The sequence below is a fragment of the Choloepus didactylus genome, chromosome 15 (genome assembly GCF_015220235.1).
Source record: "Choloepus didactylus isolate mChoDid1 chromosome 15, mChoDid1.pri, whole genome shotgun sequence".
Taxonomy (NCBI): Eukaryota; Metazoa; Chordata; class Mammalia; order Pilosa; family Megalonychidae; genus Choloepus; species Choloepus didactylus.
Window position 1 is genome coordinate 502089 of NC_051321.1, and position 121896 is coordinate 623984.

At 55.6% G+C, this 121896-nt stretch overlaps 1 protein-coding gene across 1 annotated transcript; it reads left to right on the forward strand.

The window, feature by feature from the left end:
• Positions 1 to 457: 457 nt before the first annotated feature.
• On the forward strand, positions 458 to 116743 carry CFAP46 (cilia and flagella associated protein 46). The gene is made up of 59 exons (XM_037805118.1): positions 458 to 615; positions 917 to 1041; positions 1147 to 1278; positions 2252 to 2316; positions 3598 to 3762; positions 6223 to 6346; positions 6895 to 6989; positions 7510 to 7620; positions 10467 to 10566; positions 20585 to 20683; positions 26571 to 26761; positions 38640 to 38868; positions 39376 to 39496; positions 40434 to 40557; positions 41067 to 41197; positions 41527 to 41654; positions 42627 to 42760; positions 43546 to 43758; positions 44995 to 45157; positions 45548 to 45697; positions 47858 to 47965; positions 48332 to 48498; positions 55531 to 55662; positions 55939 to 56101; positions 56836 to 56920; positions 59627 to 59765; positions 61319 to 61502; positions 61789 to 61948; positions 62680 to 62882; positions 63750 to 64007; positions 64751 to 64900; positions 68944 to 69092; positions 69821 to 69919; positions 71899 to 72031; positions 72701 to 72847; positions 78097 to 78297; positions 78394 to 78500; positions 79845 to 80021; positions 80855 to 80990; positions 87784 to 87972; positions 88702 to 88890; positions 89170 to 89304; positions 89374 to 89553; positions 89968 to 90138; positions 95247 to 95341; positions 95744 to 95820; positions 96177 to 96403; positions 97110 to 97402; positions 98366 to 98445; positions 99887 to 100063; positions 108489 to 108559; positions 108683 to 108743; positions 108828 to 108863; positions 111030 to 111132; positions 112361 to 112473; positions 114007 to 114088; positions 114509 to 114645; positions 114727 to 114807; positions 116226 to 116743. The coding sequence occupies exons 1-59, from the start codon at positions 567 to 569 to the stop codon at positions 116360 to 116362; spliced, it is 8181 nt and encodes a 2726-aa protein (XP_037661046.1). The 5' UTR covers positions 458 to 566; the 3' UTR covers positions 116363 to 116743.
• The last annotated feature ends 5153 nt before the right edge of the window (positions 116744 to 121896 follow it).

Sequence of the window (121896 nt, forward strand, 5' to 3'; positions counted from 1 at the left end):
CCAGGCCTGGCCCGCGGCGGGGGGTAGCGTGAGGGCGTGAACCACGGCGGGAAGGACCGCGGGAGCCTGTCAGGAAGGGCGCGGGGCCTGGGCGGGGACCAGACCCCACAGCGCGTCCTTGACCCCTGACCCGCAAGGCCGCAGAAGCCCGGGGCAGCGGCCCTCCCAGGAGCGCGGCCGGGGACCCCGCGGCCACCACGTCCACGACCCGCCACGGGCGGGCGGGAGCGGAGCCAGGACGGACGGGCCGGTGCACCCACCTCCTGTCTGTCCCCTTCCCCTGCCTGCCTCGCCCCCTCCCCTCCCCCAGCCCCGCCCCCGGACTCGGCCCCTCCCCTCGCCCCGCCCCCCCCCCGCCCCCGGCTCTGGCGCGCGCCTCAGCGCACTGGGCTCCTGCCCAGCCTGGCCCCGCCGCGCCCCCATCGGCCGCGCTCCGCGTCCCTCGTGGTCGCCGGGCAACGGCCGTTGGGCCGCGCCGGACTCTCAGAGCAGGATCGGCCGCGGGCGGCGGAGCTCGGTGGGAGCCCCGGAGAGGTCGCCCGGCCCCGGTCGCCGCCCTCGGCGCCATGGACCTGGCCATCACCGAGCACCTGGCCCGCGCCAAGAGCCAGCGAGGTGGGCCCGGGCCCCGCCGCGACCCCTGCCCTGGCGGATCCCCGAACCCCGCCGGGTCTGCGGTCCGACTCCCGCCCTTGGCGGCTCTGCCGGCCCAGAGCACGTTAGGGCCGCGCGCTTCGGCCGGGGGCGTCCTGGGGGTCCCCTCGCCCGGGGGCGGCGCGCGTTCCCACGGTCCTCGGGGCGGGGAGCATCTGGCAGCTCGGGGGGGGGGGCGCCGGGGGGGCGGACGGCGGATGGGGCGCAGCCCTGCCCCCCCAGCTCCCCGACAGCACGCGCGCCCCTCGCCGCTTCCCCGCAGACGCTGCCGCGCTGCAGAAGGCCTACGCGCTCATCAAATCCGCCAACCTGGGGAAGTCGGAGTTCGACCCCTCGGAGAGCTTCAGCCCCGACCTCTTCGTGCTGTGCGCCGAGGAGGCGCTCGAGGTAAGCGAGTGCTGAGGCGGCTGCGGCGCCCCGGGGGTGGGGATCCGGGCAGAGCGGGGCGTCCCGGGGAGCGCCCCCAGGCCCTCGCGCGGTGTTCTCCTTCAGATGGGCCATCCGGACGTGAGCGAGGACTGCATCCAGATGTACTTCAAGGTGAAGGGGCCTGTCACGCAGTTTCTGGGCCGCGCGCACTTGTGCAGGGCCCGGCTGTGCGCCCCAAGGACGGCCGAGAACTTGGTGAGGGGCCCCCTGCTCCCCACCACGCAGGAGTGTGAGCGCGGGGCCCCCCTCTCGATTTCACTTTCTTGTTACTTTGGATGGTGATGTCTTTATGTGTATGATTTAAATCTTTCTACTGAAATAATGTGCAAGCCCTTGCTAGTTCCCCATCCCAAAATGAATACATAATTATCCTACTACATTTTTACCCCTAAAATGGCCTCTATTCTCCTCAGCATTCCATGGCTCCCAAGAGCACAAATTTCCACCACACCTTCAAAACTGTCAAGCAATTTAGCAAAATGAAGTTAAATACCTAAATTCATTTTCACAGTTGTTTTCATTTGCTCAAGCTGCTGAAATCAATATAGCAGGACTGGCTTGCCTTTTACAGTGGGGATTTATTAATTTACAAGCTAACAGTGCTGAGGCTGCGAAAATGTCCAAATGAAGGCATCATCAGGTAATGCTTTCTCCCCAAAGACTGGCTTCCTGCTGCGTGGCCAGGCCCCTGGCGGCGGCTCTCCCTCGCTGTCAGCCCCTGGCTGCTCCTCGGTGGCTTTCTCTCTGTTTCTCTGTGTTTTTCTTTGCTTCTGAATTTCAGCCTCTTATAAAGGACTCTGGTGACAGGATTAAGACCCACCTGGGCAGCCTCAACTGAAATAGCCTCATCAAGGTTCCCACCCACAGGCAGGGGTCGGCTTTAAGAATATAAAACCCCCAGACCACCACAGCTGTCGTGTCCCGGGGATGCTGTTTTCTCGAGTCGTGCCACTGGACAGGCCTCTGGCATAACCCTTTGACCTCCCCAGCACCCTGTGGTGCCCACTGCCCAGTGAGCTGCCAGGCGGGGGACCTCATGGGGAGAGGCCCCTGTGCCCGGGAGCTCGGCCGCGGCGGCTGCGAACCTTCGCCCCAGTCTTCCGGGAGGTTTAACGTTCACCGAAGTGACGAATCAGTGGCAAACTCAACCAAATCCTTTTTGTTATAGGAGGAATTTGAAAACTGTGTGACTCAGTATATGAAGGCGATAAACTTTGCCAAAGGGGAACCGAGGTAGGTGTCGAGGAATGGCTGCTCCTAACTACAGGAAGCAATTTAGGGTCAGAATTCACCAGCCATTCTCTTTATTTGGGCTGGGTGGGGCGGGGGGCGGTTCCCCTCGCTCTCTCGGGGTGTTGCCCAGTGGAATCCGGGCCAGGTCAGCCAAAAGCCCCTCAGCAGCCCCCTGGGCTCAGCAGGGTTGTGTCCCGGGTCTGTGTTTGTGGGAAGCTTTAGGGTCTGTTTTCCTCATCAGCCTCCTTTTTGGCGGGCCCAAGGCTGTCGCACGTTCCCGGCCTCCTAACACCCTCATTTGGCTGGGTCAGCACCAGGGTCCGAGGGGCTAGAGAAAGGAGAGGCGGTGCCCCATTTGAGGGGCTTGGGAGCCAGCGTCCCAGGGCCCCCGAGCAGGAGGGGAGTCAGGATGAGGGGCTGGAGAGAAGAGGCCTTGGCTACTTCCTGGGGAGCCCCAGGAGCTGCCCCTCTGACGTGGGCGTCCCTCCAGGCAGGGATGGGGGGGTCATCAGCACCGAGGGCCGGGGTGGCGGGGGCTGCGTGGCTCCTGGCACCCCCCTCTTCCCTCCATCCATGGAAATGCTTGAGGGAAGAGCGCCCAGGACCGTGGCTCTGAGTAAAGCCGCCCTGGGCCCGGCCACCCCGTGTCCACCCTCCTGCCTGTGGCCTGTGACACTCAACCTCCCGAGGACCGCGGTGGGCAGACCAGCCCCGCGCCACCGAGGGGCCCTGCAGTAGGGAGGGCCAACCTGCCCCTGTCCCCCCTTCCCTGAGAGCCCCCCGTGCTTGCTGTGCCCCTGGAGAAAGCCCGGCCTTGGTGACCCACTTCTCCGGCCCCTCCACCCCGCACTCAGGCTCAGGGAACAGCTTTGTTCCTGAATGCTCCCCCCACCTCTTTTCCCCCACTCCTCTCCTGCCTTGGTCCTCTTGGGCCACCTCCTCCCGGAAGCCCTTCTTGATTCCCCCTCTGCTTGCCTGTCCTTGTCTGTCCACCACCCGACCGCGGGCTCTTGGCAGCCTCAGGCACCCCGGTGAGCGGGGAGGCAGCTGAAGTCGCTGGGAGCCTGTGGCCAGGTCACCGCAGCCGAAGTGCAGGGAGAGGGCTCTGCAGCCGCCGTGCTCCGGCCGTTGGGTCAGAGGACCTCAGACGTGGCCGCTGCCATCTGCCGGGGACACAGGGGGACCTGAGACTCCCTCCCGGAAGGAGGGCCCTTGGATTTTGCAGCCCCAGCAGTCTGGGGTTCTGATGTGTTTCCATCCTTCTGTCTGCTTGCGTCTTAGGTATCACTTTTTGGTTTACAACGCATCGGTCCTCTACTGGCAGATGGTGAGGCCCTTCCTCAAGCCTGGGTACCGCCATCACCTGATCCCCAGCCTCTCCCAGATCGTGGCCGTCCTAAACCAGACCGACGAGGAAGACAAGGAGTGGCGGGCTGAGCTGGCGCTGTGAGTCCGAGCTGCCCCTCCCCGCCTCATGCGGGCGTGCACGTGCCCCCATGTCAGGTTTTACGTTCTCAAAAATATCTGTGCTCTGGCTGGGTGGACGGCCAATTCCTGATACCCTGAAGTGCTGGGGGGAGAAGGAGGTCATGGACATTCCTTATCACGAAAGAAAAAGTCAAAACATGGCACAAAACAGAGGTCTTGCCCTGCCAGACCGTTTCACTGAGGGATAATTATGGTATTGAGTAAAACGCACACCTCTTAGGGGCTCAACTCCGTGAGTGTAGACATGTTTCAAACACGTTTGTCTCTCCGGAGAATTCCCTTGTGCCCTTGGAGGCTTTCTCTGCCCTGCCCACGTGGCCACTTCCTGATTGTCCCTGCGGATCGGTTGTCCTCGGCTGTCACCGTCCGGAACACTGCCGCGTGGCCCCTTCCGTGCCGGGCGTCTCTTGCTCTGCTCGAGCAGAGTTCCGCGCGGGGTGCACTGCACCTGTCCGTCCACTCGCAGGCGAGGGGTGTGTGAGTTGGCGTCACCTTGGGGCGACTGTGAGTGAGGGTGCTGAGAGCATCCGTGTTCAGATTTTTGTGTGAACAAATGTTTTTTGTTTATTTCTCTTGGGTGTAAACTTAAGAGTGGAATTGCCGGGTCACAGAGTGAATGGATGTTTAAATATTTATGAGACAGCCGGTGGCTCCCCAAAGAGCCCGCAGCCTTCTGCCCCCCACCAGCCATCCGGGAGGCCCGGCCGCCCCGTCCTCGCCGACACTGGGTGGTGTGAGTCGTTCCAGCGGGTGTGAAGCTGTTTCCTTCTGTGGGTTTCATTTGCGTCTCCTCGACCGAAGATGGGGGGCACCTTTTCGTGTTTCTTGGCTGTCGTGTGTCCTGTGGTGGGAACCATCTATCTGAGTCTTTGTTTTACTCGGTTGGTTGATCAGTATTGAATCGTAGATGTTCTTTATGTATTCTCCACACAAGCCCTTCGGCTGATACGTGGATTGCATTTTCTCCTACTCTTGGGATCACCTTTTCATTTTTATAATGTCTATTTTAAAGAACAGCAATTTTTAATTTTGATAAAGGCCGATTTATTGATTTTTTCCCTTTATGGTTGTCATTTTTTCATGCCCTATCTTGGAAACCTTTGTCTGCTCTAAGATTGTGGAGATGTTTTCCTGTGTTTTCTTTGAGATCCTGTATAGTTTCAGCTCTTACAGTAGGACCACGCCCCATGTTGAGTTGACGTCTTTATGTAACGGGAGGGCGAGGGTCGAGGCTCATTTTGTTGGAATTATTTCTTTAATCAGTGAAGCTGCTTTTGGGCGACTTTATGACAAGGCTCCGCTTGTACGGAAAGTTGAAGCGCCACATGGATTTTCACCTCCTGCCCCACCCCTCTTCTCTCCCATGTTGGTGATTATTTTATGTTGCCGGGTGCGTGTCACCCACTTTGGGTCATGTCTGAAAGATGTTTCTGAAATTCAAACCTGTCAGCAGCACTTAGTGTCATGATTCTGAGGCTGCCATAGCGAAACCGAGGGCTGGGGGTGGACACAAAGCCGAGGGTGTGTGGTCCTGCCCAGGGTTCTAAAAGATCAGCTCAGTCAATTTTGTTTGTAGTAGACTTCTGGCAAAATAAAAATAAATGGAGATAAGCAGGCAGTTTAGGGAAGAGGTGGTGGGCACTGCCCGGGCAGCAGAGGGCAGGGATGGAACAGCTGATGCTTGGCATCGGCCGCTCCCCCTGTGGAGCCACGAGGAGACAGGTGCCCGTGGCCAGGCTGCTGCCGGCCTGGGGAGGGGCCTCGGCTGGGTCCTGGACCTGGGGTCGGACCACGTGCAGGACAGTGCAAGAGAGGAAGAGAGGACACACACAGGAAAGGCCACAGACCCCAGTGGACACACACAGGGAAGGCCAGAGACCCCATTGGACACACACAGGGAAGGCCACAGACCCCATTGGACACACACAGGAAAGGACCAGAGACCCCACTGGACACACACAGGGAAGGCCACAGACCCCAGTGGACACACACAGGGAATGCCACAGACCCCAGTGGACACATAGAAAAGGGCCAGTGACCCAGTGGACACTGCAAATGAAAGAGCCAGAGACCCTAGATTCAAGGTGGCCTCTGGGTCCTGCACACTCTCGTCACCTTCTTCATGTCAATTTTGGGAGCTCTTAAAAGAAAACAAATATGAATTGGAACTGTCTTTAAAATGCCATTTTCCAATGTCCTGGGTAATAAAATGCATGTAATTTCCTTCTCCCTCTTGTGAGCTGTGGCCTGACTGTCCGGCTCCCCGCTGGCCCTGCCGGGGGCGCCTCGGGCACAGTGGCTGCTCAGTCCCGTGCATCTTTGCGGAGGCCGTGAAACGTGAAGATAATAAAAGTGTAACCGACTGCAGCAGACAGCCATCTCGACAGGTCTAACTTACCCCATTTCCACACCGTGCAGGGAACTTGTCGAGTGCTATCTGGATGCTGGGAAAAACGAGGAGGCTGCCAAATTTTGTTCCACGGTTGCACCGTTCATAAAAGCTGACGTACCACAGAAATATCAGCAGATATTTTCTGTCATGGTAAATTGACATAGGAAAAAATGTAGATGTAAGAAGCAGTTTTCTTGGAAGCCAGTGCTCAGAAACCTGTGTATAGGAGAACAAACGGGTCCTTCAGTTGGGAGATATGAGGGCTCATGGACAGACAGACAGACAGACAGGAACGAAACAAATATAAGCAAAAAGAAATAGAATTCACCCCCTGTGAGCACACATACATCAACTTGCCGTTTTGAAAAGAAACAAAATTATTTTCCTTCATTGTTACTCTTTGAGTATTCACTTTGTAACAGCATTGTATAAAGAAAAAGAAGTTATTAGAAAATTCATGATGCAAGAAATACTACAAGAATGCATCTGAAAAGCATTCATCAACATTAATCTTTATGTATAAGGGAGTGTAGTTGTAGCTGAGAAACTAAATATAAAATATAATTCATAGACACTTGTTAGTTATAGATATTAATCATATAGGAAGAATATTTGCAAAATAATAGCTAGATACAAATCTGGATCTCTATCTAATTATTTAATTTAAATTCAGATTAAAATGTTCTGTTCTATGACAGGTGCGTTACGAGTTAATGGAGGAGTCGCAGCTAAAGGAAGAAGCGAAAACGTCTATCAGCCTGTCCGTCTCCTTCTACATTAATATGCTCAAGGCGTAGGTGGCTGGACGGGGGGGAGGCCCCCTCGCAGGTGCCCTTGGGAACCGCGGGGCAGGGCAGGGGGCTTGGCCTCACAGGTGAGGGCTGGCGGTGGTCCAGCTGTTGCAGGAGGGACAGGCCAGGGAGGCCCGGACCCCCGGGGAGCTGGTGAAGGGACGGGGACGTGACCAGCCAGGGCTGCTGGTGGCTCAGAGCAGGGGGCAGGTGGGCAGAGAGGAGGGCAGAGCTGTGCCCGGGGGGCGGTGGCCTCTGTGAGGAGCCCTGCAGTGAGCGGGGAGTGAGGGGCGAGGAGGGCACGATCCGCGAGAGGGACAGCGCCCCGGGCCCGGGCCAGGCTGGTGGGGGGCGGTCCGTTTCCAGCGGGGCAGGAGGCGGGCGAGGAGCTGTGTCCCCGGGGAGCCCCCGGCCCTCCGCCAGCGGGAAGGACAGGCTCACACCTTTCAGAGTTTCTTTTAGTGTAAAGTGAATGAAGCTCACAAGGTTTTGTTGATTATTTAATGTATGAATGAATTCTAGAAAGCTGGATAAAAGGGAGTTGCCCGAAGACACCGATGCGATTCTGAAGAAAGCCTACAAAAGTTTAAGTCACCACAATCAGCAGCACTTCGCTTCCGTCGGAGAAGAGAGGTGCGTGTGACACGACTTTCCAGTCTTCACATCTACACAGTCACTGCACAAAATTTGGTTAAGCACAGGAAATGTAAATACATTTTTTAGAAAGCAACTACAGCCTTCCTCCCATGAGCCAGCCATTCTGGAGTTTTCGGTGTATTTCCTGCAAGTCCTTCTAGTCCAGCATTTTGTACATTTCATACTGACCATTAGGGATATGTAACTTCATATCCTACTTTTAAAACTCAAATTCAGTATATAAGTAAAGCATTTTTCCAGTTCTCACACATCTGCATGGTTGGAGAATGTTTCATTATGTAGAAGAGCCAACACGTTCCTCGTGGCTTCCCCTGGGCAGTCTGAGGGGGGCTCTCGGCCGGGGCCAGCCCCGAGATCGTCTCCCAGAGCCGGAGATGGGCCTCGGTGTGGAATGTTCTCCTGTGTTCCCACAGACGGGCAGCGTTTGCTCCCCACACCAGCTGCTGTCTGTCATGTCCTCGTGAGCGCTGTGCACTTATGAAAGAGGAGAACAGAAACACTTGTGAATGGGGCGGGAGCAGCATCGTATCATCTTGTTTGTATGTCTCTGATTACCACTGAGGTTTGGGTGCCCTTTGAACTACCCCTTTGAGAAATTATCATTTGAGGTCTCGGCGATTTTCATCAATGCACTCCTACAATAGGAAACATTTTGACCCTTTGCCTGTACAGTTTTGGATTTTTTTCCAGTTTATAATTTGATGGTTGTTGGGGTATGTATTAGTTATCGGCTGCTGCATAGCAAACTACCTCAGCCCAGGCGCTTCTTATCCCACCGCGTCTGTGGGTGTGAATCCTGCCGCAGTCGAGGGCCAACCCGGGCTGGGGGCTCAGCTGGAGTCAGCTCCTTCTATCTAAGTTGACAATCCCTGCCTCTTAATTAGAGGTGTTAATTGGGGTGTGTTAACCATTTATGTTTAATGTGATTATTGCTACATTTAGTTTAAAGCTACCATTGTGCTATTTTGTCTTCTACTTGTCCCATATGTTCTTTATTATTACCTTTTTCATCCTTTTCTTTCTACTTTTTGGAATAATTGGATATTTCTTATGATTCCATTTACTGTCTATTAAGTGTGCCTGATTTTTAAATTTTAGTGATTGCTTTAGCATATGATTTACGTTGTTATCTTATCACAGTCTCCTTTGGAGGTGTACTAAATCACTTCACATGTAGTCAAAGAACATTCCTTCTATTTCATTGTGGACTGTGGTTTCCTGGGTCTTTTCATGGCTGATAATTTTTGAATGGATGCTAGACATTGTGAATTTTATTTGTTGGATCCTGGATAGCTTTGTGATACTTATGTATTCTTGAGCTTTGTTCTGAGATGCAAGTAAAGCTTCACTTTAAGCATTGTTAGGTGTGACCCAAGCAGCCTTAACTGAGGGCTAGTTTTGTCCCCCTGCAGGGGCGATCCCTTCTGTGTCTTTCATCTACATATCACGTGTTAGGGCTGGTGGGGACGGGGACTGCCCCCAGCCTGTGTGACCAGGGGTGTCCTGCCTTCTGCTTCCTGGTGCTGCTTTCTCGGCCTGGTGCTCGCCCCACTCACGTGCACTGACCAATCACATCGAGGACTTGGGGAGCCGTCGGGGGCTCTCGGTGCAGCTCCCTTCTCTCTGTTGGTCTGTCCTCCCTGGTTCTCAACTCTGCCTCCTCTCTGAAGGCCGACTGCGTGGCCCTGCTAGGACCCCCCCCATCACTGTCTGGAAATGTGCTCGTGCAGTGAGCAGGGGCAGCTGCAGGGCTCGCCTCACTTGCCCCCCACCCCCACCCCCCACGAGTAGCTGTCCCCACCGCCTACTACGTCTGTTGTCCAGAAGCAGGTGTTCGTATGTTTTGTCTGTTTGCTTTTAGTGGTTTAAGGCTGAAGGTTAAACCTGTTTCCTTTTGCTCCATCATGTTTGAAAGCAGAAGTCCTATTTTGTGTTTTTAAGATAAAATTGTGTTTAATCATTCCTCTTAACTGTTTGTTTTAGTCTGCCTCTGCTGTGTCTGGTTTAAGTTCTCAGTATCTCCCAGTTCACCAACATCTCTCCTTTTGTGTGCAGTTCAGATTTTATCAACTCTGAGAGCCTTTGTGTTTCAGTGGCTGTACCCAATGTCCTGTTGACATCACTGGTATGTTGAGTGATTTGAGCAGATGAGTTCTGTTGGTGAGAAGGTTCTGCTTGCCGTGCAGAGCGGAGGCCCTTTCTGATGGGATGAGCGGCTGTGCATGTTGTGGATAATAGCCCTTAAACGTCACCATGTTGGGAGGGCCGAACGCAGAGTTTGGAGACAGGAAAGCTCACCTCCTGCTTTGCCCCTTACGTTGAGCAGACCAGCTTTCCTCCCTGGGGCTGCACTGCCTCGCCTGTGAAGCACAGGTGCTCGCACCTGCTGCGTGGAACACTGTGGTGTGGTGGGAGCAGACCCCAGGGCCTCAGCCTCGCCCCCTGGAGCCGTGCGCTTGCATTTGACCCGAAGACTCGAAGACTCGCCGGGAGATCGCTCAGCTCGGGGGCTGCATGGGGGACAGTCCCAGGAGGTCCTGGCTGGCTCCCCGAGTGTGTCCCCGCCTGATCTGGGAGCAGGCCCTTCACGACGCCGTTCGCAGATTAGGAAACCATCACTCTGTCAACTCTCCATTTTCCTATTATTTGAAATTTCTGTACTTTCTTCATCATCACTCTTTCTTGGCTGTGTAATTATCTCCTCCTCAAACTATTATATTTCCTGGGTCTGATTGACCAATGACTGGATGTTTTCCAACCTCATGGGTGTCTTTCCTGTCACACCCCCCTGATCTGTCACTGGTTTGTTCATTTGTTTCCAGAATTCTTTTGCTCTTTGAATTGGGTCGTCTTTCATTGATCTTGAAATGCACGGAGATCTGTTCTGGGTGCATCTCAGACCTGAAGAAAATTGACAATGCGGTGAGTAGCCTAATGAGACGGCAGGTGCTTATTGTGGGTCAGCACGAAGAAGGCAAAGCTGCCCCCAGAGGGCTTAAACGTGCACACTGGGTGAGTGTCCTTTGGGCTTCTTAATGTACATTTTACATGGTGGAGATCATTTGATTTTTGCAGTTTTGCTTCATATCCTTTTCTTTGTACCTGATGGTGCAGGCGCTAGTCTGTCCACGTCATTCCCAGTTGTGTGTAAAACTCTCTCCACTGAATGTGCAGCATTTCCTGAAACAAATGAGCCATGATGTAATCCCCAAACCGGGGGCATTTAGATCATACAGAAGCTTTTCCTTATTACACAAAATGCTGCAATGAATATTTTGTGCCTAAAACTTTTTTCTGCATTCAGAATCTTTCCCTTTTAAAATTTTTTCAGTATATGTTAAAACATTGCCCTCCAGAAAAAATTTATGCTCCCACTAAAAGTCTGTGAGAGTGCGTGTTTCAGGTTTTTTTTTTTTCAGTTTAAAAAACTTCCATGGAGCAGAGGTTTGTTCTGTAGTTTTTGACAGTTTCGAATGAACTGCAGAATCTTTACCACGCTGAGCGCTGGCTGCGCCCGAGGATGGACACGTGAGGGAGGGATTTTTGGAGAGGCGGCTCTCACCGAGCTGCGTGTCACCCCACGTTACCCATGAGGGTGTCGCATCCACCGAGCCCCAGGAGTCTCACACCAGATAAAGCGAGGCGATCGCTGCCCGTTGCATGGCACGGACACTAAGAAGTAGAGGAGTCCAGTGGGGGTGTCAGCTGGTCCGTTCCTATCACAGTTATCTGGAAACGGGTCCATGACAGAAACAGCTTGGTCGGGACCGTGAGGTCAGGCAGTGACTGGTGGGTCACAGCCGGGAAGGGGGGTGGGCTGGGGTCAGCACGGCGGGATGGGGAGGTGTGTCTGGGGGGAAGCGCCCTGCAGGGCTCCTCTGCCACCCCACTCTGCGCCTGCGGTTTCCACGACGCGGGCCCAAGGTCAGCGTGGCCGGCGGCCTCCAGAGACCGCACACTTCCCAGCCTCCGTTTCGTCTTCGTAAAAGCAGCCACAAGAGTAAAACCACCCCGGGGCTGCTGTCGGATCTAAAAGACTGCGGAGTGCACGGCAAGGTGGTGTGAGATCACAGTCCTGTAAGTGAGGCTCCTGGGGTCTCCCCACGAGGGCCCCTCACCCGGGGTCCCCCCGCCCGGACCCCGCTGGCCCTGCACCCCTCAGGCTGGTCGGAGACTGCCTCTCGGGGCCCCCGTTAGACGTGGCCTCCTTGGGCGGCCTCTCCGCCGGGAGACTCCTCATCCTGGCTCAGGGTCTGGGTGGGCTCCGTGAGACACGTCTTTCCTGGCTTTGGAATTTGTTGAAATGTCTAGGGTCAAGGCACTCATTCTTAGTTTTGTAAACATCCCACGCATACTTGAAAAAGATGTGCTCTCTGTTTTTTAAGACAATATTTGTCCATTCAATGGTACTCAGTATTAATTGGTTGTTCAAATGTCTACATCCTTGCTAACTTTTCTGTGTTTGTTCTGTTGATATGTGTGAGAAGTATCTTAAATCTCCACCTGGGAGTGTGGCTCTGTCAGTTTTACATTGTACGTCTGCCATTTTTATGTTTTCTTATTTTCTTACACATATTTTCCTTTGTGTATATGGGTACAGAATTATTACATCTTCCTGGGGAAATAGTGTATCTTCCTGGGAAATTATTGGTCATATTGTCACATGTTGACCCTCTTTGTGCCTAATAATGATGTTTATGGGTCAACTTGCTGATCGTCATTTTCCCTCCTGGAGTGAAATCTCCTGAGGACAGGGACCTTTCTATTGGGTCACTCTTACCCCCACCTCCCACCTCGCAGGAAGCACCTGCTAACGCTCGGTAAATACTTGTTGAGCCAAGGGATGGACCATCAGACGGTCGCAGCCTCTCCGAGTGGGCTTTCCCTGTGGGGTCTCCCTGCAGGGTCAGCCACGCAGTGGAGAGGTCCAGGCTCGGGCCCCGCCCAGGGATCAGTTCAGGAGACATTGCCCCAGAAGAGAGAGAATCAAGAAAGAAGTGAAGAAATGAATGTGAAGCAGGGATTTGGTTTCTAATACTGAACTGTAATATGTGACATCTTAGTATCCTCTTAGGAGGAACAAAAAACAAAAATAAAACAAAAATAGACATGTAATTCTGTGTGACTGTTCAAAAATAGGTAAACCTTTTCCTAAAAGTGGGAAATAATATAAGACTTCCATTTAAGACAAGTAAAACACCCTAAGTTTGAAACAACTGAAAAACAAACAAAATATGTGAAACAATGGCTTTCAAGACATGGGACAAGAGACAATGACGGAGAGTAAGACTAGAGAGGTGAGAAACAAGCGGGGTGGGTCCTACGATACCCCATCTAACTGCTGGAAGAGGAAGCACGGGGGACCCCTGGGGGCCTGTGGAGCTGAGGGGACAGCGCTGGCCACCAGGAGAACAGGCAGCTGCAGTCCACAGGTGGATCTCTGGGCAGGAGTGAGCTGCAGAGGATGAGAGCTCTGGAGATCTGCAGGGACCCCCCCTGTAGTCTCCTGCTGAGAACGGATCAGCACATGCAGGTGAGGAAACTACCCAAGCCAGGCAGAGAGCCACCTTACCGGAGAAAAGAGAACAGCCTACAGAGCTCACAAAGGTCTGGAAGTAGTTCCTGTTCCCGCCAACAAGTGTGGAAAACCTTAAAATTCATGGGGCATCTGTTAGGGTTCTCAGAAGGGATTTATTGCAGCCTTGGAGAAAGTTATCCTAGTCTAAACACTGCTCTAATTCTGCATAACAAAGCTTAAAAGCAAAACTGAAAGAGCAAACTTTTTCTAAGTAACATGATTGGGTACCAGAAAAAGTCACAAGAGTGTAAGAATACAAAAATATAAAGCATCCAACTGTGTAAGATTCAGTGTCCGGCATCCAATAACACATCACCAGACATACAAAGAGGCAGGAATACGTGACCCATCAGGAAGAGAAAAATCAATCAAGACCAACAAAGAATGACTCAAATTATAAACTTAGTTGACATGGACATTAAAGTGGTTATTATAACTGACTCCATGCGTTCAAGAAGGTAGAGGTCACATTGAACGTTTACGTTAAATAAAAATAGGGAAGGTAAATAAAACACTCAAACTGAACTTCCAGTGATGAAAACTACAGTGTTGCAGATGAAAAATACACTGGATGGAATTTAAAGCACATTTGATGTTTCAGAAGAAATGATTAGCAAACTCAAAGATATAACAACAGAAATTATCCAAAATGAAACACAGAGAGGAGAAACACTAAAAAGAAAATACAGAGCATTAGTGAAGGCTAAATAAAGATTTATCAAAACATGCAGGAACTGAATACGTTTGACCTACACTATAAGAAAAATGTAAGGGACGTCCTTCAACGGGAGGCATTGATACCAGATGGAAATCTGGTTCTATAAAAGGCTTTTAAACAAACTTAAATCTCTTCAAGAAGATAATTGACTGTTCAAAGCAAAGATAATATATTGTGGGGTTTATAATATATGTAGAAGTAGAATGTGTGATAATAGCACAAAGGGTAGGGGGAAGAAATGAAAATATGCTGTTGTAAGGTTGTATTTTATTTATGCTGTAAGTGGTGTTCTGTAAGTGGTATACTATCACTTGAAGGTAGACTCTGATAAATAAATGATAAATGCTATATGCCCTAAAGCAACCACTAAAATAATACTAAAAAGGGATATAGATAATATGCCAACCAAAAAAATAGAATGGAATCACAAAAAGTGCTCACTTGAATCAAGAAAAGACAGAAAAAGAGGAAAATAGAATAAAGAAAAGGTGAGACAAATAGAAAATATATACAACAATGGTAGTTTTGAACCCAGTCACATCAGTAATCACATTAAATGTAAAGGGTCCAAACATCCCAATGAAAAGGCAGAGATTGTCAGATCAGAAAAAAAGCAGGTCCCAACCATATGCTGCCTAGAAGAAACCTACTTTAAATATAAAATACAAGTAGATTAAAAATAAAGAGATAGACAAAGGCATATCATTCTAACAATAATAAAAACAAAACTGTAGTGGCTACATTACCATTATGCCAAATAGGTTTCAGAGCAAGCAATATTACCAGTGATAAAGAGGGTCATTTCATAATGTAAAACTGGTCAATTAATCAAGAGAACATAAAATCCTTAAGGTTTATGCACTTAATAATAGAACTTAAAAATAAATGAAGCAAAAAAAAATGATAGAAATTCAAGGACAAATAGACAAATCCAATATTAAAGCTTGAGATTCCAGTACTCTTCTTGATAACTGATAGAGCAGGTGGACATAGAATCAAGGATATAAAAGACTTAGACAACCAACTTGACTTAAATAACTATATTCTTGTCTAGAAAAAAATATGTAAATAAATGTAAAAATATTAAAATCATGCAAAGTATTATCTGACGATGATGGAATTAAATTTGAAATCAATAATAAAAAATAATTTAAAATCCCAGATATTTATAAACTAAACTACATACTCCTGAACAACCCATGAATCAAAGAAAACTTTAAAATGGAAATTAGGAAGTAGTTTAAACTGAATGAAATTGAAAACATATCGAAATTTGTGGGCCACCCCTAAACTTTAGTTTTCAGTGTGCGGGTCCGCCACTCCTTTTGTCAGATTTATCCTGAAGTAGTCCATATTTTTCATACTATTGTAAAGGATGTTGTTTTTATCTATTTCAATTTCTGATTTCAATGCTAATGTACAGGAATACAATTGATATTTGCATATTGATTTAATAACGCCTAACCTTGTTAAATTGACAAATTAGAGGCAAATTTATAGCAGTAAAACACTTATATGTCAAGAAAAGGATCAGTGGGGTCAACCTGACCTTAAGAAACAAAAAGAGCAGGTAAAACCCAAAGTAAGCAGAATATTAGAAATAATGAATGTCAAATCAGAAATCCATGAAGTAGAAAACAGAAAGACAATAGAAAAAATCAATAACAGGTTCTTTGAGAATATCAACAAAATTGATAAGCCACTTGCTAAACTGATCAGGGGAAAAAAAAAGTCACAGATTATTAGTACTGAAAAAGTAACAGCTCATATTCTAGAGCTATTTAAATAAGATATTATGAACAACTCTATGCCAATAAATTCAACAGCTTAGATGAAATGGATATTTCTCTTGAAAGACATAAACTACCAAAGATCACTCAAAAAGAAACAGATAATTTGAATAGCCCTGTATCTATTAAAGAAATTGAATGGATGGCTAAAAGCCTTCCTGCTAAGAAAACTCCATGACCATATGACTGCACTTTTGAATCCTGCCAAACTTTTCATTTACACAAACTCTCCCAGAAAATGATGGAAGAAGGAATGTGTCCTGAATCAGTCTATGATTCAGCATTTCCCAGATACCAAAAACTAGACAAAGACGTAGCAAGAAAATGCAAAAATTGTTGACAAAATTTCAACAAATCAAATCCAACAATAAACAAAAAGGATAAAACCTCATGATCAGGTAGGATTTATCTCAGAAATGCAAGGTCATTTTAATATTAAAAAATCAACCTATGCAATTCACCATTTGCTAGCAGACTAAAAAAGTAAAGCTATCTGATGTCCTCAATAGATGCAGGAAAGTCATTTGACAAATTCCAACATCCTTTTCTAATAAAATTCTCAGCAAACTTTTAATAGGAGGGCTCTTCCTCAACCTGATAAAAGGAATCCATGAAAACTCTGAGACATTGGGACAGGGAAGGATGTTTGCTCTCACCTCTTATAGTGGAGGTTCAATCCAGTGTAGTCAGTCAAGAAAAAGAAATAAAAGGTTGGCCAGATTGGAAAGGAAGAAGTAAAACTGTGTTTATTCATAGATGACATAATAGTCCATTAGGCAATCCAATGGAATCTACAAAAAAAAAAAAAATGTTACTCGAGCCAACAAGTGAATTTAACAAGGTTGGGCATTATTAAATCAATATGCAAATATAAATTGCATTCCTGTACATTAGCATTGAAATCAGAAATTGAAATTGATGAAAGCAATATGCCTTACCATAGTATAAAAAAATGTGAACTACTTCAGGATAAATCTGACAGAAGGTGTGGAGGACTGAACACTGAGAACTAAACATTGTTGCTGAAAGAAATCATAGAAGACTTAAATAAGTGGGGAACAGCACTGTGTTCATAGATGCCAAGACTCAATATTGTTAAGATGTCAGTTTTCTCCATATTGAACAATAGATTCAGTGTGATCCCAATCAGAACCTTAGCAGGAGTTTTTGAGGTATTGTCAAGCTGATTATTTGGTACATGTGGAAATTCAGAGGACCTAGAGGAAGTAAAAACAACCTGGGAAAGAGCAGAACAAGTTGGGAGACTTCTGCTCCTAACTGCAAAGCCCTGTTCTAAAGGCCCGTGGTTAAGTGGTGATGTGTTGGCGTGAAGATGGGCATCGAGACCAGTGGGACAGAACGGAGAGAAACACACCCACGGACATGTAGTCAAAGAATTTTTTTAAAGATGCAGAGGCACTCAGTGGATAAAAGATGGTCTTTTCAACAAACGGTGCTGAGAGCACTGAATCACCATATGTAAGGAAAATGAACTTGAGCCGTATGTCACACCATAAACAGAAGTGGACGCAAAATGCATCACAGACTACGTGTAAGAGTTAAAACTATAAAACTTTAAGAAAAAAAACATAAGATAAACCTTTATAACCTCGAGGTAGACAAGGAATTCTTGGATAGGATACCAAAATCACAATCCATGTAAGAAGAAATTGACAAATTGAACTTTAGCAAAACTAAGAACCTCTGCTCTTTGAAAGACACTGCTGTGAGAATGCAAATACAAGCCAGAGACAGAGAAAATGTTGGCAAATCACGTATCTGATAAAGGACTTGTATTCAGAATATATGAGGAACTCTCAAAACTCAGAAATGAAATAACCTAATAAAAATGCACAAAGCACCTTAACAGATGCTTCAGCAGTGAAGACACACAAAAAGCTGCTTCATGTCATCCACGATTAACGTGTTAATCAAAGCCTCGAGATGCCCTCCACCCTGCTACGGTGACTGACACTGAGAGACGGCCGTGCCGAGTGTGGGCGAGGGTCTGGGGGAACTGGGGCTCTTATGCTTAGGTGGAAATCTAAACTACTTTAGAAAAGTTTGGCATTTGTGCAAAAAAAGTTAAAAACATGCCTGTCATAAGACCCACCACCCCACTCCCAGGCATTTAATGGAGACAAACGCAAGCACTTGCACACGAACGGCCACGGCAGTGTTTCTTGTGATTGTGGAAAGTGGTGGCAACTTAATGGCCACCAGCAGGAGGTGGACACACAAATGGTCCTCCTCTCAGTGGAATCCTGCTGACCAGCGAAAAGGAACGAACCAGCCACGACGAGACAACATGGAACAACCCTCAGGTAATTTGCTGACCAGAAGGAAGGAAGCTGATCCAAAGGAGTTCATTCATATAAAATTCTAGAATAAGCAAACTAACGTATGGTTCGGTGTGCTGCTTTGCAGTTGTCACACACCCCAGAAAAGGCCTGTGGTGGGCAGGGCCTTGTGATTGGGTTGTTTCAACTGAGATGTGACCCAGCTCATTCAAGTGGGTCTTACTCTTTTACTGGAGCCCTTTAGGAGAGGATAAAAGAAAGAAAAAGCCCAGAGAGCTTAGAGAAAAAGCCCCTGGAGGAGTTCAGAGAGGAGGCCCCTGAAGCCAGAAGCTGAAAGCAGCGAAACCCGGGAGCGAAGGCCCAGCAGACGTGCCAGGCGCCTTCCCGTGTGACGGAGCCCCGCGTGCTGGCAGCTGTCTGCAGGGCCCAGGTGTCGTCCTGCTGATGCCCGAGTTGGACATTTTCACGGACTTGTAAGTTAATAAATCCCCGTTGTAAAATCAACCCATTTCTTGTATATTGCTTTCCGGCAGCTTTAGCAACCGGAGCATTCGGAAAGCAGAGGAGTGGCTGCCGGGGGGCGGGGTGGGGCCTGGAGGCAGCTGTGGGAGGTGACGGAGATGGTCACATCTCAGTAGAGTGACGGTTTCATGGTTTACACACGTCAAAACTTACCAGACTGAGCACTTAAATATTTGAAGTTATATGTTAATTATACTCAATAAAGCTGTAAAAAAGAAAGAGAATCACACCCACAAAAAAATCAGTGAATACAAACTGTCAGAATACAGAAATGGTTTTCATCAACCTCACAGCTTCGTCTCCTCTCTCGTGTAGCCTCATGACTGTTGTGCCACCTATTTAAACTATGAAAAATTAGGAAAACTGTTAAGGACGAAAGGAAATCTCTGGTGACGCTGTGGTTACATCTTGGCGTGGTAACGTGCAGCCTTTCCCCGTGTCCGGACCACGCTGCGTGGCTCTCGCGCAGGTCCTGCTTTCACACCTCTTGGGGCAGTGCGTGGCCCCCAGGCCACAGCCTCGGGTGAGCCGCGGAGCCTGGGCAGCGTCTCCCCTCGCCGTGAGCTGGCCTCTGGCTGTGGACACTGGTTTAAAATCTCCGCGATGCTGGGTAGAGACGGGTTTTGATTTTCCAGCCTTGGTGCGTTTTAAGGAGCAGCCGCTGAGCCGTCTTGTCTCAGTGTTGCCTGAAGAAGGGTGAAAATGAACGAGCCTGGGTGTTTGTCCCGACCTGGGGGTGCAGTTTAGAGGCTTGGGGAGGCCTGAAACCAGGGGTGCACAGACGGGTCTCGGGTCTCCGGCCGTGAGGCCAGGCCGGCTCCCTCAGCGGCTTGGAAGAGCACGGAGGAGGCCTCCCCGCAGGTTTGCATCAGAGGCAGGTGGGCAGGTGACGGGCAGGCGAGGATGAACGAGTGAATGGCCTCGGAGCCAGGTGGACATCGGAGCGCAGCCTTCCAAGATTTGCATGTCCCAGCATTCGGGGTCTGCAAACCTGAAGCCGGGGTCGTCTAGCCTGGTAACCCCATTAGCCACACTGGCATGGGGATTGCCATAGAGCCGCAGGGAGGGGTGCAGCTCAGCTGTGTCCCTGTGCCATCCACACTCGACCTGCGGCCACCCTTTCCCCAGGATTCAGGCCCTTAGGGCGCAGCTCAGGGCTGTGGGCACCTTCCAGCGTCACTGTGCTGTCTGCACGGCTGTAGGCCGGGGAGGACCTCGGTCGCACCAGGTAAAGACGTGACCCAGCGGCAGCCTCGGTGCTGCGGTCCTTGCATCCACCTCACGCCCTTGTAGGCCGCTGGGGCTGGGGACACCTTCCTGCGACCCCGTGCCGCTGGGGCTCGCACGGATGAAGGGAGGGCAGTGGGCTGCTCCCGCCCAAGGGGCTTGAACGTCGCCCCTTGCCGAGGCCTGGTTGTGGGATTGTGCATCCCGGATGTCAGGGCCAAGGAGCCAAACTTGGGAGCCTGCAGGTCGGTCTGGGGTGGTCACGATGGTGGGACGGGGGTCGGCAGGTGAGGACTCGGAGAAGGCTGGAGGTACGGGACTGCAGGGGGGCTCGTCCCTGGGCGAGGCTGGGATTAGCAACGCCAGGCCCCCAGGGGGCAGGCCCCACATGGGTGACGCACCCCAAGCCCCTGCTCACAACCTCTGCAGTGGGGGTCAAGTGGGGTGGGGGCTCTCCCACCCTAACAACAGGCAGTGACCAGATAAAATGCGTTTGCCCAATTTCACGAGAGACAGAGTTTATCTAGAGTTTGTTGAACTGTTAAAAATTCAGTGTTACTGAAACTTACTAGTTTTTCCTGTGTTAAAAGGCTTAAAAAATTAACTTTCTTACTTAAATCTGTGTATCTTTTGGAAAAGTTTTAAGTTTTTCGTATCTATTGCTGTATGATCTTATGATTTTTATTTGTTGAATTTCTACCTAGTACATGGATTATATTTCAAACATAGTCATTGAAGTCAGTGAATGTACATGATGGTTTTCATTGTAAGTCTCTGTGCATATAAAACTATCTGTGCCCCGCAGGATCCTGGGATGCTGATTGAAATTGAAGGTCTGGAGTGTGAATTTGAAGCTTTAGGACTTAAAAATAATATTAAAATCTACACCCGAGATGCTGTTGAGGTAAATCTTTAAACATGTCTTGGTACACAGAATTATTTTGCAGATGCCCCACCATTGGAGAGAGCTGGGTTTGCACCTGTCGAGGGGGCAAGGTGAAGGGGGTGGGCCCAGAGCCGCTGACAGGGACCTCAGTTTCCTCACCTGAGAGTGGGGGGCCGACATGGCTTCCTAGGTGGGAGCGCTGGCCCCCGAGCCGCCAGGCCGTCCATCCTGCACAGCACCGAGGCCTGGCCCCCTGCCCCACCCGCGCGGCCCCTACAGCTGCCGGGGCCTCCTTGGCACCACAGTGTGCCAGTGCCACGTGCTGGAGGCCAGGCCAGGCCACGGACTGGGCCCTGACCCGCTTTTCAGGCTGTAGCCGTGTGCGTGTGGAAGCCGCCCCCTCTGCATCACACGTGCCTGTGGACATCCTGCAGGTAGAGGTCCCTGTGTCCCAGGAAGCGGCGTCACCAGCCCTCAGAGAGTGCAGAAGTCACACCCACCTGGGCGTGCAGGGGCGATCAGCCTCCCTCACTGTGTGGACAACACGGCCTGGAACCGGGAGGCGTGTGTGCTGGGGGCTCACCCAGGGAGGTGGTGCCCTCACAGGGCCCACAGGGCCTGGGGGACCCACCAGGCCTGGGGGGCCCTTGCAGGGCTTTCCCAAAGCTTCTGCCTCATGAGCAACAAACCATGTGTAGGACCAGAGTTGGAAAGGAGCCTCAGATTTGGTGGGGAGAGGCTGGAAGCAGGCAGAGTGGCATGGAGGTGGGCACGCTGAGGGGGGACACAGCAGAGAAATGGGGGTCTGCATGGAGGCAGGGTCAGCAAGGAGGGGGTGCAGCTCAGAGAGGGCAGCACAGAGTCAGGGCAGTGCAGGGGACCAGCATTGAGGTGAGAAATAAAACTTTAAAATAACATTACAGACCAACATCCCTTGTGCGTGTAAATGCAAAAAGCCCCAACAAAACCCCAGTGCTTGGATCATGCACCATGACCACCGGGATTTATTCCAGGAATGCAAGGATGGTTCAACATAAGGAAATCAGTCAATGTAATATACTACAGTGAGAGAATGAAGGAGAAAGCCACATGATCATCTCCATTGATGCAGAAAGGGCATTTGAGAAAATCCAGCATCCCGTCATGATAAAACACTCAAAAAACTAGGCATAGAAGGGAACTTTCTCAACATGACAGAGAATTTATGAAAAACCCACAGCAAACACCATACTCAACAGCAAAAGACTGGAAGGTTTCCCCCTAAGATCAGGAACGAGACAAGGGTGCCTGCGGTCACCACTGTTAGTCAGCGTTGTACTGGGGGTTCTGCCCAGAGCAGCCGGGCTAGAGAAAGAAATAAAAGGCATCCAAACGGACAGGAAGAAGTCATAGATGACATGGTCTGATGCACAGAAAACCCCAGAGAAGCCACAAGAAAGCCACTAGAACTAATAAATGAATTCAGCAAAGTTGCAGGATACAAGATTGTGCTGGTTTGAAGCTGTTATGCACCCCAGAAAATGCCATGTTATTTTAATCCATCCCTGTGGGTGCAGAGCTGTTGTGGGTGGGACACTTTAATTAGGCTGTTTCAGTTGAGATGTGACCCAGCCCTTTCAAGGTGGGTCTTAATCCTTTCCTGGAGTCCTTTATGAGAGAGGATGAAAGACAGAAAACCCAAGAGAGCTCACAGAGAGAGAGAAACACCCACAGAGGCTGAATGAGCCACTGAAGGCAGACGCTGAAAGCACTGAAACCGGGAGAGAAGGACCAGCAGACGCCAGCCATGTGCTTTCCTGTGACAGAGGTGTCCTGGATGCCAATGGCCTCTCTTCAGAGGTGTCCTCTTGTTGATGCCTTAATTGGGACATTTTCATGACCTTAGAATTGTAAAATTGTGAACTAATAAACCCTCTTTGTAAAAGCCGCCCCATTTCTGATATATTGCATTTTGGCAGCTTCAGCAAACCAAAACAGATTTTGGGAACGAGAGTGGGGTGGCAGCCAGGCTCTCCCCAGTCCCCGGGGAATGTGCCCCACTCTCTGTGAGGCCTGTGGCGGCAGCACTCGTCCTGAGCAATGGGGCAGCCGAGCTCCCCCAAATTCCCCAGGCACCTCAGCCTTGTGATGCTGTGATGGTAGGTTCATGTGTCAACCTGGCCAGGTGATGGTGTGCGGTCGCGTCTACTGCTTCGGGGGGGGGGGGCGGCCGGTTGCTGAACCCTCGGCTCTCGGCGTTGCTCGGAGGGTACTGGCGGCGGGGGCTCTTTCCCGGAGGCGAGGGCGAGGCGGGGGACTTGGCCAGGTCCCCGGCGGTGGCGTGCAAGGTGTGGAGGGCGGCGAGAAGGGAAGACAAGACACTCTTCCTCCAGTAGGGGTAGAACAAAAGGGCCTTTATTAGGGGTGAGCACAGGTTATATAGGCTGGCATAGAGGGCGGGGGTTGTCACAAGCCAATGCTGAGGGGAGAAAGGCTAGGATTGGTTCTGAGAGGGTGCGGAGGTTAGGATTGGTTCTGAGAGGGCGCGGAGGTTGTTAGAAAAGGGGCGGGAGTTGCTCTGGCAACGGTGTCTGGCAACAGTGTATGCGCACTGGTGGTGGCGGGAGTTGCTCTGGCAACGGGGGGTGTGCGGGCAAGATAAGGGGGTGGGGAAAAGGCGGTTCCCTCCGGCAAGCCTCCCCTAACGGTGGTATTTTGGGTGAGGAAATGGGGCCTGCCTCCGGCCTCACTTTCTCAGGCCTGGGGGGCTGTGGAGGGCGCTGTCACCCGTGCCCACCACCCTCCCCAGGGGCGGATCCGGTCCCCTGGCCCAGGCCCGCCAAGTCGAAGCACGTAATCAGTGTCCCGCACATGGTGCCCAGGTGTCTGGTCAAGCAAGCACTGGCCTACCTGCTGCTACTGCAAGGACATTTTGTGATCTTAAAGCATCAGGACTGATTGCATTTATAACTGATGACATCTACAATCAACTAAGGGGAGTGTCTGCCACAGTGAGAGGCGTCTCATCCAATCGGTTGAAGGGTTTAAAAGGAGAGGTGATGATTTCAGTAGTCAGAAGAGAGAATTTCCATCTCTACTTCAGCCAGCCAACCTCTCCTGGGGAATTCATCAGAAACCTCTGTCGGAGTTGCCAGCTTGCAGCCTGCCCTGAGGAATTTGAACTCGTGCATCCCCACAGTTGCAAGACACTTTCATAAAATCTCATATTTACAGATATCTCCTGTTGATTCTGTTTCCTTAGAGAACACTGACTAATACAAAGATAAACACACAGAAGTCATTTGGGTTCCTATTCACCAGCAATTAACAATGTGAAAGGGGAATCAAGAAAAAATTCCATTTACAATAGCATCCAAAAGAATAAAATACCTAGGAATAAATTTAACCAGCTTTTGTCACTTGTACACTGAAAACAATAAAACATTGGTGAAAGAAATTAAAGACCTAAATAGATGGGAAGATATCCCGTGTTCATGGACTGGGAGAATTAATGTGTTAAGATGTCAATGCTATCTAAAGCAGTCTTCAGAGTCAATGCCTATCAAATTCCAGCAGCCTTTTGCAGGAAAGGAATAGCTAATCCTCAAATTTATATGGCATTGCAAGGGTCCCGAATAGTTGAAACCAAATTGCGAAAGAACAAATTTGGAAGACTCACACCTCCTGATTTCAAAATTTACTACAATGCTACAGTAGTTAATCAGTGTGGTACTGGCACAAGTATGGGTATACAGACGCGTGGGATAGAACTGAGAGGCCAGAGGTAAATCCACACATCTGTGGCCAGTTGATTTTTGACAAGGGAGCCAAGTCCAATGGGGAAAGAAGCATCTCTTTGACAAATGGTGCTGGGAGAACCAGAGATCCACATGCAAAGATTGAGTGTGGACATCACTTCTCATCATATAGAAAAATTAATACTAAATGGATCAACGGCCTAAATATAAGAGCTAATACTGTAAAATTCTTACAAAAAAACATAGGGAAATCTCTTCAGGACTTTGTAATAGGTGATGGATTTTTAGATTTTTCTCCAAAAGCATAAGCAATAGAGAAAAAGTAGATAAAACGGACTTCATCAAAATTAAAAACTTCTGTGCATCAAGAGATCTTATTAAGCAAGTGCAAATGACAACCTACAAAGTGAAACTATTTGGAAACCATACATCTGATAAGGGTTTAATACCCAGAATATATAAGGAACTCCTACAACAACAAAAAGTCAACCCAATTTTTAAAGGGTCCAAGAATTTGAATAGACATTTCTCCAAAGATATTCAAATGCCTAATAAGTTTATGAAGAGATGCTCAACATCATCAGTCATTTAGAGAAATGTAAATCGGAACCATGAGATACAACTTGACACCCCCTGGGATGGCTGTTATATGAAAAATTGAAAACAATGTTGGTGAAGATGCGGAGAAAGTAGAGCCCCCCACCTGATTGGTGGTTCTGTAAAACGGTGTAGCCCCGTGGAAAACAGTTGGCTGGTTCCTCAGACAGTTAAACAGCATTTTAACCAGAATTAGCATATGACCCAGCAGCTCCATTCCTAGCACAGACGCTAGCACACGGTGCTCATTGCAGATTATTCACAATTGCCATTCACAATGGCCAAAAAGTGTCCATCAACAGGTGATAGATGGACATGGTGTATCCCTGCAAAGGAATATTATTCAGCTGTAAGAAGAAATGAAGTGCTGGTACATGTTACAACGTGGATGAACCTTCCAGACATTATGTTGAGTGAAATAAGCCAGACACAAAGGACAAATATTGTTTGGTTTCTCTTATGTGAAATACTCACAGTAAGCAAATTTGTAGACAGAACACACAGGAGTGGCTCCCGGAGGTGGCAGGAGGGGAGAGGGGCTACTGCTCCATGAGTCTGAGTTTTGGTTTGGGAAGATGAAAATAGTCTGGAAATAAATAGTGGTGAAAGTTACACAATGTTGTCAATGTACTTAATGTCAGAGAGTTGTACACTTAAAATGGTTAAAATGATTTCTGTGCTGGGTATATTTTAGCAGAATTAAAAAGAAACTAATTATTTTTTAAAAAATCTATGGAAACAAAGTAATGGAGACCAGCCTGGGTTTGGGGCTGTGGCAGGCAGTGCCCGGGACTGGCTGGGGGACCCCACACCGGCTGTACCCTCAGGTCCTGTCCATGCCCCTGCTTCCCTGGGAGGGTGGCACTGCCCCCACCCCTGGCCCCGGGGGGCCAGCCGAGCCCTCTCGGTGCTGCTGTGTGTTCCGGGTCGTGCGCCTTCTCCCCACAGCCGCCGGCCGCTCGCACCCCACCCTCCTGTAGCCCCCGCCGGTGCCATGTGCACCCTGCCCACCGCGCATGACCTCCGCAAGGAGACACCCTCGCAGGTTTTGTGGACTGCTGTGCACTTAGTAGGTGTTTGCTTAAAGGAATGTTAGAACTTGGGCTGCTGCATTTCATCATGAAACCACAACAAACAGATGGCCGAGGCCAGTCATGAGTGCCACGCGTGGTGGCAGTTGCCCTGTCCTGCCCTCTGGCCGGCCATGTGTGCTCACTGGCCAGCAGGCTCCACTGGGGCACACGAGACTCTGCCCCACCCGTCCTGGGGGCCTGCAGCCCGGGTGCAGCTTGGCCAACCCCCCCCCTGGGGGAGCAGGACAGCTGGCCCTTGGGGGTCAGGAAGCCATAGGCAGGGGCTCTGAATCACGGGCCCAACCCCGTGGGACGGATTTTGGCCTCGGGGTCCATGAGCAACCTCTGTGCCTCCTGCTGCATCCGGCCCCGCGGCCTCCTGGGCTTAGCGGTCAGGCCGGCTGGGGCAGCATGCTGGGGGCTGGCTCTGGCCATGCGGGGGAGCTGGCCGCCGAGTCCCTTCGCATTCTTCTCAGACGGGTTGTGTCCTTTGTGCAGAGGCAGCTGAGCATAATAAGCCGCCTGGACGTGGCGCTGCAGCGTGCCACCCGCCTGGGCGACCCCCGGCTCATCCACGTGGTGTGTGCCACACAGTGGAACGTCTGCCTGCCCCTGCTCCAGCACAACCTGCGCCGCCACCTCCGGAAGCCACTGACCAACATCGCTGAGGTCCTGGAGAAGGTGGACAGGTGGGTGGCGTGTCCTTGTCCTGTGCCGTCACCGCGGATAGGCCGAGGCAGCTCTCTGGAATGTGGGCAGGAGAGGGTTAAGGCAGAAGTCTTCAATATGATGGACAAGTACAGAATCAAACCTGTTTTCTGAAAAAAAACATTGCAAGCAAAAAAATTCCCACGTATTTCACAAGGGCTTGCAGGGATGTCCCGAGGATAAAACCATCAGTGTGCCCTCAGCACGTTAGGCTGCTCTGAAGCACCCACTAAAGGTGGAGCCGAGGTGTGGCCTCAGCTCAGCACCCAGTGGCCACAGGGCCAGGCAGGGCTGGTCTCACAGGAGGGCACTGCTCTTCCCAGGAAGCCCTGAGAGAATCAGGACCCTGCACCCTGTCGGCACAGGTGGGTCTAAGCAAGCTTCACACATGTCACTTACTGAGCATCAGCCACAGGCCCAGCACTGTGCCAGGCCTCAAGACAGGTGGGGAAAGGGTTTGGCACAGACAGATGCACCTGTGTCTACACTTAGACCTGCAACTGCAGTTACACCTGCACCTACACATACACTGCACCTGTGTCCACACCTGTACCTGCACCTGCATCTGCATCCACACCTACACCTGCATCTACACATACACTGCACCTGCGTCCATGCCTGCACCTGCATCCACACCTGCACCTGCATCTACACATACACTGCACCTGCGTCCACACCTGCACCTGCGTCCACACCTACACCTGCATCTACACATACACTTGCACCTGCACCTGCGTCCACAGCTACACCTGCATCTGCACATACACTGCACCTGCGTCCACACCTACACTTACACCTGCATCTGCACCTGCACCTGCATCCACACCTACCCCTGCATCTGCAGGTGCACCTACGCGCTGCTGTGGTAAGGGGCAAGAGGGCCAGTGAAGGGGGGGCTGCCTTAAGACAGGGTCTGAGCCCCGACAGCAGTGAGGGCGTCCGGGGCCGGGGAGGAGGAGCCCCGGGAGGGAGGTGCGGGGCCGCGGGAAGGCAGGGCGGGGACGCTGAGGCCCGGGGCGAGGCCTGCAGACTCCTCATCCTGAGCGAGGGGACGCGGCGCTGGGAGCGGGGGAGCCTGGGCCGAGGTGGTTCGGCTGCTGCGGGATGGCCGGCCAAGGGCGCGGGCGGGGCCGGGGGCGGCCGTGGGCGCCGCATGGTGTCGCCGGGAAGGGGGCTCCGTCTGCCGGGCGAGGGGCAGCAGGGGGGCGCAGGCTCAGGCCGGTGTGTCTGCGAGAGGCTCCCGGGGCCTCCTGGTGGGGTGGGGAAGAGGCCGTGGGCCGGGGGCAGGGCACGGGTGGTTGCTCCAACACGGGGGGCACCTGGGGGCAGGGCCTAGGAGGGAGAGGTCGGGGCTGGGGCCCAGGCGCCCCCGTTGAAGTCCGGGGAAGAGCGGGAGGGAGGAAGGGGTGTGAGGAGGAGGAGCCAGCGGGGGGGAGGTCGGAGGTCCCGGGCCCGGGAGGGGCGGGTGCGGGGGTCTGTGAGGAGGAAGACGCGGAGGGGGTGTGGAGGGCGGGGGTCCTCCTGGGTGGGGTCCCCGGGCCCCCTCACCGTGGGTGGGCACAGGCAGGGAAGCCTGGGGAGAGGGCGGCGTTGTTGGGGCCGCTGGTTTGAGTTTGGGTTTGGGTTTGGTTTCCTGGTGGGGGGCGGTGAGGAGGCCATGCCGGGGTTCCCGGGAGCCCTGTGCAGGAGGGGGCCGCATGCCAGCGTCTCCCACCCGGACCCTTCAGTCGCTCTTGACACCTGGAGGATTTCACCCATTTAAAACTCCTTCCTCCCTGTCCTCGCCCTTCACTTTCTGGAATTCTCCTTGGACACTAGAGGAGCTTCTCGCTCTCCGCCCCCGAGCCCTGTTGGTCCTTCTCTCTCCTGCCTTCTTCTCTCCCCTTCTCTCCTCCTCTTTCTGTCATTGTCTCCCTCTCTTTAACTCTGCCCCTTCCATTTCTCCCTCTGTCTCTGTCTCCCTCCTCCCTTGAATTTCTCATTTCCAAAAGGGTTCTGTTAGTTTATTTTCATATATGCTTGATATTTAAAAATAACTTCTCATTGCCCTCTCTTCTCTGATAATTCTTTCCCTAATCAATTTTATTGAGGTATCGGTGCATACAAGAAAATGCACATGTTAAACATCCAGTTTGGTGAGTTTGGGCAAATATGCACAGCCTGTGCGTCCCCAGTGGAGACAGAACGTTTCCATCCCCTCCCCTGGGGAAAGCCCCCCACCTCCCGCCCGGGCGCACGCGGCCTGCTCACGGGGGAGAGCGGCACCTCTTCCAGAAGACCGGGCTTGCGGAGTTCCACAGTAGTTGGTCTTCCGCTTGCTCGCTGCCTGTGTTTCCTGAGTGATGCTGCGCCTGGGCATTGCCGAGGGGCGTCCGGTGGTGTGGCTGTCCCCGAGAGTGTCCACGCACCTGTGCCGGGCGTTCAGTTGCTTTTCACGTGCAGCACGCGTGTGCCTCACGCCCCCAGCACTGGGCACGGCCCCTTCGGTGCCGGGTGCGGTGTTTCTGGCAGGTTTATCTTCCTTGCCCTGAAAACCATACAGTTACCAGCTCTTCTCCTGTCCACTTTGGGGAAGTGTCTCTGGAAAATGTTTAAACTTGGGTACTAGTTTGAAGTGTATGCACCCCAGAAAAACGCGTCCTTAAAGCTAACCCATTCAAGAGGGTGTGTATCCTTGTCAGGAGGGCCTTTTGAGGAGGCTGCTTCATTAACATGTGACCCACCTCATTCAGGCTGGGTCTTAATCCTCTTCCTGGAGTCTTTTATAAATGGAAAAAATATAGAGAAAAATAGAGGGAGAGGGACAGGGAGAAAGAGGGAGGGAGGACGCATGCCAGCCACAGAAGCAAGAAGTTTAAATCAAAGGAACCCAGAAGAGAAGGAAGACACCAGCAGATGCTGCCATGTGCTTTGCCGTGTGGCAGAGGAGCCCAGGATCTCTGACAGCTGGTCTTTGGGAAGAAAGCATCGCCTTGATGATGCCTTGATTTGGACTTTCTTTTAGCCCCAAACCATAAGCTAATAAGTTCCCTTTGTTTGAGCCACCCCATTTCATGATATTTACTTGAGCATCCAGGAGACTAAAATAGATTCTGGTACCAGGAGAGTGGGGTGCTGCTATTGCAAATACCAAAAATGTGTAAATGCCTTTGGAATTGGATAATGGAAAAGGCCTAGATGGCTTTGAAGAGACCATTGGTAGAAATATGGATGCTAGAGGTACTTCCCACGAGGCCTTAGACAGAAATTATAGATATGATATTGGAAACAGGAGGTATGGTGACCCTCTTTTAAAGTGGCAGAGGATATGGCAAAACTGAGTCCTGGTGCTGGACAGAAGGCAGAATTTGAAAGCAATGAACTGGGATACTTAATTGAGGAGATTTTGAAACTAAATGTGGAAAACACAGCCTGGCTTCTCCTTGCAGCTTATAGTAAAATGTGAGAGGAAAGAGATAAGCTGAGAACCGAACTCTTGGGTACAAAGAAACCAGAAATTGATGGTCTGGAAAACCCTGGGCTCCTGGAAGGCGAGTCCCGAGAGAATAGTGCCCCATATGAGGGTTTAGCTAAACAAGGAACCAGTCAGCAATTGCAGTGCGAGTCAGCATTGGAGATGGAGTTATCCAGGAAGGATCTGTAGAAAGTCCTATTGTCTGATGATTTGGACTCCTGTGAACTACATGCAAAACCGGCAAGCGTTTTGTGCAATTTGTATGAACAGAACTACCGTCAGTCTGGACTAGAAGGGACGGAAAAGGGACAGATTGAAGGAAAAATCACTTCAAGGGCAGAACCATGGCACTGAGGTCTGGACCAAAGACATCTTCTTGGGCCAGGAGAGTGGACCCACCCATGTGTGTGGAGAGGATGGGTCTGCCCTGGAGCTTGGAGAGGGGGTTCCTTCCACCCCGTTGCTCAGGAAGATGCTGCCAGCCCAGGGCTCTCGGTTGCCTGGGAGTTGTGGAGAGTCTGGCCATCCCCTGAGGAGGGTGGAGCCAGCAGCATGTCCACCCCAGTGCCCTGAGAGGGTGGGGTCTTCCCCCCAGGGCTTTGGGAGAGCTTGGCTGCTACCCAAGCACAAGGAAGGGGTGGGGGGCTACTGCTCCATCAGGCCCAAAGGACCAAACCATTGATCCACAGAGGACTCTAGGACTTGAAATCCAACGGAGTCTGCCCTGCTGGGTTTCAGAATTGTTTGGGACCCTCATCTCTGTTTTCCTTCCAGTTTCTCCCTGTGGGAAAGGGAATGCTTATCCCACACCTGTCCCTCCTTTGTACATGGGAAGGAGATAAGTAGTTCTCTAGGTTTCACAGGTAAGGACAGAGGGGATCTGTGCCCCGGGACAGAGACCCTATGACTGATTTTGGTGAGACTCTGTAGTAAGCCTGTTTCTGAAATGACTTAAGGCTTTTGGGAGATTGTGATGGAAGGAATGTATTTTGCATATAGAAAGAACATGCCTTTTTGAGGTCCAGAAGGTGGAGTATGGAGGTTTGAAGCTGTGTGTACCCCAGGAAACATCTTACATCTAATCCGTTCCTCTGGGTGTGACCCCACTGCAAGTAGGACATTTTGAGGAGGTGACTTCAGTTAAGGGGTGGCCCAGCACAATCAAGATGGGTCTTAATCGTATTACTGGAGCCCTTTATAAATGGAATGAAATTCAGACACAGAGAGAGAGAGAGAGGGAGGGAGGGAGAGCCACAGGTAAGCAGTGAAATCATCGAAACCTGGGAGAGGTTGGAGAGGCCAGGAGAGTTCGCCATGTGCATTGCCCTGGGGCAAGCCAAGGACTGAGGGTCGCCAGGAGCCTGATGTTCAGGGAGAAAGCATCGTCCTGACGGCACCTCAATGTGGACATTCTTGGCCTCAAAACCGTGAGCAGATGAACCCCCGTCTAACCCGGCCCGTTTCATGGCGCTTGCTGGAGCAGCCCTGGAAACCAAACAGCTGGATGCAAATCCTTTGTCGAATACTTTGTTGATGACTATTTTCTCTGCATCTGTAGTTTGTATTTTCATTTTCTTGAGAGTGTCTTTCAAAGAGCAAAAGTCTGTATTCTGTGACCTTGCTAAACTCACATATCAATTCACATGTAAATTCACTTATTAATTCCACTAGTCTGGCATTTGCAGGTAAGGCCATGGAGGTCTCTGGCTTGCAGTTTCCCTCTTTTGAAATATGTTTGTCGGGTTTTGACATCAAGGTTATGCTGACTTCATAAAATGAGTTGGGAAGGGTCCCACCTCCTTAGTTTTCTGAAGGCGTTTGTGTGAGGTTGGTTGAACTTTGTCAGCGGTGAGACCCTCTGGGCCCGGGGGACCTCTCTGTTCTGCTGTTTTTGTGGGAAGGATTTAATGCTGTGACACTCCCTGAGGGGGGCTGAAAGCTGAGGAAGGTCTGCGGGCTGCGCGCTCGGCCGCCGCGGAGATCGGTCCTTCGTCCTCGGGGGTGCTGCCCGGCCCCCCTCAGCCTCACGGGTTGGGCGGTCAGGTGTTGTGTGACCCACTTTGTCTGCTTGTTCTAAGAATTACCCTAAGATGGGTGTTGAAATGTCCAAATAACAGTGTAGGTTTACCTGTTTCCCCCGATTGCTGTCAGTTTTTCTCATGTATTTGGAAACACTGACACACATTGGGATGGTTTGACTTCTTGTTTAACTGGCACTTTCATATTAGAAATGTTCCCATTGTTGTTGGCTTCTCTTGCTCTCCCTGGTCCCCCTTCTGGCTGCAGCCTGGATTTTTACCTCCCTGGGTGGACACGTGGACGCTGCCCTTGGTTTGAGCAGGGTCCCTGCCCCTCCCAGGCCCCAGCTTCAGGGCTCCCTCCAGGCCCACACACAGCGGGCAGCGCTCCCTGTTCTCACCGAGCTTGCGTACGTGTTCATGGGAGCTTAACGCCTTCTTGACTGAAAGTTGAGCCATGGGTTCCATGGACGTTTTTTAACTTCATTTTGAAGTGCTTCCAAATTTACAGGATGTTTACGCAAATAATGCAAACTCCCTACAGAAAACTCCAACACACGCTGTTTCAGTTTGCTAAAGCTGTCAGAATGCAATATACCAGACACGGGTTTGCTTTTCAATCGGAATTTGTTACTTACAAACTTACAGTTATATAGCCATGAAAATGTCCAAATTAAGGCATCAAGAGGTAGATGCCTTCTCACAGGAAAGGCCGATGGCATCCAGGGTTCCTCTGTCACATGGGAAGGGGCAAGGCCAAAGTCCGCTGGTCCTTCCCCTGCCTTCTGGTTTCAATGGCTGTCTTCAAATGTCTCTGGGTGTTTTTTCTCTAAGCATCTCTGAGCTCTCTCCAAAATGTTTCTGCCTTTCATCATCTCATACAGGACTCTGAGAACAAGGGGATCAAGACCCACCTTGAATGGGCTGGGTCACATCTCCATGGAAACAACCTAATCAGCAGGTCCCACCCACAACAAGTCTGTGCCCACAGGAGTAGATTAAAAGAACATAGTCTTCTGGGGACATAACAGCTTCAACCAGCACACACCCCTTCACCCCAGATACCCAGAACCACCAGTGTTTTGTTTGTTTTTTTTTTAGTTTTGGTTTTAATTTAGTTTTATTGAGGTTGTTCACATACTAAACAATTATTCAAAGATCTGGAGTACACAATCAATTGCCCATCGTACCATCATACAGCTGTGCATCACCACAATTAAATTTTTTCCAATTTTTGGAACGTTTTCATTACTCCAGAAAAGAAATAAAGACAAAAAAGAAAACTCAATTCCTCCCCTACCCCTAACCACCCCCCCTTCATTATTGGCTGATAGTACTGGTGTAGTACATTTGTTACTGTTGATGGAAGAATGCTAAAATTCCTGTGCCGGTGTGAATGTATTATGTCCCCCTAGACGCCATTATCTTTGATGTAATCTTTTGTGGGCAGAAGTATCAGTGTTGATTAGATTGTAATTCTTTGAGTGTTTCCCTGGAGATGCACCCCACCCAAATGTGGGTGATGACTCTGATTGGATAATTTCCATGGAGGTGTTACCCCACCCATTCAGGGTGGGTCTGAATTAAATCACTGGAACCATATAAATGAGCTGACAAACAGAAGGAACTCAGTGCAGCTGAGAGTGACATTTTGAAGAGGAGCTACAGCCAAGAGGGACAGTTTGAAGAATGCAGAGGAGCTAAGAAGAGAGAGTAGGTGCAGATGAGAGACAGTTTGAAGACGGCTGTTGAAAGTAGACTTTTGCTCCGGAGAAGCTAAGAGAGGACAGACGCCCCAAGAGCAACTGAGAGTGACATTTTTGAGGAACTGCAGCCTAGAGAGGAACGTCCTGGGAGAAAGCTGTTTTGAAACCAGAACTTGGAGAAGATGCCAGCCATGTGCCTTCCCAGCTAACAGAGGTTTTCCAGACGCCATTGGCCATCCTCCAGTGAAGGTACCCAATTGTTGATGACTTACCTTGGACACTTTATGGCCTTCAGACTGTAACTGTGTAGCCAAATAAACCCCCTTTTATAAAAGCCAATCCATCTCTGGTGTTTTGCATTCCGGCAGCTTTAGCAAACTAGAACAATACTGTTAACTGTAGCACATAGTATATATATTTTTCCTATATACCCCTCTATTATTAGCTTCTAGTTACAGTGTCATACATTTGTTCTAGTTCATGAGAGAGATTTCTAATATTTGTACAGTTAATCACGGACATTGTCCACCACAGGATTCACTGTTTTATACATTCCCATCTTTTAACCTCCAACTTTGCTTCTGGTGACATACGTGACTCTGAGCTTCCCCTTTCCACCACTTTCACACACCTTTCAGCTCTGTTAGTTATTCTCACAATAACGTGCGGCTGTCACATCTGTCCACTTCCAAACAAACACTTACATTCAACCTAGTTAAATATTCTGCTCATAATAAGTGACTGCTCCCCATTCTTTAGCCTCATTCTATATCCTGTTACCTTATAATTCATGTCTATGTGTTTACGTATTATAATTAGTTCATAATGAGACCACGCCATATTTGTCCTTGTGTGTCTGACTTATTTCACTCAATGTGGTGCCCTCAAGGTTTCTTCATCAACCCATTTTTAAAAACAGTTTTGTTCACCCACCATACATTTTGTCCTAAGTAAACAATCGATGGTTCCCTGTGTGGTCACAGTCACATATTTATGTGTTCACCACCATCACCACTATCTACATAAGGACATCTCCATGTCTTCCCAAAGGAGGAGGAAGAGTCAAAGAAGGTGGACAAATGAAAAAGAAAAAGAAAAAAAAAAACATGATAGGTAAAAAGCAACAAAAGGAAAGATAGAATTAAACTAAAGTAGAATAAAAGAGTCAGAAAACATAACCAGTGCCAAGAGTCCCATACTGCTCCCTTATGTCCCCCTCTTACAGGCATTTAGCTTTGGTATATTGCCTTTGTTACACTAAAGAAATTGTAATGCAATGTTTCTGTTAACTATAGTCTCTAGTTTGCATTGATTGTATTTTTGCCCAATACCACCCTATTTTTAACACCTTGCAAGGTTAACATTCATTTGTTCTCCCTCATGTAAAAACGTATTTGTACATTTTATTAATTGTTGAGCACTCTGGGTTTCCCTGAGTTATACAGTCCCAGTCTTTGTCTTTTGTCTTTCTTTCTGGTGTCCCACATGCTCCTAACCTTCCTCTTTCAACCCTACTCACAGTCATCTTTGCTCAGTATACTTACATTATGCTACCATCACCCAAAATTTTGTCCCAAACCTCTCACTCCTGTCTTTTCCTATCTGTCTGTAGTGCTCTCTTTAGTATTCCCTGTAGAGCAGGTATCTTGTTCACAAACTATCTCATTGTTTGTCAGAGAATATTTTAACTCTCCCTATATTTGAAGGATGGTTTTGCTGGATATCGGATTCTTTTTTGGCAGTTTTTCTCTTTCAGTATCTTAAATATATCACACCACTTCCTTCTTGCCTCCATGGTTTCTACTGAGAAATCTGCACATAGTCTTATTAAGCTTCCTTTCTATGTGGTGGATTGCTTTTCTCTTGCTGCTTTCAGGAATCTCTCTTTGTCTTTGATGTTTGATAATCTGATTATTAAGTGTCTTGGCTGAGGCCTATTCAGATCTATTCTGTTTGGGGTATGTGGCACTTCTTGGATCCGTAATTTTATGTCTTTCATAAGAGATGGGAAGTTTTCATTGATTATTTCCTCTATTATTGCTTCTGCCCCTTTTCCCTTTTCTTCTCCTTCTGGGACACCCATGACACATACATTCATGCATTTCATGTTATCATTCAATTCCCTGAGACGTTGCTCATATTTTTCCATTCTTTTCCCTTTTTGTTCTTTTGTGTGTAGGCTTTCAGGTATCTTGTTCTCCAGTTCCTGAGTGTTTTCTTCTGCCTCTTGAGATCTGCTGTTGTATGTCTCTGTTGTGTTTTTCATCTCTTGTGTTATACCTTTCATTTCCATAGATTCTGCCAGTTGTTTTTTCAAACTTTCGATTTCTACCTTGTATTCACCCAGTGTTTTCTTTATAGCTTTTGTCTCTTTTGTTATATCTTCCCTGAATTCATTGATTTGTTTTTTTGATTTGATTTAGCATATTTCTTTGAAAATCTTTAATTGATTGTTTCATTAAGGTAGAACAATATCTCACCTATATCTTGATTGAAGTGTAAGTTTGTTCCTTTGGGCTGTGTCTTCGTTTTTCCTAGTATAGATTGTAGTTTTCTGTTGTCTAGGCATCTGGTTTCCTTGGTTACCCCAGTCAGATTTTCCCAGACCAGAACAGGTTCAGGTCTCAGAATGGGGTTATATTCAGGGTGTATCTTAGAGGAATGACAGACTTTCCTGTGAGGTCACCAGTCACTGTGCTCTTCCTAACCTGCCCAGCAGGTGGCGCCTGTCAGCCTGTCACTCCCGACTGGTGTAAGGAGGTGTGGCCCCTTCAGTTTCTGTTTTGGTTGTTTTCCCCCAGCTCTGGGATCTGGTTCTGAAGGGGAAGCTGGGTCCCACCTCCTTCCTCTTGGGTAAGATACATCCCCTAGGGAGTTATCTTCTGCATTTGACTAGCTCCTTTTTCTCTCTAACTCTGTTATCTCCACCCCTGTCTGGGTCAGAGTGCTGCAAACTGAAAATGGCTGTGGCTCTCTCTTCTGAGCCCCTCAGGTTGAGAGAGAGAAAAAGGGACAGAAAATCCCCTTTTAGAGCCAGTACACGGCCCCTCAGTTTCACTCATCGGCCAGAGAGAGCACCTGGTCTTCCGGGGTCCCTTCCCAGGACACACGAGTTTTCTGGCTCGTTAAGGTCAGTTGTCACTAAAAGCCTCTGTTTACTTGTTGGGGGTTTGTAGCTTGAATTCATGTGAGAAACAGAACTGTACCTGGAAGAAAACAAAGGCTCCCCCTTTTGTGGAGGAGAAAAGAAATTTATTTTCATTCTTGCAAGAGCGGGCACATGACCAAAAGAAAATGAAATGGTCAGCGCCCTGAACAAAGGAAAGGAGCACAATTTATTTTCTAAGCCTAACACACATGTCCCTCCCCGTTTCCCCACTGCCTGGATACTCCAGAGGTTACAGTTTATCTAAGAGAGCTGACTAACCTGCCTTTGATTGCACCTCATATTCCTTCACATTTCAGTGACCTTGGTTGTTACTGGCATTAACTCTAGGCTTCGTCAGAGGCCCTTTCTTTCCCTCTAGTCGCAGAGTCAGTTTGTGCTAGTTGTGTTTAGCTTCTGTTTCCCCTATTCCATGTCACCTTTATGTGAAAGCTAAACTTAATCCTTTTCTTACATTCGGCAGTCCACATTTGTTAATTAAAACCCCAGTTGGAGCTGGGCTGAGCTATATTCACTCCCTCCAGGAATGCTGCTAAAACCACAGCGAGGGGCTCCCTCCGCGGTTCTGCAGTTTTTTACTTACAGATTTTATGCTGCAGTCTCGGGCATTGCTCCCAGTCCACGTTGGTGTGTGATGTGTGGACAGTCACGGTCATCCCTCAGCAGTTGTTTCAAATTATTTACTAGTTCCTGGTTGTTTATTAGTTGTTATAGGGACTAACTAAATTACGCTCCTCTCTATGCCGCCATCTTGCCCTCTCCTCTCCTCTGGCTTTAACATTTTGCCTGGCCTCATAGACGTCAGTCATCAGGACTTGTTGGATTTGCTAATGCTTGTGTCCAAGGACAGCAGCCAGGGATTGGGGGTCTCTTGTGCTGTTGGTGGGAAACGCTTTGGGGTTTCCTTACATGCTCACACCCAGGAGAAGACATGGGGGCTTCCCCAGGCCCCTGCCTGGTGCCCCTTGATTCCAGTAGAGCCAAGGCCAAAGCGAGCGAGGTGGGCTTGGGGTGGGGTGGGGTGGGGTGGCAGGTGGCTCTGAGCAGGTGGCCTCGAGGTGAGACCAGAGTGAAAAGTAAGGGCAGAGCAGAGGAGCCTGGGCTTTGCGTGGCCAGTGGGTGCGACCGAGTTATGTGAGGCCCACCTCCTTAGAGATGCTAGAGGCGTCAGGGCCAATGGTGAAGGGCGCAGATGCCGCAGGCCAAGCAGCCATGCCCTGCCTGCCCGGCCTGCCCAACCCTCTCCCTGTCTCCGTGGCCATCATTGCACCTCAGGTTTCCCCAACTTATCTCCAGGTGCACCCCACTTCTGCTCAGCCTGGGAGCCCCAGATGCCACCAGCTCTCACCAGCTCTCTCCAGGGAGCCCTCAGGGCAGGAGCCTCAGGCTGACCACTGCCCCCCTCCAGCTCGGGAGCTGAGCCTGTGCCCACCCAGCTGGAGGTCCAGGCACTGCCCCCACCCACATGAGGAGCTGGGGCAGGGGCCCTTCCTCATGCTGCACTGCCCTGTGCAGTCTGATGGTCCTGCTCCGCTGCCAAGTGCACATGGAGATGGCCCAAATTGAGGAGGATGACGACCGGCTGGAGCCCGCCCTGGAGCACCTGCAGAAGGCCACGCACCTCGACAGCCTGGGACTCTACGAGGACAGGCTCAAGATGGCCTCCAACCGGCTACACTTGTGCACCATGCTCTACCAGTCCCCTGAGCGGGCGGAGGACAAGGCCATCATGGCCATCGAGCAGGTGCCAACGCTGCCCCGCAGGCCAGAGCTCAGCCCCCAGGGTTTGCGGGAGGGACCCAGAAGAGCTCTAGCAGCAGACAGGCGGGGGTGGTGGGGGGGCTGGTGGCTAGGAGAGGTGGGGGGTGTCATGGCTGTCACAGTGGGGCAGGGCTAGGAGAGGCTGGGGAGGGGCTGTTGTGGTGGGGAGGGGCTAGGAGTGGCCCAAGGGTGGGGCTAGGAGAGGCCTGAGGGCGGAGCTGTCATGGGTGGGCAGGGCTAGGAGAGGCTGGGGAGGGGCTGTCTGGTAGGGTGGAGCTAGGAGAGGCCTGGGGGCGGGGCTGTCATGAATAGGCGGGGCTAGGAGAGGCCCGAGGGCGGGGCGGGTCTTCCCCAGGGCCCCAAGCCTGAGGGGCCGTGGGGGGCAGGGGCACTTCCCACAGTGCTGCCTCCTGGGACGGCGGGAGGAGCCCGCGGAGGCACTCGCCCCTGAGGCTGGGTTCCCAGGAAGGGTCCCTTCTGTCCTCCACAGGCAAAAAAAGCCACCCCCAAAGACAGCGTCAGGAAGAAGCGGGCGCTGCTGGTGAACGCGGGCCTCGCCTTGGCCCCAGACGCCTTCCAGATCGTGCTGGACAGTGAGAACGAGGCCAAAGGTCAGTGTGCCGCCCGCTCTCGTCCCCCACCCCGGGAGCCCGGGTTGCCTCAGCCTCGGAGGGGCTTGTGCGCCGTCCTGGGCCATCCGCGGGCTCCTGGGATGGCTCTGTACCTGCACCCCAGGTGCTGAACCTGCACCCCAGGTGCTGAACCTGCGCCTGACAGCTGCTGCCTGTGTGGTGAAGCACTGCTTCCTCTACCCACCGCCTCAACCGCTGCCTTCTTTTATTCGGAAACCTACCCCAGTAAAGAGTCTAAAAGAGTTTTTGGTAAACAAGTAAGAGACTGTATCCCCCTCAGTGTGCTCACCAGGCCCTGGTTGCAGAGGGAGAATCGTGTGGACACAGGCTGGGGACACGCCAGTGCCCTGGTCAGGACTCCAGGGAGCAGGAGACCCCCGAGGTGGCTCCTGGACATGAGTAGGCAGGAGTCCTGTGCAGAAGGGGCCCAGCCCAGGGAAGCCCAGCGTACAGCATCCCCGTCCTGGTGTCTCTGGACACAGGAAGGCGGGGGCCCCTCTCAGGCCAGTGCCCTCGCGTCCCCCCGTGCAGCCATCCTGGTCAGCCTGGGCCTCAACACGGAGACGGGTTCCCGGCGTTCATGCCTTGCTCACTGGGAGAAGGAGAGCTGCACCCAGGCCGCAGGGGCTCTGGGGGCCCAGGACAGCCGGCGTTGGAGCCTGCTACTAATGTGGCCGGGAGTGGGCGCTGAGCGGGGTTGGGGAGCACGGTGTCCGCAGGCCCTGGACGACATCAGACTCTGAGGTAGCCAGCTCGGGCTCGGTGCTGTCAAAAGGCAAATAAACCTCAGCGGGGTGCTGCTCGCAGCCTGGGAGCCTCACCCCTGACACCCTGGTCACCCGGGCAGAGCTGCCAGCCCAGCCACGAGTCCTGCAACGTGCCACGTCACCATCTGCCTTCCGTTCTGTATTCTCAGTTTCCACTGGGAAAAATAAGGGCCGGTTCGCCTACCTCTTTGCCAAAGCTCGCCATTACATCATAAGTGTGGACAAAGCTGGCGGACATTTAAGGCATTTGGGAAATGAAAATGACAAGGAAAGGTAAGTGAGGATGTGTATTTTTCTGGGGAAAGAGAAAAACTCAAACAAAGCAAAACCCTGAGAGATGGGCCTGTCGGTTGTGAGCTCAGGCACGGTCAGCCCAAGAGGACCCCCACCCCGTGCACCCTCCAGCACCTCCCCACCCTCGCCCAGAGGGGCCCCATACTGCTAAGGACACCCCCCGGGGTTCCAGCACGTGTCCATTAGGACGCAGCAACAGGAGCTGGTTCTCCCCGCTGCCCCCAGCCCCAGGTGCAGGGTGATGTGGGGCAGGTCTCGGCCGACACGGCAATGGAGAGGTGGGTGGGAGCCAGAGAGGTAGCACCCCACACCCCGGGGCCCAGGAGCCCCCGCCCTCCCTGCACCCCCACACTGAGCATCAGTTCTTCCCAAGGCTGCAATTCTCAACCTGGAATCTGGGGAGCCCCCAGTGGCTTTCTGTCCGAAGCAACGGTTTTCTGGCTACATCTGTGTTTGCTTTTCCCCTGTTTGGATCTTCTGCTGAGCAGGATACAGATTTGGGCAGAGTTGGCCAAGGTTGCCCGGAAGCAGGAGGTGTGGGATGTGTGTCGGACGGCGAGCCGGTTCTGTCTGCTCTACGACAGTGCCAAGACCAAGCAGCTGTCGAAAATGAAGAAAGGTGCGTGCGCATCTCGGGAGCAGCGTCTGGGAGATGGCAGGGCCCATGGCTGGAGGGACAGTCCCCACTGGAGCCACCATGACCAGCGCGGGCCGAGGCCGAGGCTGCCTTGTGCTCCCCAGACGTGCGTTGACACGGCCTTCCGAGGCGTTCACGGGTGCAGAAAGGTGGCGAGGTGGCACCCCGTGTCCCCACCACGGGACAAGCCGGGGCCAGGGAGGGTCTCGCAGCCGCGCCACTGCCTGACGGGAGGGGAGCAGCCGGGCAGGGGCTCGGGCCCCTGGGGCAGGCAGGTCCTGTTTCCCCTTACCCGCTGTCCTGGCCTGCAGGAAAGAGGAAGAAAGGCGGGGACGGTGCGGCGCAGGACGGCTGGGGCCGCTCGGAGCTGCCCCTGCAGAGGAAGCTGAGCCCCGAGCTGCTGCGCAAGTTCGCGGAGGTGGGCTTCATCAGCGCCGAGGTGCGTCCTGCCCGTGGGCACCTGACTGCACCTGCTGGGACGCCCCTGAGATCCCCGGGTAAAACTGTGTGTGAGGAAAATGCGCAGGATCTTGGGGAATCTTCCAGGAGACAAACCTGGAGCAAGCCTGGCTCGCGGCCCTGGGCCTGAGCGTTCACTCCGCACAGGCCCTTAGGGGACTCTTCGTGGCGTGGGATTCTCCCTGCCAGGCCCTCACGTGCACAGCACACGTGGTTCGGTTGTTGCCCTTGGGGTTATCCGGGAGACCTAACCTCTGACCTGCCACGGCCCACCGTGCTCCCTGCTCAGCCAGTGACCGTGTGATGGTCAGCGTGGAGGCAGGAGTGTGGGGGGACATGGGAGGACGCAGCAGAGCCCTGTGCTCGGGTGCTCACGGCCAGGTGGCAGAGCCGAGGAGAGCTCAGGGGCAGCCTGGCCACAAGGTCACCGCATCCCCCTCAGCTTGTGCCTGAAGGTCTTGGCAGCCACTCGTGTTTCCAAAGTCGTTTATGCAGCAATCGGCATTCGAAGGCTGACGGGATAGATAATATTTGGGAATTACCGTTCATCTCATAGGTGTAATAATGCTATTGGGTGGTGCTTTGGAAAGAGCCCTGACCCTTCAGAAATGTGGGTCTTTCTGGGTGAAAAGACAGATGTGTGGGGTTCACCTCCAGAGCCTCTGCCGGGGGAGGGGAGCAGGTGCTGCAGAGGGAAGGCCCCGTGTCGGTGACTGTAGGGGCGGACGACAGCTTCACGGGCAGCTCGTACACATCTCCCTGCCTGTGATGGGTTTGGCATTTTCAAAATCAAGCCTCAAAAGAAAGGCAGGCCAGAGCTGGGGGTGGCCGCAGCCCGGCCTGGCTCCGGGTTCCGTGCTCTGTCTTGGGTGATGGGGGTGGCCATGGCCCCAGCCTGGTGTAGGTCCCCGGCCCTGCCCACGTGGCGTGTCCACCGTGCACTTCCTTGCAGGCCACGGTCCAGTTCCTGCGGAAGCAAGGCCTCGAGCTGAACGAGCGCCCCGTCCCTCCAGAGGACTTGAGCCAGCACCCGGCTGGCTACGTGGCTGCGCCCCCCCAGGAGACCGCCGAGTGGGTCGCGTACAGGTGGGTGCCTGCTGAGCCCGCCTGCCCCCGCGGTCCACCTGGTCCGTGTCCTTCCGTGGCTTCTGGATGTGCACGTGGGGTGCGTCCTGGGGCTCCAGCAAGCTCGAGACTCTCCACGTGTGTCCACGCTCACCTGGATGGTTAGGACACGGAAGCGAGGAAAGCGGGTTAGAAGCCACTTCCACTTGTCAGCAGCACTGCCTCCCGCATCTGTTCTCTGTGATGATCAAAAGAAGCAGGGCTCTGTTTCCTCAAGTGCTTTTTAGTTCAGATTTTGGTCCGTTCTTATTAGTCTTTCCCGTTATTAGCAAGAGTGAGATATTAGGGACATAACGCTAGTGTGGAAATAGAAAACGAGCCACTCTGCATTTGCTCTTTCCACGGGGAGAACTCACAAGAAGCGCACTTCAGTAATTCCCTCGTTTGTGCAGCACATCCCAAAAGGTGCCCCCATTTGAGGTTCCAAGTTCAAAACACGCACGGCCCTGGGGTGCCGAATTAAGAATGACCATTTTTAATGTTTTCTAACAAAGTTTTTTGGAGGTGAGTGTGGTGGTGCGCGGAGCCTGGAGTGTGGCGGGGGGAGAGCTGCCACCCCGTGCTCGGCTTCAGGCAGGGGAGGGGCCCAGCCGCCCCGGGGGTGGGGGCCGGGGGTGGGGGTCCAGGCCCGGAGGGGCCGTGGGTGCGTCTGGCTGGACCCCGGCCCCCAGGGGACCCCGCGCCGGCTCCAGGGCAGCTGGTCCCGCCGAGGGGCCCTCCGCAAGCGACTGCCCTCCTGCTCGCAGCTCCTGGATCGAGGGGCTGTCGCAACACGCCATGAGCAACTGGCTGCGCGCGGCGGAGATCGGGCGGGAGCTGGGGGAGCCCTGGGTCGTGCATAACGCCCTGGTCTACGTCCTCAACCACAACCACCACCTCCTGGTGGCCGGGCGGCAGAAGGAGCTGGTGGACGCCCTCGACTGCCTCCTGGGCATCGTCAGGACCACCGGGCACAACGGGTGGGTGTGACCGTGCGCCGGCTGACCCGGGGGGGCATGGCCCCAGGCCCCAGTGTGACCGCGTCCCCCCAGGCGTGGACAAGTGGCCACGGCTGCCTGGGGCCTGGTGACGAGAGCCCCAGAGAAACCCGCAGGGCCACCTGGGGTGGGGGCCGGGGGTCCCTTAGACCACCCGAGGCTGCTGGCTGCCCGCTGTGCGCCCTTGGGCCAACGCTTGCCCTCTCTGAGCCGCGTGCAGCCCTCGCTGCTCTCTCGCTCCCACGGGCCTTGACGTCACTGAGACAGGGTCCAGTCTGTGTCCTTCTGTCACACACCGACCGTCGTAAGAAACCCGGATCTTCAGGGAAACGGTAGAAAACAGCAATTCATAAAGAAGTCTTATTCTTTTGGGGGCAGAGACATTGCAAATTTATATCTGTGTGTTTTCAGTTTCTTTTCTCTAAATGGATATGATCTGGGAGAGATGAATGCTTTCACTTGGCTGCAGTTAGCAGACATCAAGTTAGGTCCTGGTTTCACTGAACTTGGAGGAAATTTTTAAAGTTTTGTTTGTTGTTTGGACAATACAATTTGAATTTTTTGAATTAGATACCAAAGTCACAATACTGGAATGTGCTGGAAGGCAGGAGCATGTCCACAAAGCAGTGTTTAAATTATGAATAATAAAGAAAATGGGCCATAAAATCTGTAAAATACTCACTTGCCCATGGTCCTGAGGGTGTTGCCCCTGAGGGGGGTTGGGGCCCAGTGTCCCCGTCGGCGGCAGGAGGTGCCCAGGGTGGCGGTTTCGGGAATCAGCACCCCGGATGGCCGGGGGAAGCCAGACTTTGAAGCCCCAGTGCCCGGCGCCCCGAGACAGCTGGTGAGTTTTACGCGCTGCAGGATCGCAGTATTTCAGTGAGAAACGCGGGTTCTGGTTTAACCCGTTTGACTCGGCGCTGCGTGCAGGGGCTTCACCCCCTGACGGCAGCTTCTGGGCACCCCCACCCTCTGGCGGGGACAGTGGGGAGGTGGCCTCCCTGCCCTTGTCCGATCCACGTGGACCTTCCCTGGAGGACCCCAGCCCACACTTAACAGATGTCACCCTCTGGAATAAAGGAGCCTCTGGGAAGGCCCGGGCAGCATCTGGAACGCTGTTTGGCCAGCGGCGGTCAGCACCCATTGAACTTGAGCCCTCTGCCGTCTGCAGACCCTCGCAGCACACTCGAGGGGGCCTGGGCCTCGTTTGTCTTCCAGGGACCCCGTGGCTCTGGCGATGCTCTGCAACGCCCTGGCGCGAGGATTGCTGCTCGGCTGGGTCCCGGCCCAGGCCGCCGAGAGGGTGAAGAGGCCGGCGCGGCCCAACCCACTGCACGCGCTGGACCCGGGAGCCAGCTCCGAGCTGCAGACGGCGGCGGAGGTGGGGCGCCCGGACTGGCTCCAGGGGCCACGGCTGGTGGGGGTGGCAGAGGGGACGCAGCTGGTGGGGTCTAGGAGGGGGAGGGGCGGCTGGTGGGCAGGGAGGGAGGATGTTGGGGCTCGGGCAGGGGCCCTGGGCCGCGCGCCCCCCACCCCCGCCGCTGCCTGGTCGCACCGCTGCGCCCCAAGGGCTTCTAAACCCCTGGCCCAGGGCTCTCCGGGGCGAGTGATTGGTTTGCTTCTTAAGAGGCCCGAGGATTGTAGTGTTTTTAAAACCCGCTTTAACCTGGTTTAAAGGAAAAGCCAGGCTTATTTATCTCATGGGTTTGGGTTCCGGTTGAGTTTACGTTGTTTAAAGCTCGTGCTCACACGCCAGGACTTGTCGCTTCAGGTCTGCGAGTACGCCTTGAGCCTGACGGGCGGGCGCACGCCCGAGGAGACAGTGCCCACCAACATGCGGCAGCAGCTCGTCGCCACCTGGGTGAAGGCCAAGCAGCTGATGCAGCAGCAGATCGGGGCCCGGCTGGGCCCGGACGAGCAGGTGTGCCACCCACTCCCACCTTACCCTGCACCCCCTGTGCCCTGAGGGTCCACCTTCCCCCTAAGGGTACCACCTGGCCCAAGGGCTCCACTTGCCCCCTCCCAGGGCCCACATGCATCCTGAGGGCCCCACCTGTACCCCGCGGGCCCTGTTTGCACCCCAAGGGCTCCGCCTGTGCCCTAAGGATCACACCTGCTCTCCAAGGGCTCTACTTGCTTCCCGAGGGTCCACCTGTGCCCCAAGGGCCCTGTCCATCGTGGCCTCCCTGTACACTCCATGAATAGTTGCTGAAGGCCAATGTTCAAGAAAGCCCAGGTGCAGTGCCAGTGCCCAGGTCTCTAGGGCTGTGCCGTTAGCTGGAAGTTCTGCCATTATCCCCACCTAAACGGGGAGCAGGAAGCACCTGAACCTGAGGCTTCCTGTACCCTGCTAGGACCAGGGGGCACCCCTACTTCCTCTACCCATGGGAGCCGCTGGACAAGCACACCTGTGGGAGTCGCTGGGCTCTGGATGCTATCTCACCTGACCCCTCTGTCTCTCCTGGCCCTGCTTTCTTACATGGCCCCTCTGTCTCGCCTGGTCCCCTGTCTCACCTGGTCTCCCTGTCTCACCTGGTCCCCCTGTCTCACCTGGCCCCTCTGTCTCACCTGGTCCCCTGTCTCACCTGACCCCTCTCTCTCACCTGGTCCCCCTGTCTCACCTGGTCCCCCTGTCTCATCTAGTCTCTCTGTCTCACCTGGCTCCTCTGTCTCATCTGGCTCCTCTGTCTCACCTGGTCTCCCTGTCTCACGTGGCTCCTCTGTCTCACCTGGTCCCCCGTCTCACCTGGTCTCCCTGTCTCACCTGGCTCCTCTGTCTCACCTGGTCTCCCTGTCTCACGTGGCTCCTCTGTCTCACCTGGTCCCCCATCTCACCTGGTCTCCCTGTCTCACCTGGCTCCTCTGTCTCATCTGGCTCCTCTGTCTCACCTGGTCTCCCTGTCTCACCTGGTCCCCCTGTCTCACCTGGTCCCCCATCTCACCTAGTCTCCCTGTCTCACCTGGCTCCTCTGTCTCATCTGGCTCCTCTGTCTCACCTGGTCTCCCTGTCTCATGTGGCTCCTCTGTCTCACCTGGTCCCCCGTCTCACCTGGTCTCCCTGTCTCACCTGGCTCCTCTGTCTCACCTGGCTCCTCTGTCTCACCTGGTCCCCCTGTCTCACCTGGTCCGCCTGTCTTACCTGGCCCCTCTGTCTCACCTGGCTTCTCTGACTCACCTGGCCCCTCTGTCTCACCTGGTACCCCTGTCTCACCTGGTCCCCCGTCTCACCTGGCTCCTCTGTCTCACCTGGCCTCTCTGTCTGTCCTGGCCTCGCTGTCTCTCCTGATGCCACTGTCTCACCTGGCTCTGCTTTGTTACCTGGGCCCTCTGTCTCACCTGGCCCAACTCCCCCTGAGCCTCTCTGCTCCTGCAAACCCCAGGTTTCTCTCAGGCACAGAAAGGGTGAGTGTTCTGGTGCAGGTGGGAAAGGCGGAGCTGCCTGAGGGGGTGGTGAGGTGGCCAGTGTAGGAGCAGTGGCCGTGGCTGCCAGTCCTGGGGTCTGGATGGCCAGCGGAGGAGGGGGAGACTGGGATGGGAGGCGGGGCAGGGGCAGGTGGGAGCAGACCACCTGGAGGGGACAGGTGCAGAAATCGGGCCAGTGCCGGGGGTGGCGGGAAGGGAAGGGCAGTCAGTGCAGTCCTGGGCGGGCAGAAGGGGCACCACGTGGGGTGGGCAGGGGGATGGCAGTTCTCCAGGGAGCTGATGGGCTGGCCCCCAAAGCCACCCAGTGGCACTCTCGAGAGAGAAGGACGGAGCACAGGCTGAGGGAGGGCCAGAGCTTCTGGAAAGAGGCCAAGGAGACACCGTCCAAGGGCACAGGTCCAGCCCATGGGCACGTTGGGCAGTTGGGTGGGGAGGCGCAGAGGGTGTGGGGCTGGGGCACCCACCCTGAAGCCAGGCTGCCCCATCACCGCCCCATTGCATGGTCGGGGAACTCGCAGATGAAGCTCCACGGAAAGAGCACGCCCGCGGACACGCCACCTGCTGTGGCCCGAGAACGGCCATCGAATGGGCACTTCATAGGGTTCCTCCCCTGCCCGTTGCCCTGAGCTGATCCACGCTCCTGGCTTCCTTCCTCCAGAGTGCGAATGAGGACGTCAATGCAGTGACCAAAGTGCTCGTAGCCCTGGAGATGTACTCGTGCAACGGGCTGGGCCTCATGGAGTTTTCTGTGCCCCCCTTGGCTCAGGTAGGCACCTCCACCAGCCCCGTGCCCACTGCCCCTCGCCCGGCCCAAGGTACTGATGGGCCCTGGGGTAGGGATGAGCTGCCGGGCAGGTAGGCGCGGGCAGAGCGGATTCGGGTGCCTCGTCCCTGACCCGCCCCCTCGCACTGGCCACCCGGCCTGCCTGGCAATTTGCGGCGTGGGCGACCCTTTACGAATCTGTGGGTCCATTTGGGAAAACGTGACACAGTTATTTCTAGATGAAAGTTAAAACACAGGTGACGTTTCACAAAATGAAACGAGCGCAGTGGTTTCACAGCCCAGGCACTCGCCAGCCGTGCGCTCTTAGATCACCGCGTTTCGCGCGGTGCTGACCCCCCTCCCCGGCAGCTGGTGAAGATGGCCTCGGAGTGCACCTGGTCAGACCGCCTGGCGGAGCTGCAGACCCTCACGCGGCTGAGCCACTTCGCCCACGCGGCCCACCACCACGAGCTCGTCATGGCGTGTTCCCAGGATGCCATCCAAACGGGCGTCCAGTGTCTGAGGACGCTCGCACCGTAAGTGAACCCCATCATGCCTAACTTCTGAGGTCCCAACGTTGCAGACCCATCTCCCAAAAGCCCCTTCGTGCTGCGCGTACCCCTAGATCTGTGTGCAGGGAAGCAGATGCCGCAGTGGGGAAAGGCTGGGGGAAGCGACGGGAAACCAATGCAGATGGCCTCGGCCTGCCAGGCCGTTGTGTCCAGTTTCCATTCACATGTCTGCTCAGTGGCCACGGACAACACACCCAACTGTATTGCTGCGTGGACAGTTGTGTTAAGAAGGATTCTGAGGCTTCACATGAGCTCCACAGGGAAGAGTGGGATCAAGCAGCCGTGTCTGTGACAGATTGTGTAGAGTTCAGAAGGGAGCATTAAAAAAAAAAAGGCTATGACAATGTTATATATTTGACAAGACCCAATTTATAAAGTAAAAACAAAAATTCCCTGGGAAAGAAACACTCAGGGACTAAGGATCTCTTGAAAATTAGACAAATTCTGGAGTTGAAAATAAATTCATTGGAAGTTTAGAAGAGAAAGTTAAGGAGATCTCTTAGATGAAAAAGGACAGAAAGATGGAAAATGTGAAAGAAAAGCCAGGATATATACAGGATCAATTCAGGAGGACCAACATCCAACTATGGGAATTCCAGAAAGAACTAGGAAAACAAAGGAAGGAAATTAACAAAGGAGTGTGGACGTTTCTCAGGGCCGAGGGTACCAGCCGAAGCTCAGCCCCACCCCAGACGGCAGCAGGAGGAACGGGGCGGCCACGCCCAGGGGCTTTGTCCCACACCTGGGGCTTTGCGCCCAGGGGCATTTTGGGGTACATCAGATGACCGTGGATAAAGAAAGGACAGAAAAGCTTTTGAAAGAAAGTCACCTGCAAAGAAACAGGCAATGGAAATGCAGCCATCTCCTCAGTAACCATTGCTGCAAGTGCAAAGAAAATGGTGAGTTCTACGTGGAAATTATTTTCAACCTAGAATTCTCACTCACCCAGACAATCCATAAAGTATAAGAGTGAAATAAAACCATTTTTAGATAGGTAGGGATCCAGAATATATACCCCACACCCCCCTTTTTAGAGACTTACTTCAAAGTATACTTCAGAGACACAAGGGAGTAAACCAAAAAGGAAAAAGACACGAGATGTTGGAAACAATAGATTCTTTCCGGAGATGCAGTGAGGGGAGGCCCCAGAGAAGAGAGCCGGGCTGCCTGCTGAGGGGCTGCGGTCTGAGGGGGTGGCCAGGGGAGGGAACAGGGGAGGGGATAGGGGAGGGGATAGGGGAGGGGATGGGGTAGGGGGTTGGGGCAGGGGTAGGGGGCAGGGGAGGGGATGGGGGGGGACAGGGCAGGGGCCCAGGGGAGGGGCCAGGGGATGGGATAGGGGAGGGGGTGGGGTGGGGGGTTGGGGCAGGGGTAGGGGACAGGGGAGGGGATGGGGTAGAGGGATGGGGCAGGGGGCCGGGGGAGGGGCTGGGGGAGGGGATAGGGGAGGGGATGGGGTGGGGAGTTGGGGCAGGGGTAGGGGACAGGGGAGGGGACAGGGATGGGGCCGGGGGTGGGGCCGGGGGAGGGGATAGGGGAGGGGATGGGTGGTGGGGGGATGGGGCAGGGGGCCGGGGGAGGGGATGGGGGAGAGGATGGGGTGGGGTTGGGGCAGGGGTAGGGGACAGGGGAGGGGATGGGGTAGGGGGCCGGGGGAGGGGCCGGGGGAGGGGCCGGGGGAGGGGATGGGGGAGAGGATAGGGGAGGGGTTGGGGCAGGGGTAGGGGACAGGGGAGGGGACAGGGATGGGGCCGGGGGTGGGGCCGGGGGAGGGCAGGGGAAAAGCCGGGCCTAGTGCTGTGAGGAGTTTAAAGAACCGGGATAAGGGGAAATGAAACAGTGGGGAAGAGTAGACTGGAAACTCCAGGCAAAATGAAAGTGTTCTCCAGCTTGACGCCTCAGTGAAGCATTTTTACATAGTCATGGTGTTTCCTGATATTCCACTTTTAGGGTTAACATTTCGACAAAGCAAAGGTGACTTCTTTGCGGTTACTTAATGAAATACCGATGTTACCAGTCTTCACATATGAAAGTCAAGTGAAAGGGGGGAGAAGGGGACGGGTGCGAACGGGAGGAGTGGGGGTCTGTGACGGCCACACAGAGAGATCCGCCAGCTGACGTTGGTTCAGGGGCCAGAAGATGGGGAGTTGGTGTAATATTTTAAGGTATGAAGATAATAAGTAGGGGATTAAAATAACACTATTTCCACCTTTATTAGTAAATTGGGTAAAAGGCAAAGGAAGTTTTCAGTGAGCTACGTTCCCATTTGCTATAGTGAGAATCCCATAGAAAATGATTAGACTGATCAGTCGGGGAAGAAGGGCAAAGGCCAGTTGTTTTGAGGTCAGCAGACGTCGGCTGGAAGCCGTTTTCTCCGGGGAACAGGGCGGGACGGGCAGGGCACGGCTGTTCATAACCATGTGGGGTGCTTCTTTGTCAACAGTTCCAAACCTACTTTTTTGTTGTTTTCTTAAAATTCAGTTTTATTGAGATACATTCACATACCATACAGTCATCCATGGTGCACGATCAGCTGTCACAGCACCATCACGCAGTTGTGCAATTATTGCCCCAATCTATTTTTTTTTGAACATTTTCCTTATACCAGAAAAAGTAAAAATAAGAATAAAAAGTAAAAGTAAAAAAGAACACCAAATCATCTCCCCCCTCCCACCCTAGTTTTCATTTAGTTTTTGTCCCCATTTTCCTAGTCACCCATCTATACACTGGATAAAGGGAGTGTGATCCACAGGGTTTTCACAATCACACTCCACCCCTTGTAAGCTACATTTTTATACAATCGTCTTCAAGAGTCAAGGCTACTGGGTTGCAGTTTGATAGTTTCAGGTATTTACTTCTAGCTTTTCCAGTACATTAAAACCTAAGAGGTGTTATCTATATAGTGCATAAGAATGTTCACCAGTGTGATCTCTCGACTCCATTTGGAATCTCTCAGCCACTGAAGCTTTCTTTTGTTTCGTTTCACATCCCCCTTCTGACCTCCAAGGCGGTAGGTAGGCCTTGCGAGAAGGGAGCATCCGCTCTGTCTGCCTGAAAGAGCTTCCCAAACTGCAGCCCCGGGAAGTACAGCCCAGATGGAAAAATGTATGAGATGAAATACGGGTGGACGCTTGGGGCTGCTGGGGCCGCTGGGATTCATCAGATGGGGTGCAGGGGAGGAGGCGATGCACAGGGAGGGGCTGACTCTTTGTGGGTGGAGGCGCTATTGAGTCTGTGTAGCTGACTGCTCCAAGGCAAGAGGCCCGAGGCCCGGCAGAAAACAGCCCCGGGGGCCCACAAGCAGGAGAGTTTGGAGGCCACACTGGGCTATGAAATCCTGGAATTTGACCCTCTGGAGAGATCTTCCAGAACTTCCCATCCATTCAGAAAGACCATCCTTGGGAATAGGGCTGCTCTTCACTTGTCCTGACAAAGCCTAAACCTGACTAAGCTTGCCCCTAACTAGCTTGCCCCAAACTAACCCTAACTTAATGCAGCCCCCTTGAAGGAAGGCAGTACAATCCACACTCTCAACTCTATAGCTGTCACAGTGTCCACATAAAATTTAAAAATCACTAATCAGGTAGAAAAGGAAGAAAATGTGACTCATAATCAGAATAAAAAATAGCCCATTGTTCTGGTTTGCCAATGCTGCCCCTAGGCAAAATACCAGAAATGGATGGGCTTCTATAAAGGGGGTTTATTTGGTTACAAATTTACAATCCTAAGGCCATACAACAAGAGGATGTTTTCACTGAAGAAAGACTGATGGTGTCTGGAACGCCTCTGGCAGCTGGGAAGGCACGTGGCCAGCGCCTGCTGGTCCCAGGTTGTGCTTTAGCTCCTCTCTCAGTTCCTGTGAGTCCTTAGCTTAGCAGTTCCAGACGTCCTTCTGCAACTCCAAGCATCTCTGAACGTCTCTGTCACCTCCCAAGCTCTCTCCAAAAGGCTCTCTCAGCTGCTCTGAGCTGCGTCTGTCTGTGAGCTCTCTTACAGGACTCCAGTGATCTAATTTAGACCCACCCTGAATGGGCAGGACCACACCTCCATGGAAATAATTTAATCAAAGATATCATCCCCAGTTGGGTGTGTCATATCTCCATGGAAATAGTGAATAAAAATGTTCCACCCAACAAGTTGGATTAAAAGATCATGGCTTTGTGGGAGACGTAATATATCCAAACCAGCACACCAATAGAATAGAAAAAGCATCGATAGATCTATACATGATGCAGATATTGAAATTAGCAGAAAAGGAATTTAAAGCAGCTATTATAGACACAGTCAAAGATTTTTAATGGACATGATAAGTGTTCAGATGGGAAATATCAACAAACAAATGGAAACGATAATAAAGAACCAGGTAGAAATTCTAGAACTGAAAAATACAATAGCTGACATGAGCTTGACATCAGATTGAACACTGAAGAAGAAATGAAAAGGAATTTTGAATATAGAGCAACAAACTATCCAAACTGAACACAGAGAGAAAGATTGAAAAAAATGAAGAGAGCTTCAGTGACTGGTGGGAAAACATCAAGTGGTCTAACATAAGTGTAATTGGATTCCCAGATACTGGTCAGAGAAGGGGGCAGAAATGCATATATTTGAAAAAAATAATAGCTGAAAATTTTCCAAATTGAATTAAAACAACCCAGATAATTTAAGATTTTTAATTAACCCCAAGTAGGTTAGACAGAAAGAAAATCACGTGTAGTTTCATCCTAGTCAAATTGCTGAAGACCAAAGAAAATGAGAAAATCTTGAGAAGGGGAAGGAAGACACATTATATACAGGAAAACAAGAATAAAAATGACTGCTGACTTATTGTTGGAAACATTGCAAGCCGGAATACAATAGAAAGACATTTTCAAATGCTAAAAGAAAAAGCCTGACAACCTAGAAGTCTTTATCCACCTAAAATATCTGAGAAAATTCATCCCCAGCAGACCTGCAGAACAAAAATGTCAAAGGAAGTGCTTCAGGCCTAAGGGAAATGAAACCAGATGAACACTACACTCATGAGGTAATGGAGAGCAGCCAAGGTAGTAAATTTGTGGGTTAACATAAAAGGCTTCCCCTTCCCAACCCAGTTCTTAAATTCTCTGTTTGTTTAAAACAAAACTAGCATTGTATTGTGGGATTTATAATGTAGAAGTAAAAGGTAAGACAACAATAACAAAGGATGGAAAGCTGATAATTAGAAGCATAGTGTTCAGGGTTTTTATCTGTAAAATGATATAATATGAATTCAAGACAGACTGTGACCAGTTAATGATACATGTTGTAATCTCTAAAGCAAGCACTAAAAAATTAAAATAAAACAGAGGTATAACTAAAATCCAATAGAGGAGATAAAATGGAATGCTTTAAAACATTCAGTTAATCCAAAAGAGGGCAGGAAAGGAGCAAAGAATTTATGGGACAAATAGGAAGCAAATAGCAAGATGATTGTCTTAACCTCATCTATAGCAATAATTCCATAAAATGTAAATGAACAAACTCTCCAATTAAAATGCAGAGCTTATTCTACTGAATGAAAATGCAAGACCCAACTATAAGCTATTTACAAGAGACACCTCAAATATAAAGACACAGATCAAAAGTAAAAGGATAGAAAAGATACACTGTGCAAACCACTTATCAAAGGAAAACAAGATGTGTTATCAGAGATAGTGAGACATTTCATAATGACAAAAGGGTTAAATCATCCAAAAAAAAAAAAAAAAAAACCACGCAACGATCCTAAACGTGTTCACTTCATAGCAGAGCTTCAAAATACAAGAAGCAAAAAACAGAGACAGTCACAATTATCATTGGCGATTTCAACATTCCTCTCCCAGTAACTGATAGAAAACAGTAGGCAAAAACGTAATCAGTAAGTGTATAGAAGGTGTGGGTAACGCCGTTAGACATCTGTACGACAGCCTACCAGCAGCTGCGGAGTAGTCAGTTTCTAGGGTGCTGGTTCCTAGGCCAGGGCCCGCCCACCTCGGGGGTGCCACCAGCATCCTCATCGGGACCCCACAGCCAGCGTCAGCTCTGCGGCCACGAAGGGAAGCCTTGCTTCGTCCGCCCTCCCAGGCCAAGGCACCCTCCTCCTGCAGCTCCCAGGCGGAAGTGGCCGTCTGCCCCTGCAGAACGCGGCTCTACCCACAAGGCAGCCTGTTTCTCTTTGAGTCCGTTTGGAGCCCCTCTGAGCTGAGCTGCAGGAAGGGCTCTGCTGCGGCCATGGGTGCGGGGAACATCGCCTGGTCCAGGCCACGAGCCGCCCTGGCCGGTGGACGTTTAGGGAGAAGGACCCTGTGCCCTCCTGGGCGTTTTCTGAGGTGAAAGGCAGGAGTGTGTGAACGCTAGAGACAGGGCTTACACTGGGCACAGGAACAGAGCCCGACTGCCCCCAGTGGGGTGGAGGGGGCTCGAGAGGGGACTGTCCTCACCGTCCATTGCTGCATCGCCAGCCACCCTGAAATGTAGTCATTTAAAACACTTGTGACATTCTCTCGTGGTTCTGTGGCCTCTGGCTCGAGTCTCTCAAGAGGGGCTGAGTCAGCTAGAGCTGGAGTCATGAGGGGGAACCGGCTGGGATCCTGGACGGTCACACATGGGGCTGGACATCATAGACGGTCACTTTCACAACTGGACGTCCTGACGGTTCCCCTCATGGCTGGGCGTCCTGATGGTCACTCTCACGGCTGGACATCCTGACGGCCCCTCCCTTGCACAGCTGGCCCTTGCTCTGCCAGCCAGAGCCCTGCCCAGGGCCTCTCCTCCCGGAGACCCAGATAGCATCGAGGTCCTGAGCGAGTGTCCCCCAGGCCGCAGGTGGGCCCCCGGGTCGAGGTGGCCCCTCGGGTCGAGGTGGCCCCAGACGGCCGAGCCCCCTTGGCTGCGTCGCGAAGGCCGGCGGCAGGAAGGGGAGGGGAGGGCAGGCCCCGTGTAGGGCGGTGTGCGTGGGGCTGGCACCTGCCCTTCCCAGTGCCCGTCGTCCCCCAGGACCGAGGCCCGGCTGGTGGCGGAAATGCTGAGCGCCGCGGCCTGCACCCAGGGCAGGAGCATCATGGAGAACCTGAAGGGGCGGAAGCAGCTGCGCCTGACGGCGGCGAAGGCCTTCGCGGACAGCGCCAGGTGCGCCTTCCCTGCGGGCAGCTGCAGCAGCTGAGAGTGCGGCTGCCCCCGGGGGCCGTCACTGCAGCGAAGGGCAGGGCTGGGGGGTCTTGTGGCTCCCGAGGCCAGTGCAGAGGAGACGCTTGTCCCTGCAGGCCTCTGTCCCTCCCTTCCCAGCCGCGCTGCCCTGGACAGGGGTTCCCCTTGGCACCCCAGCTGTGTCCCGCCCTGAGTCCAGGGGCTGCCGTGGGTGAGACAGCCGCCCACAGCCCCCGGCCCCCGATGCGCTCTCTGCAGGTTTGGGGGCATTGCTGGCAGCAGCTCCCTGGTGATGCTGGCCGCCCGGCACTTCTGGAACGCCTGCCTCCCGCTGCTGGGGTCCGCGGCCAACAGGAGGAGGGTGAGGGGTACCACCCAGGAGATCATCAGCATCATCAACAAGACGGAGGCCAAGAAGGAGGTGGGGCCCCTGCGCGGAGGCTCCCTGGACTTTACCGCTCCCAGCCTTTCCTTCCAGGGTGGGGGGCTCCATGGAAAGACAGAACCCCAGAGGTGCGAAGAGGGTCAGCGTCACCCGCCAGACAGGAGGAGCAGGGTAGTGGCCCTTCCCTCCCCCCGCCTCCTCTCCAGTTCCTCCCCGCCCCCTTCTTCCCCCCTCCCTCCCTCCAGCCCCTTTACCCTCTCCCTCTTGTGTGCCTGAGGGTGCCAGCCTGTGCCCACGACGCAGCAACAGGGGAATGAGCTGCGGGAGGCAGTGGGGGGTGGGCACGAGATCCACAAACACAGCCCAGCAACATGCCCGGCTTTTAAACAGTGTGTGCGGCGTTGGGGGCATCTGGGGCCGTCTGGTGGGCCCAGGGGTGCCTGGGAGCCTTTGGTAGGTGTCTGGTAGCCTTTGATGGGCATCCAGTGGCCTCTGGGGGCATCTGGGGGTGTCCTGGGGCATCCGGCCATCCCGCCGTCCTGGCCACTCCTCCTCATCCTCGGGCCTCCCCTGGTCCTGCCGAGGGAAATTCCAGGGCAGCCTCACCCTGGAAGCCACCCTGGGGCCCGTCTCCCTCAGTGTGTGCGAGGAGCTCTCTCCCTCCCGGGAGACACAGCCTCACTGAGTTGGGCAGACGCTGAGCCTCCAGGAAGGAACGGTGAAGACCGAGCTGCAGCTTGCGAATGTGTCACCTGCCTGTTTTATTTTAGGAAGAAGGGAAAATACTGCCTTTGCACCAGTGGCCTACAACGGATCTTCAAAGCAGTGGGCTGACAGAGGGCTATTTTCTCCCAGGTTTGTAGATTCAAAACCAAACCAAACCGAAGGACTTACTGGCGCAAATAAGGGGAGGGGCCGTGGCCGTGGCTGTAGCTCCTGGTGCTTCTCCGCGCCCTCGGAGAAAGCCACCCTGGTAAGGACAGCGGCGGCAGGCAGCGTCTGCTCGGCATTCCCGCGAGCCGGGCTTGGAGGGGGCTTCTCCCGGTGGCCTCGTCTCCCCCGTGGACCCCTCACGTGCCAGGCGTTGAGGCCCAGGGCGGTTGGGACCCTCTCTGGGGCCGTGCAGAGCCCACCAGGCCCCCGGGTGAAGCCAGCTCGGGGAACCCCTGGAGGGGCCACCTGGAAGTCGGCTCAGCCACGCTTTTCTGCTCCTATGAAAAGTGCAGATGTGCTGCAGAAAACAAAACAGCAACTGACTGACCTGAGAGCACTAAAACCACGATTTAGAATCTCTCTCCACATTTACAGAAAAAATGTTTTTCTGGTAAACAAGAATCGCTCCTGTTAACACCGTAGCAGCCCAGATTCCTCCTGTGTGTTTGGGGGGCTGGGGTGGTTAAAGGCTGCGGATAGAAAAGTGGGCCCTATCTTTCAGTGCTTTGCAGGCCCTTTAGGAGGGAAAGTTGATTTAAAATAATGAACCAAAACATGACCACGTGTAAGTAAATCTGTCGAGCCCCACAGCGGTGGAACACGCCACAGGCCCCCCACTGCCACCCGGGCGGGCGAGTGAGCAGCTGAACGCCCGAGAATCCAGGGGTGGCAAACAGGAAAGCTGTCCGTGAAATAGCACAACCGGGGAGGACGCCTAAGTCAAGTCGACGCCTTACTGCAGTCACCAAAACAGCACCAGCCACGTTGAATAAACAGACTTAAAAATTCAAATTCTAGAAAAAAAGTATCAGAAAGTGGAATTGAGTACAGCAGATGTTTTGTGGAAAGATGGCTTTCTAAACTTTAAAGTGATCAAAAAGCCGTACCTTCAAAAATACAGAATCATAAAGCTTCTGAAAATGAAAATGCAGGAAGTAAACAGACTGCTAAACTATTTGCATCAAATTCGGCAGAGACGAGGTTAATTTCTGCAACATTTGAGTTCTTGGGCACCCGGTCAGGCAGCAGATGCCCCCAGAGCTGTTGGGGGGCCCTGGTTTAGCAGAAAACCATCTCGACTCAGAGCCTCGGCTCTGCTACACGCCCTCCCCTCGCACCCAGGCCCCGCCACCCCCCAGGCCCCCAGCTGAGGACCCCCAACCACTGCTGGGACACACAGTGAGCTCTGTCCCTGCCGGGAGGCCTGAACAAATTGCTTGGAAAAGCATCGAGGTGCAAATGGATGTGGGGTCAAAGGGCACGGCCTGGACCAGGGAAGCCCCTGGGGTCGAGGAGCTGCAGGGGAAGCAGTGAGCCCCTCCCCATCTGGTTAGTCGGGTGACAGGGGGCCCCTGGCTGTGGGGTCCGAAGCGCGGCCAGCCTGTGCTTGGAGGGCTGTGTGGCCAAGTCCCCCCAAAACCACCCTCTGCTGGTTCACAGGAAGCTGCTTCCCCACGGGATGTGTCCCGGGTCCCTCTCCTCTAGCACCTGCTGAAGCCGGTTCTGACCGGTTCTGCACAGGGGCCAGGCAGACAGGAGCCCTGAACGGAAGTCGTCGGCTTCTCATTAGAGCAGTGAAAGTCACCCCCACTCGCAACGCTAGGCCATCACTTTTGAACACGCGAGGCTGTCACCCTGGACCCACGTCCCTCCCCGAGGCCAACACTCCCCACCCCTATAAAACCCCAGAGCTCGTCAGCTCGGGGCCCTCTCCCTGCGGGGTGCCTCGACATCCTGGGGTCACAGCACTGGCATCTGCACCTGGGGCGGCGAGCCCACCCGGGTGGCGACCCCAGGGTAGTGGGGAGCGGAGACGGGGTGCCCTGTACCAGCAGGGTGGCCTTTTAGGCACTGGGGGGACCCCGGCGGGGGGCGGATGCCGTCTTGTGTAGTCGACACTTCTGTGAAGTGCAGCCGTGGAAGTCGGTGGGGAGGTGTGACGGGCCACCTCGCGCTGGGCAGGGCCCAACGGGGTGCAGACGAGGGTGCTCCCCTTTTCCTTTCCTCGTGCTCATGTTGTTTGTTCAAAAACCCACAGAAAGTAACAGGATTTGCAGGAAGATGAGGGGCTTGTAGGGCCAGGGAGTCCAAGAAAGCTGGTGTGGGCTGGGGGTGACTGCTATGGCCCCGAGGCTGGTGGCTGGTGAGGGCAGCCAGAGGTGGGTTGGGGGACACGAGGACACCGGGCAGTACCCCTCCACGGGGTGTGGTTAAACAGTGCTGCCCGCAGGGGTGGGCTTTAGGGCCTCCTGAGCATCCCAGGGTGATGCTGCATTGTCCTTTGGCACATGGGGTGCTCTGAGAGTGTCCCGAGCCCCAGGACCCACAGGGCACTGAGCGGGGGCCACACGCCAACCCTGAGTCCTGCGAACGCGCCATCGCCTCTGTCTCAAAACAGCCTTGTGAGCGGCGCCGGCACAGGGGCGCGGGAGGGCTGGGTTCCTGCTGGCAGGTAGGAGTGCGGGGGCCAGTGGCAAGGCTGCAGGGTCCCATGGGGGGTTCTCCTCGGGACTCCCCGTCGGCTGCGGGTCATAGGGGAGGGCAGGCAGAGCTAGTCCCTGGCAGGGTCGGAGGACGCCAGGTGGCCAGGGGCTGTCAGCACCCACCCCCCTCTCTCCCACGCCCCAGGGGCCGAGGAGGACCTGTCTCTGCGTGTGGCCCTCTACGGCCTCCTGTTCCACGGCCACGCTGACCAGGACGACTGGGAGGGCGGCCTCAGGGTGCTGGACCAGGCCGTGCAGGTGCTGCCGCGGACCACCCACCGCCTGTGAGTGTCGCCATGCAGCCCCCACCAGGCCCCCCAGCTGTCCACTCCAGCCTGCACCCCATCCACGCGCCCCACCCGGTCCCCAGCGCTGCCCACTGCTCCTGACCCCGCAGTGCTTGGTTCCGGGTGTGTGCGTGCACCGTCCACTCCGGTCCAGACAGCCCTCCGAGGCCCCTCTGGGGATTGCATGGGGTCAGGGGTCACGCCGGGCACCTCCGTGACCTGCCTGGTCACCCCACGACCCCACACGGCCACACATGCACACACGCACTCACACATACTCACATACATGCACTTAGACACCCACTCAACTGCACATGCTCAGACTCCCACATACACTCACACGAGCACACTCACTACATGCTCACACACAGGTTTACACATGCACTCACACATTCACACACTCACACACATGTGCTCACACACTCAACTGCACATGCTCAGACTCCCACATACACACAATCTCACACACACGTGTACTCACACGAGCACACTCAGCCTCATACACACAACCACATGCTCACACACATGGTTACACATGCACACTCAATCACACATTCACATGCTCACAACTCACTCAACTGCACATGATCACAGACCCCCACATACACACAATCACACACACACATGCACACCCACAATCACACATGGTCACACATGCTCACATGTACACCCCATCACATGTGCTCACCCACACTCCCACATGCACTCTCACAATCAGACACACCCCCACATGCACACTCACAATCACACTATTCACACATGCTTACACATACACACTCACAGTTGCAAATCATTCCCACCCCTACACTCACAATCACATATGCTCACACACATATGCACCCTCACCCACAGTCATACATGCTCTGACACACACCCTCACTCACACTCTTGCACAAGTGTGCTCACCCACACTCATACCCTCAGTTGTGCTTGGGCAGAGACCCCCACTGGGGAGATTCCAGTTCAGGAGGTGTGGGCAGGACCCTGGAATCTTCCATTTTCACAAACTGCCCCCACGACTCAGATGCAGGTGGTGAGAAACCTCTTCCAGATGTAAACCGAGGAGAGAAAGCCTTTCCCCAAGTGCAGCCTTGTCAGCAGATCCCTGCCGGGCCCTGGGTCCAGTGTCGCCCCATCCCCTCCACCCCCACCCCCCACGGTGCCAGCAGGAGGGGGCCCTGGACCAGGCCAGGACTCACACCACAAGTATAAACATATTTTTACTTCTCTGAGAAGTAAAATTGCTCAGGTTCACAAGTGCTCTATTATCATTCATCATCATAAATATGTGTGATATTTTAAAATAAATTCACTCACATTCCCTTTTCTACTGAATGACTTTATTTCCCAAGTAAGAATCCAGTAAAGGAGTGGGGGAATTTGAAACCCTACCAAACGCAGAAACCCTAACTCGCTCAGGTGCCCTTTGGTTTTACCTTTGGAAGTAGCAAGAGGGGACAAATAACTGAATAACATTTTGGAGGCGTCATTCTTCTGTTTCTAAGAATTTGAGCGCTCGGTTTGAGCCCTGCCTCCTCCCCCTTCTGTAGCCTGATTTTCAAGCACATGGTGATCGTGAAGGCCAAGCTGGGCCAGAACTTCACCATGGAGATGCAGAAGTTCCGGGACGAGAGTGAGGGCTACCTGGCACACATGTGGCATCGGCTGGCGCAGAACTCGAAGGATGTGCATGGGGAGCTGACCTGCTACTGCAACGCCATCCAGGCACTGCAGGTGGGGCCCGGGCGGCTGGGGACGGGCTGCGGGCTCAGGGGCAGAAGTGCCGGAGAGACAGCACGTGACAAAAACACCCTTTCTCTGCAACCAGCATGGCTTTAAATGCCTGGACGGCAAAGTTAGTCGTCATTCGTGGTGCTCTCTTCGTGGTAAACGTTGGGTGAATAGGGAATCTTTGCTTCTGGAAAACCAGCTAATCCTTTCATATTCCGGGCCCTGCCTTTGAATGTTGAATTGGGAAGTACAGCGGGGCTCTGAGTCATCTGTTTTTTTAATCTTCCAGAAGCCAGAGAACGAGTGGCAGAAAGTGGACTACATCACAGAGTTCAGCGAGTGGCTCTACCACAGGCAGTTTCCTCTCGAGGAGGTGACCTTCCACCTCAGGTGGGCCATCGACATCCTGCTGGGGCTGGGGGCCCCGGGCAGCGCGGCCGAGCCAGCAGGTGAGGGGACGTGGGGCGCCGTGCACGGGGAGGGGCGTTCCCCTGTGAGCCCAGAGCGCGTTCCCAGCGGAACATCCACCTGCAAAAGTCCAGTGAGGACCTCGCCCGGCCCGGAGCTGCCCCGTTCTGCCTCATCATTACGAATCAAGTGTATGGGGAGGGCCGAGTCAAGCCAGTAGCCAAGGTGGAAGGTGCCGGGCTCTGGGCCCCAGGTACAGGTAGGGGCCCCGTGCTGAGCGGGCCCCCAGCGTTCCCAGCAAACAGCCTCAAGCCGTGCATGTGAGCTCAGGGCCTGGGCACGGCCGGCAGCAGGGATTGGAGAGCTCTGGGGCACCCCTGCCCTCGAGGAGAAAGTGGCACTCTTCCTGCGGGATGGTGGCCACGGGGTCCGGGCCAGGGTCCCACAGGGCTGCCAGCCCCTTGGGCTGCTCCTCCAGGTCTCTGCAGGGGGTGCAGATCCACGAGGAGGGGCTCAGGAGCAGAACAGGGCAAGCCGAGGGCCCAGACCATGTGAGCAGGTGTCCCTGCTAGGACAGGGGCTCAGCACCCAGGCGGGCAGCGGGTGGGACGACAGGCTGGCCTCTGGGGCCATGTGAGGGCACCAGGATGTGCTGCCCGTATCACCCCGGGGGTGCACACCGTCCTGCTCGGACGAGCCCCTGGGCGAAGGGGCAGGGTCTGCGGATGCCTCCCATGCGGACACATGTCCAGCAGCGGCACCCTGTTTGCAGAGGAGCACGTGCCGGGCCGAGCAGCCACCGAGAGCCCAGTGTGTGCACCAACGGCGTTCTCCTTGGATAGTCTGAGAAGTGTGAGGCAGCTGGACGCGCTGGCCCGCGTGCACACCCAGCTGGCCGTGGTGGGGTCGCCGGGTGCGCCCTGGTACCGGGATTGCTGCCTGATGGCCGTGGCGCTGATCCAGCGCATCTGGCAGGTAGGAGGCCGGGGGCCCAGCTGCCCATGGCCTGCACCAGCGGCTCCCTGCTCCGCTCCAAGGGGAGGCTCAGAACAGACGGGATCTGCCGCCTGCTCCTCCCGACACCCTCCATGGAGTGGTTTGGGGTTTCTGTTAGGAAACGCAGTCACCTGCTTAGAGACCAGAGCCTTTCCAAGCACTTCTGAGAGGTGTTTGAGATACGAGCAGATGGCTGCCACGGCACCAGGGCTTTCCTCCTCCTGGATGATGGAAACCACCCCCTCGGAGGCCCATCCCTGAGCCTTGGCTCAGCCGGGCCATGACGGTCAGCACACAGCTCCGTCCCTGCCCGTCACAGCCGGGGCCTGCAGTCACCCTCCCGGCTCCAGGCCCTTCTTCCTGCCCTCTGCAGCCCCTGGCTGTGCCCCCTCCTTGAGCCCACCCTTCTTGCCACCCCCTCGGCAGTGCTGCCCTCTGACCGCCCACGTGTCCTGGCCTCGGGTGCCCCCACCGTGCCTGTCCCCAGGTCTCCATGGGCGGCCCCTCCCAGCAGGCCAGCGTTATCCAGCTGGGCCTCTGCTCGTGGCCAGTGGCCGGCAGCCCCCGTTGCAGGGGGGACAACAAGCCTTGGCAGCCTATGGGCCAGGAAGGGAGGGTGCCCAGAAGAGCCTGTGTCCCTGCAGTGGCCTTTCAGTGATGTCTGTCCAGCTGCACCGGGAGATGCTCAGCCTGGGAGGGTGTCGGGCAGGGGCCACGCCAGACCCCTCCCAGTGGGTGCTGGGCTGGGATGTGGAACCCACCTCTTGGTTCCCAGCCTGGGGGAGGGAGGGCAGATGTGGAGCTGGTTTTGATGCTGCAAGTTAGGATTTCTTTTTTTTTTTCCAGGTCTCTTTGTTAACAGCAGGAAAGTTACTTTCAGAAAATAAAATTCTAGCAGCAACTAGTTCACATTTATTATTACTTAAAAAAGAGAAGGAGAAAGGTAAAGAAAAGGAGAAAGAAAAGGAGAAAAGCAAAGAGAAGGAGAAAAAGGAGAAAAGTAAAGAGAAGGAGAAAGAGAAGGAGAAAAACAGAGAAAAGGAGAAAGAGAAGGAGAAAAGCAGAGAGGAGAAGGACCGAGAGAAGAGCAGGGACCCTAAACAGGTGACCCCTGGGCAGGGGAGGGGGTGGCCCAGGGGCCTAGGGCTGGAGCGGGCCCCTGTGGGGGCGGCGGGACCATGAATGCACACCCCCACTTCCCGTGCCCTTGCCCCCGTCGGCTGTCACGAGGGTCCACAAAAGCACGGGTCAGGCTGGGCTGTGCGGCTTTGTCACACGCGCTCCGTTGGCTCGTGGCTGTGGGGTTCTGCACACAGAGGGGTGGGTCTGGGCATGTGGCTGAGGCCCCGGCCAGCTCGGGGGCCTTGGGTGACAGGTGCAGCCTCGCCCTGAGTGGACGTGGGGGCGGGCGGGAGCCTCCCTGGAGCAACGAGAAACGCCGTTTCCCTCCCCTGCGGAGCCTCGTCAGCCTGGAGACACCTGCTTCTCCAGATCCGAGCTTGTGGCCACAGCGGGGAGCTCGGAGCCATGGACACAGAGACGGACACGCCTTGGACAAGGGGCAGAAGGTGCCCACCTGCCCCCTTGGAAGTTGCTCGAGAAGCCGGATTTGGACGTGAGACTGGGGTCTCCGGAAAGGCACAGTCTTCAGTCAAGCGCAGGGCAGGCCGTGGGTGCTATGAGCTCCAGGGAGAGGGTGATCTGCTCCATGGCCCGGGATGGCCGGGGCAGCGTCGGGAGGAGTGGCCGCTCGAGGCCCGCGTCGGCTCCCTGGCCGGCCGCCCTCACAGCTGCGCACGTAATTTCCCTCCACTCCCCAAGTAAATCCTCAGTTCTTGCCTTTGCAGTGTCAAACCCCCGTTCCCAGCAAACCTCCTGAAGACCTGCCGGTGAGCATAGAGCAGTGGGCATCCTACTCGTGCCCGGAAGAGATCGTGTCTGTGTTTAAACAGGACCGCAGGGACTTCACCGTGAACCCCTCAAGCATCCAGAAGCCGGTAGGTGGACTTGGAGAAACTGTCCCCAGACTGTGGCCGCGGCCCCAGGATCACAGCTCCTTGGTTTGTAGCTGCGTTCAAGTCCACTGTTTTCTATTCGTGACGTATAACCAGAAAGAAAAGGACATAAAAGAAGCGTTTGGCGTAATGGGCCATTGGAAAGGGGACACCTGCAAGCACTGCACCCTCGCCCTCCCCCACACTCGCTCCTCTCTCCCCCCGGGCGGTGCTCGCTCTGCCAGCGTCTGAGGGAGACGCTTTTCCTGATGCAGCAAACACCCAGGCGCACGGCCCTAAGCACGGCAGCTTGGTCCTGCAGGTTGGTTTCCTGTGGCCGTCACCACCAGCTGGCGCCTCAAAACAACCTGAATTTATTCTCTCAGTTCTGGGGACCAGAAGCCCAGACTCAGTGTCACAAGCCAAAACCGAGGTGTTGGCAGCCCCTGTTCCCTCGGGAGGCTTGGGGGAGAATCCACTCCAGCCCCCCCCGCTGCCCTCGGCTGTGGCCGCGTCCCTCCCCTCTGCCTTGCGTGTCCCGTCTCCCCGCACCTCCTCCAAAGAGGCCACGTGTGTCGGCATTTAGAGTTGCCCAGACAATCCAGGCTCACGTCCCCTCAGCATCCCTACCGTAAGGACACCTGGGACTGTAAGGACACCTGGGACGTAAGCACACCTGGGACATAAACACACCTGGGACATGAGCACACCTGGGACATGAGCACACCTGGGATGTGAGCATACCTGGGACCGTAAGCACAGCTGGGATGTAAGCACACCTGGGACGTAAGCACACCTGGGACCATAAGGACACCTGGGATCATAAGGACACCTGGGATGTAAGCACACCTGGGACCATAAGGACACCTGGGACCATAAGCTCACCTGGGACGTAAGCATACCTGGGATGTAAGCACACCTGGGACTGTAACCACACCTGGGATGTGATCACACATGGGACTGTAAGCATACCTGGGACGTTAGCACACCTGTGACCATAAGGACAACTGTGACTGTAAGCACCTGGGACTGTAAGGACACCTGGGACAGTAAGCACACCTGGGACGTGAGCACACCTGGGACCATAAGCACACCTGGGATGTGAGCATACCGGGGACCATAAGTGCACCTGGGACCGTAAGCACACCTGGGAGTGAGCATACCTGGGGCGTGAGCACACCTGGGACCTTAAGCACACCTGGGACCATAAGCACACCTGGGGAGTGAGCACACCTGGGGCCATAAGCACACCTGGGCAGTCCTTCTCAGCCGTGCAAAGTAGGGTTCACAGGTGGCAGGGGCGGGGGCCTCTGGGCCCAGCACCCAGCCCGCTGCATTCTGCCTTTTCGAGCACGCGGCAAATGGAGTTGGCTGACACGTCATCTTTTGTGCTTGGCTCTGACAGCAGAGTTAGCTTTGGTGGGGGGTCCTCCACTTTGCGTCGCTGTCTTCACCGTGCCGTATTCCACCGCATGGGCGGACCACGAGGCCTTTGTCCACGTGCTTGCGGGTGGGCGTAGGGTTGCGTCACTTTGTGGCTCTTACACACAAAGCTGCCGTGACCCCCGTGTACCTGCCTCGGCTCCTCGGCCCCAGGGCCCCGCGTTGCGGGATGCCGCCCAGCGGTGGACTCCTGGTCACGGGGTAGGTGTGTTTCCAACCACAGTGGACACGGCTAAACCACCTCCAAATGCTGGTGGTTTACCTTGCTCCCGAGGGTGAGAGTCCCCACTGCTCCACATCCGCGCCGGCCACACGGGGCAAACTTTGACCTTTGCCCCCGGCAGGGCGGGCAGCTGTACCTCACTGTGGGTTAAGTGGACAGTTCCCAGCTGAGATTCCGACCTTCTTGGAGAGGGCACAGCCACGGCTGGCTGAATGGAGAGAGAACTTGTAAGAAGTGTTCCCTCTGGAATTTTCCGGAAATCCACCCTCCAGAACTTTCTGAAACTCTGCCCGTTTAGGATGCTGGGGAAGGCCGCTCACTGAGAAAAGTCTCCCAGGCTGTGCTGTGCTAGAAAACTGCCCGAGGGGAGGCGCCAGAAGGGGCCGGCTCCTGGCTCTGTGGTCTCCTTGTGCTGGGGGAGCTGCAGCCAGGGGAGCCCCTCACACCGGGGGAGCCCCTCACACCGGGGGACCCCCTGTGCTGCCAGCCCTCCCCAGCAAGCCTGGAACCAAGAAGAGAAGCCTTTCCTTCCACAACGACTCCCCACTCCCTCTTCTGACAGAGCCTCACGCCCTGCTCCTGGCGAGGGGAAGCAACGCTTCAGGACCGGGGTCCCTGTTTGTGGCGCAGACCCTGAGGGGGGAACCTGGAACTGGGAGGCATATGCTGCTAGCTGGTGCAGTGGCTTTCCTGGTTCTTAGAAAATTCCCAGTATCCGTTCAAGCACCCCTCCTGCCCCACCCCTTTCTCCTCTCCTTCAGAGACTCAGTTTTCATACGTTAGACCCCTGCTCTTAGTCTCTTATCTCGTTTTCAGGATTTTCCACCCTTTATCTCTCCGTGCTTTCGCCTAGACATCTTCTGAAGATCTCCTAACTTGCTAGTGATCTTTTCAGCCGAGTCTAACCTGCTGAAGCTGTCCACTGAAGTGACTCAGTTATGGTATCTTTCCGCATTGGGATTTCTGATTGGTTTCCATCTTGGACTGAAAAGCCAATGCTGGGATGGGATTCCACATGCAGCGGTTTTATTGGGGGGGCTGCCCGTAGGAGAGGGGATGGGAGGGACCGTCCGGCTGAGCGAGCCGTCATGGGAACAAATGGGACCCAGGGTGGCGGGACGAGGGGAGGGAGGTGGGGGTGCAGTCCCCCAGGCCGCTCACCGTCGAGGGGAAGTTGAGCCGGGGAGCTGAGGCGCCACCCAGCCTACGCGGCCGCAGGGATCAGCCCCACGTGTCCCCAGCAGACGTGCCCTGGACTCCCACCTTGCTCGGCTCGGTGGGTGGGTTTCAGAGCGCAGTGGCCGGGCCGGCGTCAGCTTCGTTCCTGCAGCAGCCCACGGGGAGCTTTCTCGCGGCCACCACAGGCCCTCTACAATTTCTACACCATTTGTTATGGTTTCCAGTTCTCCGGTGAAATGTTCAGTGCTTTGTCCTGTGGAACACAGAACACAGAGTCTGTCTCTAAATCGCCAGCATCTGGAGCCAGTGGTCTGCTCCTCTGGCCTGTTGCCTTCACTGTCCTCCCCCGTACCCAGTTATCCTCGGTCGTGTGCCGGTCACGCTAATCCCGAGACTTTGTAAAAGTAGTCTGAGGCCAAGAACAGAGTCTCTTCCTGTGGAGAGGACTGTCACTTGTCTCCCGGCCGCCCCCGTGCCAGTGGGAACCTCGAGCCGCGAGAGGGCACTTCACCCTTAGACGGTCCTTAATCCCGGGGTGCAGCCTGGAGACGGCCCGACCCGGGGGTTTAGCTTTGGGTGGGCCTGACCTCCGGCTCTGTCCACAGCCTGCGGCTCTCCCCGGACCACTCGGCCCCCAGCCGCCTCCCCTGCAGCTGGCAGACACCCAGACACGCGGGCCGCCCCGGGGACCCTCCCTCTCGGGACCTCAACCCAGGGCCTTCTCTCTACGCTGTTTGCTCTCCAGGGTTTATAAGCAAAGTTTTAAAATAATTTCTCCAACTTTTCTAATTTTCTGCTGAAGGTCATTTTTTCAAAAAACCTAATCCAACATTATAGGAAGCAGAAGTTCTTTATGTTAAATTTGAAGACAGTTTATATGTACACAAAAAAATTCTGTTTTTAATGAATCAGTCTGGTGGTAGTCATTTAGGAAACACTTGAAGAAAAACATGACTTTGAACAAATATAGGGATGATTGTGTTCCTTGTAAGGCTCTTTAACTGCATGTCTATGGTTATAGTTCACTGTATATTGACAACAGTGAAAGCTGCTAACGCAGGAGAGGAGGAAGACAGCACGTCACTTGTTCATTCAACAAACGTTTGGCCCTGCTGTGTGCCAGGCTGTGCACGCCCTGTGGGCAGCCCCCGGAGGGAGGCCCTGCTCCCCCCGACCGGCTGTGTCCGTTGTGTTTGTACAGACCTACACGTTGTACTTTCTGGACCACCTGGTCACGGCCCTGCGGACCATGTCCCTCTGTGAGCTCACGGTGCCGGTCCTGCAGCTTGGCGTCCTCATCGCGGAGGCCGTGGTGGACAGCAAGAGCCTGGCCGACCTCTACCACCTGCGGTTGGTGCCCGCTCACCCCCGGGAGGCGGGGAAACGGACAGTCGCCGACGCAATATAAATGCAACACTTCAAGTTAGGAGTCCCGTGGCTGGCAATATGCATGCATAACAAAATCCCTGAAATTTGTAAACTAAAATCAAAATGATTGAATACAAAGATCGTAATTTAATTTTAACATTTCTACCCAATCCTGATTTTAGTAACTGTGCTATTAAGAGAATTCCTCAATTTAAGGACATACACACAGAAGTGCTTAGGTATAAAGGGGCCTCAGATCTGCTCTATACTCTCATATAGATCATTAAAAACCTCACACGTGTATCATCCATGGGGTGAGGGAGAGCGAGAGGGCAAGGGTTTTGAGTCGGCTTTTAGGCATCCGGGTGAAGGATCTGTGGGAATTATTTGTAGTGTTTTTGCAGCTTTTCTGTGAGTCCAAAACTGTTTTAATATGAAGCCAAGCAGAGCTCCTGGGCTGCAGGGGTGATGGGGGTGGATTTGGGGGGCAGCCTGTCTAGGGGTGACCCTGAGCCTGTAAATATGTGTTACATAATGTATGAAAGAATGACAAAATGTTCCACCTGAAATTAGGTAGTCACCTGCTGTTTTCCCGGTAGTTCTGCCTAACTCTAAGAACAGTGGGAAATGAAGCCGCGGTGCGTGTGTGCTGGCAGTCGGCCAACTCTTCAAAGCGCGTCTGTGTTTCCTGCCCCGCACCCCTCCCGCAGGCTGGCCCAGGTGAGCTCCGACCTGAAGCTGCGGGCCGCGGCCGCCCACCACGAGGAGGTCGTCGGGCAGAAGCACCTCAGCGAGCTGGAGCAGGCGAGGTACGGGGTTTGCTTTGCACACCGAGCCAGGAGCCGGGAAACGGGCCACCTCGGCATCTTCACCCACAGTCCACAGCCACCCGGCCCCAGGGACAGGAGGGTGGGAGGGCAGCTGGGGCCCAGAGGTGACCCTGGCAGCCGGGCCTCCTCCCCAGCCCCCCACCAGCTGCGCGGGGCGCGCTCGGCTTCTCAACTGGGACTCAGGGTCCTCGATGGCCTGAGGGCGCAGGGATGTGTGCTGGGTACATGGGGCTGGCGGGCGTGAGCACACGAGGCTGTTGAGGTCAAGGCCCACAGGCTGGGCCGTGGTCCAGGCGGGCGTTCCAGGGAGCCAGGAGCCCCCCGATGGGAGCAGGTGGCCTGGGGGGTGGCTGCCATGCACTGGTGACCCCACCAAGCACAAGCTGTCACCTCAACACAGCCCGGGCACCTCTGCCTGAGGACGAGCCAGACCCTCCTGCTGGGCCCTCCCCCCAGCTCCCCCAACCACCTGCATCACCCCACTCCCACCAGCCCCCCAGGACCCCCCAACCACCCGCGTCACCCCACTCCCACCAGCCCTCCTGGCTCCCCCGACCACCTGCATCACCCCACTCCCACCAGGCCCCCTGGCTCCCCCCGACCACCCGCGTCACCCCACTCCCACCAGGCCCCCCGGGACCCCCCGACCACCTGCATCACCTCACTCCCACCAGGCCCCCTGGCTCCCCCAACCACCCGCGTCACCCCACTCCCACCAGGCCCCCTGGCTCCCCCAACCACCTGCATCACCCCACTCCCACCAGGCCCCCTGGCTCCCCCCGACCACCCGCGTCACCCCACTCCCACCAGGCCCCCTGGGACCCCCCGACCACCTGCATCACCTCACTCCCACCAGGCCCCCTGGCTCCCCCAACCACCCGCGTCACCCCACTCCCACCAGGCCCCCTGGCTCCCCCAACCACCCACGTCACCCCACTCCCACCAGGCCTCCTGGCTCCCCCAACCACCCACGTCACCCCACTCCCACCAGGCCCCCTGGCTCCCCCAACCACCCATGTTACCCCATTCCCACCAGCCCCCTGGGAGCCCCCAACCACCCGCATCACCCCATTCCCACCAGCCCCCCTGGGACCCCCAACCACCCGCGTCACCCCACTCCCACCAGGCCCCCCTGGCTCCCCGACCACCCACCCCGGATCCTCAGGAAGGTCAAGACTGCAGTGACCCCTCTGGGGACAGCTGGACCCGCCTACCCCCAGCTCCCCCACTCCTCCCGGCACCACTGGGAGGTGCAGGGCCCTTGGGTCTTGGGGCCAGGTCTCAGCTGTGTCCCCTCTAAGCCATTAGCTCCCCACCTGTCACCGAGCCTGGACAATGGGGTGTCGGGGACCCTCGGCCCTGGATCAGGAGCCCAAGGTCTGGGGTAGTGGGCACTCTGGGAAAGCAGCCCCTGTTCCTCTGCCTTCCTGCTTTTTGTTTTATCTTCTTATGTGAACTTTTGAGCAAGGTAGGGTAGAGCAGGTGTTAAAATATCAGACGAGATGTAGATATTGGGAGTTTGCACAGTTCCCGATTCTGGAAAGGGGCCTCCTGCCTCCACGGAAAGACGCACAGCCGGGAGCGGGAGGGGCGGCGGGCAGGTGCCGGTGCCCGGGCGGGGCTGGGGGGCTGCAGCCCGTGGTCCGCGCCCCTGCAGCTGGGGCGTCCCTGGGGCGGGAGCACCTGCAGAGGCCCAGCCGGGGTTCACAGCCACATCGAGGCGAGGACGCCAAGCAGCCGGGCGTGTGAGGCTGGAGTTGGGGAGAGAAAACGGGCTGGAAAGGGAGACGTGGGAGCCATGCACAGACCTGGGGACTTCTTTTTCCTTAATCTTTTAAACACTTTGGTGAACAACGGCTTCTCGCACCTGTTTCATGTGTATTTCTTTGATTTCTAATGATGTATCTAGTGGCTGTGGTATTTTTACTCTTCTGTATTACCTATTTTACTTTTACTAGCTGCAGGAGAGAAATTGCACTGAGAAAAGAGAGAAACAAGGAACCGGTGTTAGAAGAAAGCCTGCACACCCTGAACGAGCCGACAGCGCCGGCCTCACGCGCGGAGATACGGCCCCCGGGGGCCAAGGACAAGGTGGCGCGGGGTGGCTGGGGCCGGGCGTGCTGCGGGGGCTCAGGGGTTGACTGCTGGGCGCGCCCAGGCTCTCGTGCCGGATTTCCCGGGAAACCCGGAGATGGCTCTGCGGCCCGGGAACCTGCCAGGGAGGGCGAGACCCCGGCCCACCCCCACAGGGCAGCAGGGCTGGGGGCCGCGCGGAGGAGCCCCGGGCTGCCTTACCCCCGGGTTTCTCGCACACCCCAAGCCCACTCCCTTGAACAAGAGCCACGTTCCTGTGCCAGGCATCGCCCTACTCAGAGGGCACCTGGAGATCCCCTTACTGCCTGACCCAGCTCAGTGGAAGCAGGCGGGTCCCCGCATCCGGGTGCCGGCCGTCAGCCGCGTCTTGGGTCTGCAGGAGCTGCTCGGCCAGCTCGGGTCACCCCGTGGACCCGCAGGAAGGGGAAGCCAGGGCAGGCGGCTCGGGCGTCAGGAGGACAGAGCCTGGCGGGGGGGTCACCCCAATGCAGCGATGCCGAGAGATCGGGGGTCAGCCCAGCAGCCGTTTGTCAGGAGGAAACCCCGGCCCTGGGCCTCGAGGTGGGACCAGGCCTGAGGCTGCCCACCAGAAAGCCGCCGCGGGGGGCCCTCCGCACCCCAGGAGATGCAGCCCCAACGTGGCGGCCGCACTGTGGTGCTTCACAGATCCTGAGGCTCAGCGCGGAGGCCGGGAACGGCCTGGACGGGGCATCCTTCCCCCACCTGTGGACCCTCAAAGCGGAAGTTCTCCTCGAGATGGACCTGCTCCAGCCCGCGCGGCTGCTGCTCTCCGAGGCGCACCTGGCCTTCCAGGTGAGGAGCCGGCGCCACCCCTCACACGTGCCCCCCCCGCCGCCCCCCACCTGCCAAGTCGGCGTCTGTCCAGGAAACGCGGGTCTGTCTGTCCCGACGCGAGGTTGGTGCCTGTCGGTGCTGGAAGGTCCCTTTGCTTCCTGTTCCTAGACCCAGTTTCGCGCCCTGGGCTGGCCCCGGCTCTTTTTATAAACTTACCGTCACAGTTTGCTGTTCACGTCTGTGGGGCTGTTTCCAGCACCTGTTTCTCTCTGGTGGTTTGGTCCTGTTTCCCGGCAGGCTCGTGGTGGTCTGTGGCTTCCTCGCATTGTGCACGGCGGGTGAGAACCCGGGGAGGCCGCGGCTGGTGTCCCTAACAGCCCAGTGGGGCTGCTCTGTTTTGCTTTTATCCTTAGCCCACGGCGCGGCCCTCACACTCGGAGGTGGCCCCACAGGGGTCGGGAAAGCTCCGGTGCTCACCAGGGTTCCTGGGAAAGGCCTGGACTCCATCCCCTGCGCCGAGGGCCGCTCGGGGCTGAGTTCCGCAGAGCCTCCCGGCTGCCCGCCTCGGCTGGGTCTCTTGAAGTCGTGCTGTGCGGTCGCAGTTTATTCGTCTGGGGGGTGGATGGCGGCCGGTTGCTAAATCCTAGGCTCTCAGGATCGCTCGGAGGGTACCGGCGGCGGGGGCTCTTTCCCGGAGGCGAGGGTGAGGCGGGGGACTTGGCCAGGTCCCCGGCGGGAGGCGTGCAAAGTATGGAGGGCGGCGAAAAAGGAACAGGCGGGACACGGTTCTTTTAGGGTGAGGAAACCAAGAGAGAGAGACTTATTAGGGGAGAGTACAAGCTTATATCGGGCGGTTTAGAGGGCGGGGTAGCTGTAGAGGTTAAAGGCTTGGATTGGTTCTGAGAGGGCGCGGAGGTTGTTTGAAAAGGGGCGGGAGTTGCTCCGGTAACGGTGTCTGGCAACAATGTATGCGCACCGGTGGTGATGGGAGTTGCACTGGCAATGGGGAGTGTCCGGGCAAGATAAGGGGGTGGGGAAAAGGCGGTTCCCTCCGGCAAGCCTCCCCTAACATTGGTATTTTGGGTGAGGAAATGGGGCCTGCCTCCGGCCTCACTTTCCCAGGCCCGGGGGGCTGTGAAGGGCGCTGTCACCCGTGCCCACCACCCTCCCCAGGGGCTGATCAGGTCCCCCAGCCCAGGCCCGCCAAGTTGAAGCACGTAATCAGTGTCCCGCAGTGCTGGGCCCTTGAGCAGTTGAAGAGCAAACTGAAACCCTCAGGGGAATCTGTGCCACAGTTTGGGGCCCTCGACTGCTCCCTTCTCCGTCGACTTCCCCCTCCAGTCCCACCACCCAGAGGCCCCAAGCTCCAGCTTCTGTCTCCTCGGCCCAGTTGGGCCGTCGCTTCCCACCCGGGCTCGGCTCCCCAGGGAAATCCTGCAGGATGCGCTGCTGCCCGGGGGCTCCCCGGCTCCCGCCCCCATCGGCTGCCCCCCAGCGAGGCGAGCACAGCTACAGGAGCAGACCTCCGGCCGCCTCTTTAGGAGAGTAATTCCAGGAAAGTCCCTGCAAAGGTGTAAAGATGCCGCTCAGGGGAGCCCCAGCTCTGCTGCAGGTGACGGCTTTCCTCGAGAAGCCGGATGACTGGTCGCATTGACAGGCTCCGAGGGCAGCCACTGGGGGCCAAGGACGCGGCTGTGGTGACACAGGCCAGCAGAGCGGCCAGTTCCTGGGCCAGCCGCGTCTTCAGGAAGCTGATATCAGCCAGGTGGACAGGGAGGAGTGAGACACTGAGAGAAGCTTCCAGAAGCTTCGACCTGCCAGACCCAGAGTGACCACATGCAGGGAGCAGAGAGCAGTTCACGGAGCCACAGCGGCTGGGATGCGGGAAATGGGGCGGGAGGGGAGCAGGGCCTGCGGGCAGCACCCCAGCGAGTGGCAAGCCCCCGAGTGTGGGCGCAGTGAGAGCCGGCTGTGGAAGCTGCCGGGAGCCGGGGAAGGGGAGGGCGGCTGGTCTCGGCCACAGCAGTGGGGGCTGGGCCCGGAGGAGGGGCGGCTGCCCGAAGCCAAAGCCGGGAGACGGGAGAGGCAAGGGCTGTGGGCTCCTGCAGCAGGCATCGCCGCCCGGGGCTGTGGGAGGGTCCCACCTGCTGTGGGGGCTCTGGAGCAGGCATGAGGGCCAGGGAAAGCAAGCCTGTGCACGGGACCCCCGATGTGCTGCCGGGGGGAGCAAAGGGGGCAGCGAGTGCGGGCACACACCTTTGCACAGTGGGCCAGCAGGTGCCAGTGAGGGGAGAGCCAGGAAGGACTCCAAGAAGAGAGGGTCAGGCTGGAGGTGGCCAGGGAGAAGGAACCTGCTGGAGCCAGGGGTTTTCAGCACAGGACAGGTGAGTGCAGGTTCCAGGCCCATGGACAGGTGTGTGCAGGTTCCAGGCAGTGGAGACAGGTGTGCAGGTTCCAGGCACAGGGACAGGTGTGTGCAGAGTCCTGGCACAGAGCAGGTGTGTACAGGTTCCAGGCATGGGGACAGGTGTGCACAGGTTCCAGGCAGTGGAGACAGATGTGTACAGTTTCCAGGCACAGAGACAGGTGTGTGCAGGTTCCTGGTACGGGGACAGGTGTGTGCAGATTCCAGGCACAGGGACAGGTGTGTGCAGGTTCCTGGCATGGGGACAGGTGTGCATAGTTTCCTGGTACAGGGCAGGTGTGCACAGGTTCCAGGCATGGGGACAGGTGTGCGCAGACTCCTGGTACAGGGCAGATGTATGTGGATTCTACTCATGGAGACAGGTGTGCACAGGTTCCAGGCACAGGGACAGGTGTGTGCAGGTTCCAGGCACAGGGACAGGTATGTGCAGGCCCCTGGCACAGGGACAGGTGTGCGCAGGTTCCAGGCAGTGGAGACAGGTGTGCAGGTTCCAGGCACAGGGACGCGGGGAGGGCGCGGTGTCCTCTGCAGCCAGGGGCAGGAGCACGGCCAGGGCCTCCTCTGAGACCAGGAGACAGAGGGGCAGAGCTCTTCTGGGGACGCAGGTGCAGCCACAAACCTCCGTGAGGCTGAGGGAGCCTCTGGGGACGCCGGGAAGAAAACCAGTGTGGGATGGGGGCGAAGCACGGCCGGGGGCGTGGGATCTGCCAGCACCCCCGTGCGGCCCCTGGAGCCCCTCCCTGACGACACCGGACCCTGCGGGGCCCCTCCTGGAGGGGTCACTCGTGGCATCTACAGTCGTGTTTAACGGGGTCTGTCACAGGAAGTTTTGTTTCTGCCTCACTTAACCCATCATCTTACCAAAGCCATAGCCCCAGCCTGCTCCCGGGACCCCGCCTGCCTGCGCCTCACCAAGCCCCCGGGCCCGCCCTGCACTCCCGACAGCTGGCACCCACCTGCTGGCCTCCCCCCTACGCCCACCTCTGCCCGACCCCTGATGCCCGAGGCTCTCGGGGTCCTGCCTGCCCCATCCTCTTCCAGAGATCTCGGAGAGCACCATCTGCCCAGACTCGCAGCCTGGGGACATCAGAGCACCCCAGGGGCTTCCCTCCTGGGTCCCAGGAGACCCTCCACCCCCTCCCACACCGAGGTCAGCACCAGAAGCCTGAGGCTATGGCTCCCCCGGTCCTCTCTCCCCACTGCCCCTCCGCTGGCCCATGGCTCTTGGGATGAGGACCCCATCCCCAGTCACCCCATCCCCAGTGACCAGCCCAGCCTCATTTGGGCCCCATTCTGGCCTTGCTCTTCCAGCCCAGCCTCCCCGCTTTCCAACCGCAGGAGCCTCTGAGCATCCCGCCCCCCAGCCCGTGGTCCCCGGCCCATGGCCCCCAGCCCTGCACACGCCCCAGCGGTCACTGTGATGGCCCCGGCTGTCCCTGGCAGGGATCCAGGCAGCGCCTCTGTTGGTGACCAAGTCAGGACAGAGCCTGCTGGTTGCCTTCCCCTCCCGGACGTCTCAGAGCCACCACCACCCCCGCGCTCAGTTAGACGCTTGCTGGCGGGTGGTCAGAGGAGCGCAGCCCTCGCCGGCTGGAGCTCCAGTCTGGAGGGAGACGGGCTCAGCACGTCCAGCCACACGCTGCAGTCCTTTCTCCAGCGACGTCACAGGAGCCCGCTGGTGGGCTCACCCAGCCCTCATCCTCTCTCCTGGTGGCCAGGGCACCCTCGGAGCCAAGTCTGTCCTGCCGAAGCCGAAGTGTCCGTGCCCCAGAGGGACCCTGCTCGCTTCCTCTTGGAACAGAACATGTTGACCTTTTTGCCTTTGCTGCCAGGGAGCTCTCAGGAGCTGGTGTTGGTAGCCCATCTTCCTCAAATGCTGCCACTCCTTCAGACATGATGGCATTCTGTTTTCCACACAAATTACCCTGTATTGCGTGGCGTTTAACGTGCAGGCTGCCGCGGCCTTCTGGGTGGTGGCAGGTGTGAGCGAGGCCTGCAGCAGACATCAGGGCTGGACGTGCCCTGCACTCTGGGCATTTTCAGTCCCGGCGTCCCTGGGCTCTGGGGAGCACTCACTGCTGACCCAAGTCTTTTCGAGTGGTCAAAACTAAAGGAAAACTTGTGCATTCATACCAGGCAGAGCCAGCACTGTCAATGGCCTCCAGGGAAGCTGCCGGCACATGATGGGATGCGGCTTCGGATCCAAGGGGCAGAGGGCAGCCCAGGGGGCTCAAGGGCCACCCACCCGGGTGGACACAGGGCGGCTCACGGCGGCTGTCACTGCCCATCACCCCACGGCCAGCCGCTGCCCCTCGCGGGGAGTTTGAGTCGAGTTTGAGGGGAAGGGGCTTGACAGTTCTTGGTTCTCCAGGGCTGGGCGGCCCCATCCCAAAGCCTTTGGGGGAGGTTTAACCCCGCAGCCCCTGAGGGGTCCTCGTCCTTCAACCTCAGAGTAAACCCCCGATTCCATCAGGACCCACCTGAGAGGAGTTAGGGGTCCGCAAACCGCACAGCAGGCAGCCCCCCACCTCGTCCCCACGTGCCACCAGCAAGCGGGGTGGGGCAAGGGCTGTGTCGGCGTCGAGCACGAGGCACCCGTCCAGCGGCCGGCCGCAGAGGGACGGCCTGAGCATCAGAAGAGGAGTGAGGGCCGTGAGCCGGACCCCGGCCGTGCCGACCCCGTCCGTCCGGGAGGGCTCTGAACCCACCCGAGGGCCCGATGTGGCACCGCAGGCAGTGACTGCGCTGCTCTCTGCACTCGGGTCCGTGGTTGGAAACGTCCGTTCTAAAGCCTGCACTGATAAACGGGGGGTCTCTCAGTGCGTTTTATTTTATTTTTTAGGAGCTCGGTGATCCCTGTGCAGGCGCGAGGTGCTTGTGCCTTCTAGCACAGCTGGCAAACAAGGAGAAGGACTACGGCAGAGCGAAGAGAATGATCGAGAAGGCCCAGCGCCTGGGAGGAAACGAGGAGTTCTGGTATACCTCGACCCTGACCCTGGCGGAGGCGATCCTTTCCACGGAAAACGCAGGGAGTAAAGTCCTGGTGAGGGGCCCTGGGGTCCCGGGGCGTCCCTCTGGCGGGGTGCCCGGGCCGGGGTGTCCGTGGGGGCTGAGGGACGCTGACGCCAGGGCTCCCCAGGTCTGCAGCATCTTTCAGAAGCTCATCGACGCCTTCAAAGGCCTCACGACGGACAGGCCCAACAGGGCACCCGCGCTGGCGTTCATGGCTGCCGACCTGGAAGCCAGGTGAGCGCTGCAGGCAGGGGCAACGCGGAACCCGTGGTTTACTTGCTTCTATGGATGTTTTTTTGCCGCGTTTCAAACCCATGGGAGTTGAGAGACACACCCGACAAGATGCACCCCTCCGCCCAGCCAAGCAGCAGTGGTGCCTGCGTGGCAGCCCTGGGGGCCCCTCGGGGCAGCACCCCCAGGCTCACCCGGGGTCGGACGCCGGTGCAGCCTCTTCCTCCCGACACGTCTGCTTCCCGTTACCTGAGACGGGAGGCGGCAGAGTCTGTCCTAAACCCCCTGGGAAGGCTCCTCAGCTCCCTCTTGCCGCCTGACGCCGGGTCTCGCAGAGAACAGTTAATTCCAAGGACAGAGGACGCAACTGCGGTTGGCGGACAGTTGTCGCGGCCCCGCGCCCGCCCGCAGTCGGCGCCGCATGTTTCCAAACGGCCGCTGTCCTGGGTGCCCCGGGTGCTCCTCCTGGAGCCTCGTGGAGGGGACACGCGCTGGCTCCCCGACGTCCCGGCGGCGCCTGCCCTCGTTTTCCCCCACAGCCGACCAGGCACCATGGGGGTCCGCGGCCGGGATGCCCCCACTCGCCCCCCAGGCATGTCCTTGGCTGCCAGAGCCGTCAGTGCCATGGGCGCTCTGCGACGTCCTCCCTCTGCCCAGGCCCCGTGGACTGCGATTATCATCCTTCAGATTTTTAACTTGTTTTTGAGCCATCTTTCTGGCCTTTTATATTTTTATGGAAAATTATTTCCCCCAGTTTACAGATGTATTAGAACAAACGCTTGTGGCTTCTTCTCTTAGAGCTTCTAAAACTCTCCATCTTAGTTATGCCCTTGCGGTTTGTTCCGCTCTCTTCTTCCAGACCGGAACTGAGGAGCCAATTTGGTTGATCTTTTCAGAGAACCAGGTTTTGGTTTTGATCCAAGCAGCTGGGATTTTTGTCTGATTTTTTTTTTATCTTCTGCCTCGTCTTGTGAAGTGCCCCTTCCCATTTGGGGTAGTCGGACACCGACACTCCCTTCGTTTGCTAACGGATGGCACCACCACCCCGCGGCGCCCTCACGGCTGACGGGCGGCCATTTCGATGCGGATTTTCTCCTCCATGCACGAGTTATTTAGGAGAAGGATGTCACTTCCGAATGGAGACAGTGCCTGGGATGGGCTGGGAGGTGCTGTCGCTCTCTGATTTTATTGTGGTGTGATCAGAGAACGTGGCCTGTTTGGGTTCTGGCCTTTGCGCCCCCTGGGCGAGCGTGGAGACGACAGCGGCCGGGCGGGACGGCCCAGCTGCCCAGCGGTCCCGGGTGGGCGTCGGTACCGGGTGGGCACAGACGAGCACTTCCCTTGCAGGCACCTGAGCCTCCACGTCCAGGCCGCCCAGGAGGCCACGGACAGCGAGCCCTCGGGGTCCCAGGCCCAGCTGACCAAAATGGCTGACCGCCTGCTGGAAATCGAGGAGAAGTTTATCAACAGTGGCCACAGAGAGAAAGGTGTTGACATAAAACTGGAGCGTGCCAGGATAAAGAGGTGAGTGAGCACTGCCATGGCTTGGCTGCAAGGCAGGGAGCCCCCCACCCTCCAGGGCCTCCCACATTCTCCCCAGACCCTCCCCAGCCCCTCCTCCCCGTGGCTGCCTCTGCCCTGCACCCAGCCCTCCGTGCTGACCCCGGGAACGGGGCTGCCCACGCCTCCCTCAGGGCCCCGGCCTGGGACTTGCAGCCACTCAGGACCCCCAGGCGCAGCTGCTCGGACCACTCCCCCCTTCCCCATCCCCACTGCCTGCTCAACGGCCCACCACACGGCCCCCGAAGGACTTCGCCCTTCACCAAGGCCAGAGGCAAAGTCAGGGAGGCAGCAACACGTCACCCCACGTGCACACACCCACATCATTCCCACACAGACACACCCAGGGACACGTCAGGCCCCATGTGGACACGCCCACGTCACGCCCCACACAGACACGCCCACAGACATGTCAGCCCCACACGGACACACCCACGTCACGCCCCACACGGACACGCCCACATCATGCCCCACACAGACACGCCCACGGACACATCCAGCCCACACAGACACGCCCATGGACACATCACCCCATGCAGACATGCCCACATCATACCCCATGCAGACACACCCAGGCACACATCACACCTCACATGGACACGCCCATGTCATGCCCCACACAGACACACCCGGGCACGCATCAGGCCCCACACAGATGAAATGTCTAAAGTTGTCAAATTTAATGTGCTAATAAGGTATACATTAGAATCATTAAAATTGCACATTGCACTTCGGTTAGTATGAATAACACAAGGCTAACATTTTTGTTCTGAAAACCACTCTTACATCTTGTGAAGGTTGTGCGCCCAAAATGAGAAAGACGAGGAACAGAAAACTGCCTACTACCTGGAGGCGTACGACCTGGCCCAGAGCGCCGTGGCCGAGGAAGAGGAGATATTTCACAGCGCTCAGGACCTGCTGTCCCTTCAGGATGTAAGTGCGCGCCCGCCAGCCAGGAACTCAGCTACGCCACTTCCAGCTGAGACGGGGGAGCTACTAGACCTGCTAGACTCACCCTCCCATCTGAAAAGACCAAATATCACACAAACACATGAAACAAAGTTTCCAAAGCACTGGACACCAGGCAGGGGCGAGCAGTGAACCCACCGGTGTCCGAGCTCCCGGCGGCCGCAAGATGATCCAGGAGCACAGGGCTGACCACCGGAACGCAGCGGCCAGGGAGTGGGGCAGTGGAGTGGCAGGAAGGAAAGTAATATGCAGGGAGAAGGCCCCTGGGAGTTGCAGAGGCCCCTGAGTGCTCAGCAGAGGAGGGGTAAGCACCTCCACAGGAGGAAGCACCCAGGCCGAGAAAGGACCCTGGGAGGATGTTCTCACCAGCCGGGCTGGAAAGCCTCATGACTCACAGGCCAGGGCAGGGGGGTCTGCTGCCTCGTCACAGGAGCAAGGGGTCAGCCCCACGTGAGCTCCGGACCTGCCCGAAAAATCCTAGAAGAAGAAACTCTTTCCAAGTAACTTAGCACCCAGAACAGAGCTCAAGAACATTCACAGGAATCCAAAAATGTGCATCATCCAAGAAGGTGAAAGGCATGATCAAAACTGAGTCATGCAAAGAAGCAAAAAATAAAACTCACAATAAGGAAAACAATCAATCAAAATCAACCTAAACTACAGATACCAGAACTGGAAGACAAAGGACCTTAATCAGTTCTTGTACCTATATTTTCTAGGTTCAAAAAATTAAGTAGAAATAGATGAGATATATATTTACAAAAAAAAAACAAATCAGACTTTTAAAAATGGAAACTACAATGTGTGAGATAAAAAAATACACTGAATGGGATAAATTTCAGATATTTCAGAAGAAAAGAGAACTTATAGCAGTAGAAACTATTAAAAATGAAACAAGAAAAGAGAAACAAAAAGAAAAATTAACAACATCAGTGATCTGAGGAACAATTTCAAGTGGCTGAATTTAGTTCTCATTGGATCCTGGAAGGAGAGGAGAGACGAGAGGAGAAAGAAAAAATATTTGAAGCAGTAATGACTGACATTTTCCCAAGTTTGATTTAAAAATACATATGAACTCACAGATCCAAGAAGCTCCATGAACCACAAGCACATGAAATAGGAACATGAGTAAACCTACACCAAGACACACCACAGTGAAATTGTTTAAAACCAGTGATAAAACGAACATCTTAAGATTAGCCAGGGCAAAAAGTCCAGGCCATGTTCAGAATCACCAAGACAAGGACGACCACGGGTTTCTCGTCAGGAACGACACAACCGAGAAGGTGGTGAAACAGCGTCTGCAAAGCGCTGAGAGAGAAGAACTCTCAACCTAGAAGTCTACACTCAGCAAAACTGTCGTTCAAAAGCAAAGGCGAAATAAAAATGCTTTTCCGACACACAAGAGCTAAGTAACTCAACTCCAGCCGACTCGCACTGACAGCTGTCAGAGCCGGGCCGTCAGACAGGAGGAAGACGACACCGAGTGGAAATATGGACGGACATACGGAAGGAAGAGCCTCGGAAACTCAAACCACATGGAAAAGAGTCAAGATTTTTTCCTACAATTTACGTCTCTTTAAGAGATCATGGACTCTTTAAACAAAAATAATAGCAATGTAGTGGTTTATGACAGGTAAAAATGAAACGTGTGGTGACAACAGCATAGCGGTCAGGAGCACAGAGCTGGAAATGCATGGGTGTTAGGTTTTCTTACTCGACGCAGAGTGGTGCCTCATTTGTAGGGAGATGGTAATGAGTGAAAGGTGTATTCTAGAAACCCCGAAGTAACCACTGAAATAGCAGAACAAGGAGGTATACCTAATAAGCCAAGAAAGGAGATAAAATTAAATCATAAAAATGTTTCACTTGCTCCATAAGAAAACAGAAAAAAAAAGGAAAAAGAGAGTAAAGAACAGGTGGGACAAAGAAAAAGTAAACAGAAAGATGCCCACCTCAGGCCCAACCATCTTAACAATCACACTCAATTTAAATGATCTGAACACCTCCATTAAAATAAATTGTCAGGTTATATAAAAAATAGAAACCCAACTATATGCTGCATACAAGAGAGCCACTTTAGATATAAAGACATACATGGGTTAGAAGTGAAAGGATGGAAAAAGATATCATTCTAACATCAATGAAAAGAAAGCCACAGTGGCTGTGTTAATGTCACACAAAGCAGATTTCATAATTTAAAGGGATCAACTTGTCAAGAAGACAGTAATTCTAAATACTTATGTACCTAATAACAAAGTTTAAAAAAAAGCAAAAAACTGATAGAATGGCAATTGGAAAACAGACAAATCCACAGTTACAGTCAAAACTTTCAGTGCCCCCGTCCGAGAAACTGCCGGAACTAGCAGGACACGTGCAGGGTCGTGGGGGATTTGAGCACTGTCAGCCAGTTTGACAAGCAGATATTTAGAAAACTCTCTGCCCGACAGCAGCCGCGTCGCCGTCTTTTCAGGTGCACACAGAATATTTTCCGTGATGGGCTGTATTCCGGACCACAGGGCCGACACGGGTAAGGGGATTTTCGTCACACGCCGTCTGCGCTCCAACCACGTCAGGATTAAATCAGAGACCAAAAATGGAAAGACAGAGTCAGAGGCTCGGAACACCCGGAGACAGAGAAAGTGGGTTGGTGGTGGTGGGGGCTGGAGGCAGGTGGAGCGGCGACGGGCTTTCCCTGGGGGGGATGAGAATGTTCCGGAACTACATGCAGGTGGAGGCTGCACAGCACGGTCCGTGCACCGAATGCCACTGAACTGCCCAGTTTAAAGTGGTTAACTTTATGGCACGTGGATTTTACCTCAGTTGCAAAAACAGGAAGATATGGAAGAATCCCCAAGTATTTGGCAAGAAATGGCACATATCCAATCAACTATCAGTCAGAGAAGAAATCAAAAGTGAAATCAGAAGGTATTTTGAACTGAATGAAAAATAAACACATTTGTCAAAAAATGTAGACTAAGTCCTAATGTAGTACTTACAGGGAAATTTGTAGCACTAAACACCTGTATTAGAAAAGAAAAAACAATCCCAAAGCAACGACCTCAGCCTCCACCTTAAAAAACTGGAAAAAGAGCAAATTAAACCCTGAACAAATAGAAGGGAAATTGAATAACGGTGGAAATAAAAGAAATGGAAAAACAAAATTTTTATGAATGAAACCAAAAATTGATTCTTTGAGAAGCTCAATAAGGTTGATAAACTTATAGACAGACTTATCAGGAACCTAAAGAGAGAGGATGTAAATAACCACTGTCAGAAATGACAGATGTGATGTCACCACAGATTCTACAGGTATTAAAAAGACAATGAGGGAGTATTATGAATAACTTTTGCTAATGTATTTGACAACTTAGAGGAAAAGGACAGATTCCTCAGAAGACAAATTACCAAAATTCACTCAAAAAGAAACAGATGACCTGAACACCCTTATATCATTAAAGAAATTAAATCTGTATTAAAAAGTCTTCCCACAAAGGAAATAAGAAAATTCCAGGCCTAGGAGTCTGGTGAATTCCACCCAAAGTTTAAGGAAGAAATAACACCAGTTCTATACCTTCTTCTAGAAAATTGAGAGGGAGGGATAAACCCAACTCTCACGGGGCCAGCATCCCTGATACCCAATCAAGGTAAGGATGTTACGAAAAAAAACAGAAAAACACAAAAAAACTACAGGCCAGTATTCCCCATGAACGTGGATGCGGAAATTCTAATCAAAATTCAGCAAATTGAATTCAATATGTACAAAGGACACCACGTCATGACCAGATCGGGTTTATCCCAGGAACAGTTTAATATTCAACAATCAATCACTTTAGTTTGCCACATTTTTTTAAAAGTAAAAAAATTAAAACCATCTGATCATCTCAATAGATGCTGGAGAAGCATTTGACAAAACCCCACATCCACTCCAGAAAAACTCTTAGCAAACTATTAATTGAAGGAAACTGCTTCACCACGTAAGGGCCTCGAGGTGAGACCCCGAGGCGACGTCGTATTTCAGGGGGACGTCTGCTTCCTCCCCAGGGCAGGACGGGAGAAGACGGCATCCCCTCCCCGCTGCTGCCCACGTGTTTACAGGCTCCAGCCAGAGCAACGGGCAAGGAGAGGAAATGAAAACATCCAGACTGGAACCGAGGAAGCAAAAGTGTCTTTGTTCACAGACAACATGACTCTCTAGAAAATCCTATGGAATCTACCAAAAAAATAAAAGGAAGGAAGGAAAAGAGGAAGGGAGAGCGCAGGGAGAGAGGAAGGGAGGAAGGAGGAAGGAATAAAGAAATGCTCGGATACCTGAGTGTGGTGAGGTTGCAGGATGCCACGATGAACTGCAAAGATCATCGTACGTCCGCCAACTAGGAACAGTTGATCAGATCCTGGAATCTAAAAAACAATACCATTTGCAACAGTGTGAAAACATGAAATTTGACAAATATGTGAAAACCTGTACCCTATAACTACAAAACATTGCCGAGAGAAATTAAAGGAGACCTAAGTAAGTGGAAATACACTGCATTCTTGGGTCAGAAGCTCAATATTGTGAAGTTGTCGGTTTTCCCTACAGCATCTGTGGATTCGCTGCAATCCTGATCAAGATCACAACAGTTTTGGGAATTGACAGAATGATTTAAAAATGGAGAGGGAAATGCAAAGGACCTAGAATAGCCAACACAACTTTGAAAACGAAGACCGAAGTTGAGGTCTAACACTGCCCGCTTGAGGGACTTACTCTAAAGGCGCAGGCACCAAGACGGTGGGCTGTCGGTGTGAAAGGAGATAAACAGGGAAGGGACAGCACAGAGACTCCAGACATGGCCACACACGTGGACGGACGACCCGTTACCCACCAAGGTGCCACGGCAGCCCAGCGAGGGAGAAGGGCGGATCTCTTACACAACGGACATCCAGGTGCAAAAAGTGACTTCCAGTCTGCGCGTGCACCATGTGTAGAAAAAAACTTAAAGTGGATCATGGACTTAAATATGAGAACTGAAACTATACAACTTCCAGAAGAAAACAAACCTTAGGTTTGGCAAAGGTTTCTTAGCTATGACACCCAAAGTATGATCCATTGAAGAATGAATTGATGAACTGAACTTCAGGTCTTCAAAGGATACTGTTAAGAGAATGAGAAGATAAGCTATAGACCAAGAGGAAATATTTGCAAATCATCTGTCTGATAAAGGTCTTGCATCCAGAATACATAACTCTCCAAAGTTAATAAGGAAACCAACAACCCAATAAAAATGGGCAAAAAATCTGAAGAGCCATCCCTGGATGATAAATGAGCAACGAAAACACAATGGGCATCCACAGTCATTGGAGAAATGCAAATCCACACTGTAAGAAGAAACCCCCGCAGTCCCGTTTGGACGCTCACAACTGCCAAGACTGATCGTACAAGTGTCGGCAGAGACGTGGAGCAGCGGGGCTCTCGCTCCCTGCGGGTGGGCATGTAGAACGTTCCGGCACGCTGGAAAAGGGTTTGGAAGTTTGGTGGCAAGGTCAGCACACACTCACCATATGGCCCAGCCATCCCACTTCTAGAATTTCCCCAAGAGAAAGGAAAACATGGCACAGAAACGCTGGCACGGGGATGTTTCTGGCAGCTTTTCTTATAACAGTGAAAAACTGGAAACAATATGTGAACAGATAAACAAGTGGTGAGACAGCCGTGTGGTGGAAAACTACTCAGCAACACAAAGCAATGGGCTGTGGTGTGCACACAACACCACGGTGAGTCTTAAAATAATTACCCCGAGTAAAATAAACCAGGCAAAAAGGGAACAGGCCACGTGATTCCATTCACAGACAATTCTAGAAAGTGCGAATAGCTTGGAGTCTCTGCGGTGGCCTGGGGAGGAGGCAGTGAGGGAAGAGGTAGGTGGGAGGGATGATAAAGCACGTGAGGAAATTCAGGGTGTCACGAGTTTATCCAATTACCAACATTTACCAAATTACACACTCTAAGTCTGTGCTGTGTACTGGGTGTTGGTGAGTCTCAGGGAGGCTTGCGGGTAGCTGAGCTTGTACCTCGGCTTGCCAGGCCTGGGCCAGGGGACCTGATCACCCCCTGGGGAGGGTAGTAGGTACGGGCGTGAGTGCCCTCTGCAGCCCCCCCGAGCCTGGGGAGCGAGGTCAAGGCAGCTCCCTTTTCCTCACCCAAAATGCCACTGGCAGGGGAGGCTTGCCGGAGGAAACCGCCTTTCTCCCAACTGCCCTTTCCCCACTTCCTTATCTTACCCACTCACTCCCTGGTGCCAAGGCCACTCCTGCCACCGCCAGCGCGCATGCACCGTGGCCAGAATAACCCCCGCCCCGCTGCAACGGCTCCTGCGTCCTCTCAGAACCAATCCTAGCCCCTCTCCCTTCAATATTGCCATTTAAGGCTGCTTCACCTCCTTTCCAGCCCTGCCCTTCTTACCAACCTATATAACCTGTAATCACCCCTGAATAAAGCCTCTTTGGCGCATACTCCTACTGGATGAAGAGTGTCTTGTCCTTATCGCCGCCCTCCACACCTTGCACGCCTCCCGCCGAGGACCCGGCCAAGTCCTCCGCCTCCCCCTCGCCTCCGGGAAAGAGCCCCCGCCGCCGGTACCCTTTAAGCAGCCCCGAGAGCTGAGGGCTCAGCTACCGGCCGCCCCTCCCCCCAGAAGCAGTAACCCCGACCGCAGAGGCTGCTTGTGATGTGAGCGAGTGGCCATTGCGCTCACCTGGCCGCCTCGGCACGTTGCAGGTGCAGAACGTCAGCAGCCCCCTGATGCGGAAGCTGGGTGGCCTCAAGCTGGGCCTGGCCGAGGTGTGCCTGGACATGCTGGAGCTCGCCTGGGGGCAGGTTCTGCAGCGGCAGACAGAGCAGGGCTCGCTGGACAAGCTGCTGGCAGACTACCTGCAGGACCCGGGCGACTACAGCTCCATCGGCCTGGTGATGTTGGGGCACTGCCCGGGGACCAGCTGGGCCAGGGCCTTGCATCTGCTACCTGTTCTAGGCAGGGTTCTTGGGCTGTAACTGGGTCCCCCTCACTGCCCCGGAGGGGGAAACACTGACCAGTGGGAGGTTCATGGAGCCTGTCCCCTGAGAGGCTCGACCCTGGTGCACTCCCTGCCACTCGGCCCTGGAACCTTGAGAATTTACAGCTGACCTCGGAGACGTCCAGCCCTTCCCTTCTGGCGGGTGGCTTGAGGGGACTTAACTGGCTAATAAAATAGAGGTCATGTACAGCTCCCAATGAGGGCATGCCCAAGAACTGCCAAAGGCAGATTACATTCTGTTAAAATAAGTTGAATTTGTAAAATATCATGTTTTGCAAGAAACATATTCTCCCATTTTAGGCATTTTCTTAGATTTCATGCAGTGTAAATCAAATTAATTTGGCACACATATAAGTTGACTGAAGAGAGTCCTGAAATTGACCTTATTAACGCGTGTATTTGTCAGTGAACACCAGGCTAAGGTTACAGAAGTGTGAACCCAGGTGACCCAGCCCCTAATCTCTGGAGACCCCACCACGCAGGCCCCGCCCCCTCAGGGGGCATCTGGGCGCCCTCGGGTGTCGCGGCCCCTGGGGGGGCCTGGGGGCGGGCTCGTTGCCTCACTCGGGCCGGTTTGCACCCACCCGGGCTGCTGACACTAACGTGATTTGTGTCCTTGAAGAAATGGTTCACGCTGAAGCGCACCCTGGCGCACGTGGCGCTCGCGCAGCTGGGGAGCCTGCAGCCGCTCTGCACCGGCAGCCCCGGGACCCGCGCGCGCCTCCTGGGCCTCGCCGGGAGGGCCCTGCGCCTGCTGGCCGTGAACGCAGACCCCGTGCGCCCCGCGTCCTACTGGGAGGAGAGCCCGCCGGTGCGCGCGCCCCAACCCGCGCCGGCTCCCGCCCTGCCCCGCCCCTCCCCGCTGCCCGGCGCTCGCTGCCGTCGCTGGCGTCCGTGCGGCATCCCCCCACCCTCACCCCGGGAGCCCAGGTGACCCCCAGTGCTTCGTTTGGGGCAGCACGTTCCTGGAGCTCCCAGACCTTAAAGTTAAGACCTGGGATACGAGACAGTGCTTGACTGTCCCTGTTTAGGAGGGCAGTGGGTTGGCAAAGGGGCACACATGGGATGGCCCCTTCCTCCTGCCGTGCAGGTTGATGCTAAAACGAGTGCCCTGAGGTCTCCCGAGATGGAGGAGGAAGACGAGGATGGCAAGGAGCCTGCCAGGGCCCCCCCGATGGTCAGAGTAGCCCCTGAGGGCCACAACCAGAAAGGCGCAGAGCTGAAGGTACAGCCGCCCTCCCCTTGGGGCCTCCCCGTCCCCGGGAGCCGCCCCAACCGCACACTGCCCCCACAGAGGAAGCTGGCGCTGGCGCAGCGGTACCTGGCCCAGGCATCCGAGGTGCTCCTGCAGGGCCTACAGGTGGCCCTGCGCAGCAGTCTCCTGGACGTCGCGGCGGCCGCCAGCCTGCAGATGGTGGAGTGCTTCGGCACCCTGGACCCCGCGGCCACCTGCCAGTTCCTGGCCCTGTCCCAGGTGCGCTCTGCCCTCAGGGCTGGGGGTCCCTCCCTGGGGCCCATGGTGGGGCGGGTCTCACACACTTCAGAGGAGGGCCGCAGCCCAGGGCAGGTCCCCTCGGGGCTTGCTGCCTTGTGCCCCAGCACCCACCAAAGTCCTCCAGTTCCCCAGGCAGCAAAGCATGAGGATCCCGTCCCTGAGACCCCACAGCGGGTGGCACTGGGGACACGGGTTTAGGGCGGGCACCACCCCATCAGCGTGGACTGTGGAGGTCCAACCGAGGAAGCAGGCAGTGGCCTCGCAGTGTGTCATGGAGAAGCTCAGCATCCCATGCATCCTCTTCCTGGCTCTGGCCACTGCCCAATCCCCCCATGGGCCAGGGGTGGCCCTAACCCTAACCCAGCCCCACCCCCACCCCCGGGTCCCCTTCAGAGCTGCTCGGCCTCGGAGATGATGCGGGACGTCCTGCTGGAGGCCACGGCCAACACCAGCAGCTCACAGCTGGCAGCCCTGCTACAGCTCCAGCACCGGCTGAAACGCCAGGACAAGACATCCACCAGCCTGTATGCCAGTGTGGAGCAGAGACTGGCCACCATCTCCAAGGTAGCCGGAGGGCCCTGGAGGACCCCATCCCCTCCCACACCCCTGGAAGCCCCTGGAAGCCCCTGGAAGCCTCGTGGCCCGGCACCGGCACCCCACCTGGGACTGCCCGCTGGCTCCCTGGCTCTCTTCGCAGCTTCTGTTCTTAGAAAGCTCCTGAATCACATCCCGGTATGGCCACGCCTGCTGTGTGGCTTTGGAAGGGTCCCTCAGCCCCTCTGAGCTTCGCTTTCCATCCAGGCAGCCCACGGATAGCAACAGCGCACCTCACTGGTGGCTGCAAAGATCAGAGCCAACAGTGATAACCACCTGGCCCAGGCCTGCCACAGAAGGCCCTGAGCCACCAGACCTGGCGAGGGAGCATTCTGGAACATTCTGGCAGGCTAGCATGAAGCTCAGTGACGGTAACATTCCTTCTCCACCGTAAGGGCGTCCCTGAGGTTCATTTGAAGAACAGATGCTTCTTCTAACCATGATTCTGTTTAAGGAAATTTTTGTATCTCAGTCTCTAGTCAAATCGTAGTATGATTTTGAGAAGCACGTGCAGAGGTAGTAGCCCCTTGTCTTTCATTTGGACAGGCAGTGTGAATGGGGGTGCTTAACTCACTGACTGCTAATGAGTCACGTAAACAGACAGGGGGCTCTGGCCAGCGCGTGCTTGCCCCTCCACCTCCTCCTCTCCTGGTGGCCTGACCTCTGACCCCTCGGCCCAGGGCTCCCCGACCTCAGCCTGGGTGACATCCAGGCCAGATGACTCTGCAGTGGGGGCCCTGCGCTGTGGGGTGCTGAGCAGAGTCCCAGGCCTGGACCCACTAGATGCCAGAAGACCTCCACAGTCACAGCCAAAGCCAGTGTCCCAGGGAGCAGAATCGCCCAGCTGAGAACCACGGGCTTTCTCCTGGGGGGGGGGGGGCTCCTGCCCCGAGAGGGTAAGAGGAGAAGCCCGAGGAGCGGCTCAGCCCTGAGAGTGGAGCCCAATGCTAAGGGCTCACCTCTGGGTGCAGCCAGGGTGCCTGGACCTGGAGGAGGACACGGGCAGCGGGTTCCGTCCAGCAGGAGACAGGGCGGGGCGGAGGGTGGGGGGCTGCCACGGATGGAGGGAGACGGGCTGCCGCGGGCAGCGGTCACTGCGCAGTGTCCACTCTCCTTGCCTCCGTTCCCCGTCTGTCGTGCGATGGTCGTGCTCACCGCAGGGGGAGCGTAAGGGACCCTGTGCGTGACGGTGGGAAGGACTCAGAACAGGGGCTGAATCCTGATGGGATCCGGACTCGCATTAGCCGTCCCTGCCCGTGTTCTGTGCGCACCTCCTGCCGAGCGTCAGAAACCCTCCTGGGAGACCTGCGTGGACTCACGAACAGGCAGCTCAGGCCAGCTACAGAGTCCAGCGTCCGCATGCACTTCTGGGTGTGCAGGGAGGTCCCAGCCACCGTAAGCCAACCGCAACAGCCAGGAGAAGCCGGGTGAACCTCCAGCACATCAGCTGTGGAGGCGGCGAGGCCTAGCTAAGCTAACGTGCTGAGAAGGGACGTGCTCTCCACGGCGAGCTGGCGGCACGTCTGGTTCCCGGGTGGTCGCTGGCACCAAGCGCCGGCAGAGCTTCCAGCAGCTGCGCAGGAAACCGGAGGGCTCCACCGCAGGACCAGTTTTGATGTGGGACATTTGCCGAGGTCTGGGCCGTGCGGGCTCTCGCCGGGAAGCTTCTAAAGGCTGTGAAATCGGTCATGGTCTCCAGGTGCTGAGGAAAGGAAGGGAGGCCGAGGCGGCGGCTGGCGTCGAGAGCACCTCGGGTATACACGCTCAATCTCCAAAACAAAGAGCCCGGTGGGGGGTTCAAGAGAAGACTGAACACAGCCCAGCACACAACAGTGAACAGGAATACACACGAACAGAAAGTTCCCTGACTGGAGAGAGAGAAGGACGGAGAGAACAGAACAAAGGACACGAGACGTGGGGAGCTCTCGAGATGCCCAACGCACACTTACCTGGACTGTTTGAGCGAGAGCAGAGGGAGAAGATGGAGCAGAGGCAGTATTGAGAGAAATCAGGGTTGAGAATTTTCCTGAAGTACTGAAATTTCTAGGTTCAGGAATTTCAGCAAAGCCCAAGAGGATAAACACAAAGAAAACCACACCCAGATCCGTAATAGCAAAGCCACAGAGAGATCCACATCTGGAAGGTCAGTCTGCAGAGGAGAGGCAGGTGCGGCCAGCCTCGGGAGCAGCGGGCGCTGTGGAAACCCAGCTCCGCGGCCCGATCGGGCAGCTCCGGCGCCACCAGGGGCTCTGCAGCCGGAGCCGGAGGACGGTGCAGCTGCCACTGGGATCGAAGGCGGCCGGTGACAGTTGGTTTCTCAAAAACTCTCAGACAGCAGACGGAGCCCTTAGACAGTCGTAGGTTCTTGGGGACATTAGCTGTATGGCAACAACTGCCAAACCAGCCTTCAGACACCACAAAGGAAGTGGAAATGATGAAAATGGTGTAGAAAGACTTAGAAAAAAAATTTTTTTTGATCCCGGGAGAAGTAAATCTTGGAATCGTGCGTCCGGCCCCCCTGTTGTAGCCGGCGATCTGGAAGTGCACGCTAACCGGCCGTCACGCTTGGCCGTGTTCATGGAGCCTGTGGGCGAAGCTGCCTGAGGCTGACAGGCCCAGGTCTGGGGGGGATGGCACAGGCTGTCGGGGCTCCAGGAGACTTGGCGTCCGCACCTCAGTCTCTGCTCCACTCTGTCTTTAGTGTTTCAGGAAGGCCCCCGAGGGGTGTGCCATCCGCATCACATCCTCACTCTTGTCAGGAAACAACTCTCGTGCCTTCGGGCCCAGGAGGCTCTTGGAATGGGGCGGGAGGCGGCGGTCCCAGGGCTGTCGTCGGAGGGCTGTCCGGGGTCGTTTCCACCACCGCCGAGTGGGCTCGCCTGCACCCCCTCGGCCGCCCGCACTGGCCCCGGTGCTGCCAGGTCTGGGGTCGTGGTCTCGTCTCTCCGTCGTGCCCTCCCGCTGAATCTGAGCAGCCGGCAGCAAGCCGACGAGCCTTTCTTCTGCTTCTGCTGCCTCTGGTTTCCTTCTTCACGCTTTTCGGGAGGCCGTCACCATCCTCCACCTGCCTGATGAATCTGAGATCCCAAGGCCGGCACTTGGTGGTCCTTTTCTGAGCCTCACACCTGCTCCACAGCCACAGCTGATCTCTTGCCTGGGCTTGGACATCCTCTAAGTATTTCTTCTGTTCTAAAAGCAGGTGGTCTTTCTTGGCCAGTGGGGATTCCAGTTCCAAAATCTGTTTTGGGGAGGTATTGAGCTGCTGATTCTGCTGGAGAAGGCAGCCAGTAAACACTTAAAAATGATCTCAAGTCCATTAATCACCAGGAATTACAGATAAAAGCCACATTCAGACACCAATGGTCACCCCCAAGAAAGACGAAAATGAGGAGGTGGAAATGGCAGGTGGGTGGGGGGCCGAGCACTTGGTTGGGGGTGGGAAACAGCCCCTGTGGAGAAGAGTTTTGTGGAATCTTCTAAAGCTGAGCAACTCCGCCCCAGGTCTGTGCCCGATAGAAATGCCCATACGTGGTCACCACGAATGCCCCCCCAGCATCCGTCATCACAGCATTCATGGGAACCCAAAACGGAAGCCACCCAGGGACAAGCGGGGCCCCCAGCAAGGAGGGGGCGCAGCACCACGTGTGCCCGCCTGGCAGCCCTCGCGGCCCAGCGCTGGGTGGACGAGCCGGGTGGTGGCCCAGGAGGCCCACGGCATCTGCGTCCACTGGGACACGGGCAGGGTGAGGCTGCCTGGCCACGTGAGGGAGGCCAGCCTGGGCCGCCTCTCCACCCCCACTGTGGGGTTGGCATGTGGGTGTGTCCATTTGCGGAAACCAGGTGGGACACGTGTGCCACTTCCCCTCTGCATATCCCACTTGTGAGTTTGGAGCTGTGAGCAGTTCATCCTGACGGTGAGGGGCGAGCTTCTGAGCAGGCGCAGTGCACTTGGTGGCTGCCATGCAGAGGGAGAGCAGGCATGAGCTGGGCCTGCTGCACCCGCTGCGCACTTGGGGAGCCTCACCCGCCTGCAGGACGTGGGCACTGGCCCAAGGTAGAGAAGCGAACAGAGGGCTTCGGGGCCTGACAGGCGGGAGTTGCTGCTGCACGGACTCTGCTGTGGCCCTGGGTAGAGTGGGAAGGCCCAGGTGTGTGTGCAGCTGTGTGCAAGTGCATGTTCGTGGCTGAGTGCATGCATGTGTAGCTGTATACATGTGTCCATGGCTGTGTCTCTGCATGTGCGGCTGTGTGTACATGTATGCATGTGCGCATGGCTGTCTGTGTGTGTGCATGGCTGTATGCGCACATGTATTTGTGTTGTGTGTGAGCATACATGTGTGTGGTTGTGTGCATATATGTCCATATGCATATGTTGCCTGTCTCTGTGCATAGCTGTGTATGTGTTGTGTGTGTCAGTGTGTGCATGTGAGCACACGTGCTGTGTCTGTGTGCACATGTGTATCTATATTTGTGCCTGTTGTGTCTGTACGTGTACATGTTGCATGGCTGTGTGTGTACACGTTTGTGTGTGTGCATGGCTTGTGTGCGTATAGCTGTGTGTGTGTTGTGTGTGCATGTGTGTGTCAGTGTTGTGTACATGAGTGCATGTGTTGTGTGTGCATGTTGTGTATCTATATGTGTGCCTGTGTGTCTGTATGTGTGCATGTTTCATGTCTGTGTGTGTTTGCCTGTGTGCATGTCTGTGTGTGTGTAGTGTGGCTGTGCGCATGCTGCGTGGCTGTGTGTGCCGGTGTGTGGTGTGGAGAGGAGAGAGGGAGGAGGAAAGAGGGAAAGACTATGCTGGGGAAGGGGTACTAGAGACTTCCAATTTCTTGTTTTGTTTTTGGTGTGCTTGTGCTTTGTCGGCCACGGGCCAGTGTCGGGTCTCCTGGGAGGGCTGATCTGTGCAGAGGGGCCCGGGTGTTCCACGCGCGCCTGCCGCCCCCTGGTGGCGTCCGCGAGCCCTGCAGGGACCAGCCAAGCCCGGGGGCTCCAGGCAGGGCCCACCTGCAGGTGCCCACCCTGCCCGCCCGTCCGGCCCCCAGGGGCCCCCTCAGCGGCGCCTCCTCTCCGCACAGGCCTGGCGGAACCTCTGCGTGACGGAGCAGCACTTCAGCCTCCTGCACGAGCTCCCGCCCTTCCGCGTGATCTTCCTGCACCACTCGCGGGACAGGTGTGCCCGCCCCTCCCCCATGCACCTGCCGGTGGCACAGGCGGGCGGGTGAGGGCACAGGTGCAGGGTGCCGCCCACGGCCTGTCTCCAGCAGGGACCCCTTGGGTCTGGGCCGGGGTTCTGGGCATCTGGGCTGGAGGTGCCCGTTAAAACGGAGGGGCAGTGGGAGAGCGGGCACACCTGCCTTGGCCTCCCCGTGCCCGGGGGTGCCCACACTGATGTGCCCATGGGAGCGGGGTGCAGCCGGTCCCCGAGCCCCTGGTGGCATCTCCAGGATGGAAGACGCCAGAGCGGACCCCTGCCTGCCAAGGTGCACGTGGGCCGGGCACCCGCCGGGCCCCTGGGAATGCCCCTGCTGTGCACGGGGAGCACACCTGGGACCTGCGCGTGTCTCCCCAACAGGTCTCTCCTCTACGGGGCTGCCTACAAGAAGCCCAGGTCTGTTCCTGGGCCTAAAGGGAAGCAGCTGCAAATGGGAGGTGCGTTTCGGCTTTGATGTGCGTGTGTGTGGGCTCCTCTCTGGTGGCAGCACGGTTCAGGGCGGCCTCGGAGGCTGCTGCTTTCCCTTCCGGAAGGTGCAACTCCTCCCCAGGTGCAGCTGGACCGGCCCGTGGCGGAGGCCCGCACCTCCCGCCCGCTGCCCGGCTCACCAGGCCTGCCCAGCTCTGCTTCCTGGCCGGGCCTGTCGGGTTCGGGCAGTGTTTCCCTCGGAGTATGACTCAGGCAGCGCTCGGGGGCGAGGGGCAGGCCCCGTCCACGCTGCCTGCCCTCTGGGGTGCCCGGGCCGAGGGCTGGCCTGGGTGCCCAGCAGACGGTGGTGGCGTGTGTCCCGCAGGTTTCTGCAAGGTGATGCGGGTGACCGTGGACCCCGGCGCCTTCTCCGACCTGTTGGCCGGTGCCCGGCAGCTCCGGGAACAGATGCAGGCCAGCACGTTCCGTGACGACGCAGCCCTGGCCCCAGGCCTGGTGAGGTCGCCGGGCCCACTGGGCCCCAGGGCACGGCACCCACCCCCAGGCCTCCACAGGCACCAGGCAGCTCCGAGGGGCGGGGACAGACCTTTCTGAGAATCCTTAGAGTCTGACGTGGATGCACAGACAGACAGACGCCTGCCGGGGGTGGGGTGTCAGGGAGCAGGCAGAAGGGTGCTGCAAGCAAGGGGGCCTGGTGGGCTTGGGGGAGTTCCTGCACCCAAATGCAGGTGGATGGGTGCACTGGGTAGAGAGGGGGCGTGCAACTGAGGAGTGCAGGGGGGCTGGTGCAATGGGGGTGGGTGCAGTGGGACTTGAGTGAATTGGGGAGGTGTAGTGGGGGGAGGGTGCAGTGGGGTGGTGCAGTGGGGGAGGGTACAGTGGGGTGGGTGCAGTGGGGGTTGAGTGAATTGGGGAGGTGGAGCAGGGGGAGGTGCAGTGGGGTGGGTGCAGCAGGGAGGGTGCAGTGGGGAGGGTACAGCGGGGGAGGGTACAGCAGGGAGGGTGCAGTGGGGTGGGTGCAGTGGGGAGGGTGCAGCGGGGAGGGTGCAGTGGGGAGGGTACAGCGGGGGTGGGTGCAGTGGGGAGGGTACAGCGGGGGTGGGTGCAGTGGGGAGGGTGCAGTGGGGAGGGTACAGCGGGGGTGGGTGCAGTGGGGTGGGTGCAGCAGGGAGGGTACAGTGGGGTGGGTGCAGTGGGGGTTGAGTGAATTGGGGAGGTGGAGCAGGGGGAGGTGCAGTGGGGGGAGGGTGCAGCGGGGGAGGGTGCAGTGGGGGTTGAGTGAATTGGGGGGTGCCAGGGGGGCAGGGCCTTCCCGTGCTGCCGAGTGGCCCCCTCAGCCCCCAGGCTGCTTCTGGAAAGGGTGGGGAGCTGGGTCCTTTGTGGTGGGGGGAGCAGGGCCAGGCCCTTTTCCAGGGGTCGGGACCCACAGGGTCTTCGCCCCTTGGCTGACCTCGGGCTGCTGTTTGGGCCCGTGCGGGAGCTGGGCGGTGCGGAGGAGGACGGTGACCTGCGGAGAGTCAGCAGCGTGCTGCGGCCCCTGGAGGAGTACCTGCGGCCCGTGTTCCCGCTGCTCACCTGCCCTGAGGCCAGGTACCGCCTGCGGGTCCCTGAGGTTGAAAACACGTTCAGGCCGGGCAGCCCCCCTGAGCCTGCGGACGGGCAGGACGGGCTCCGGGGGGTCCGTCCCAAGGTGGCCCCAGCGCGGAGGCCTGGGGGGCCGCTCCAGGGGTCCCCCACGCCCTGCAGGACGGCGTGAGGTCGGCTTCCTCCTCCAGATGAGACGATGGCAAACCCACGGCCCCCCAGGAACAAGGAGGTGCCTCAAGGCCACAGAGGCTGCTGGGGGCCAAGACCTCACAGCCTCAGGCGGGAGCAGATGGGGCAGACGGGGGCTGGGGGGTAGATGGTGGGGCAGACAGGGCAGATGGGGCAGATGAGGGGCAGACGAGGGCAGTTAAGGGAGATGGGGACAGACAGAGGAGATGGGGCAGGCGGAGGCAGATGGGTGGAAAGGGGGCAGACGGGGGCAGGTTGGGGAGCAGACGGGATAGACGGGCAGGCGGGAGATGGGGCCGACAGAGGACAGATGGGGCCGACGGAAGCAGTCGAGGGGCAGATGGGGGGCAGGCAGGGGCCTGGGAGCAGATGGGGGGCTGAGGGGTCTGCCCACACTCAGAGCAGTGGGGAGGTTCGGAACCTTCCCCCCGTGAACCCCAAGTGCTTCCTGACCTCTGACCCTGCTGTGCTGGGGATGGGCTGCCTCCCACCCAGGGCCCCGACCCGCCCTGAGGGTGTGGGGTCAGCCATTTCTGGGCCCCCACTCAGCCTTGCCTTGTGTGCAGTGGGGAAGGTGCAGCTCAGGGTGCTGATTCCGCAGCCGGGCCACAACTACCCCACCCCGTTTGCTGTGGCCCCTGTGTGCCCCCCGGCTGCCCCAGGCAGAGGCGTCCGGCAGTGCGGTCGCAGGAGCAGCCCCAGGCGAGGCATCCGCGGGTCCACAGCAAACCTCGGTTTAATCCGTTTTAAACCTGAACGTCAGCCTTTGACTTACAGGATCCAGACGCCCACGTTTGTGACAGATTCGGGGAAAACAAAGGGCAAAGAGAAGGAGAGGAAAGTGTCTCTGCTGTCAGGTGAGCCGTGCGGGGGGCAGGGGACCCAAGACTGAGCCCCTGTTCCCAGCCAGGCGTCCTGGCCACATGAAGACCCGGGCTGGGGTCCCCTGCCCGTCTGTGGGAGCCGAGGGTGGCAGCGGTCCCCCCACGGAGCTGCCACAAGGACCCCCAGAGTGCCGGGCACCCAGCACCAGCAGCCCCCACCCGGCCGGGGACACCAACGCCCCGTGCAACACAGCTTTCCTCGTGCCGATCCAAATCCATCCCCGTGTCCCCAGAACTTCCCAGATGAGATGGGGCGGCAGGGAGCGGAAGGCCCACGGCCGGAGGGGCAGGAGGCTGTCTAAATAAAAGGAGCCTGCCGGACCCCTCAGGAAAGACAAGCATGCCCCCGCGCCCCCTGCCTGCCCCCATTTGGGCTCCGCGTTGCCTGAGCGTCCAGGGGCTTTCTGCCCCCAGGGGAAAGACGAACTCGGCATCTCCACGGGTTTCATTTCCACCCCGGGACCTGGGATTTGACAAATCCCTCCTGTTAAGAGGGCTCATTCCTCTGCTAAATTTCAGTTGTCTACTTTTAAATCACCAACAAAGAAACTACTGAGCAGAGAAAACAGGGGTTTCCAAAACCCCGATTTTGCTGTTTCTTTTCTTGGTTCCCGATGCGCTGGTACCTGCCTCCTGGTACTGAACTGGCTCAGGTGCACTGCACACCTGCTAACGGCTCAACCGAAACGGGCACCATGGGGGTCTGGAATTGTGCCGATTCCGGTTTCCAGGCCGGGCTCTGCCTACCCAAGGCTGCTGTCGCGGACTTAGCCACCCTGGAAATTCCCTGGGTTTAGATAAGAAAAGTCCCTGCTCAACTTTAAGCCAACATTTTATTTTTAAATAAATTAAACTAAGTTAATTTTTAAAACTAAGTACAATTAAAGTGTCTTAGTGGCCTCACACCTTAGTACCAGGTGTGACTGTCCAGAAGAGAGTTTTTCCCAAACCAGCCGCCTGGTTGCTTCCCCAGGACCCCTCCCCAGAGGCTGCCCACGAGGCTGCGGCCCCCTTCTTGGAAAACCCTTGGGAGGGGGTTTTGAATCCCTGTCCACTGACAAAGCACAGAGACGAAGCTGCAGCATCTCAACTTCTGACCTGGGAATCAGATGCCCAAGCTGGGGGGTCCTCGGAACCAGGGACCAGGCCCCCCATGATGAGAGCCGGTGGTCCTCGGAACCAGGCCTGCTCTCCAGCTCTCTCCCTCCCATCAGAACAACGCTCACCACCCCACCCCCCGCGGTTCTCCTTGAGGCTCCCCGGCAAGCACTTGCCAGCCAGGCTGGGGTCCGGCTCCTCTCCACCTCCCCAGCCGGGGCGGCTGCCACGGCCCCACCACGCACACCTCACAGTCAGGCGCGTCCTCAGCTTCCCCAGGGGCAGGGGCCGGGGGTCTCGGGCACTGTCCTCCCAGCTGTCCCCTCCACAGGGCAGCCCGAGGCCAGGGAGGACATCATCGTCATCGTGGACAGCCACCTTCTGGAGCTGCCGCTGGAGGGCCTCTCGGTGTTTGAGGAAGGGACCGTTTCCTCCGTGTCGCGAGAGTTCTCTCTGCAGATGCTGTGGAACCGACTCCGTGGCGAGGAAGCAGGTGAGGGGTGACACGGCACCTTCAAACGGAAATACGTGAATGTCTTTCTTTTCTGATAAGGTGTCCACTCTGTGAAACACGTTCATCAAGCGATATTTCTCTAGATGTGCCTTTGCTCAGAGATGTTCGAGGGCCTGGGGGGTGTCCCGTCGGGTACCGAGCAGTGAGCGCAAACCCAACACCGCTCCTGCCTTCGCAGAGCTCTCGCTCCAAGGGGAGGGACGGTGGTGACCCACACACAGCCACGGTGATAGGCAATGAGAGAGAGGGCCTGGAGGGGGACACAGGCCAGGGTTGGGGGCAGCTGGGGGCCCGGGGCCGGTGCTGGCTGCTCAGACGTGTGCAGCCTGTGGATGTCCCCCAAGCTGCGCAGCTGTGGAAGGTGCAGTTTTCTTCATTTGTGCCGAGCCTCAGGACAGGGCTGTGAATTGAAAAGAGGCTGTGCTCCATCCGAGAGAGCAACAGGGACTGCGTTTAGCCTTCCCACTGAAGCAGCGACACAACCAGACAAAACGTATGAACAGTTTTCAGACACTGGCCCCCAGACAGTGCAGGTCAGCGATCCTGGAGGGAGGGGAGACAAGCAAGGTGGCCCCCACAGGGTCCCCGGTCCGCTGCCTGCAGGGCTCAGACAACAGCGTGGTAGGGAGGGGGATGCAGACAGAGCCCGTGGTCTCCTGAGCGAGGAGGCTGCAGAAGCCAGCATGACCCGACGTGCAGGTCCAGACACAGAGAGGACAGGGCTCCACGGGGGGCTCCGGCTGCAGAGGAGACTCCCCAAGGCTGGGTAGAGATGCACCCACAAAGGGAGAGGCTGGAAAGGCCAGTTCCCTCAGCCAGCGGGCCTCGGCACTGAGGCACGACCAGAAAGGTGCTGGTCGGAAGCGGGAAGACGTGCCCAATCCCACCTAACAGAACCTGGAAGTGAGCCTCCAAGGGGTCAGACCGTCTCCAAGCAGCTAAACCACATCCCAGAACAAAGCTGGGGAATATTTATAGGATAAAAGGTATCCAGCCCCCAGCAGGGACAACTCACAGTGTCTCACATCCCCTCAAAAATCACGAGGCATGCAAAGGAGAAGGAAACTGCAGCCCATGGTGAAGAGAAAAATCAGTCAATAGACACAGATCCAGAAATGATTCAGACGCTAGGATTAGTAGACAAGGACATTAAGATGAGGTGAACTTCTGAGATGAAAAATACATGGGGTAGCATCAACAGCAGAGTAGACAACATAGAAGAAAAGGGAAGCAGAGTTACAGAAACACAATAGAAACTGTCCAAAATGAAAGTTTTTACAAAAAGACTGAAAAAATTAACAGAGCATCCCTGAGCTGTAGGCAACTTCAAGCAGCCTAATATAATTGAAATCCCCAAAAGAGGGGCAGAAAAAAATATTTGAAGTAATAGTGGCCAGTTTTTTACCCAAATTTGATGAAAACGGTAATCCCACAAATCCGAAAAGGTTTAATTCCCCCAAGCAAGGACACAAAACCAAAGCCCATCAGAGTCAGATTTCTTAAAGCTGGTGACAAAGAGAATATTTTTAAAGCAGCAAAGAAAAATGGCACATTCTGTATCGTGGAACAAATATACAACAGCCACAGGCTTCTGGGCAGACGATGCAAGCGAACGTGGAGTGATGTCTTTACAGTATTGGATAAAACAAACTGTCAGCTTAGATAGTTCTGAAAATAACTTTCAAAAACAAAAGTGAAATAAACACATTTTCAGATACAGAAGAGTTGAAAGAATTAAGCACTAGGAGACCTGCGGTACAAGAAATTTTAAAGGAAGACTGAGTAGAAAAATGTTACAGAAATCTACATTGGCACAAAAAAATAAAGAACACTAGAAATGCTAAGTATGTGGGTAAATATTTTTAAATTTTCTTATTTTTAAAATCTCTTTAGAAGAATTTTGACTGTTGAAGGCAAAAAGTAGTAATGTATTGTGGGGATTGATAACATTTATAAACGTCCATGCGTGACGACAATGGCATTTCTTCCCTGCAAGGAAGTGGGGTGCGTGATTGTGGGGTGTTTCCACCACACATGAGGCGGTCTAGCACCAGGTGAACATAGACTGAGATAAATCAAAGTCATATATTATAAACCCCAAAACAACCACTAAAAAAAAAAAAAAAAAAAAGACACAAAAAGAACTACAGCTAATGCACTTATGAAGAATGGAATCATAAAAATATGCAATCCACAAGGGCAGAAAAAGAGGGACAGTTGAACAAAGAACAGATATGGGACAAAGAGAAAAGAAACAGCAGGATGGAAGATTCCAACCCAGTCACAGCAATAATCACATTTAATGAAAATGGTCTAAATGCCCCCAACTCAAAGGTAGAGTCTGTCAGATTGGAGGAAAACACATGTCCCAGATATGCTTCCTTCAAGAAACTCACTCTCGAAGAAAATAAGAGGCTAAAAGTAAAGGATAGCAAAACCATACCACAATAATATTATTCAAAAGAAAGCAGGAGCGGCTAAATTAATATCAGAAAAAAGTAGATTTCATAGTCAACAGTGTTACTGGGGAAAAAGAGGATCATGTTGTAATGATAAAGAGGTCAACTCATAAAGAGGACATAATAATCCTAAATCATTTCAATAATAAAGTAAGTACAAAGTCTCATCAGAGTCAGTTACAGGCATTGTCTGTCCTGGGACACAAATCTCCTCTAGCTGTGAGCCTATGACACTCAGAACACGTTATCTGCTCCCAATATACAAAGGAGGGACAGTCATAGGATAAATGTTCCCATTGCCATAGGGAGAAATTGAAAGGAAAACATGGGTCTCTGGACCCAGACAGTTCCGAAAACCTGCAGAGTATACTTCATTAGGTTTCTGGGAATCAACTACAGAATGACATTTTGTCCTCGGGGCTTGAGGGATAGGAAGTCCCACCCTCTCCAAGGGGTCACCCAGCAGCCCTGCTCTGCCCAAACACTGGGGCGAGGGCTCCAACATCTCCAAGCTTTGGGGTTACCACCATGTTCTTGGCCCGAACCTCTTCAAGCATCTGTGTGGCACCCAGACTCTCTGCCGTCTCCAGGGCACATCTCAACCCCCTTAGATCGGTGGGGTGGTGGCCAGGCCCTCCCCAGTCCCCAAGGGAATGTGCTCCACCCTCTCTGAAGCCTGTGGCAACAGCATTCTAACTGAACAATGGGGTGGCCGAGCTCCCCTCTATTCCCCAGGCATCTAAGAGCCCTGGGGTGGTAACACTCTTCCTGAACAATGGCGTAGAAGCCCCCCCTCTCCAAGCTCCAGGGCAGACTCACCCTCTCCACACACATGGGTGGTCCCCTCTCCTGGCCTGAGAAGATGTCTTTGGACCAGACCTCAGCATCCATGGTTCTGCCCTCGAAGTGGTTTTTCCTACAATCTGTCCCTTTTCTATCCCTTCTAGTCCAGGCTGGCAGTGGTTCTGTTCATACAGATCTCACAACATGTCAGTTTTGCAGGCAGCACAGCAGCTGCACCTCCAGCCCCGACTCGCACTGCCACGGCTGGTCCCACTTTCAGCTAAACCCTCACATGGGGCACTATCCCCTGGGGACTCGCTTTACAGAAGCTCAGAATTTTCCAAACCATCAGTTTCTGGTTTCTTTGTGCCCAGGAACTCAGTTCTCAGCTTATCCCTTTCCTCTTGTATTTTATTATAAGCTACAAGAAGAAGCCAGGCTGCACTTTCCACATTTAGTTTGGAAATCTCCTCAGCTAAATATCCAAGCTCGTCACTTTCAAATTCTGCCTTCCACCCAACATCAGGACTCAATATTGCCAAATTCTCTGCCACATTAAACAAGGATCACCTTTCTTCCAGTTTGCAATGACACACTCATCATCTCTAAGTCCCCATCAGAAGAACCTTTAGCCTCCATATTTCTACCAACTGTCTCTTCAAAGCAGTCCAGGCCTTTTCTGTCAAGCTCTTCACAATTCTTCCAGAACCTTTCCCTTATCCATTTATAAAGCTGTTGCAGCATTCCTGGTGTTTGCAAATCGCAGCACCCCACTTCTCTGGTAACAAAATCTGTTTCAGTTTGTTAAAGCTGCTGGAATGAGATGGACCAGAAATGGTAGGCTTTTACAGTGGGGATTTATTAACTTACAATTTACAGCTCTGAGGCCATGAAAATGGCCAAATCAAGGCATCCACAGGCCAATGCCTGGGCTCTAAAGACAGGCCGCGGGCACCCGGGGCGCCTCTGTCACACGGGAAGGTGCCTGGTGGCGTCTTCTGGGCCTTTGCTCCCGGGTTTCTCCCAGATTGCTTCCAGCATCTGGCCTCAAGGGTCTCCTCTCTAAGCATCTGTGTGTTTCTCTCCTTTAGATTCTGTCTCTCTCAGCTTCTGTGTTTCCTTCTCTTTCAGCTTCTTGGGGCCTTTTTCTGTGACTTCTCTCTGTCTTTTGTCCAGTAAAAGCCTACTCACCAGAGTGGGTCCACACCCACAGGAATGGATTGGCTTTAAGAGCAGGCTTTCCCAAGGCAAGGACAGCTCCCACCCCTACAGCCCCCCAGGGCTGCAGTAACAAAGAGCCCTGAACTGACTGATGGCTGAAAACAGTGGAAAGGCATTCCCTCTCACGGTTCTGGGGCCAGACGCCTGACATCGAGGCAGCTCTGGGGGAGGGTTCTCCCAGCTTCTGGTGGCTCCAGGGATCCTCAGCTGGGGCAGCACCCCTCCAGCCTCAGCCTCTTCTTAGCAGGACTCTGGTCACATTGGACCGAGGACCACCTAGTGCAGGGTGACCGCTTCTCAGTGAGTTATACCTGCAAAGACCGTTTCCAAGTTGCCTCACCTTCCACAGGTCCTGGGGTCAGCCTTGGAGGCTGCGGCACCCAGTTTAATGATGTTGAAACGAGCCGAGGGTGTGAGTAAACATTTGAGCAAACATCAATAAAGTAAAAAGCAAAAGCATTCTGGAGGACCAACAAAGACAAGTTGGTTGGGGAAAAAAAACAACTTTTAAAATAGACATGTTTTGGTGAGAATGATCAAGGGAAAAAAAAGTGAAGGCACAAATGAACACTTTAGGAATAAAAAGAGACAAACTACCAATGCAGCCTAGATTTAAAAGATAGTATAAGAGTATTAGGAACAACTTTGTACCAATTAGCAAAATGGGCAAAGTCCTAGAAAAATGCAATCCACAGACTCAAGGAAGGAAAGCATGGATAGTCTTATGAGCAATAAAGAAAGGAAATCAATGGATGCAAGCCTTCACACACAGAATATACCAATTTTTCCATTTTTCCATTGGATTTTACCAAATTTTCAAGAGACAGATCATTTCAATCTTATGCAGATCTTCCCATGAGCACCAGCAGCCTTCCCAGCAAGATGGCAGCATAGAGAGGTGTGGAATTTAGTTAGTCCTCTATAGCAACTAGTAAATAGCCAGGAACAGCTAGTAAATAATCTGGAACAACTGCTGGGGGACAACTGTCACTGTCCACACATCGTACACCAACCTGGATTGTGTGGAATGGCTAAGATAACAGCATAAAATCTGTATGTGAAAACTGCTGAACCCCATGGCAGGTTGAGCTGCAAAACCTCACTGTGGGAGAAACCAGCAGTCCCTGCTGGGAGCAAGCAAATATAGCTCAACCTAGCTCCAACAGGGGTTTTAATTAACAAATGTGGACTGCTGAATACAAGCTACAAACACGGGCAAACCCCTTACAAGCAGCAAAACACCCTGAGGTTGCTCCCATTGGAGAGGAGGTAAGGCTAATGGAAAAAAAAAAAATGCAGAGGCTTTTGGAGATGACTGTGCTTACAATACTGGAAAAAGCCTGTATCCAAGAAAAGGAGCACAGAGGACCAGGTACTGTCTCTGGCCGACAGGCGAAACTGGTAGGCTGGAGACTGGCTCTGAAAAGGGGCTTTCTTTCCCTTTTTCTCTCTCTCAACCTGAGTGGCTCAGTGGAAAGAGCCTCAGCCATTTTCAGTTCCCAGCACTCTGACCCAGACAGGGGTGGAGTTAACAGTCAGAGAGGAAAAGGAGCTATTCAAATGCAGAAGATAACTCCCTAGGGGGTGTAGTTTCCCTGAGAGGAGGAAGGTGGGGCAAGCTTAAGTGCCTGCCTTCCCTTCAGAACTCAGACCCCACGGCCTGGGGGAGAACAATCAAACCAGAAACAACTTAAACTGAGAATTAAAGGGGCCACACCTCCTTACACCAGTTTGGAATGACAGTCTGACAGGCACCACCTGCTGGACAGGTTAGGAAAAGCACAGCGGCTAGAGGCCTCACAAGAAAGTCTGTCAATCTTCTAAGACACACCCTCAGGGAAACTTGAAACTGATTATAACCCAATTCTGAGATCTGAACCTGTTCTGCTTTGGGAAAATCTGATTGGGATAATCAAGGAAACCAGATGCCTAGATAAGAGGAAACTACAAATCACACTAGGAAAAATGAAGATATGGTCCAGTGAAAGGAATAAAATTACACCTCAACTGAGATACAGGAATTGAAAAAGTTAAAGATCTTCAAATAAATATGCTAAATTAATTCAACAAGTTGAGGAAAGATATGGCAAAAGAGATGAAGGATATAAAGAAAACACTGGGCAAACATAAGGAACTCAAAAGTCGGAAAAAACAACTGGCATCACCTATGGAAATGAAAGGCACAACACAACAGATGAAAAGTACAATGGACACACAACAGCTGATTTCAAGAGACAGAAGAAAACATTCAGGAACTGGAGAACAAGACACCTGAAATCCTACACACAAAAGAACAGAAAGGAAAAGAATGAAAAAATATGAGCAACGTCTCAGGGAATTCAATGACAACATGAAGCACATGAATGTTCATGTCATGGGTGTCCCAGAAGGAGAAGAAAAGGGAAAGGGGGCAGGAGTAATAATGGAGGAAATAATCACTGAAAAATTCCCATCTCTTATGAAAGACATAAAATTACAGATCCAAGAAGTGCAGCATACCCCAAACAGAATAGATCTGAATAGGCCCATGCCAAGACACTTAATAATCAGATTATCAGACATCAAAGACAAAGAGAGAATCCTGAAAGCAGCAAGAGAAAAGCGATCCATCACATACAAAGGAAGCTTGATAAGACTATGTGTGGATTTCTCAGTAGAAACCATGGAGGCAAGAAGGAAGTGGGGTGATATATTTAAGATACTGAAAGAGAAAAACTGCCAACCAAGAATCCTATATCCAGCAGAACTGTCCTTCAAATATGAGGGAAAGTTTAAAATATTCTCTGACAAACAGACGATGACAGAATTTGTGAATGAGGTACCTGCTCCACAGGAAATACTAAAGGGAGCACTACAGACAAAAGGGAAAAGACAGGAGTGGGAGGTTTAGAACACAATTTTGGGTGATGGTAGCACAGCAACGTGAGTACACTGAACAAAGATGACTGTGAGTGTGGTTGAGAGAGGAAGGTTAGGAGCATGTGGGACATCAGAAGGAAAGAGGAAAGATAAAGACGGGGACTGTATAACTCAGTGAAACCTAGAGTGCTCAACAACTGTTACAAAAGGTACAGATATGTTTTTACATGAGGGAGAACAAATGAATGTCAACCTTGCCAGGTGTTAAAAAGGGGTGGTATTGGGGAAAAATATAATCAATGCAAACTAGAGTCTATAGTTAACAGAAAAAAAAAGAGCACCAGCTCCTCCAGTCCTGGAGGGCAGGCCAACTATGGTCCCCAAGCTGATGAGGACCCCTCAGAAAGGAACCAATGACAACCCTTCCTCGCCAGGCAACCTTAACCCTTTGCAAGTGCCACAGACAGACAGATGGAAGGCAGACAGATGGAGGAGAATCTCAGCCAATGCAGGAAACAGCCACTGGCCAAACGCCCACATTCATCATGAGAACCATGTAAACCAGGGACAGGACGAGGTCCTGGGGAAGGGGCCCACCAAGCAATCCCCTGCTTCCCGTGCCCTGATGGGAGATTGGGAGCAGATGGAGAGCCTCGTCCCACACTCCAGTCTGTCATCTGCTGGAGAGAGTGGAAAGAAAGAGAGGCTGCCATTATTCTCAGTGAGATGCCTGTCCACACAGCACATCCAAAAGAATCACATACCATGGGATGCGGTGAAGGCCTCCAGGGGACAGGGCGTAACCCCCCACAGAATGCACTCCCAGGCCTTTCCCATCTCCATGGCCCAGCAGGGAGCCTGACACTGTGGCTGAGTGGCCACCACAGGCCAACTGGTGAGTGCTCAGCGTGGTATGTGAATGCCAGCTGGCCCGGGAGCCCCCAGGGACTCTTCCCTGAGGCCACCTGGCTCAGGACTGTGGCAGCCCTGAGGTCAGCCTGTGCATTTGGAAACGACTGCTATTTTAACTGTGTAACAAAACAGTCCACGTCCTCCCCACGTCCTCTTTTTGTCATCAGCAGAAGGCAACGTGAAGAAGGAGAGCCGAGGCAAAGAGCCCAAAAGGAAAAGTCCTGCAAAGAAGGGCCGGAAGGTGGGTCCCAGCTGGCGGGCCTGGGGTGCTGGGGGCCTGCACGGGGTGGATCATGAGGTGCCTCGCGCCTTTGGCCGACGGCTCCTCCCCAGGACAGCCCCCTGCCCCCGCCTGCTGTTCCAGGGAACCGTGCCCCGGATAATCCCTCCGGACTGCATCGTCATCGACTTGGACAACTTCAAGTGTATCCTTTGCCAGGCCGGGTCACCCGGGCACCGAGGACCGCCCGGCTCCCCCGTCCTAGTCTCCTTAACTGAGCCCACCCCAGTCGTCGTGGACCCCTACGAGGAGGCCAAGGGCGCGGGTGAGCCTCCCCTTGGACCCCCACTCGGGGCGGTGGGTCTGAGCGGGCACCCCTTGCCGAGGCTGCCAGGGCAGACGCCTTGGCACGGAACCAGGGCTTCCAGCTCTGCTGGGAGGGTTTTGTTGTTTTTTTTTTAATTTTGAGAAGTTGTGGGTTTACAGAACAATCCTGCATAAAATATAGGATTCCCATACACTGCCCCACCACAACACTTACACTGTGAGGAAAATGTGTTACAATGGATGATAGCACTTTTTTGTAATTCTACTATTTTTTTAACGGTAGTTACATTCATTACAATTGATGAAAGATTATTAAAGTAGCCCTATGACTACTGCCCGTAGTTTACATAGGAGTATTTCCCCATATTCCCAACCTATCACTATTACAATATTCATGCAGGTCTTTATTTTATTACTCACCTACCCGTACACTGGATAAAGGGGGTGTCAGTCACCAGGTTTTCACAATAACAGAGTCACGAGATGAAAGCTTTATAGTTATGCAGTCATTATCAGAGGTCAAGGTTGCTGGGTTACAGCTCAGCAGCTGCAGGCGTTTCCTTCGGGTCATTCTAACACACTAGAAACTAAAAAGAAGCATCTATATAAGGACTCAGTGGTCCCAGTCATTTGTTAAATCCTGACTTCTTACTTATACCTCCTCCCTCTCATCTGGTCAATCTCTCCATCTTCAGGGATGTCTGGCAGTGACCGTGCTAACTTCTTCCTGCTGAAAAGGGGTGTGACATTATGGGGTGGAGGCACGAAGCTGGTTGTTGTTCTCGGAGAGACTGGGACCTCTGGGTTTCAGGGCTTATCTGGCATACATAAATCTGGAGGCTTTAAATTTCTGAAGAAATAAACTTAGTAGGCAAACTTACTAGGTAAAACTTTTATAGAGTCTTAGAGTTTTATAGAGATGTGGGTATTCTTTAGGATTTTCAGGAATCCTGGTGGTCGGGGCTTGGCACACTGCAGCCGTTTGTGATGTCTGGGTGACGCATGCGTAAGAGTAACCTCCAGAGTGACCTCTTGACTGCATTTGAAATCTCTCAGCCACTGAAGCTTTGTTTCATTTCATTTCGCTTCCCCCTTTTGGTCAAGAAGATGTTCTCAATCCCACGATGTCAGGTCTAGATTCATCCCCAGGAGTCATATCCTGCATTGCCAGGGAGATTTACACCCTGGGAGTCGGGTCCCATGTAGGGGGAGGGCGGTGAGGCCACCCACCAAGGTGGCTTAGTTAGAGAGAGAGGCCACATCTGAGCAACAAGGAGGCACTCAGGGGGAGACTCTTAGGGCCTGAAGGATTTTAATGGGTTGATTCTTTTTACTCTGCCTAAATTGGTTTATAAATCTGTCTACAAAGGAGGGAAGGAGCAGCAACATTTTCACCTGCATTAAACATCCCTCCACCCCGGCCCCACGAGGCAGAGAGCGTGGGGACAGGAGGTGGGCCAGGATGGCAGTGGCCACACTGAGGTCACACGGGGCTCATGCCAAGGTCACAGCGAGGTCACACCAAGGTCATACTGAGGTCACATCAAGGTTCACTAAGGTCACATTGAGGTCATGCAGAAGTCATGCCAAGTTCATACTGAGGTCCGATGAAGTCACACTAAGGTCATGCTGAGGTCACACCGAGGTCACACTGAAGTCACACCAGGGTCCACTGGGTTCACACCAAGGTCACATCAAAGTCACACCAAAGTCCAGAGGTCACACTGAAGTCCACTAAGGTCACATCAAGGTCACAGTGAGATCACACCAAGGTCACATTGAGGTCCACCAAGGTCACACCAAGGTCCACTAAGGTCACAATGAGGTTGTGTTGAGGTCATGCTAGGCCACACCAAGGTCATGTCAAGGTCACACTGAGGTGCACCAAGGTAACACCAGGGTCCACTGAGGTCACACCAGGTCCACTAAAGTCATAATTAGGTCATGCTGCAGTTACATTCAGGTCATGTCAAGATCATGCCAAGGGCATACTGAGGTCACACCAAGGTCATGCCAAGGTCTAAGGTCACATTGAGGTCACAGAGGTCCACCAAGGTCACACTGAGGTCACACCAAGGTCACACCAGACCTGCCTGCTGCCATGTTTCCATGTGCTGCCACCTGCATGTTCCTGTATTTTCACCCCATTCAACTCTTGTTGCAGAAATTCTGTCTCCCGTCTTCATAACCCGGGACATTTTAGAAAGATTCCGAGACACTTTCACTTCCCGATGGGTCGGACATCTGGGAAATAAGCACTTTCCAAGGTTTGGATTTGTTCCAAGGACGTCCATCCCGGGTCAGTGGCTTAAATGCACCAATGGGATGTCAAGGACGAGCCCCCAGCCCTCCAGACATGGGGGGCCTCTCATCCCCTCGGACCACCTGCCTCCAAAATGGCCCCGCTGGCCCCTCCCTCTCCTCGGCCCTGCTGCCCCCTCCTTGGGTCAGGGCCCCCGGGTTATCTTCTGTGAACCCCACACACTGGCTCCAGCTTCGCTTCACTTGAGGGGCCGTTCGTTTCGGTTCATGGGACTCGGTGAAGGAGATTATCGTGGACCCATTTTGCACTTGAGAAAATTGGGGTGTTGGGGCTTATATTTGGCCACTGTCACAGCTAGGCCGGCAGAGCCTGCACCCCCAGCCTGCGTGCTGATGGTGCCTGGTGCCCCCTCTGCCTGACTCATTCTGGGCACCGCAGCATTTGGGGCTCACAACGGGCAGTGGAATCATCTCCCGCCCCTGCTCAGCGCATGACCTGGGATAAAATCCCCTCGATGACCCCTGCACTGGCCCCCCCACTTCCCGGCCCTGGCCCCCCACCCCCACCTCACATGCACCTGCTCTCTTCTGTACTCACTTGCCCTGGAAGTCCTCAGCCCCTCATGTGGACCCCCACCCACCTGAGATGCCCCCATTCTCTCAGCCGGCCTGGGCACCATGTCACCCTGGGGGCTTGCGGTGGATGGTCTGAGGCCGGGAGCGTCTGGGAAGTGTGGGGAGAGGCCTGTGGCCGGGGAACCACAGGGCCCTGAGGGAGGGTGGGGTGCTGCCGACCGAGCTGGGGGCCTGGGGGCTGGCGGGAAGTGCCACACCCGCGGCACCCAGGACAGCCGACAGCGAGGGGGCCTTCCCCCTGGGGGCGTGAGGTCCCTTCTGCGGGCCCAGCACCCTGCACGGTCCCCAGAGCGCCGGCCGGCTGTGGGGAGGTGAGCAGAAGCCCTGCTGTCTCCAGAACGGGGTGAGGGCGCCCACCCTGGGTGGGCTTTGCTTTGAGAGGGTCTCCGGAGGGCTTGCCCACCCACCTCCCCCCTGCAGAACCGAGTGCCTCGGGGACAGGTTTATGCGAGGGGCTGTTCCTGGCTGTCCATGGCTTCTGCGGCCCCCAGGCCAGCGCCTGCCCTCCCCCTCCAGGCGGCACCCATCCCAGTCGTGCGGCGCCCCTGCTGCCTGTCCGGGGACGACCGTCTCTGCTGAGCTCCCCTCCCTTTGCAGCCAGGCCGAGTGGGAGCAGCTTCTGGGCAGCTGCCATGGCTTCTTCTTCTACGGCATGGAGAGCTTCCTGTCACATATCCTGGTGGAGAGACTCGTCGCGATGAATCTGCAGGGTGAGAGGGCTCTGCTCCCCGCCAGGACGCTGGACACAGACGGCTCACACGGGGCAGGGCCACCCAGCAACGTGCAGCCAAGGGGACGGACTGAAGGGACGCTTAGGTGCAGCCGGGCCCCTGCCCTCTCCGGCCCCTGGGCAGCAGCGGGAGGCCTCGGACTTCCCACCCGGCCGTCTCAGCCCACCTCCTTCACGTCTCAGTCACGGAGGGAGGCCCGGCCGGCCAGGCAGGGTCAGGGGTCAGCAGGGGTCGCCCAGGGCTGGCAGGGCAGGTGTCTTCAGAATACGTGGGTGCCAGCCCCTCCCAGAGCCCTTCCAGTCTAAATTGGGGGAGCTCTGGCAGGACGGGCACTCCAGGCTTAACGGGCAAGGGCACCGCAGGCGGCGCTTGGAGCTCACCTCGAGGGCAGCAGGGAGGGGACGGCTGTATCTGACCGTGACTGCGCGTGGACACGACCCAGGCCTGTGGCCATGCTCACGCTGGCCGTGGCCCCCCGAGGCCGGCAGTGGCCGTGGAGCCCTGTGCCACGGGGCTGTGCAGACCCAGGGGCGGCTGAGACCACAGGCCCATGGGCAGAGTGGCAGTGGTGCAGCCTCCTCCGCATGGCTGGGCTGGTTTTGGGGGTGCATGGCCCCTGCCCATGGGGCCTGGGGAGAGTTGTGGAGGTCTGTGGCCCCCCAAGTGCTGTGAGTTGTGTCTGCCCTCGATGACCGTCTCTGGGGGCATTGCCAGGTGGTCAGCCCACGACTGGCACAGGCAGAAGCAGAAGGACAGGCCGGCTGCCCGCTGCACAGTCCCAGGGGGGCCTCACGCTGCTCCCGGGGCCCCTCGGTGCCGTTGGTGCTGCCCAGTAGCACCGGGTGCCTGTCACGAGGTCCCTACCCCCCAACCCCTGGGCAGGTTTGGGGCCCTCACTGGGCAGATGCTGGGCAGGGGGCCAAGGAGGACCTCAGCCCAGGCCCCCAGAGGCACCGGCAGCTGGTCCCTGTCCGGGTTGGGGGGAGGGAAGCAGGGCCTCTCTGGGGCGCAGCTCCAAGCCGCCCCAGGTGACGGACACAGAAGGGGAAGCCCCAGCCCTCACCCCGTCTTCTCAGTTACCCCGTCCAGCCTGGGCCGTGCACATCCGGCGGCAGAGGCGCCCCGGGCTCCCCTGACCCCACGAAGGGCGGCGCTCCTGGGCTAGCGGGGCTCTTCCCACACAGCGCCTGGTCTGCAGGGTGCAGGGGACGCAGCTCCCGCCGGGTCGCGGGTGCAGCCCCCTCGCCTCTCCCAGTGCGAGCCGAAATATCCGGCGGGGGGCAAAGTTGAGGCCCCTCGGGGGGGTGCGTTGGGAGCCCCAGCACGGGCTTCGCGAGGCCACCAGCGTGGCGTGGACGCGCGCGGGAGCGGGGTCCGCAAGGGCTGGTGGCCCCCAGGCCGGCTCACCAGAGCCCCGCCCACTCTGGCCTAGTCCAGCCTTGCCCCGCCCACCACGGCATAGTCCCCGCCCCCCGCGGCCTAGCCCCGCCCCGCGTCCTTCGCGCCCTGCAGAGTGCCAGCTGATGGTCCTGCTGGACCTGACGCGCTCCCTGGACAGCTTGCGGCGCCGACTGGAGCTGGCGGAGAGCAAGAGGTGCCGGTGCTCCCCTGGCCGGGCGGGGGCGGTGCAGGCGGGGCCTGCTGGGGGGTTCCTGGCGGCAGTGGTGTTGGGATGGGGGGTCCTGGTGGAAGAGGGACCCGATGGGGAGGCCGTCCGGGGAGGAGAGGGCTGCTGGGGAGGGTCCTGATGGGGGCCTGCGCGGGAGCCTGCCTGGGGTGGGGAGGGGAGTGGCGAGGGTCCTCCTGGCCTCGCGGTGGGGGTACACTCCTGGCCTGCCCTTGTGGCTGGGAGCAGAGACCTGACAGCTCTCTGAGACGCTTTCTTTCTTCGCGACGTTTCTGGGGCAATTCTCCAGGTACTTTAGGAGCTGTCGGTCCCAACGCGCGGCCCGGAGCATGGGGTGGGCGGGAGGGGCGGCGGGCGTCCGTGCCGCTCACGGCTGGGTCCCCGCAGCGCGCTCCAGCTGTCCCTGGAGGAGCCCCTGCAGACGGCCGTGCTGCTGAGCCTGGTGGGGGTCCGCAGTATCCTAGCGAACCAGTGGCCCACGCTCCTGCAGGACAACGCCGTGCGGGCCAGCGTCCTGTGGGAAAGTGAGTGGGCAGGGGAGGGCCACCAGGGGCCGGCAGCCAGGACAGGCCGGGCGCCCGTCTGAGGGGATGCTGCCTCCCCAGACCTGCTCGCGGTAGGGAAGCCAACCGGGAGGGCCGTCCGGCTGCTTCAGAAGATGGGGAGCGAGGCCACGGCAACCCGAGGTAACGGGACCCTCCCACCTTCACCGCGTCTCCCGGCCCCCCGCTTGGCTGAGGAGAGCGGGATTCCGAGACACTGACGTCTGCTCGGAGCCCAGGGCCCCGCTCCGGGCGATGGGTGGAAAGAGCCAAGGGACACCTGAGTGCCGCTCGCTCCTCCCAGGTGGGGGCCGGCAACCCGGGGCGTCTGTGTCACCCGGGACGTCGCTGGTCAGTAAAGTAAACCTCAGGCCGAGGAGCGGATCCCACTGGCATCGTGCGGCGTCACTCGCCTGTCACCTCCGCCAAGTATTTCAGTCTCCGGGGCTCTGCCCGCGGCACGGTGATTTCTTTCCAGTGCGCCGGGCGGGGGCAGCGGGCCGCACCGTGGCCTGTTGTCACACACAGGGCAGCCGGAAGCCCCCCCGTTCCCTCTCCAGAGCAAGTTAGCCCTGGTGCCGAAATCCCGGGGGCTCCGTCCACACCGGGTGTGCAGTGTCGGCCGAGGCGCTGGTTGGCAGCACGGGGCAGCGCGGCAAAGGGGGGCCTCTGAGCAAGTCAGACCACCCAGGAGACGTCCATGTTGGGAAGTCTTCGGCGTACACAGCACAAAGGGGGCTACATTTAGACAGCACGCAGCCTGCCGTGCCCGGGCTGTGTAGTGGCAGTGCGCAAACGCCTCTGCAGACGCTCCCCAGAGGCGGGAATCGAAGTAGAAACCGCTGGCACCTGCTGGCGTGCAGAGCCCCAGGCCCCCATGCCGGGGGACCCCGAGTTCTGGTCAGTGCCACGGAGAAAGGGAATCAAGAGGAACAACAAGTGTTAGGAGATGAAGCTGAAGCGGCGTGGGGGGCTGCGCTCCCCAAACCGGTGGCCGCATGTGCCGTGTGCTGGGGAGCCCGGAAGTCCCTGTAGCTTCCAAGCCTGGCACCTCCTCACGGCGCTGGCAGCCACGTGGCTGAACATGGTGCATTGGGCGAGCGTGGGCTGCGGGCTTGGACAGCTTCCAGTCCTGGCACTGTCCCTCCCCGGCCGTGAGCCCTGCCTGTCCGACGCCTCCTCGCAGCAAATGGGCCAATGCAGCAGCTACACCGAGGGCGGCAGCCGGGAGCAGGCATGGCGGAGGGGGGCCTGCCCTGACTCCACGGGGGCCTCGGCTCTGGGTCCGGCACATGGTGGGGGCTCGGCAAGGGCTGCCCACTCCCAGGCTCAGATCCCACACCCACACTGGGTGCTGGCAGGACAGCCTGGGCCCCGAGGGGCCGGGAGCACCCGCGCCTCCCTCCCGCCTCTGGCTGAGCTGTGATCCTTGGGGAGGGGGGTTCTAGGCCACCTGACAGGGACCCCGAGGACACCCTGACGGGAGCAAGGACCCCCTGGCCTCCGTGAGCCTCCCTTTCTGCAGCGGCCATCCGACTGAGCGTCTGTCCCTCTCCCCTCAGAGGAGTCCGCTCGGACCTCCAGGGACAAGCTGGCGTCGCAGACCCTGCCCCTGCCGCAGCAGCTCCGCAGGCCTGAGCTCCTCCCGGCCGCCCTCAGCCTGGTCCTGTACGGGCTGCCGCACCTGGCCGTCGGGTAGCGGGGTCGGCCGGCCGCCCCTGGGGTCTCAGCGGTTTCTCTGGGACCTGTTGCCTCAGCTCCGTCCCTCCCAGGAGCCCCTCTCCCCCCAGGCCCCTGCCCGCTGTGCCCGCCCTGCCCTGTGTCCGCCATCACGGCGGGCCCTCGTGGGGCCTCTCCTCATGGGGTTTAGGGGTGCGGCAGGAGCCAGACCCCAAGGCCGCCTGAGTGCCCAGAACCCTTCCCGCCGTGCGCACCCTGTGGTCCCCATCCTCGGGGGTCCAGGTGGGGGGGCCTCCTGCCCCGGGTCTGCTCAGACCACAGATACCTTCTCTGCCCAGAGCCCCACCCCACATGCCGAGCTGCCCCCACTGGACCCCACAAATAAACTCGTCCGACTACAGCTGGGTTTTGATTTCGGGGGTTCAGTGAACCATGGTGCCGACGTCTGCGTGGAGGGAGACCCCGCGGTACCTGTTGGCCCGAGGCCCTGGAAGCAGCTGTCGGCACTGCCCTGGGCTGCACCACGAGCAGCCCGACGCCACTGCCGCCGGGGAAACCCTGGGGCCCTGCCCCTTCCTGCAGACAGCAGGGACCCAAGGGGAGGAGGCCGACACCCAAGAGTCGCCCCAGCCCACCCCACGACGTCCAGCGGCTGGGTCCAGGTGGCCCCGGGGAAGGGATGTGGCTCCCGGACGGTTCCCCGAGGGCCGCAGCCTCCGACCTGGCTGTGCTGGGCGGCTCAGGGGCCGCCGTGTTGGGTCCTGCAGGAGGGTGGGGGGTCCTGGCCCCCAGGGGAGCTGCAGGGGGAGCCAGGGCTGCTCCTCTCCCTCCACCTCGGGGGTCCTGGGATGAGGGGAGGCAAGGGGCAGAGCACCCACAGGGAGACGCGTAGCCGTAAGGTGCTGAGCTGACCGATGTGGGAGGTGGGGGGTGGCCTCCAGCCACCCCTCTGCCTGAGAGGGCCCCCCACCCCGGCTCCCCTTTTAAGGACACACCACCTCTTCCTTAGGGGTGACGATGATGTTCCTCAGCACACGTGAGGCGTGAGGCAGGGGCAGGGGGACGCGAGTACAAAGGGGGGCGTGGGAGGGTGGCCTTGACCTGCTGACCTCCTGCCGCCAGCACCCGGGGCCTGCCCCTCCCTCCTGCCTCCTCCCGACTGCCCAGAGCCCCCACACCCGGCTTGGGGGCCCCTTCTCAAACCTCCTGGCCCTGGCCAGGGCTCGTAGGAACACCCGATCTCCCCTAGCCCCGTGGGCTGAGCCGCCTCCCCGGGGCCCGTGCAGGGGCTGGGGGCACGGGAGGGGCTGACGAGCCTGGTCTGCACTGCCCCATGCCCCCCGTCACCGGGACCTCCTCAGGCCACAGACCCCTGCTCCAACCATCGTGGCCCGCCCCTTCCCCGTGCAGAGCCGCCTTCCCCGTGGCTCCAAGGCCCAGCTCCCGCCGTGGACGGGGGAAAGCTGAGTCTGTGGGGTGGGGGGTCTGGGGTGGAGCCGGCCGAGCCTCTGCGCTGTGGCCATGCCTGGAGGGATGGACAGGAACATTGTCCATCAAGCGGGGAGGCTGCAGGCATCCAGAGGCAGCTGGAAACCTCATCCCCTCAGCCAAAGTAAGAGATGGGGACGGGGTCTGGCCCCACTTGCCACGCAGCGTGTCGGCTGCCAGCCAGGACCCCGGGGTCCCAGCCCCCGGCACCCGGCTCCGGGAACCAGAGGCTTGGAGCTTGGCTCTTCACCTGCGCTGAGCCCACAGCACCCTCCCTGTCTCCCTGCCAGGCGCCCCAAATGAACGAATGAATGAGCGGCCACACCCTCTTGGCCAAACCTGAGTGAAGCCAGGGAAGGAGGCCAGGGTCTGGCTCTCCAGGCCCCTAGGATGGGAGGAGGTAGAGGGGGTCTAAGGGGCTCATGGGAGGCCCCAGTGCATCCGGGATGTGGAATAGCCAAGCCTAAAGTGGGGGGGGTGCTCCCAGAGGTCCCCCGGGGCAGGGTGGGCATCTCGCCCACCAGAGCTGGGCTTCCGGTCTCGCCTGTGGCCATGCAGACCAGCCAAGCCCCAAGAGAAGCTGCCCTCCCGAGACATGGCCCTGAAGGACGGACCCGCGGGCGCCAGGGAGGGGGTTCTGAGCGGTGAGCTCCAGTCCCGACTGGCGTGTAGCTGACCCTAAGTTAGAGGACTGTGGGCTGGGGTGGGGCTGGGGACGGATGTCCTGGCCCTGGCCACCTGTGGGCTGCAGTCAGTGAGCAGCCCTCGGACATTGGGGGTTGCCACGCCTGGGGCACCCTAGTCCCAGAACCCAGCAAGATGCAGGCACACCAGCCCCGGGCTGCCCAGCCCGTCTCTCTGGGGGTCCCACCAGCACCATCCCACAGAGGAGGAAGCCACACAGAAGTCAGCAGAGACCCTGCCTCTGAGCACCTCCTGAGGTCATGAGGCAGCTGGGGCAGCGCCCGAGGACCAGCGAGGGCTCCTCACACCCGAGGGTGCGGAGGCCTGGCCTCTCCAGTGCCCACTGGCTCCTGCCCCCAGCCCCCAGGCCACATAGGCTCTGCCCTGCCAGCTGGGCTGTGCGATCCGGGACGAGGACACACGCGAGAACCTCGAGGCAGTGGGAGGTGTGGGTGGGGCCCGACTGCGCCCCAACCTCGGTTCCAGAGACACCGGCGCAGCCAGGTCTCAAGGCGCAGCCCCCGTCTGAGGTTCAGGGGACTCGGACAGAGCCTGCTGGGCCAGGACACATAACTGGGTGAACAGCCTTTCAAAAAAAGAGGCACGAATCGAGACCATGATGAGATGGCAGGGCACACCTGCTGAAACCGCCAGCGTTAGAACACCCAATGCCCATGGGAGCTTGGAGACGCTGCGTCGCCCACGTGTGACTGGCAGGCATGTGGAACGGTGCAGCTCCTGTGGAAACAATCAGGCAGCTTCTCATGAAACTACACATGCCACCACCAGAACCCAGGAATTGCACTCCTGGGCACGGATGCCAGAGACACGGAAACCTTTGTTCACCCAGAAACCTGCTCGCGGATGTTTAGATCAGCTTTATCCAGAAAGCAAAGACCCGGAAACAACGCGATGCCCTTCTGCAGGCGACCAGCCAGACACACGTGGAATACAACCCAGCGACGGGAGGGCACGGATGACTGATGTGCAACCCCGGGCAGCCCTCCAGGATCACGCAGAGTGATGACGCCAACCCCCAAAGGCCCCAGGGACAGCCCTGCGGCGGAGGAGTAGAGGGGTAGAGGGGGGCTCGGGGGTCTGCACCGGTTCTGGATTTTGCTGGTGGCACTTCCCCACGCTCGGGGCACATCGCCGAGAGCTGTGCACACGCGCAACGAGCCTGTGAAAACGGGGAGACCCAGCCGTCAGCACTGGTGTCGGCTCTGGTTCTGCGCCCGTCCAGCAGCCCCCAGGCGCCACTGCTCAGGAAGCTGCCGGAATGGACACGCCTGCTATCCCGTAGCTTCCCGTGAGTCTATAATTACCTCAACATAGAGTAAAAAAATGATGAACGTCTTTGATTATGTTGAAAGCCTGTGCTTTTTTGTTTGAAGATTTTTCCTTTTCTCAAATACATATACATACTTGTTTCAGTTTAAAAAGTAAAAAGCTGACTAATGACCAGGGAATAAATTCAAATCAAAGCCGCGTTGGAAATATGAGCTTTCTTCTAGAAAGATGTTGGCACGCACCCAAACAACAAGAATAAAAGCTTCTGGAAATATTTCATCTATGCGGCCTCACATTTTTTACCTGGGCCGTGTCTGCTCCTGTGAGAAATTTCCAGCCATGAGGTCTGCTCCATGTATCAAAGGCGTTAAAATAACTTTCTGAATTATGTCCCGGCAACATAACAAATCACATTATCAATTAGCTTCTATAACAGAAGTGGCATTCTGTAATATATTCAAGCGTGGAAAAATTGCTGCGATGAAATTTATGTAACCCTAAAAATTGTAGGAAGGAAAAAAGATCACTTGGAATTTATTGGTAATAATAGAAGAGAGAATGGAATCCAAATGGCCGACAGCTTCCAAGAGGCTGCCCCGATGCGGCGTCCCCCGGGCCCCAGGGAAGGGACACTGAGTCCCCGGGTGCCGGTCATGCCAGCCCTCGGACCTCCTGACGGGGGTGTGCCTGGCTCTGGGCTGGGAGGTCCCCGTGGCCTGGCCCAGCCGGCTCCCTGTGCCCGGGGCTGACCCTCCCAGCCCCCGACGGCCCATGAGCTGGGGACAGGGCTCCTGCCCCTCCCTCCCCGGGGGTCCGGCGGTGGCCCCAGGCCGTCGAGGCCGCCTTCACCCCTCACCTCCAGCCTGCTCCCACCGCGTCTGTTCTTGGTCGTCAGTTACCTTTTAAATGTCAGGTTCTTAAAGTATGTCTTGGAAATCGGGATTTTAACACCTTAGGTAACAATACGTTTAACATAGGAAGTTTGGAAAATAGAGAAAGGAGGGAAAAAACCCACTTACTCCTAAGCCCCACCAAAAGCCAGCGGATACTGTTCGGACACATTTCTTTCTCTTGCGTTCTCACACAGCCAGCTTGTGCCGGCTCAATAACTTTCCTGTGTTTTCACTTAACATGGTAAAAGCTTTTGCATTGCAAGATTTTAAAATCAGAATCTTTGCTTGTAGCAGCCTTTATCCTCAAAATAAGCTGCTTGCAGATGCAGCAGGCCCTGTGAGGCGGTGGGGATTCTCTTCTCCGGGTGAGCCTTCGACCTGGAGATTTTCAACCCTTGAGCCGCGAGGGGTGGTGGGGCTCCCTGCCCGTGGCTGAGCTGGGCACGGGGGCCCTCTGTGGGGTCTCAGTGCTCCCCGAGGCCCAGGGGCGAGTGGAGGGTGCAGCAGAGCTGGGGGGCCTGGGCACGCAGCTGAGTGGGACCCTGTCTGCTCCCACACACCTACCCACCCAGGTCAGAGCGGGTCTCACCTCCGAGGGCCCGGGGCCGGGGGGTAAGGGGATCTGTGCAGACCCTTCGGGCCAGTCCTCATTTAATCCTTGGAGACGAGTGCTGCCCGGCGTAAGCAGCCGTCCCCCGCCGGGGCCTGGTTGGCTCGTCCTGCCTCTCACGGCCCCCAGGCCGCCTCCCCCCAGGTGCGGGCCCTGGTCTCCACCTGCCCCGGCAGCCGCGTCTCACTGCCCCGCCGTGGGGTGACCGGAGGCCCGCACCCCAGCCGGCCCACACCCCTGCTCCGGGCCCCGCGGGCCAAGGCTCCCCCCACGGCCTCCCCCAGCCCCCGGCCCGCCTGCCCCTCCCAGCGCCGCCCGGCAGTTAATTCCCAGCCGCAGCTCCACGGGCCTTTCAGATTGATTCGGATTAGGAAATTAGGCAGGTTAATAAAACTAACATGTTCGCAGCCACTTGTATATCAATTTCTATTAAGTTGCTTCATCCAACACTGGTTTCTAATAGTTTAATTTTTGTATTAAATAATTAAAACTCTATTTTCAGTTGCAGTGAACAATTGTTTTTCTTAATGATCTTCCTGGAGGAGCCAGTAATTTTATATCTTGTAAAAATGATTAAATGGCATCATT

Coding starts and splice junctions, on each gene's coding strand:
- CFAP46 (XM_037805118.1), top strand. CDS start 567: ATGGACCTGGCCATCACCGAGCACCTGGCCCGCGCCAAGAGCCAGCGA. Junction 59,766..61,318: donor CCGCGGACCACCCACCGCCT/GTGAGTGTCGCC, acceptor CCCCTTCTGTAG/CCTGATTTTCAAGCACATGG. Junction 108,744..108,827: donor CGACTTGGACAACTTCAAGT/GTATCCTTTGCC, acceptor AGCCCACCCCAG/TCGTCGTGGACCCCTACGAG.